Source organism: Rhipicephalus sanguineus, chromosome 1 (genome assembly GCF_013339695.2).
Source record: "Rhipicephalus sanguineus isolate Rsan-2018 chromosome 1, BIME_Rsan_1.4, whole genome shotgun sequence".
Taxonomy (NCBI): Eukaryota; Metazoa; Arthropoda; class Arachnida; order Ixodida; family Ixodidae; genus Rhipicephalus; species Rhipicephalus sanguineus.
The window spans coordinates 42009634-42153812 of record NC_051176.1 but is presented as its reverse complement, the minus strand read 5'-3'; the positions used below and the strand labels follow the sequence as shown (position 1 = coordinate 42153812).

General features: G+C 47.6%; 1 protein-coding gene across 1 annotated transcript; it reads right to left on the bottom strand.

Annotated features, from left to right (window-relative positions):
- Positions 1–33396: 33396 nt before the first annotated feature.
- LOC119390795 (uncharacterized) lies at positions 33397–122518 on the bottom strand. The gene is made up of 8 exons (XM_037658492.1): positions 122328–122518; positions 121059–121266; positions 75328–75434; positions 56227–56398; positions 50717–50817; positions 35396–35537; positions 34798–35064; positions 33397–33671 (listed from the first exon to the last, which is right to left on the bottom strand). The coding sequence occupies exons 1-8, from the start codon at positions 122448–122450 to the stop codon at positions 33541–33543; spliced, it is 1251 nt and encodes a 416-aa protein (XP_037514420.1). The 5' UTR covers positions 122451–122518; the 3' UTR covers positions 33397–33540.
- Positions 122519–144179: the final 21661 nt, after the last annotated feature.

Sequence of the window (144179 nt, the reverse complement as noted above, 5' to 3'; positions counted from 1 at the left end):
CCCTTCACCATGACGTGCCTCCTAACCATATCCTGGTTTTCGGTGCGTAAAAGTCCAGATGTTAACTTCTTGGCACATTTCCTGATTAAAAGGAATGAATGTACAGAGCAGGTTCATCACATCCAGTATTTTTCATTCTATTTACGAGTTCGGGTCAATACATGCAATTAAATTTTGTTTAAATAATGCCTTATTTGCGCCTCTCAGTAGCCTTCCCACAGTGGCCCAATTCACGGAGGCTGCCGCACCTCAACCACAGCCGCCTCCGATGCTGTATTACAGCAGCTGCCTGCCCACTGACATGCCATACCCGATTGCCACTATGATACCGCCGCCGGCCACAGAGCGCCTGCAAAATGACCCAGCGCTAGTTCCAAACTGGACGCCTCCTACCATTGACAACAGCGTGCTGGCATGGCAGCTGGCTGTCGCCCAGACAACACAGGTGAGTGTGGCTGCCATCGTTAATGTGTCGCTCGACTATCCACCTCTACCTTTTCATTAAAAGTTATGGCACACTTAAATGTGAGCGCACACTAAATGTGGGAGCTAGCGCAATTGGATACGTCAATATGTTCTAGAGCGAAGCTTTTAGTTTTATGTGCGAAGCACTTGCTGGCGTACGTTGTCGTACGCTGTCATCGCTTGGCGTAACGCAGGTAAAAACACGTATAGCAGAGCCATCTGTTGCATATTGAGAGGGCGCTCACGCCAACGACAAGTCTTCTTCCTTTTGTTTTTCAAGTGCCTTGATGATGATATTAAGTGCTGAGCACTTTGGCGGCCCGGGCTGTCGTTTTGGCACTCGCGCTCCTTTCTTTCTATATCTTATGTTACCGCCCCCTTACACGTGTTACTAATGCCTTCCGCAAGCCGCGCCAGAATGTCTGGGATGTTCCAGTTTGTAGAAGATCAGTTTAAGATTGCGCTCATGACGCGAATAGTCAAGATTATTCCAGAGCTTGCGCGACCACCAGTGGTAAGGCTGGAATGTTCGATGCGTGATGTATAAAAGACGGCACGTCCCAGCGATGATTAGATCATCGACCGCCGACACTCTGTTCGCCACTATCACTGTACACTGTGTATTGCTGTAGTTTGACTGTCCGTTTCCCGACTACAAGTTCGGCCAAATAAAGAGTTTTATCTTGAGCACGCCGATTGCTGCCTTCGTCCACATCACGTCCCCGTGACAATATGCTGTCGTATGCTGTCGTCGTGTGGTGTAACGCAGACAAAACCACGTATAAAAATAGAAAAAAAGAGTAAGCAAGCGAGAAATAGAGAGAGAGAAAATGAAAGGGAAAGAAAGGGAAGAAAAATACAAATGAAGGCCGAAAGAAGGCAGCGAAAATTGGAAAAGAGAAAAAAAAAGAGAGGAGGAAAGGAAGAGCAAACCGAAGAGAAACAAAGAAGGCTGCCCAGTTCCGCACTTCCTTTTGCCCGTGAACACCGGCGTCACCGAAGGACTAATTGTGGCGCTTTTTTTCTAAGAAAGCGAAATCCCGAAACCGAAACTACGCTAAATTTCATGGGAACGCAAAGCACGCCTAAGTGTCTTTCACATTTAGAACGTCTGTAATCAAAATGAAACTCTTCCCGATTGTAACATGGCCCAGGACAGTGCTCCTGTTTCCAGGAAGGACCACTCTCTATGGAAGTCATATGCCCATGAAACAAAGAACGCAGAAGGAAATCAGAAGATGGTGTTAATTTTGTCATAAAATATTGCTAGTATATCGTTCATTCGCTGCGATTTAGAATTTTCACGACCTACTTCAAGTCGAAATGAAATGTTCCAATCCATAAAAGTGAAATCTAAATTTTACTCTTGAATACCGACGATTGTAAGCCACATAGATTTTAGCCGCAATAGAGGTTTGAAGTAGTTTGGTGACAGGACTACACTGGCAAAAAAATGTTGGAGCAGGCTCGACCTTATTCTCAGTGTCAAACAACTGCGTTTTTCTCAGTTTCACTTAAAGTGGACTAGGCTCTTAGAAAAAACGCCACAATTCGTCTGTCCGAGCCAGCGAAGCGATAGTGCAACGCCAGCGCGAGACGCATTTTTACAGAAGAGAGAAGCTGAGGTGAATATGAGGTTAGCATTAGCTTCGGAAGACTCAGACGCAAGAGGAATATCAACGAAGACAGGCTCCACTCGCAGGTTCCACTCGAACACAAGCCAAGCGTGAACAGAGCCAGGGGAATGCTCAGCTCTGCCTGGCAGCCTGCACAGTTTTCGCGGTGTGGAACTGGCGCGTTGCTTTCTAAAGACGAGAGTCTTTCTTGGGATACTTCAACACAGAAATTTTGGTCTGTCTGTCTGTCTGTCTGTCTGTCACATGGTTCAGCCACCCGGCCAAAGTTTAAGCACTTGCTGAACGCCCAGCCATCTTGAACTGGTAGCTGCGTTCATACTTGTGAACATTGCCGAGCAAAAGGCCGACCTATCTGCCTTCAAATAACTATCTCTCTCTCGAGCAAAATACAAACATTACGCATATCTGAGGCGCAACATCAATACGTAACTACTAGGTGGTGTGTTCCTTTACTAGAAAATAGATACGCAATTCTAGAGACCCTAGTGTTTTTTAGGCTGCGCTGAAAATGCGATGCTATGCACGAAAAAGACCTCTGCCAGTGTTTCTTAGGCTACGCTGAAAATGCGACGCTAGGCAGGAAAAAGCTCTCTGCCGACGATATGATGCTGCCACCTGGCAGTGGCCCTGGGTTCTGCACAAGCTCATGTTTCCCGACGCCACGGCCAGATGGCGTCCGTATCTCACGCAGCGCCTCCTCTATTTTATCAATGCCAGCCAGATGCCGCCGATTCAAAATAGAGGAGGCGCTATCTGAGGCGAGGCAAAACATAAATGGCAGAAGCCTATCGTCTTTCGACGACATTTGCAGCGAAGCATGCAGATATGCGGCCAATGTTTCTTGTCCATGACGAGAATCTTGCTTTTTTGCTCGGAAACCCTTTTTTTTGCTTCTGTAGCCCAGGTGGCTTAATTAGTACTAGCGAATCAAGTGTATACAACTATAAAGATCTTATTTGCTTTTTTTTTGCTGCTCATGTACGGAGACTTTTCAAGCCGTAATAAAAAATAGTCAAACTGTAGCATCAGGATTTCGTGTTTACATGTTGCCTCTACGCGCACAGGACATTTCGCACACAGCACTTTCTCTACATGGAAATATTTCTAATTTTAAATACAAGCTTGCCCTTGAATGCATAACGTGTCACAATAATATAATTGATGTATCATGAGCATATATATTCACTACGTCACGCACTACGTAATTTACATATTGTGTTATTGTAGCAGACCACTCGCTTATCTGTCTGTAATTCCTAACACTCTGCTCCCTAAAATTTTTACGTCCACAGATCTGCCTGGAAACTGCTTTTTATTTACATTTAAAATTTTTCGTACTCCTTGTAGTCAACAGCGTAGCGTTATGGGCAGCATATTTTTTTAGAATAGAAAATGCTTTTTACGCGTTTGTCAAGACAGTAAGCGTAAAAGAGATGACGCAGTTTTTATGGCTGCCCTTGCTGTGCATGAACTGTGTTACCTCCGGCACATTCATGCGGAGCTTGAAGTTGTCTTTAGCGCACAAGTGTGAGGGAGATATTGTGGAAAAACTATAAAGAGTGTATTCTTGAACATGTTTCTCTATTCTTGTTTAATTTTGCGGACGATGATTACATAAGCGATAATTTTATTCACAGGACATTCCCCTGCGGGACCGTGACACGTAGGCTGCCTCCAGGGGAAGCCGATGCCAGTTCTGGCGTTTGATCAGTGCGGCATAACTTTGCCCTATCTGCTGGCCGAGCGGTGCTGGCATCTACGAAACGATATCATGCTCTCATCTTTCGCTCTCATTCACACTGGCTGCTATACGTGCATGCAACAGGCACGTGAGCTGTTCACGAATATCATTCTCATTGTGTTCTTTTTAACCCATGGCTCAAGGACTCCCACATACGCTTGCATTTTCATTTTTTTTTTATTTGTGGCCGCACAGGTGAAGTCTCCCCTTTAGAGAAACATCAAGCACTGGCGGAGTTGGCCACTGTTTGTTCGGGGGCTTTCCCTCATCGTGAAACTTCTCCAATTGCTTGTCTTCAGAAAAAGACTTTCTAGCTTGTCACCACAGAAAAAAGCGTCGTTGCGAGTACAATGTCGGGCATACGCAACCTATCGTGCACGTGGTGCCCCATACAACGGCAAATAAAGTACACAATGCCCGTTTTACACGGACGTCTCAGAGTGTTTTCTTTAGTTCATTTGAATAACTGACTACAGCTCTCTATTAGTGCAAGTTCAGAATGCCCAAGAATATCATCACGTTATCTCTTGCAAGTGTCAAATGCAACCTTCTCTCTTCAAAAATGTTCCTAGTGCTATTCAGAGTAGGTGGAAAATCGGCGACAACCGCAAGTATATTTCAGGACTACAAACCCCATCGGCAGCTGAGGTTTAACACTTTCGTGACCGCAAAAAAATCGGTTGTTTGATTGCGATAGCAATTATATGGACCCTCTCGACGGGTTTTTGCCGTCATGTCCCCTATAAAGTCCACATTGATAGCATCCCCCGCGCCTCGTGTGTTCGACCGCGGGTAAAAGCGCGTGAGCGGGGGCGACGAACGCGGCTGAAGCAGAGATCAAACGAGCGGGCCAATCTTCGTCGCTCGGAGAGCGCGTGCGATACCATCACCCCGCTCGGGAGGCCTGCCGTCGAAGCAGAGAGGAAACGCCCCGCCCGTCTTCAACAAGCACGAAAAGACGCGAGGGAAGTTGTCGCTCGAGCAGTCACTTTTAACTTTGATTCTAAGGGCATGGTCGCGATCGCTGGCGTGCACGCTATCTCGGCAGCCATGAGCGCGGGGCTCGTATACTCTTCTATGGGCTGCGCTCTCAACGCGAAGAGACGGCGCAGAAAGAACATCTCTCCCTGGAGCGGCCGTATTCTGTTACAGCAGCGTTTTGTACAGTTACGCGAGATCGGATCCATAAGAGTTAGCTGCCAGCCTCACTATAACATCACAATTTGTTGCTATCGAATTCATTGCTTCGCCCTTGCGGTGAAACGGATTTTTTTTTTGTAGTGCAGGAAATATTTTTTCCTGCCATATAAAATTATTGATGCTTATGTGTAGGGTATAAAGTAAGAGAAGAGAAATCATTCTTACTGGCAGTACTAATTTTAAATAGATTTATTTAATTGTATCAGAAATTTGTCAAAACAAAGAAAAATGTAGCAAGAAGGACAGAAATTCATAAAAACGTGAATGACATTCTGCATACGAAAAATTCGAAATTTACGTTTTGAATAAAAGGCCCTAAAGGAATAATACTGCAGATATAAGCTATGCAAGTACACAAGTTACATACACACAAAAATATACGCACTAGTGCCTCTAATGCCACCACGCGAAGTAGTTTCTTGACGCTGTGAAACAGAGGCTGCGTGCACATGTTTCGCATAAAGAATTTTGCTTCTGCTCACCTTTCCTTTCCTCGTAGCAGTTGTGGTATTTGCCTGTTTTCTCCTTTCTTTTTTTTGTGGTTGGTGTTGGGGACCCCGAGGCGCCTGCCCGTGTATACGTTGATATAAACAGTGTACTCAGTTTCCGAATCTGCCAAAACCCATAATTGGCATCCTCATTTGAACACTTTATCCCTGATGCACTGCTGAATATCAGACTGACGTTTTCATTTTACCATTTCCTCATCTACGCAAAGGTTCCGACGCGGCTGAAAAAAAGTCAGTTTCACCCGCAAGGTCGAAGCTATGAATGAGACAAACTGCAATGTCACGCGAAGAATGGCAAGCAGCTCGAAACGTGCAGTGCGCTGCTCAAGCACAAAGGATTCACGAAAAGGACACAGCAGGACGAGCGCGAACTAACAACGTTCACAGCTCGACACTTAAAGCGCGTTGCTCAAACACAAAGAAGGAAGCACGAAACGAACGCACAGGTATGCACAGGACGAGCGCTGACTAACAGCTGTCACAGTTGTTACTTCTTCGTGTTTGAGCAGCGAGTTCCTTTCCCGAACGCGGCCGCTGCAGCGAGCGAAGTGACATTCGTGCACTCTGTAACTTCAACGCAAGCTTTCCGGTGAAAGCACAAGACGAACAAACTGCCCCATCATGAGATAAGCGCGCACGCGCGGGCGACGACGCCATGTAGAGGGCAAAGTACAGGCCTTAGTGGAGCGCGGGCATCGCAACGAGCAGGGTGACGACGTTTAATTTAAAGCGCGCGCCCTTCGCGCCATCTCTCTGGTAATGCAGAGAACACACTGAAATGCCCCAGAGATTCGCGTACCGCCAGCGGTAAATGGTGTTTGAAAATTTGGCTGAAGCGCACCGAAAAACAGACTACAAGAAGCAGACAGGACAGCGCTTACACTCGCAACTGATGCTTTACTAGTCAGAAAAAGTATATAGTATGACAAAACAAAAATAGTATGACGTAACATGACATAACAAACATAAATGACAAGTCATAACATGAAAATCATGACATACATGTCATGAACAGCATGATTTACATTCCACGGCCTTGGGGCTCTTGCGGTCGTTCCGTTAATTTCATACATACCAAAATTGGTATGGCATGACAAGAGTTCGTGACGAACGTAATGACAGGCCGTAACGTGCAAATCATGACGCTTATGTCGGGTGCAGCATGATTTATATGACATGGTCGCTGGGCGCTCGCGGCCGTTTAAATGAATGGATAGATACCAAAACTGGTACGACGAGACGTTTCAGTATGGATGGTAACAAGAAAACCATGAAATACATGTCATGATTTACATGCCACGCTCATGGCGTACTCGCGGCCGTTTCGCTAGCTTGATATACACCAAAATTGGTATTGCGTGACGGGACTGTATGACGAACGTAAATGAAAGGCGGTAACATGAACATCATGACATGCAAGTCATGTACGACATGATTTACATGCCACGCTCATGGTGCGTCGCGGCTGTTTAACTAGACTGATATACACCAAAATTGGTATTGCATGATGCGACTATATGACGAACGTAAATGAGAGGTAGTAACATGAAAATCACGACATTCAAGTCATGTACGACATGATTTACATGACACGCTCATGGTGCGCTCGCGGCCGTTTCGCTCGCTTGATATAGACCTCGTGAGCTGGTATGGTGGCGCTACTGCTCTCGCCCTCTATCGGGCTAGCGGCGCACTGTTAGGATTGTCGCCTACGGGCCCGACTGTATGTTTCATGGCGGCGGCTACGGTTGCGGCGGCCGCTGTTCTCCAAGAACGGCCGCCGTAGTTCTTTTTTTTTTCTGTCTGCGTGTGTAAATACGCTGTGCTAACTTATCTTTATTTATGTTTTTCTTCCTGTCTGAAAAACCTCTCAAACTACAGCCGTTTAAAGCTGCCGAAAAACCAGCATGCAGCGACTCTTGTTAACGTAAGCATTCAAAAAATTTCGTCCCCTATTCGCCTCAAGCCATTCGAGGAAGACAGGCCCCTCTCAGTCATTCTTTTCGCTGAAAACCGAACTGCGAGCCCTACCAACAAAAAAAAGAGAAAGCCGACAAAAGACAGCTGTTTGCGCCGGAAACAAGTTCTTTTCCGTCTCTTGGACACCGTCTCTTGGGAACAGTAGACCACCCACCCCCACCCACCCACACACACACAAACACGCTCACAACGCACGCACACACACAGGTGAGCGAGCGCACACACTTCACAGACAGTGAGACTGCAAGCGAGCGCCCATCAGTTCGTCTGGTTGTCGTCTGCTAGGAAAGCGCATCGCCTGCCACGGCCGCCAGCCCGCGCGTGAACGTGAGGACAAGACGCGACGATCGTCTGTTGTTCTGCGGTTTCCGTAGGATTGAAATTGTAATAACGTGTGTTTCAAAAGGAGTTCTTGGTCGCTTGGTACGAAGTTGCACGCGAGTGGTCAGTGTGTGGTCTGAAAGAAGAATTGATGTGCGCGATGGAATCTTCCGACATTATTGGGAAATGCAGAGTGCAATCGAAAACCGAGGACTACGCTGAACGAGTGGAGGTGAGCTTTTGATTTTTCAGTGCTCTACGTGTGCTGAGCCATACCGAACTGTTTTCGTTCTCAGCGAAGAGGACGCGGCAAATTTGTGTCTGATTCCGCACCGGCTACCCCTGCTCGCCGCTCTGGCTGGCTAGAAATCACGCGTGAGAGCAGGAGACGCAGACAGGCCCATTGCCCCTCTAGGTGGCCGTTGTCAGCCTGCTATCTTCCTATTTCTTTGTGACCTTGTAAGCTTGTGTATACATTTAAAATAAATAATAAAAGGCGAAAAAAAACGCACGAAAATGGGGACACTTATGTACGGAATTCGAGGCGTTGCTTACGCAGCCCCGCACAGTTGCGGTAGAGTTGTCTTTCATTTTCGTCCGACTTCTGAGGTAACCCGCAGAATTTTAAAGCTAGTTGCTTCCGAACGGTGTTCCTACAGCTCTTGTGCCAGCCATACGCGCAGAAGTACGAAAAAGTACCGGACTACTGCGACGTTTTTACGTCCTTTCGGCGAGGAGCCCTGCGTTTCTAAAGTGACTGCGCGCCCGGGAGCAACAAACGACAATCCTAACTTTTCAGCCGCGGGCGTCAGGTGGCGCTGCCTGTTCGGTTCAAAGCTGCAGCGCACTAGGCCTATACACCAAAATTGGTGTTGCGCGACGAGACAATATGACAAACATAAATGACAGGTGGTAACTTGAAAATCATGATATGTATATCATTTATAGCATGATTTACATGCCACACTCGTTGACCGATCGCGGCCATTTCGCTCGTTTTATATGGACCAAAATTGGTATTGCGCGATGTGACTCGTTATTGCATTAAGCTGGGCTAGTTGGTATTGATTGTATGCTTGTATGCTTGTATGCTTGTATGATTGTATGATTGTAGCGGTGGTCCTGTCTCCTTCTATGTCGTCCTTTGTGTGTGTTCGCTAGCAATATGGAAGCGATGTGACTGTATGACGAACATAAATGACAGGTCCTCACATGCTAATCTTGTTATGCATGTGATGTACGGTATGATTTACATGGCAGTGTCATGGTGCGCTTCCAGCCGTTTTGTTAACTGGGTATATACCAAAATTGGTATGGCATGACACGAGTGCGTGATGAACATAAATGACAGGTCATGCATTATATATACCAGATTGTACATGCATGCGTACATGGCAAACATGCGATATATGGTGAACTAGATGCCATCACATAAATGATTTCATTTGGCTCAAAGATAAACAAGGCGATATATGGAGCTCTTTGCTGGCTGATTCGCATTACGTCGAATCCCACAGTGCGTGGGATCTGCCAGATGTTTTCCGTGCGCTTCAATCAAATTTTCAAACATGAACGTTAACCAACTGGCCCAGCTTGCCATGTTGCGATAAATGGTGTATATTGTCATGGCGTTGTGACGTCCACGAAGGCAGCAGTCGGCGTGTCCAAGATGAAACTTTTTATTTGGCCGAACTTGCGGCCGGGAAAAGGAAAGGCAATCTACAGCAATACACACTGTACACTGATAGCGGTGAACGGAGCGCCGGCCGTCGAAAAACTGGTCATCGCTGGGATGCGCCGTCTTTTATATATCACGCATAGAACTTTCCAGCCTTATCATTGGTGGTCATGCAAGCTCTGGAATAATCTTGACAATTCGCGTCATGTGCGCAATCTTAACGAAATGATCTACTACAATCTGGAATGTTCCCAGACATTCTGTCTCGGCTTGCGAAAGGCAGTAGTAACACGTGTAAGGGGGCGGTAACACAAAACATAGAAAGAAAGGAGCGCGTGTGGCATTGCCCCCTCTGAAAACTCTGAAAACTCTGAAAAGGCATCGTACCCATGCTTGAACAGATGATGGAAGTAGATACACAAAGAAAGTGCAATAATAAAGCAAATAGTACTGTCCTTAGGTCCGCTAACGCGCAAAAAAACGTCATAAGACGCACGACGTGGACGGCTTCAGGTCGGGCGCGGCGCCCTTGAGAGGTCGTAATGCCGTCCGAGATAACCTCGTAGTCCAGGGCGCCAACACGTCGGAGCACCTTATATGGCCCGAAGTACCGTCGAAGAAGCTTTTCGCTAAGTCCCCGTCGGCGTACGGGCGTCCAGACCCACACATGGTCACCGGGTTGGTATTCCACATGGCGTCGTCGAAGATTATAGTGACGGCTGTCAACCCTCTGCTCATTCTTTATGCGGAGGCGGGCGAGCTGCCGAACTTCTTCGGCGCGTTGCAAATGAACGGCGACGTCGAGACTGGTTCGTCGGTGGCAGTTGGCAGCATTGCGTCGAGCGTCGTTGCTGGACTCCTTCCGTATACCAACTTGTATGGCGTCATCTGCGTCATTTCTTGTACGGCCGTGTCGTATGCGAAGGTCACATACGGAAGGAAGCAATCCCGCGTCTTGTGCTCGACGTCGACGTAGATGGCCAGCATGTCGGGGATGGTCTTATTTAGACGCTCGGTGAGGCCATTGGTCTCTGGGAGGTAGGCGGTGGTCCGGCGGTGTCTTGTCTGGCTGTATCCCCATATCGCCTGAGTTAGGTCCGCAGTAAAGGCCGTACCTCTGTCTCTAATGAGAACCTCTGGGGCGCCGTGACGAGGGGACGATGTTCTCAACGAAAAACTTCGCTACCTCAGCAGCACTGCCTTTGGGCAGGGCCCTTCTCTCTGCGTAGCGGGTGAGGTTGTCGGTAGCTACGACGATCCATTTATTTCCGGAATTTGACGTTGGGAATGGCCCCAGTAAGTCCATCCCGATTTGCTGGAACGACCGTCCAGGTGGCTCGATAGGCTGCAAGCATCCGGCCGGCCTAGTCGGCGGTGTCTTGCGTCGCTGACAGTCTCGGCAGGTCTTTACGTAGCCAGCGACGTCGGCGCTAAGGCGTGGCCAGTAGTACTTTTCCTGTATTCTAGCGAGCGTGCGGGAAACACCGAGGTGTCCAGCCATGGGGTCATCGTGTAGAGCCTGAAGGACGTCTGGTCGCAATGCTGAGGGCACCACGAGAAGGTAGCAGGCTTGAAGTGGCGAGAAGTTCTTCTTTAGGAGAACGCCGTTTCGCAAATAAACGACGCCAGTCCTCGCGTGAATAGCTTTGGAACAACGGCGGTCCTGCCCTCGAGGTATTCCACAAGGCCCCTGAGTTCCGGGTCTGCTCGCTGTCGTTCGGCGAAGTCGTCGGCGCTTATGGTTTCCAAGAAGCAGTCGTCATCCTGGTCGTCTTGCGGCGGCTAGTCCCCGGAGGCAGGAGACAGGCAGTCGGCGTCAGAGAGTTTTCTGCCGGGCTTGTAAACGTCGGTAATGTCGAATTCTTGAAGCATCAGGCTCCACCGTGCGAGGCGAACTTAAGGGTCTTTCAAGTTAGCCAGCACACACAAGGCGTGGTGGTCGCTCACAACTTTGAAGGGTCTGCCATAGAGGTAGGGGCGAAACGTTGACATAGGACAGATGATGGCAAGACATTCCTTTTACGTTGTGGAATAGTTCGATTCTGTCTTGGATGGGACCGGCTAGCATAACTGATAACTCTTTCCATTCCGTCAGTCTTTTGCACAAGGACGGCGCCGAGTCCTACGCTGCTTACAACGGTGTGGATTTCTGTATCTGTTTCCGTTTCAGTACTTGAAATGCTTCAACTTGTGCCGTTTTCCACCTGAATTCGACGTCGGTCTTCGTGACTTGTGTTAGTGGCTCGGTGATCCGTGAAAAGTCCTTGACAAAGCGCCTGTAATAGGCGCACAAGCCGATAAATCGGCGTGCGGCCTTCTTGTTCGTGGGTGGGAGGAAGGCAGCGGTGGCAGCTGTTTTCCGCGGGTCTGGGCGCACTCTGTACTTGCTGATCACGTGACCCAAGAAGAATAGCTCCTCGTATGCAAAGAGGCACTCTTCAGGCTTCAAGGTGGGGAGAGCGGTCTTGAATGCTTGATGTACGGCGTCAAGGCGCCGGAGGTGTTCATCGAAGTTTGAGGCAAACACAATGACGTCGTCCAAGTACACGAGGCAGGTCTGGCACTTCAATCCTGCCAGTGCTGTATGCATAACGCGTTGAAAAGTCGCAGGCACAAAGCAAAGGCCAAAGGGTCTGACCTTGAACTCGAAGAGACCGCCTGGTGTTATAAAGGCAGTATCCTGTCGGTCTCTCTCGTCGACTTCGATTTGCCAACAGCCGCTCTTGAGGTCCACCGAAGAAAAGTACCTCTCGTTGTGGAGTCGATCCAGGGTGCCGTCTAACGGTGGGAGAGGGTAAACGTCCTTTTTCGTGATCTTGTTCAGGTGGCGATAATCGACGCAGAAGCGTAGGGTTCCGTCCTTCTTCACTAACACCAGAGGTGACGCCCACGGACTCTTGGATGGCTGGATAATGTCATCGTGTAGCATTTCGTCGACGTGTTTCTTTACAGCTAAGCGTTCTCGCGTCGAAACTCTGTACGGGCACTGACGGAGTGGTCTGGCACTTTCCTCTGTGGTGATGCGATGCTTTGCGACAGGGTCTGCCGAAATCTCGATGACGACGAAAAGCAGTCCTTGTATTGCAAGACCGGGGTTTTCAGCGGTTCTTGCTTATGCTTCGGAAGGCTGTGATTTACGTCGAAAGCTGGTTCAAGAGCTTGGTTCGTCGGAGTAGGCTCGAAAGAATCGGTGAGGGCGAGAGCACTGGTGCCTTCCACGATTACTTCGATGTAGGCGACCGTCGTGGCTTTGTTCACGTATTTGTACTCGTTGCTGAAATTTGTGAGGATCACTGTAGCTTTCGCCCTCCGCTGCTCGGCTATTCCTCTTTCGACGCAAATCTCCCGGTTAATCAACTGGTGTTGGTCGCCTTCAACGACGCCTTCCAGGTCTGCTGATGTCTGAGTGCCGACGGAAATGATGCCACTGGAGCGAGGGGGAATGGCGACCTGGTCTTCCAGAACATTCAAGGCGTGCTTTCCCGGCGGCGTGCGCAGCAGTAGTGCATTGTCTGTGGATAATGTTATCGACTCGGATCTCAGGTCGATGACTGCATCGTGTAGGCTTAAGATATCCATACCAAAGATGACATCTCTTGAGCAACGCTGCAGGACTACGAAGCTCGCCGGATATGTCTGGCCGTCAATCGTGATTCTTGCCGTCCAGATTCCAGTCGGTGTTATTATATGGCCTCCAGCTGTGCGGATTTCGGGTCCTTCACAAGCGTGCTTTACGTCACCGCACTGGTGTCGACCAGTGCGGAGACGTTGTGGCCATCAATAAGCACGTCAAGGTCGGTGGTTCGTCGTCTTGCGTTACGCTTAAGTCGCGGCGTCAGGTCACGGCTAGGTCGGCTTGTCCCGCTGCTTCTAGGTCGTTCGACATGTGTTCAGGCCGCGAGGTTTCGTCATGAAGGCTCCGTCTGGTTTGCGTCGTGTTCTTAGGGCATCCTCGTGGCGTCGTCGTCGGCGGAGGAGGATCTTCGGTAGTTAGTCGTCCAGCAACCGCATCTCCATCGGTCGCTGCCCTTAGTTTTCTGGATACAGGCTGGGTGACTGGCCCCGGGTTGGGCCAGAGTATGGTCGGTGTTGCGGAGAGACGTAGCGGCCTGGCGATGACGATAGGGAAGGTCCTCGGGGGGTCCACTGCGCTCCTGCGAGGAAGTCGGCGATGTCACGTGGCCGTTCACCTCGTTCTGGACGTGGTGCGTTGATGGCAAATCCACGCAGGCCCATCTCGCGGTAGCGGCAGCAGCGGTAGGTGTGGCCGGCTTCTCCTCAGTGGTAGCAGAGTGGACGGTGGTCGGGGGCACGCCACAGGTCGGTATTCCTCGTGGCGTTGCGCTGGCCGACAATTGGGTGGTATGGTATGGCGTCGGTGGCCGCGGCGGCGGTGTCTGGCGGCGAAACTGCGGTTGTGCGGCGTCTTCCCGCGGGTGCCGTGGGCGAGCGCTACGACGCGCTGCAGCAGCGTAGCTCATAGCCTCCAGATGAGGCTGTGGTGGTTCGGGATTGCCCAACGCTTGCTGTACTTCTTCACGAATAATGTCGGTGATCGAGTCCCCTCGAGGCTACGATTCAGGAAACATCTTACGCAGCTCTTCACGCATGACCACTCGGATGGTCTCGCGCAGGTCCTCAGTGCTAAGGGCTTGAACTTCGGCGTAGTCGGTTATTGGTGAGCGGTGGTTGTACTGCCTTGTCCGCATCTCAAGCGCCTTTTTTTGTTGTTTTGGCCTCGCCCCGCCATGGTGGTCTAGTGGTTATGGCGCTCGACTGCTGGCCCGAAGGTCGCGGGATCGAATCCCGGCCGCGGCGGCTGCATTTTCGATGGAGGCGAAAATGTTTGAGGCCCGTGTACTTAGATTTAGGTGCACGTTAAAGAACCCCAGGTGGTCGAAATTTCCGGAGCCCTCCACTACGGCGTCTCTCATAATCATATCGTGGTTTTGGGACGTTAAACCCCAGATATTATTATTATTATTGTTGTTTTGGCCTCTGTAAGGAATTTGTTGACACTCTTGGGCGGGTTGCGAACAAGTCCCGCAAACAGCTCTTTGCTTGACTCCTCGCATTTTGAGCCGGTTGATGTTCGTGGGATTACGTGGCACCCTTCTTCGAGCTCGGTAGGGGGGCAAGAGCGAGGGAAGTGGAGAGGGGCCCTGGTAGGGAGAGAGGACGCCGGTCACGTGGCCTTGCGGTGTGGCAAAAGTGAGGCTCGGTAGGAAGAGGAAAGGGCTGCGCCTTGGATCGGCGTGACGGAACAGGCGGGTCATTTCTTCTGTGTACATTCCGACGTTCTCGTTTGAGAGCTGTACATGGCTTTCCAGCACAGTTTCGGTCCTTTCCTTACGCACGACACTTGGGAAGGTTCTATGGAATGCGGCGGGAAATAGGTCCCAGGTCGTCAGGGTGGCCTCTCTGTTCTCGAACCAGGTTCTGGCGCTATGTTAAAGGGCAAAGTACACATGGCGAAGTTTCTCATCACAGTCCCAGTTGCTGAATTGGGCAGCTCGGTCGTATTTTTCCACCAGCTTTCCGGGTCTTCACATGGTGATCCGCGGAATGTCAGCGGCTCTCTGGGCTGATTTATGACGACTCGTTGATGTGACACAGCAGACGTCATGGTGCCTGTCGTGTTTGTCGTCGCGGTCTTGATCTTGTCGGGTAGTGGTCCGTATTCTGGTGGGACCCTGCTGACTGCGGCTGGCTCGCTGGTCAGCGTTGGCGTCGATGTCCCCTTGACGGTGTGCGCTTGGTTCACGGCTCGAGGGGGGGGGGGCGTTCGGTGCATGGCCCGGGAAGTACCTGCACCAGATATCACGGTGTCGTGACGTCGACGAAGGCAGCATTCGGCGTGTCCAAGATGAAACTTTTTATTTGGCCGAACTTGTGGCCGGGAAAAGAAAACCCAAAACGATAGCAATACACACTATACACTGACAGCGGTGAACGGAGCGTCGGCCGTCAAAAAACTGATCGTCGCTGGGATGCGTCGTCTTTTATACATCACGCATCGAACTTTCCAGCCTCATCACTGGTGGTCGGGCAAGCTCTGGAATAATCTTGACTATTCGCGTCATGTGCGCAATCTCAACAAAATAATTTACTGCGATCTGGAATGTTCCCAGACATTCTGGCGCGCCATGCGCAAGGCAGTAGTAACACTTGTAAGGGAGCGTACGCCGACGAACGTACGCTCCATGGCCTAGGCGTTTAACGCCGCGCGCTGCGGAGCGAGGGGGTGCCCGTTCGAATCCGCGCTTCAGAAAGTATTTCTCTAAGTTTTTATTTTTGGCTTTTACATATATATAGATACATAAACATATACGGGACATGAAGGCGACTGCGACGCCGACGGCAAGAACAAGCCGAGGGTGTCCATATACTTGCTATCGCAATAAAATAGCGCGGATGAATCGTTCATCTGTTGCAGTGGAGAAGGACACGCGGTGAAACTTCGCGTGGGATGCGACGGTGCTCTCCTCTAGATCAGAGACACTCAAGAAGGCAAGCAACGCCTTGACCCTTTTCCGTGGCACCACTGGTGGTGGAAGAAGGCTTGGAAATATGTGTCGTCCACTCCAATAGCAATGCTGGCGCGGCACTTGGACGATTCCTGTGTACACCAGAAGTCTGACAAACTTGCGCATCTCCTCCTCAGTGACCTCACTCCAGGATCCGTCCCTCTAAGTGTGCGTTGGTTTTTCGAAAATATGGATCCTCGCATAATTAGTTCTGTGGTTGCATATCTCTCTGACAACTTCTGCGGTGAAAAACAACATGAAGAACCCGTCGCGAGGCACTCCGGAGCGCTAGGTCAAGATCCACTCCTCCCGTCTTCGCGGAGAAAACTCCGCTCTTTCTGCAGCCGGCGCCAAATGCTCCCGCTAGAACGAAGTTAACACCTTGTAGATATGAGCTGTTACCTTTGGTACTCGCCGGACACGTTCACATCAACGCGCGACAGCAATAAAACGTCCTGAGGGAAGAGCGAAACTTAGAGGCAGCGGTGGATACCTGCTGATGTTGTGGGGTAGTTTGAAGCACTATCGCCGTCCGTACTGAAGTCTGAAGAGTCGAAGTCATCTTCCATGTCTGTGCTACTACTATCATCCTGAGATTCCCGCTCAGATTTGTCGGAATTCGCCGTTTTCGTTCAGCACCCGCGAGCGACGCCATACCCGAAACCACGAGGATGCTCACCTTACCGACTTTGAAGGAGCTCTAAAAGTCTCCCCGCAGCGGAAAAGGAACTCAAAAGCGAACTGATCGCGTAGCGCACAATTTGACACTGGACAAGGGAAGGGACGTAGACGAGCGCTTACTTAAGAATGGTCACGATGGTTTCTTGGAACTGCACTACAAACCGCTTTTGCTGACACCGCTATCGTTGGAAAAAACAGAAATAAAACGACAAGAGAAATTATCGAGGCAGAGAGGATTTTTAGATTAGGGCTGAACTGCGTCAGCACTCCCTCTCTCGGGCTTTGTCAAAAAGAATTGTCTTTCCTGAGAATGTAAGATTTTCGCGCGTGACAGTTGTGGGCTTCTTGAATTTGTTTGTTCTTCGCATTTCGAGAGTATAATTGTGTACACTCCTCGAAATAAACCTTGTTGGAAGTAAGCGCTCGTCTTCGTCCCTTCTCTTGTCCAGAGTCAAATTTTGCGCTACGTGATGAATTATGCATTAACAACATGCCCAACTTCATGCTCTTGTCAAAAGCGAAACTCATTAGGTACTTCATTTTCTACCCTTTGGAGAGAGTCAGCTGTCCAGAAGCGCTCAGAGAGGGCCAAAATTTGAACTTGAAGTCACCGTTAGCATACTAGCGACGAGAATCGGCGCGGTCACCAAAGTGTTTAAGGAGGCTGACAAACAATGTTTATTGTACCTGTCGTTTTTAGTGTAACCAAAAGCTTACCGATCAGACTTTCGAATCGTGGAATGTCAACGTGGAAAACGCAGTGACACAGTTGAACAGCGAAGCTGTTCTTAGTCTATTCTTCGCTGTGAGTCGTCGTAACGCTCAGCAGAGCTCGGTAGGGGGGAAAGAGCGAGGGAAGTAGAGAGGGGCCCTGGTAGGGAGAGAGGACGCCGGTCACGTGGCCTTGCGGTGTGGCAAAAGTGAGGCTCGGTAGGAAGAGGAAAGGGCTGCGCCTCGTCGTGAGTGGTGAGAGAGAGGCTCGCTCGTTGGCGCAGAGTGTGGAGCGTCGTTGTGCGCTCACTTGGATGGGAAGAGTGTACAGTACTCACGGATTGAAACGGAACAATCTAGGGCTAAGTAACGCACATACTTTCGTTTCGTCCTTTTTTAGTTCGGGTCATATCGGCATAATTTCGACTCGAACACGCAGATCACAGCCAACATTATCTTAGAGACCGGATTCTTCGCGACATGACATTATCTCGAACAACTGCGTGTAGCACTAAAAATGATGTCGCGTTTGAATCCGTGAGTACTGTGCATTAGAGTCGTGCACGGGCCGCATTTCTGAGCCCCAACCTTGACTGCGTTGAAGACCCGCCCGATACCGATTCTAAAGGGCGGCGAGCCCGCCCAACCCGGCCCGACGTAGAAAAACAAAAGCCTGGGCCCGGCCCGAGATTATGAAGGTTTGCTGCGAAGACAAGATATTGTTTTATGATAACGTGGCATTTTATTGAACATATCAATGTGAAATATAAGCAAACGACACATGACAGTCACTATGTACAAAAATTACAAGTTGTCCTGTTAACCCTTTGCGGTCCGTTGTCGGGCAGCGCCCGACAACGCAACACGGCCGTAGCGGTCCGCTGTCGGGCCCCGCCCGACAAGGGTGTTCGTGGTTTAAATCTTGCTGTTTTCTCACCTTGAGTCGCGCGCATTTTTTGTATACATGAAGGGCCATCTCTTGAGGAATAAGTGAGCTTTGTTTGTTGAGGTTTTACTTTTTTGACACTAGGGTGCAGCACTATGATCAGCACGGGGCCTAGAGCGTACGCACTCGCGCGCGCGGTTCGCTGAGAAGCATGGCCACGTTTTCACCGCGTGCGTTTTACGGCGGTGCTTTTAGCGAAAGCGAGGATGACTTTAGTGAGGAAGAGAATTACGTGCCTCCACCAGACAGTGATGACAGTGATTCGACAGAAGTGAGTGACGAAGACGACGACGGCGGCGGTGGAAACCTGCAGTAATAACCCTGGCCTGCACACAGGGGAATGCTTTGAGCGGTATCATACGTTGCCCAAATATCACTAAAAGAGTTGCCTGCAGAATGCAGGAGCAAAAATAAATATCCTGTGCGTTTCTCTTCCACAGCTTGTGTTTTTATTCGCGGCGCCAGAAACTGGCGAAATAGTTTCGGACCGCTAGAGCCGGAAAGTGGGTAAAGGTTTTGGACCGCAAAGGGTTAAAATAACAAGCTGTCAAATGATTCGGGCTTTAGTGAAGTGCGACGCTTCTGCATCACATATCCCGCCGAACTCAAGTTCCGTTTGCTGCTCGCACTGGTAGCCAAAATTGCCAATATCCTTTTCGCAAGCATAGCAAGCTTGGGATATTTAAACTGCTTCCAGAATTTAAGCACCTCACACGCAGGACAGGAGGATGATTCCGTGGAATCACAATGCTCAACTTGTGTGACTTGTGGATTCTTTTCACTGTCGCTCCACTAAGTGAATAATTCTAAGCATTGCTTTTTTGGGCTCTTCATCATGTTGCACCCTCTCTTCCAAAAATGAAGAAATAAGCTGTCTTACATGCACTTCGTCGTGTTCTTCGGCGGTCTGCATTATAAGGTGGGCTGGATTCGGGCTTTGCACCTGGCCCGGCCCGCCCAATAAAGAACAATGTTGGCCGAGATGAGAAGACGTCGACCTACCCGGAGCTCATACACACCTCTACTGTAGAAGCAACGACTTCTCGCCAAGCAGCTGCAGCGCTTACAACGCTGCTTGCGTTCTAGCCAGCCGTGACAGTAATAAAATGCAAGTTTCGGGCGAGTGGGTGCGTGGAATGGGCCACGGCCGCACTGGAACGCCACCGTAGCGTTCCAGGGCGGTCGTGCATGAGCATATCGTCGCCCGATAGCTTAAAGGGGTCATGAACCACTTTTCCAAGTAATGATCTAATAACCTCAGTATTGGAGTTTACTGCCTCCCGAATCGATTGCCGCAAAAATTTCTCGAATCCGTCAACAATCAGCGGAGTTACGGGGGTTTGGCGCACGCTTTCAGCGCTTTCTCTCATTTCTCGGGCCGACGAGTGCACTGGAAGCTACACAGGGAGGGATGGTACGGGGGAAAGAAGTTACGTCAGCGCGCGTCATGAAACGCGATCGCTCTCCCGCTGTGATTCGCGTGCGCGAGTGCGGCTACACGGCTGAGGAGTGCGGCGCCGGCAAGTGGCGGCAGCCCGTGGCAAGAAGCGCATCTGATCCGAACGCCGCTCTCGATTTACGTCGGATATCGGCCAATAAGCATGCTATCTTTCTTGCGACGTAAACAGGCAGATCCGCCACGTCAACGTGCAGACGCCCCGCCCACCGACGAGAATGAGAACCGGCCTTTGTTTGAAAAGAGGGCTCCTGAGAAAACGGCAACTTCGCGTTCCGCTTGTAGCCTTTACGCGGCGCGCACGACCGTAATATTTGGCAGAGCAGTTCATAGATGTGTCAGCTTTCCGCAGGATGCGTTTTTTCAACAAGCCCAAGGGGTGCTTCATGACCCCTTTACGTAGTGTCAAATAAATAGCACTGATACACATACAAAAAGCCAACAAAATACTTGCAAAAGATAGAGATACTTATAAAGACTTGCAAAAAAACAAATATAGAAATGTCTGATGAAGGGGAGCGTAAGCTTCGCTGTTTCGGCGGGTTTCGTGGAGTGCAGCTGGCTGCACTTTTTATTAGAATTTTGCGATCTTCAGCGCCGACGAAGTCGTACACGCAGGATGTGCTGGAAACAGCAGTCGTACACGCAGGATGTGCTGGAAACACTCTAATCACGGTAACGTTTACCACAGCATAAAAGAGAAAGTAACTTATAAAGTTACGTGGCTGTTACAACAATTTTATCTTTGTGGTTTCTTCATTTCCCTCTCACACGCAAGTTACATTGACAGTGGCATGCCATTTTAAAGGCTAAAGCACTACGATATATATTGCAACCTTTAGATTGTAACCTATAAAAAGCGCAGTGATTCATCCGCCTGGGGACACATTAGGGAGTAGAAGTTTATTGATAATTGTGTCACATCGCGGTCTGCCTTGTTCAAGGCTGACTTTAGCAAGTGAACCGCGAATAATGTATACACAGAGCGGGTCTTGGCAGCAGGAAAGCAAATCATAGAAGCAGCGATTTTACACTGCGGGATACTGTGGCAAGCGAGGGTGGGGTATGAATTAAATACTGCAGTTCAATAAAGCGAGCCCGCTTCGAAAACACGGAATTTAAGAAGTGGCATAAAATCTGCACAGACATGGGCACAAGCACAGGAACGAAAGACCTTCTTTTGTTGGTTAAATGTTTGTGCCAAACAACTTCTCCAGTTGCTCTTACATCTACTTTCCTTTTAAAATTGATTTGCCCTCGTGAAGCATTTGTCTTCGTTAAAGAACGAGAGAGAAATAGAGCTACAGAAATGCAGAACAAAATAGAGAGTCATAGAGAACATCAACGAAAGAGAAGAGGAAGTAGAGAGAGAAAAAAACCATAAAGAAAGAGGAAGCAAGCATCACGTCGTCTAGCGACGAGATACCGCACCACCTGGCCAAGCCGTGCACGAGCAGCAGCTAAGCCAAGCCTACTGACGGAGACATCGCGCGCAACCTGCCGTCTATTCACCGCGACATCGGCCTATAGGTGGCAGCACCTTCTCCGTGTTTGTGTGGATAGGCGGTCGGCGGCGCGTGTACAAATGTACGCAGCGGCGCTTCGCCGTAGGCGGTTTGAGTTGATTGTCGGCGAAAAAAGCGCGTTGACTGCCGCTAATGGTGATGTATTGTCACATGTTTTGCCACAGTAATGCACAAAATCGGCCTAGCGTTCCTATTACATGTCAGAGAAGCGCAATCTGCCAATCATTGGTGTACTGGCCCTCGATCATATTCGTGTTTTGCACTGTGCTCTATGTTTTTTAGACGATAGTCTTTCTTGGGGAATTAGACGCAGAAATTTTGGTCTGTCTGTCTGTCTTTCTGTTTTTCTGTCTGTCACCCGATTCAGCCACCCCGCCAAAGTTTAACCACTTTCTGAACGCCCAGCCATCTTGCACTGGTATCGCCGTTCATACTTGTGAACATTGTCGATCAAAAAGCAATTGTTACACATACCTGAGGTGCAACATCAATACATAAGTATTAGGTGGTGTGTTCCTTTACTAGAAAATACATAGATACGTAATTCTAAAGACCATGGTGTTTCTTGCGCTGCGCTGGAAATGGGACGCTAGGAGCCAGATGCTGCAATTCAACATAGAGGAGGAGGACTCATGTTGTACGGCCGGCAGAAGAGTATCGCCTTTCGACATTTCAAGCGAAGCACACAGATACGCGGCCAATTTTTGTCTTGCTTTATTTGCACGCGTTGAAATTGTGTTTTGCCTATACCACAATATTGCTACGAAACTGGTAGAACGCATGGAAGAAGAGGACAACGACGCGGGCACGAACTGTGATCTGCTCGATCCCTGGACTCTCGCATCCATCATCTCTTGTAAATAAACGCATCTCACCGTAACAGTATAAATAATGTTGCGCGACTGCGACTGAGTCAATTAAGTACTTACTTCTAGCTCTAGCGGCTACAAAAAAAAAGACAGCCTGTATTTCTGCGCAATTAGATTAGTAGAACTTTGTGCAATCTGCTTTTCTGTTTGCATGAATACGCGTACTGCTATAGAAGTGCGTGGCTTCAGGTCTTTTTTACCGCTAACCGGCCTCTGCAGACGCTAGTTCATGCTTTTTGGTATCACAAGGATTTCCAAATCGCCAGCCCTTTACGATGTGATGTCGCTAAAATTCTGCATTCACACCTCGACATTTAGTACTTTTTTTGTTTATGACGATGCCAAATGCACTGTCATGTGCTTGAATGACAAAGTGGTACCCACATTGAAATGATTTTGGCGAGTGGACGGTACGATGGTTAGACATAGCGCCATACCGACATGTGCATGCACTCACTTATTAGAGTGCATACAAGCCTCGTAAGGCGGAATGCTTATGTATATCGTGTAGGCATACGTAGAAGCATTTGATACGGTGCTAGCACAACGGAATAAGCTGTAATCTGAGGACGCGCATGACGTGCGCACACATGCGAGCACGGTGTGACGAGCAGACGACGCAAGGAGCCATCCACACCATGGGGTTTCGTCCGCTCCCGCTAGGTGCCGACTCTGCTCGATCTCGTGGCGAATAGTGCACAGCCTGACTGTGTCCAGACAGCCACGAGGCGTCCGAAGTAAGTGCGTGCTCCCGAGGAGGAAGCCGCGCATCTCGAAGTTAACCGCTCAAGGGGGAGTACGAGTGTCGACGGGCCCGTGCTTTGCTGTGCCAAGCTTTGCGTGACTTAGTGCAAACTGCCCGCATTTTTTGCATATTCGGAGGACATTTTGGGGCCCTTTAATAAGACAGGGCATGTAAGCGCGGACGCAAGCATAGGCGTGCGCACAGGGGGGGGGGGGCACCCCCCTATTCACCTAAGAGGGGGGGGGGCGCAATCTCAGCCCCACACATTGACATAATAGCGAGGGGGGTCGCTGCGACACGGAGGGGGCGTATTGTCAGCGCCATACATTCACATAATTGGGAGGGGGGGCGCTGCGACGAACCTTCGCCCCCCCCTGAAGGGGAACCCTGCGCACGCCTATGGACGCAAGAGAGTAGTCAAGACAGCACAAGCGCCGCTAACAAGTGAAAAATCATACAGACGCGGAAAAGAAAGTAGACCCAAATACTTATCTGTGCTATCCCAGCCAAGAGGCGATAACTATCAATCAGGTACGCTTGCTGGTCTACGTGAGAAATAACCGTTCACTCTCTTCTCTCTTGTGTCCGTGTTTGCACGTCCTGTCTTTTTAACATGAATAGTTGACACTAGCTCAGCTATCTTTTTTTTTTCTCCGTGGCTGAAGCGCATACCGTCCCTATCACTTGTTTCAAGAGTCGTAAAGGCTTCATGACGTCAAAATCACGTTGCAGAAGAAAACCGGAAACAGAGGGCGCGCTGCTCGCCGATCTCCGGCCAATCAACGTCGGCTGGAATGGGCAGTCCATTACATAGACACGCGGCGGCTGCATTTTCGATGGAGGCGAAAATGTTTGAGGCCCGTGTACTTAGATTTAGGTGCACGTTAAAGAACCCCAGGTGGTCGAAATTTCCAGAGCCCTCCACTACGGCGTCTCTCATATTCAAATCGTGGTTTTGGGACGTTAAACACCAGATATTATTATTATTATTATTAATACATAAACACATCGCGAAGAGCTCCCCCGGTGAAGTGATGTATTTTATGTCCCGACTGCCCGTTCGGTTTAGAAGAAAAGAATAACGGCGGCGCGTTGCAAATATTGGACGAAGAGGCAGAAGAAGCCTACGCGCTGCGCGATCTTGGCTGAAGCGTGCTGGTGTTTGGTGCTTTGCTGTCGTGTCCTTGTGTTGGTTTGATTGGCTGAGTACCGGATAGTTTGTATTAATTGACTAATATTGTTAGCTTTTTTGTTTCATCTCATGCAGGTTCGAGTTATTTGCCTGGTTCTCTCTGCTTGAGGTCGCACTGATGGCCAGGAATTCTCCTGGTCAGGATCGTTCCCCGTGGACGGCCTCTTTGCATAACGATGACTTACCTCTGGACCTATTTATCCGCAGTGGTGTGAGCAGCATTCCCGTCGCTCTGGTACCCTTGGGTGGGCACTTCATTAAGTTGAATAACCCCAAGGCGATTCAGGAACAGCTCCATGCAGTGACTCCAGGCTACCAGAGTATTACCGACGTGCGGCAGTTTGGTCGTGGTGGAATTGTGTGCCGATCGCCAGACAACGAATGTGTAAAAGACCTTCTAAAATGTTCCTCCTTTGCATCGATCCCGGTGAGTGCGTATATACCACCACATCTGGCCTGTACTAAAGGCCTCGTAAGAGGTGTAGACGCACAAGTGAGCCCTGCTGAGACACTTGAAAAGCTTTCTGTAGCAGGAGTAGTGGCTGTCTATCGATTCAATCGAGTTGTAGACAACAAGCGAGTCCCCACGGAGTCAGTGATTGCGACTTTTGCTGGCAATTCATGTCCTTCTGAAATTAAAGCATGGCCCTTAATCTTCAGAGTGGATCAGCTTGCGTCTCGTCCATTACAGTGCAGGAACTGTTGGAGATTTGAGCATAGCGCGGGCGGATGTAAATCAGACGGCCGATGTTGCAGATGTGGCGACGCCCACTCAAATCGAGAATGTACGGCCCAAGAAGACATGTGCTGCTTGTGTGGTGGACAACACGTTGCTGACAATGCAGATTGCCCAATTAGACAACAAGAAATGCAGGTCCTAGAAATTGTTGACAAACGACGGTGCTCTAGGAGAGAAGCCATTGCTACTGTAAAGGAGAGGTTGCATGGTTATGCTGGCGTTACAGCCCGCCAAATGTACACTGAGACGTCTCTTACACAGGCGGTTGAGATAGCTGTAGAAAAAGCTATGGCTAAGCTAATGGATCAAATAGCAATTAGTATTACCGAGTGCATTGCTCAAGCTGTCAGTAATCAAATTGCTAAGCTTCTAACGCCAGCACCAACAGGCACTCCGGAGTCTCCTCGATTGCTGAATGCAAGTGAAGATAATATACTATGTAACGATAAGGAGAATGCTGCCGAGGCCATCTGTGGCTCCCCAGCGGGTCATTCGGATGTTAGTCAGGAACATTTGCTTGACCTACATGTGGTCACAGATGTCGATCTTGAGGCCCGGGCTCAAAAACGCAGCCGGTCCCCGTTGAACAGTGCTGCTCCCCCTTCTCCTCAGACTAAATCAAAAAAGCTTCCGCCCAGCAGAGTTCTGAAGGAGAGTATTTTGGAGAAAGTTATCTCCACAACAATTCTTCAGCCATAATAGGATCCCTGAAAGTTTTACAGTGGAATTGTCGCTCGATATTTGCAGCTATTACTGATTTGCATTGTTTTAGTTCTCAGTTAAATCCTCACTTAATTCTAATACAAGAATCTTGGCTTTCTCCAGAGAACAATTTTTATTTTAAGAATTATCGTTCGTTTAGATTAGACCGCCCTTCTCGAGGTGGTGGCATAATTACACTGATATCAAACAGGATTTGTCACAAAGCAAAGTTGACATAAAAACTGCTCGATCCAGAATATGAAATATTAGTTGTAAGCATAAAAATTCCGTCCGGTCAGAATTTTTCAATAGCCAATGCTTACTTCCCTTCAGGCGTGCACGACACCCGGCCATTGGACACGATAATTGGCATGTGTGGAAGAAATTTTTTATTAGCAGGAGACTTGAACTCCCATCATGTTACTTGGGGGTTAAAAACTGATGCGTGCGGCAGCCGCTTGTGGGATTGGTCACAGGATAATCACTTAACATGCTAAATTCAGGAAGCCCTACGTACGTGAAAGGTCGCATCGGGTCATCCTCGGATCTGGCTTTCGTTAGCTCCAGCCTGAATATTTCGGCTTGGTCAGTGGTTGACTGTGCTACAAATAGAGACCACCTGCCGAAAACATTTGAAATAATAAGTCCGGTTGTCCCATCAATTTCTAACGCGCATAGCTTCATTTATTACAAAAAATTTAAACAATCACTGCTTTCTTCACTCGCTTCAATATCCCATATGCGCACGAAGTCGAAAGCGTTGAGCATCTGCTCGGTCTTACAGAATTCTCGCGAGAAAGCTGAATTCGTGGTCTCATCAGTTGCGCACAGTCCTAACTCTCCTTGTTAGACTGACGATTGTTCTAGGGACTACAGACGTAGAAAAGCATCCTGGAAAAAGTTGCTGTGCAATCAATGTCCTCAAAATTGGAAAGACTACCAGTTCTACGCTGGTGTTTTTAAAAGAACGGTTTTGAACGCAAAAGAAAATTACGATAATACCTTGGTTTGGGCGAGTTGGTCCATCATTAGTGAAAACTTGAAAGCGCGAACGACAAAGACGAAACATATACAACAGGACTTGCGCTTAACTTGCAACTGGCGTTTATTGGAAACGAACATCGTGATATACCCCCGCATCAAGCTCATGCATATGCACTCGTCATCCCACAAAAGATAGCGTGGGTTTGTTTTGAAAACATGATGTTTGAAAACAAATTACGGTGTATCAATGTACTTCGAAAGAAAAGCCACTTCATTTTCTTTTAACAGCAAAAAGGGGCTGCTGACACACTTATCACCTGCTTTCTTTATCAAGTAAGCCTCAACGATTTCGCGTTCTGTTTTTGAACAGCTTTTTTTCAGAAAAGTGGTGTTGCAAAATAAAGGGGTACAAGCACATTGTTTGCAATGTTCTGCCAAGTGGCTACCGAATGCCTTTCTGACATCGTTATTCTGCTGTCTCGCCCTGTCATTGAAGCATTGACTAGTCTGTCCAATATAGACACGCCCACAACTCAAAGGAATATGGTACACTACGTTTGCAGTACACACAGTGTAGACAGTCTTATGATTGGTGTGACATTGCACGCGTTTCTTGGTCCTTTGAAGGTTGCAGACAGCTGATAGTCTGCAAGGCGCTGAAAAAACTAGATTGATATTATGTCGGTTAGCTATCTTCTTCAAGTTATGAGACACTTTGTGAAGGTATGGGATTTTATGCACAGGCCTTTTGTCAAGATTTTTTGTGGCCCGTTCCTTTGGCTGTTTTGATTTCTTGAGCAATGTCTCGCATACAGATGATACAACATGCACTGAAAAACCTGCCTTCCTGAATCTGCTAACTTGCTTGGACACGCTTGGTTCCATCTGGTGAACGCATGACTTGCGCAAGGCATTAATAATACAAGTAGAGGCTATGCCTCTTTTTATTAGCTTGGAGTGGGCACTGTCGAAGGGTAAAACACTTTTCTTTGACCTAGGGTTATAACTCCAACAGGCATGACCAGATGATGAAAAAATAATCTGAAGGTCTAGAAACTGGATGGAATTTCCACAGGGTAATTCTACCGTAAACCTCAGCCCTTCAGAAAGATTGGTGAACAATGTGAGACATTCTGCTACTGCATCCTCAAGGCAAAGGGCAGGTGATCCTTTTAGGACTATTAAATAGTCATCGACATACCTAAAAATACGAATGATTGGCATTTCGGTTAGTTTCGCATTTATACGTTTGTCAAGGGATGCCAAAAAAATGTCACATAATATGGGCGCTATTGATGAGCCAATACAGATACCTATGCTTTGAATAAAGTAAGAGCAACTATGAATGATGGCTGTCGAATGTAGGTAGAATTCCAGCAAAGTTAAAAAATTGTCACAGTTCATGCACACGGAATTCTGGAAAGCAAGTTCACCAATTTCATTGATTTTTTTGATGCACTGCCCGCAAGATACCTTCACGCGTCACAGAATAGTACAAGTCCTCAACGTCTAGGGAGAAACCGATTGCGGCTGTTCCTAGACCACCTTGTACCTTCAGGACAACGTCGTCGGTACTCCTCACTAAGAAGGGATCGTCGATTAGAAGCTGCTTTAAGTTTCCTTGCAGGAACTTCCCCAGTTGGAGCTGCCATGAATATTTTTCAGAGACGATTACACGAAGTGGATAGCCAGACTTGTGCGTCTTGCACGTGAAGAAGACTTCCAAGTAATCGTTTTCAGCAGACTTAACCCGTTTTCGTAGAGAATCTAGCTGTAAATCTTTCGTCAGTTTTAGCGCAGCTTTCTTTTGTTGCTCTGGATTAAAATTGGTTATCTTGAAATTCTTCTTAATAGCTTCGTCGGCCTTGACTTCCATCAGGCTGTCAGGCAGTACTACAAGTCCTCCTTAAAGCAGTTTCCAATCTTAAAGCAGCTTCCAATCGACGATCCCTTCTTAGTGAGGAGTACCGACGACGTTGTCCTGAAGCTACAAGGTGGTCTAGGAACAGCCGCAATCGGTTTCTCCTTAGACGTTGAGGACTTGTACTATTCTGTGACGCGTGAAGGTATCTTGCGGGCAGTGCGTGAAAAAAAATCAATGAAATTGGTGAACTTGCTTTCCAGAATTCCGTGTGCATGAACTGTGACAATTTTTTAACTTTGCTGGAATTCTACCTACATTCGACAGCCATCATTCATAGTGGCTCTTACTTTATTCAAAGCACAGGTATCTGTATTGGCTCATCAATAGCGCCCATATTATGTGACATTTTTTTGGCGTCCCTTGACAAACGTATAAATGCGAAACTAACCGAAATGCCAATCATTCGTATTTTTAGGTATGTCGATGACTATTTAATAGTCCTAAAACGATCACCTGCCCTTTGCCTTGAGGATGCAGTAGCAGAATGTCTCACATTGTTCACCAACCATTCTGAAGGGCTGAGGTTTACGGTAGAATTGCCCTGTGGAAATTCCATCCAGTTTCTAGACCTTCAGATTATTTTTTTATCATCTGGTCATGCCTGTTGGAGTTATAACCCTAGGTCAAAGAAAAGTGTTTTACCCTTCGACAGTGCCCACTCCAAGCTAATAAAAAGAGGCATAGCCTCTACTTGTATTATTAATGCCTTGCGCAAGTCATGCGTTCACCAGATGGAACCAAGCGTGTCCAAGCAAGTTAGCAGATTAAGGAAGGCAGGTTTTCCAGTGCATGTTGTATCATCTGTATGCGAGACATTGCTCAAGAAATCAAAACAGCCAAAGGAACGGGCCACAAAAAATCTTGACAAAAGGCCTGTGCATAAAATCCCATACCTTCACAAAGTGTCTCGTAACTTGAAGAAGATAGCTAACCGACATAATATCAATCTAGTTTTTTCAGCGCCTTGCAGACTATCAGCTGTCTGCAACCTTCAAAGGACCAAGAAACGCGTGCACTGTCACACCAATCATAAGACTGTCTACACTGTGTTTACTGCAAACGTAGTGTACCATATTCCTTTGAGTTGTGGGCGTGTCTATATTGGACAGACTAGTCAATGCTTCAATGACAGGGCGAGACAGCACAATAACGATGTCAGAAAGGCATTCGGTAGCCACTTGGCAGAACATTGCAAACAATGTGCATGTACCCCTTTATTTTGCAACACAACTTTTCTGTTAAAAAACAGAACGCGAAATCGTTGAGGCTTACTTGATAAAGAAAGCAGGTGATAAGTGTGTCAGCAGCCCCTCTTTGCTGTTAAAAGAAAATGAAGTGGCTTTTCTTTCGAAGTACATTGATACACCGTAATTTGTTTTCAAATATCATGTTTTCAAAATAAACCCACGCTATCTTTTGTGAGATGACGAGTGCATATGCATGAGCTTGATGCGGGGGGTATATCACGATGTTCGTTTCCAATAAACGCCAGTTGCAAGTTAAGCGCAAGTCCTGTTGTATATGTTTCGTCTTCGTCGTTCGCGCTTTCAAGTTTTCACTAAAATTACGATATTCGGACGTTCGATTACCTTTCTAAATCTAATAATAAAGGCGCATTATATAGATTTCTGCGTAAAAAGAAAATGATTCCGCGGCCTATCAATGCAGATTCTATCAGTTTGTCTCCGCAAGAAATAAAAGAATCGTTGGAAACAATTGGTAGAGGGCTAGAACATCGCTTTTCCTCTCAACTATGACTACCTCCTTTGCAAGCATTATTTGATGAAGATTTCTCAGAAATTTCCGGTTCGGAGTTATCACAGATGTTAGGTAGCTTGCCATCAGCTGCTCCTGGCCCGGATGGAGTCACGTCTTCAATGCTGAAAATGCTAAATAAGGAATCCCAAGTGTTTTTATTGGATGTAATCAATCACTCACTAAGAATGGCATGGCTACCATCAGATTGGAAATTAGCTAAGGTAATACCATTACTTAAGATTCCGGGTAAGGGGTATGTATTGGACAACATTCGGCCCATTGCGCTTACATCAAATTCTGTAAAATTAATCGAGAAACTGTTAAACACCCGCATAATAAATTTCATTAATGAGAGACAAGTATTAAATCCAGCACAAATTGGTTTCAGATCAGGATGCTCTATATGGCAGGCCCATATAGATCTCGAAAGTCGTATACTATTAGCTAGGCGTGAAAGAAAATATGCAGTGTTAGTCACTCTTGACATCGCAAAAGCATACGACAGCGTTGAACACATCGTTTTAATCAATCGGCTTCACGACCTTAACTTTCCAAAATATATTCAGGCGTGGATTGCGGAATTTTTAAGAAATAGAACATTCTATTGCTTCCAAAACGGCATCTCGTCCTCTATGTACTCTCAAACTAGAGGTGTCCCGCAAGGCGCAGTCCTTTCCCCAGTTTTACTTAATATCCTAATGAGTTCTATCCCTCTACATGACGATGTCCACACTTATGTATATGCTGATGACATCGCATTTTTTTCATCAGCAGGTGATATTCACGAACTGTTCCAAATATTACAGTCATACTTGTCAGCACTAGAAAGCTGGCTTGATAGTATACATCTACATTTGAATGTCAGTAAATGCGCCGTGCTAACATTTCCATTAAAAGACCCTATCCACATCTCACTTTCCTATCATCTCGAGCCTATTCCACAAGCAGAGAAAGTAAAATATCTCGGTGTCATATATGACCGATCCATGACGTGGAAGGCTCATATTGAAAACATCGCAACAAAGGGTGTTCGAGCAGTCGGACTATTAAGGAAGATCAGTCATTGCCGATTAGGTATGAGGAGACATACACTTATATCAATCTACTGCATGTATCTTGGTCCAGTGCTTGAGTTCGGGTGCATATTATACGCTGGGGCTGCTGCTTACAAGCTTCATCCTCTAGTATTTCTCGAGAGACAAGCTTTGAGATTATGCCTAGGTTTTCCTAAATTTGTTGCAATAAAGGTCCTGTATATGGAAGCTAGACTCCCCTCACTTGCTACCCGGTTTAAATTGTTAGCAGTACAGGCATTTTTAAGGCTGTATGAATCCCCCGTTAGACCTTCCGAAACAGTTTTTATTGCACGTCCTGACTTGTATTTTGGATTATATTGGCCGTGATTTCATAAGCCCCAAATTTTAGTTATAGAAAGCCTTCTTGACAAAACAAACGTTCAAATTAATGATTTGTGTATAATCAGTAATAGTAAAAACTCTATTAAAATACAGTTTCATGACATTTTTCCAAAAAATGCAAAACTAATGTCATACCGATTATTAAACGATATATTAAATGATTACCTGGAACATATGCCAATTAAGACAGTGATAGCGACGGATGCTTCCCAAAGTGAAGAAAAATGTGGAATTGGGATTTTCTCTCCAACTCTAGACTGGTCGTTTTCACTTCGCCTTCCAGATTTTGTGCCCATCTTTGTAGCAGAATTTTTAGCCATCAGTCTAGCCTTACGTAAATTAGAAGCATCAATAAGCTCCGCAATAATTTTGACGGACTCACTATCAGTATGTTCCTCCCTCACTGCAAACGAGGACTCGTATGTTTTGGATGCGTTCAAATCATTAGTTCCACTGCACATAAAGTTCATCAAATTAGTGTGGGTTCCTGGGCATAAGAGCCTATTTATGAATGAAATGGCAGACGCGCTAGCCAGGTCATCATTGAATGGCCCGGTAATTCAGGTATTGCCCGCATGCAAATTCATTACAGGTGCTACATTTAGGAGGAAAATGATGTTAGAGGAATTTTCCGCAGCGTCATTAACGACCATATTAAAATTCCAGCATTTAAATCATCAGTGGAATAGTAAAGTATGTCAATCATGAGCAATAGAAGTCGCAATCACAAGACTACGTTGTCAGACTCCCTATCTAAATTTTTATCTACACAGAGCTGGTCTGGCAGCATCGCCTAATTGTCCTTTTTGCGGAATACGTGAGACAACGAAGCACTTTCTCATTTCCTGCAAGAGGTACTCTACCTTGCGCAAAAATACCTTATGTGTCGTTTTCCGTCTGCTTAGATTATAATTAAATGAACAAAATGTACTGTCTTTCGGGGCTTTTTCTCTGGGCCACAGTGACGGGAAGATTGCTGATGCATTGCAGGAGTTTCTTAAAGGTTCAAAAAGATTTAGATTGTAAAATTTACCTTTCCAAAATATTATTTCTATTTTTCCCCCAAATTATCGGTTTTATTGATTCAATTCTATTCTATATTTATTATTAGTAGTATAATTTTAACTCTAATTCATTTATACTTCTTTCGTATTAAGTAAACAATGTTTGAACTTCAATTTCAATTTTTCCTTTAAAGACTAACCGGTTCTTGGCCAATCCCCCAGTGTGGGTATGAGCCACAGCTTCCAGGGTCTACTCTACTCTACTCTATACTGTGTGGCGGCTGGGTGATCGCTCCCGGCACTTCGGCGGCGGCGCGAGCGGCGTGAGCAAGAACAGGCGGCGGCGGCGCACAGGTCTAGGTGGCTTATAGAGATTGGACAACGCCTGCTCCGAATTAGCGAGACCATAACTTAACCAGATTACCACTGTCAATGCTGCAGCGCATTGTCAATGGGGCAGCGTGTCGATTGTTGCGGCGAGCATTAGACTAGATGGAGAAAATCCCCATAACGACAGAATAGTCCCAAGGCTGTGCCCCCACCATTTTGCGCTCCTGATTTAGGTACTTGGTACTGTATGCGCCTTAACGCACCTCATTATTCTCTGCCCGAATTGGGGCAGTGAATAAGCCATAACTTGCAGCAAATAACGTGAAGGAAAAGCGCCTCACCGTATTCGAAATCAAAGTTGTTGTATTTATTAATTAACACTGCTCTCAATCCTTCGGGATATTTCTGTTCAAAGTTCGGAAGAGGTCGTAAAGTATTGTGGACTATTTTTAAGGTATCGCGTGGGGGACTTGTAGCCAGTGCATGATATCTGGAATTTATTGAAGATTCATTCGCTGCATGTAGGACTCCGTCACAGCCATGCGAACGTTTTTGCCGCTTGCAGTGTCGGGTATATGCTCCATGAACTCCACTCCTCCGTGCAAGTGCTTGTGGTAAGCAAGACTCGCTGTAAAGGAAAAAAAAGAGATAGGCGTATATGAAGGCGTAATTGCGGAGTAATGAAGTTTGAACAAATTCACCTCCGTAACCGAAACCGATGCGACAATGAGCGCAGCTAGTAGACGACCGGAATGACGTTACTGTCCATGACAGCTTTTGCATTGGTGTTAGTTCTCCTGCATTCGTTAACGTATGTGCGCCACGCCTGCTGCAATCGCGAGCGCAACCAGCATAACCGGGAAGCGAAATTGACCGAGGCATGATATAACGGCGCTCGCTCATTCTAGACATCTCGGATGAGTATGGCACTTGCACTGCTCCGCGCTTCGGTTGCGATTATATAGGCGAAATTGGTCAGATTTTATAAAGTGCTCAGATTTTCAGCGGCCGCTTTTTGGAAGTATCGAAGGGGCAATGGGCTGTCCACAGGATGAGCTCCAATTCTTCCATTTCACCCGACCATCTCTCTCCAGCAGTTAAAAAGAGAAATAATTTGATTTCCATTATCACAGCCGCGATTGATGTGTGTTGTCATCTTAACATGTCTGCCGCTGCAAAAAAAAGTAATTATGAAGGAGCGAGGAAATATGGCACTTTCCTTGTTTTCATGGTTTTCATACACATTCCTTTAAACACCCTGTGTTATGCCTGAATGTATTTTAGGGTGTCCGAAATAAAAAATCATGACAATGTTCTAGGAAAATTTTAGTGAGGTCAGTATTTGGAGCGTGCTTCTTTTCATGTCGCCCTATCTTAACAGGGCGCGAGGAGAAGTATAAGAAACAAATTGACCGCAGTTGTCTGCTCCTGCTGCGAGCCGCTCCACCTTCGTTTTGATATAATCATTTCGTCTCCTTGTCTGAGAGATAGCTATTATAGAATCCAGCGCATCACATTTGAAAAACGAGATCCAAATAAATCTGTTCTAAACCTGCCACTTAGCTTGTGCTTGTCAGCCCCAATACTCAACTATGCGTGTCACCTTTCTTACGCACACACACAAGGTGTTACAGGCAAAGTATTGCTGTTATGAAAGGCTGAGTGCAATGTAACTGAAATGAGCGCGTGTATTTCTCTAGTCTTCAATACGCCCATGCGATGTTTGTGGAAGGGCAAATTGGGGCCAGCCATACCAGCCACAAGTTCCTTCAGCCTGTTCGCCTCCTGGTGCTCTTCAGAGGGACCTTGTAGACTTTGTGAAGGGACCACGAATGCGCGGGCGGCTTCTCCGAACTTTGGGTGCGGCACTCCTGCGACGACCACATGCCGCACCCCAGCATCGGCAGCGAGCAAATCTTCCAACTCAGCTGGCGCCACCTGCTGGTCCATGCATTTGATCAGTTCTTTGATTCGGCCGCACACGTAGAAGAGACCCTCCGCTGTGTAGTATCCAGTGTCACCTGGATAAAAAGTCGTGCAGGTTGAACGTCGTTTGTTCGGCGGTAAGCGCAGCTAACGAGACCTCTATCCTCTTTAGAGCTACGGAGTTTCATGTTCTGACGGAAAAATGACTTCTCATAGAAACAAGTTTTGAGGTCGCATCCCAATGTAGCGTTTTTTTCGCTTCCTTGGGAAGGCAGCATGCCGACAATCCGCAAGGGTCTGAGGAGGCTGCAAATCGGGAACTACCAATTTTTGGCATCCTCAGATACCTAAGCTTGTTTTTTTTTCATCACTGAGATAGAGTGTGCTACCCTGGTGATCAAAGGGAACTGTTGTACGCCAGCAAACCTGTTTTTACGAAGTCGTCCTCGTACGTGTCCGCCGTTTCTTTGGGACGCCCAAAGTATCCCTTGAAAGTGCTCGGACCCCTGACACAAATCTCCCCTTGCTGAAGTGGCCCTAGGATTTTTCGTGTTTCCGGGTCCACAACCTGTGAAGAGAAGTGAAATTAATATTCTCGCATAAGCATGTGTCGAATTGGTCTACATCGTTTCTCTTCGCGAAACGATATTCCGACAAAAGTCTCGGGCACAGTAGCTCACAATGTTTAGATACGAAAGGCAAATGCAAGTAAAAATTATCGCTTTACTAATCACCTATATCTGTTAACTACACGTACGGAGATAAATGTCCCGATGTTGTTTTTTACATCTAAGTCAAGTTTCCTAGTCTAATTTCACCAACGTTCCACGTCCGACGACTTCCAATTTCTACAGGCCTTCCCATGAACTCCCGCCCTGCTGTGATGAACACAGTGCCGCTCTTGAACTTGCGACTGCAAAGTATGTCGCTCGACTGGTTTCTTAAGAACGAAAGGGCTTGAATGTATCATGCATCGGCGTGTGATAGCATCAACTCCGATGCATTCACACAGGGCGTTCAAATGTTTCTCAAAATGCTGCTGATTCACCCATTTTTCAAGTCTCAAAAGCATTTTGGAACTGGTAAATTAACTCTCAAAATTTATATTCCGGAATGAAATCTTTTTGAAAACCAAGTAGTAACAGAGATATCACAAGCGCACATCTATTTTACAGCGAAGCCGTATATTTAATAATTGCCGGGGTTTTACGTCCCAAAACCACGATATGATCAAGAGGGACGCCGTTGTGGAGGTAATTTTTATCACCTGGGGTTCTTTAACGTGCACCTAAATCTAAATACAGGGGCCTTTTCGCCTCCATGGAAATAACAGTCGCCGCCGCCGGGATTCCATCCCGTGACCCTTCGGGTGAGCAGTCGAGCAACCACAAGACCACCGTTGCACGTTCCTCGAAGCTGTATGTAACTATGATTCCGTGTCTTTTTCGTGTGCGTCAACCTAAACGTCCACGTTCCGATCACGTGCTTGTCTAGTTACTCATGAAGCCGTGTTTCATGATGGTGGACCCTATAGAGCTTTGCGGCATCAAGTCGATAGTAGCGCGGCGACGATAAACCTGATCGACGAGCTCATCCATTGCGCTCATTATTTTGCACGAGCCATGTCATTGACGTAAAGCCTGCTTTCATAGCCCGTTTGCTCACCGGCTGTGGTTTTTGTAGATGGTTAACTGCTCAGTATGGCAAGATTCAACTAAAGAGCCAAGTTAACACAGATATTATAGTTCGTGCATACATCTCCTGCAAATGACTCTTCCATAGGCTGTGTCCAGATGAGAACGTGGGTGCGTGTCCCCCAGCCCCCTTTGATTTCGCCAAAAAAAAAATATTTTGCTGTCCCAGTTCCTGGGGCCAGGAAATAAATCTGTCTTGCGAAAAAATTTTTTGCTTTAGTCAAAAAAATCTGGAGTCTCCACTGAGCCAGAAGCACTTCTTGCGAATTGCGTGAAAATGAGATTTCACGAGCTCCTACAAAATAAATATTGTAGCTGTGAGTTAAAAAATGTTTCTGGTCATACTAAGAATAACGTAACGTCACAAAATCTTGTTATCTTGCTGTTCTGTTGCAAGTACGTAAAGCAAAAATCGCAAATACGGCACGTTGTTCAATAAAACTCTAATTTCGGATTTTTTGCACGACGTTTATAATAGTCAGAATTTCCAAAATTTCCGAGTGTTGCCACATACTAGGTTAACAATTGCGCCAAATACCATTGCCGATATTGACGTCGTACGCAAACCATAAATACATGACTGAAGGCATGTCTCTAAAAATGCAATACCTTGAGTCCAACTACAAAAAATACCACCTTCGATTTTTCTTTAAACTCTCCAGAATTAGAGCCAAGCTCGTGTTCTAACTTGATCTGTAGAAACATGTTGCATTATTTTTGTAAGGTCGAAGTGACAAAGCTACCAATGTGACCAAATTGACATGCACGTACAACCACACAAATGAGCGAGCATGTAGCTTTAGTTGCCATTGTCATCACTTTTAGATCTTAAAAGCGTTCTCTCGTGTTGACGAAACAACAAATTCACAGAAAAAAAGACGGAGAGTAGCTTTAAAGCGCAATTTTTTCACGTATGCGTGTTTGTACGCGTCGTAGTACCGTTACTGGAGTCAGCAATCATCGGAAAAAGTTCGTCTCGATGCGCACTCGAGTCGGGTTTTCGCATGAAACAGTTTATTCAGCCCTAATGTACACAGGCCGTGAGACAGGCTTTGAAGGAAGGGTGCGTCTACGCAGAAAGTGTCTTGGAGATGGCACCCACGATCTCCGCCTTGTTGCGCCTGGTGTAGGACGTCTGACAATTACGTTTCACCTTCACCACCATCTTAAGAGGAGAAATTTATGTTAACTAAATGATTAAGTTTAGCCCATTAGCAGCATTTTGCTCAGTAACAAAATTTTTGGCAGACACAGACTCATCTGAATATTTTACGGCGATGTCTTAGAAGAGGCTCAAGCAGTTTCCAAGACGGAGATAGCTTCTTCTAGCATAAGGCTCATCAACGAGGCGTTATCTAAGTCTTTCATTCTCCGAAAGTTACACTTATAGCTAATCTTTTTCTTCAGCTTGTTGAGATATTCAGCGCTAAACGCCCGCGTTGAGCCGTGCAATTTAGCCATAAATCGAAAGGGAGTACACTAAGAGCATGCATGCCCACATAGGATGTCCCCAGTAGGGGACTGCCGGGCAGCCGACGACACGACGGACGGACATAAAAGCCTGCTGCGACCTTTCTGGAGCGTGCTATTTTAAATGCGAAGCATTTCTTAGCGAACTTCTGCGACTTTGAGCGTATCTATCTATCTACTAGCCGCTTACGACTTCGTGCTCTCCTGGCCGTTTCGTTAATCGGATCTATACCAAAATTGGTGTGGAATAACACGACCGTATTACGAACATAAATAACACGTCATAACATGAAAATCATGACATGCATGTCATGAACAGCATGATTTACATTCCATGGCCTTGGGGCTCTTGCGGCCATTCCGTTAATTTCATATATACCAAAACTGGTATGACGTGACAAGAGTTCATGGCGAACATAATGACAGGTCCTAACGTGCAAATCATGACACGCATGTCATGTCCGGCATGATTTACATTACATGGTCTCGGGGTGCTCGCGGCCGTTTTTTATTCATTCATTCTCTTTTTTTATTCTTCAGCGCGTTGGGGCTGCAATAGCGTCTCTTGTATCGCCGCGCGCCGTCTGCGTTGTCAGATTACCGCCACGCAATGAGCAGCGATAAAGATCCAGTGGCTGATTTTTTCCGGCCTCTTTCTCTGACACCGCACGCATGCTCGCATAAGATATTAGAAGATGGCGCTGCGAAGCGTCCGACTGAGCATCGCAGCGTCGCGTGTTGGGGTTTCTGCAATTTGTGTGAATAAAATTTGGCAATAAATCACGTTTCAAAAGAGAAGATATTTTTTTTAATTCTTGGGGTTAAACGTCTCAAAACCAGCATATGTTTATCAGGGACGCCATAGTGGAGAGCTCACAAATTTAGACCACCTGGGGTGCTTTAACGTGCATTTCCGCCTCCATCTAAAATGCGGTCGCCGCGGCCGGGATTCGATCCCGCGACCATCGGGTCAGCAGTCGAGCACCATAACTCCTAGACCACCGTGGCGGCTGAGAGAACATAGTATTTACAGCCTAGAAATAGCGCCGGTACATGCGGCGCTTTTGCAGCTCCACCTCGCTGCAGCATACAAAAAAAGAAAAGCAGAATAAATAAATAAATAAATAAATAAATAAATAAATAAATAAATAAATAAATAAATAGACCAATATTCTTCAGCAAGGTTAAAACATGCCGACGCACTCTATGAAGACGAGATCAACTGCATGTTGCTGAGTAGGGCCTGCAGTAGGTCACACAATTTTTGTGTTCTGCCGAAATGTTTAATTAGGCATGTTTAATTAACTAACGTTTGAAGGAACGAAGATGAGTGCAAAATTCCAATGAGAAAGTTATAGATCGGTTATAGATCGGATATAGAATATCCGATCGACAGTTTCTAACTCTATCTATTTGGTATTATTGCTTTTCTGCCTACTTCAATTCGCGCTACAACTGCCTACTAATTCTGCCTTCTACAATCACTCATTACACACACACACACACACACACACACACACACACACACACACACACACACACACACACACACACACGCACGCACGCACGCACGCACGCACGCACGCACGCACGCACTCACACACAAACAAACACGCGCGCGTGCACTAGCATCGCTTGCGGTTTCGCAGACAAATGCTGCCGGTTCTCCGCAAGCAGGCGTTTGTGAGTAGCGACACCCCGGACCCGAGCTAACGGGGGGTTTCGACCCCTCCCACGCCCCTCCGTGCTTGGCTTTGGCGTGTCGAAAAGGGGATCCTGGGGGTGGAGCCGACGCCGGGTGCTTCGACCTTTAAGGCCTCCCGCCATCCCCCGGGCAGAGGAAACACACCCCTTTGGCCCCGGCTTCACGGAGACGGCACCCTTGGGCTGACCATCCCAGGGGAAAGCGGCGGTCGCCTTTTCCAATCCCCTCTCTAATCTTTCACTTTCCTATCTTCTTTCCTCTCTGTCCTGTCTCCTACTCCCTTCAATTACTTCCCAATTTTCGTAGGCTGCCTGGTTTAACCTTGTGCAACTAGCCAACCTTGGTCTATGCGCATTGGGTTATTGTAGCGGTGTACGGCTGGCGTCTGCGTGTTTTCCCGTATCGACAATCCTGTAGCGTCCCCTTGTTGGGATCCGTGGTGGGTGGCCGCCAGCGCTGCCGAATCAAATTCCGCTATCATGCATAGAGCATTTCCATTGATTCCTGACCGTGCCGCTTTAAAGTGCGTACACGCCGAACAGCTGACATTTCTGAGAAGACCAAAAGAAGCACTGTCACGTTGTACACAGCGAAAAGACTGACAAATCAGGTAGGACCGTTTCTCCATTTCTAGTTGCCGGACCACTAACAAACGCCTTAGGTGCTGGACATAAAGTTAATAAAATGGCTAGTGGAAACCTTTTTCTAGAACTCCACGACGAAGTACAATTCGAAAAACTCAAGAACCTCGTAACTTTTGGCGACATTCCCATAACTGTAACCCCGACCTCTGCACGTGGAGTTGTATCAGACACGGATCTCCTTGACAACTCCTAGAAGGGTGCAGCGATTAGAACGTGACATATGTGAGGCAAATTATGATTAGGAGAAACAATCAGGAAATCCCCACCAAACACTTGATACTGACCTTTGCCACAAGCGACATACCACAAAGCATAGAAACTGGCTACACAAAAACACCTATCAGACCATATATACTGAACCCCGCAGATGTTTCCAATGTCAATGACTTGGCCATGGCTTTCAGAGCTGCCGCGGTCGACCTACCGGTGCAAACCGTGGTGTCCAAGGACATGCCTCAGACATCTGTAATGAAACGCCACACTGTGTGAACGTAGACGGCGACGAGCGACCACGCTGCATCTTCGCGTAGTTGTCAGAATTGGAAGAAGGAAAAATATATCATTGAAGGTTCGAGAAAACATTTCATTTAGAGAAGCACGAAGATGTTCGGCCTTTCACGGCCCAACCTATGCTGATGCGGCGCCTCAGGGGGCAGCGTCGCATCGGCCACCGCCACTGTCCCGGCCCACGTAAGGTGAGCCATCGGCCGTGGCGGCTGCCCCCGTGGTGGGAGCACTTAAGTCTGGTCCACCTACCAAGTCACTCATCACGGCAACTCCACTGTCGTCGGGTCATACGACCACGCCTCGCCAGGCGAGGTCGGAAAAACAAACCAGCAGCTGGCATACGCGGGCGTGCAGCGCCTCTCCCCAGGCAATGGACACAACTCCGGTACCTCTGGTACCGAAAGAGCGACGTAGCTCCTTGGAGCGCGCTAAGAAGACAAAAAACGCCAGGCCTGCGCTGAAACCGCAGCACAGTCACAGCGAAAGCCCGTTCTAGAGCCCGTTGTAAGCTCTCTTGGGGCTACAAGTAGACTAGAAAGGTACCCACTACGCCATAAATCACAATTTTTGTGAAGTTGGGAAGCACCTACTAAGCATTTATTCGTCATTCTGCGGAGAAGCGAGGCACCAGCTACACGTCTGTAAGGCATTATGTGCACTTTGTTGACGCGACGACTGATTACGATGAAGAATTATGGCTCAGCCCTTTGTAATGGGTTGGAAGCTTTAAAGGGCCCACCAGTTATGTAACTTGCATTGGGTGACGCCCGCTCGCTATTTCCCTCTCCCGTCATGCATTATAACATACGTTGACGTGGGAGAGAGACGGGGGGCGGGGGGCGAAGAACTTTACTGAGACCCCGAGGAGATGGATCATGCGCTCATGGGCTTCATTGGCAACCAATCCAAGTGCACTTGCGAGGAACCCACTACACTATAAAGCACTGTAATTTTACTGAGACCCTGCGCTTATAGGCTTCCTTGGCAGCCAATACAAGTGCACTTGTGAGGAACCCACAACGCTCTAAATCATTCTAATTTTTGAGAAGTAGGGCAGCAGGCACTGTGCCATTTTTCGTCACTTTACGGAGATCCGTGGTACTTGCTAAACGCATGTAAGGCATTATGCGCACTTTGTTGATGCTGTGCCTGATGACGACGCAGAATTATGGCAGAAATCTTCGTAATGGGTTGGAAGCATTTCACAACCTACTCGTTGCGCAATTCGCATTGCGTGACGCCTGGTTACAGAATTCGCGTTGTGCGACGCTTAGCTTATTTTACTCTTCCCCCACGCTATATTGCATATGCTAATGTGGTTCCTTCCCGACATGAAGCCTGTATAGGACATTTTGCAAAGCAGTTTCAAGCACCGGCATGGCTCAGAGGTTGAATACTGGCCTGACACGCAGAGGGCCCAGGTTCGAACCTCGTTCCATCCTGGAATTTTTTTCTTATTTCGTTTTTTTTTCTTATTTCGATCGATACTGGTTACGGACACCGGCGGCGGCGGCGGCGGCGGACAACTACGGCGCCAAAAACGGCCGGTGAAATGATCTCATAACAGCTTTCGCTGTAAAACGCCGATAGCGGGGCCCGACGACGGCCGTGCTACTTAAGTTGCAACTTTTCGCTTAAACAACAGCTACTTCCTTTTCGTACACACAGCACTACTTCCAATATGGAAGCACAAATTGTACGATGGAACGTCAGATGACTGCTTAGAAATCTCGATGATGTTCAAGAACTTTTACACATACATTCACCAAAATCGCTGTGTGTACAAGAAACACATTTTAAAATCCAAGCACACCAACTTTCTACGCGGTTACATCATCTTCCGAAAGGACCGGGATGATGCCATGACGTCATCCGGTGGTGTAGTTGTTGTAGTTAGCCGAGGAATAGCATGTACACATTTACCACTCCAAACTGTCCTTGAGGCAGTGGCTGTTCGAGCGGTTTTTTTTTTAAATTAAACTCGTCACTATTTGCTTTCTCTACATACCTCCACACTACCACATGCACAAATTTGAATTCCAGTCCTTAATAGATGAACTACAAGAACCTTATCGGGTCCTTGGGGGCTTCAATGCACATAGCAGCCTATGGGGCGATTCTCGCTGCGATCAGCGAGATCGTCTAATTGAACAATTCCTTTTCTCTTCTGGCGTATGTATCTTGAAACACAAAGAGCCAACAAATTATAGCCTCGCTAACAATACCTACCCGTCCATAGATCTCAGCATTACACCTCCATCGCTTCTACCCTTACTTAAATGCAAATTCATTCATATTCCTTACGGAAGTGACCACTTTCCTATAGTACTGAGCCCACAAATAGCGAATGAGTGTCCCTCACAGGTTCCCAAACGGCACATTGACAAAGGCGACTGGGAACAGCTTCAAAAAAAAGTCACAGTTTCGCCGCAAGGGCGAAGCAATGAATGCGATAGCAAGGAACTAATGCTATACGAAGTGAGGCTCGCCAATGGATACTCTCAGTTTGAACAGCGCTTCTGTTGCAAAGGCGGCCGAAGCAGCGAAGGAAACTAGCGTGCTTCAAGTGTCGAGCTGGGACACTTGATAGTTCGCGCTCATCTTCTGTTCGTTTAGCGGCGTCCCTGAGCTCGAGTGACATTCGTACGCGCCGTAACATGAGCGCGGACATCACGGTGAAAGCGTGAAACATTCCTCTACCCCTCGCCACGAGAAAACCGCGCGAGCAGACAGCGGAAGGGCAAGCTTCTCCCATGCGCAAATATAAGAAGAAGCGAGCGAGCTCGCCGACGACTTTTAAATGCGGCCGTCGGGCTCCTAGCGCCACCTCGCTGGTAATGAAGAAACGCTTATTATCGCCTGCTGTCTCCGAGTCCGTCCAGCGCTAAATGGTGTGTATATAACGCTCGCCGTTAGCTACGTGGAGGATCTGCGTTTCGTGGCGTAGTGGATAGCGCCGCTCGCTGTGGAGCAAGAGGTCCCTGGTTCGATTCCGCGCTTCGGAAGCATTTTTCTGAGTTATTTTTCTGTGGGGCCTTTATATATATATACATACTTATACATATACGGTGCATGACGGCGGCGACGGCGACGGCGACGGCAAAATCCAGCAGAGACTGTCCATATAATTGCTATCGCAATAAAAGTTACACTTTTAAGTTGGTCTCATATGCGTGGCCTAAGCATACAGGCAGCCGTGCAGTATTTTACAGCTTTTCTGAGTGAGGCTGCAACCAAGTGTATCCCACAAAAAAAAACTGGTCTGCCCGGCGAACGACGTGTCCCATGGTGGAACAATGAGTGTCGAAATGCGCGCAAAAAGCAAAACAAAGCATGGAGGTTGCTTAGGGACCCTCCGACAGCCGAGAACCTTGACAGTTTTAAGAGCATAAAGTCTCAAGGCAGGAGAATGCGCCGACAGGCCAGAAGGGAAAGTTGGCAGAAGTTTTTATTGGGTATCAATTGATATGCACAGGAGGCTAAAGTCTGGAACATGGCTAGTAGGCTTAATTGACTCCCTCTAGTAAATGCACAACGATGTGTCCAGATAAGATCAAACACGCGTGTCCCGGTCACCATTCGCGATTTTGATTAAATTTACTGTAGGCATAGGCATTAGACCCTAAACAATGGTTTCGAAGTTCGTTTTTGCGAAAAAGTTTTGTTCGCCTGAAAAAATTTCTATAAATTCTGGCCGCAAAAAAACACTTTTCCACCAATTCCGCAATTTATGATTTTTGAGCGCACCTACGCAAAAAACGGTGCATTTCTTGGTCACAATATTTATTCCCCTCAGAAAACAAGTGAAATACAACCTCGTGAGTCTAATATTTGCCTTGCTTGTCGAAGCACTTTTCAAGAAAAATATCACAAACATTGCAAATCGCACAAAATACCTGTATTCCAGGATTTTATTGCTGCAAACAAGTTATGGTGAAGATAAAAAAAAACGGTACATATGAATTTTGATATTTACGCTCTCTTCTAAAATATTTCCCGCGGATTTATTGCGCCCCGTTTTACTCGATAATAGGGCTGGAACGTAAGTGATTTACCAAAAACGCCGAATTTTGAAAATAGTTTTCTTAAAAAGGCCATTTTTAATTTTTTTAGAAATCCCTCTGATTGAAGTCAAGGACGTCGTCCTACCATTCTGCATAAAAAAAACTTTACATTATATTGGTTGCTAACAAGTTATAATGCGTCAAATGTGACCAAGCCAGCCTAGCGACCGCGCCGTACGTTATGTGCTGAAAATCGGATATAAGTTTTTCAAAATAATTGTGCACGACATAATCATAAAGCAGCAGCTTCACACCAACAAATACGCAGCCAGGTGTCATGCTTTAGCAAACTTCGTCTTGCAATCAGCCGCTTGACAAACTTGCAGCAGCGGTCGCTCGATGCTGCGCGCACTCACATTATATGAGTGCCGCTTCGACTGCGGATGAGCTCCGCTTGCGCCCCAAACTACACTCAGAGGACGAACAAAAGAAAGAATGCATCGCTTTGAAAGTTAAAGGCTGTGAAGAGTCAACAAAAGCGATATTATACAGCGAAAATTCTGCGTCTAGTGACAAGTGTCTTATGAATCTCTATAAAAGCTTCATACGCACGCGCCTAGATTATGGGGCGATAATTTATTAGTATGCGACACCAAGCGCGTTGAAGATGCTTGACCCTATCCACCATTTGGGAATTCGTCTTCCTACGGGTGCTTTTCGCACCAACTCCTCAGAAAGCCTCTACGTCGAATGGACCGAGTGGTCGCTCCACCTGCAGAGATCTTACATGTCGTTTCTATATTATCTCAAAGTGAACTCAGACAAGGAACACCCCTCGCACTGCACAATTAATGATTTGTCCAGTTCTGCCCTTTTTGACAACCGTGTTTCGGTGAAACAGCCCTACTCAGTTCGCGCGAGGGGCCTAATTGAGGAAACGGGAGTGCCATTTCTTGAACACAGTCTCATGGCTGCTGCTGCACATCTCCCGCCGTGGTAGTGGCAGTTCATAGATTGCGATGTATCTTTCGTGGAAGTTGCGAAACACGCGCCTATTGCACATATCCGTACATACTTCCTCAAACTCCAGCACAAGTACACTTGATTAGAATTCTTTACAGATGCCTCAAAGTCGAATACTTATGTGTCTTACGCAGTGGTTGGTCCATCCTTTTCCGATGCCGGCGTTCTACACCTGAGTATTAATATCTTCACAGCAGAGGCATACGCGATATTTGCGGCCGTCGAACATATCCAAGAATTAAAGCTAGAAAGTGCAGTGGTATACATACATCTCCTAAGCGTCGTAAAAGCTCTGAAAATTTTGAAAAACCCTGTCGTTGTCTCCCTCTACTCATTCTTATGCACAGTCTACGCACTCAAACAGCATGTCGTAGTGTGCTGGGTGTAAGAGCACCGCGAGATCCAAGGCGACATGTTGGCGGACCAGCTAGCCGTATCAGCCCACGAAAACAGTCCCAATACACCCAGAGCTATCCCTGCACTAGACCTAAAACCGTTCCTTAAAAGAAAGCTCACGGCCTTTTGGCAGAGCCAGGGCTGGGCAAAGATACTTTGAAATTGAATCGCGATACGATACAAGATACTCAGGCAAGAAGTATTGGGGATACAGATACAAGATACTGCCGCAATAACTGTATCCGATAGGATACTTGGCAATTGTATCTTAAGATACTTCGATACATTCTCTAAATTGTGTTATAGATCCATATAATGTAGCAGCGAACGCGTATGCACGAAAATGTCTTTTTGAAAATTTCCTTGCTGTGACCTATTTCGTTTCGCTTTAGTGTAATGTCTGTTAGTATCCAAAAATATTGCCCTTCTTGCTCAACGTACATTAGTTTCCTTCCAAAACAACTTATTGCGGTTTGTTTAACTTTTTCACAGGACAACTCTTTATACAGTTAGCTGACAGCCGTTCGTGCTTGTCATTTTTGCAATTAATGGGAGTCGCAGCTCAGCTTGCCGACCAGCTAGCGGGTTGCCATATAATCACAATAACTTCTATAAGAAGCCTTCGCACGACGGCGCAAATACCGGTGTGGACTTTTACCTTGTCCGTAAAAGACAGTTTGCACAATACCGTATATCCGGACAGATATACAGCAGCAACAACGCTGGTAGCGACTTTGTTTTTTTTTTTGGGGGGGGGGACGCATCGCGTATACTAGGGGTTTGAGACCTTTCGCAAGCGGCCCCGCCCGCACACATGACCATCTTCGTCCCATTTGTTTTTATTTTCTAGATAAGTATGTTCGTGAGCTACACAGACATATCAGGTCTCAACCTCTCCTTTCGTGAGGAACATGTGGACACAAAGTGCTGAAACATAACAGTGGAACAAAAACTCTATATTTCAGAATCCGCGTCCCGAATTCACTCGTTGTGCACATCGATATCGATGTTTCTCGAATCATGACTCCAAATCCCCTTCTGAAATGACCTATATATGATACACGGGAAAGGCTTCCTTTCGAATGGCAACGTCATTTTGTTCAAACTCTCTCTCACCGTCTTCACTGTCCCGGCGCTTCGAAAAAAATTTCGCGACTGTGGTTCGCTGGCTATAAGCTGAGTTTGAGACCCCTGGTGCATACATAGATGACGTAAAACAGCAATGAATTTTCATATCCTACTTATCTGCTGGCGTAAAGGATTCTTTGTTGATATACTCACTAACGTGTAGTCTTTTAGCAATTTTTCTTCAACAAGAAAACATGTGCAACACAGAGACGTCTCAGATGTATTGTATAGTTGCACAAACCGTCGGAGGACACCGCCGTTATTCACGCTATTGCCGCTTATAGCTCCCATTAGGTGGCGGCAAGTAATACGAAATATATTTAACAAGACTTAAAACAGGAAAACTAGTATAACTAAAATAGAGAGGTGATTCTGTGTCAAACATTCACATCGAATGAGTACAGAAATACAATACAGACGGCGCCCTTAATAGCTATGAGCATGTAGTATCGTGAACTTACCTGCTGAAACAACAGAAAATTCAGTTCCTATGGGAAATTGCCTGAAACGGCTCGTTGGGGCGCTCGTGAGTAAAACGGAGCATTCAGTAAAACAACGTTTCTCGAATTCGCTTCCTAACATCTTTAAGATGGCTCCTAATGATTTTGATTATTATAATGCAAACTCAGTTTTGCAATTTTCCTAAGCGATAAGCAGAATGCGTTGTACTGTAACTCAAGGGACGCCTACATAATTATATATTTATTTCAAAATCGCCTTGGCAACGTGTAAATGGGTAAACAGTAGTAGAAATATAAAGCAGACAGTTGGAAGAATAAAGCAGAGATTTTGTTTTCAGAATGCGTTACAAAAGATATACTGCAGTGACCAGACCATAAAAACATTACAGAGACCTAGGCAATGTATGGGATGCAAAATAACAGCAAAAAAAAAACACTTGTGCTAATAATCAAGTTATGATTTCATAAATTCTTTGAATAAATGTAGCAGGATGTGAAAAATATGGTGCGCCAAGATATTTTTTGTTAGGTAAACGCTTGCTCTATTAGATCTAGCATCAGTACCAGTGTCGCTATAGTTGTTTGCATATCTTATTTGCATAGAAGTTAATTCATTGCATGCAAGTCAAGCTTTAAATCCACGAGATCCTTCAAATCGCTGATATGAAAAATTCACGAGACACAAAGCAACCCCATTCTTGCACGCATCACATTTCGTTACGGAGCAAGACGCAAGAGAATCTTCAATAACGACACTGTAGCAACATCAGAATTTGCGCGATAGACGCTGCACGCAGTGGAGTACGCGGCGCAGGACAATGGCTAAGAGCAAGTATCGCGGCACTGGCGCTACTAAAAAAAGAAATCAACAAAACAAAAGGTACGTGGGCTGGGCGTAGACGTCCGCGTGCTTGTCTTCCTCATCTTCTGCCTTCACTGAAGGACTCTGGCGGAAAAACAAAATTGCGTTACAGCCCTTGTTCAGATGGCTTAGTGGCACGAGTACCAGCTTGAGAAACGAAGCTTGGCCAGTGAATATTGTTTCACACGGTTGTGTTGCGATAGAAGTATCTTGTATCTTAAGATACACGATACATTATCGAATGTATCGGAAATACAGATACTGATACTCGTCTTTCGAGACGTATCGCGATACAGATACAAGATACCCATAGAGTATCTAAGATAGTAACTAAGATACATGTATCTTCGATACTGCCCAGCACTGGGCAGAGCACATGAGATAGGCACACACAAAATAAACTACACGTTACACGTTATCAAGCCGCACCTTGGTAATTGGTCGCCAGTTTCAAAGTCACGCCACACGGACGAAACACTTACAAGGCTAATACGACACACATACAGCACACACTCATACCTTCTGTCCGGTGGCGATCCACCTTTGTGTGAAAGACGTGGTGAAGCACTAACCGCACTTCACATCTTAATCCAGTATAAACATTTAGACACGCTTAGAAAACAACACTTTCCATTAGGCTACCGACAACAAATACCATTTCATCGATCAGTGTTCATCGGTAGGGAACCGGTTTTAAACATCAGTCACTGTTCGCGTTTTTGAAATAAGTCCATATCTTACATCATATAGGCGATCCGTAGCACAACCTCTGCAAAGAGGTTCTTGCTGCGGTAGCTTCATCACAGAAATCACCTGCCTCCCTGCCTTTGGCCTCAAAGGCCTTGAGGAGGCATTCGAGCTATTTTCCCATCTCTCACTTGTACCTACCATGCTCACTTATAATTCATTCCACACCCATATCTCACATCACGTATCACTGCCATAACTGTATACTCTATACAATCCTTTTACGCTTCTATATAGCGTGTGATTTTAGGCCTCTATACAGCCATAATACACCCTGTCATCGTAATCATTGGTCATCGCTAACACCACATCAAATACATGTCGCTCATTGGCCGCTCATGGCTCTTGCACCCCAAAAACCCACTAATCATCATGCTACCGGTTTGATCATTACTACTGTGTTCAGTTCAAGAATGTATCTAGGAGAGCAGACATGGCTTATGGGCAATTAAAAGTAACATTCACACATCATACTTTCCGAACCTCGCACCTAGCACGGGTGGCGGGAGGTTCATGCTGCAGGAATTATACGACGTCACGGTATACGGGAACCGCTGCGAACGTCAGCAATGTCTCCTCGAACTCAACAGGGGGAGCCGCTGTTGTGCACTCCAATAAATTTACGCTGGCAAGCTATCTGAAATTAAGAAGCACGCGTGCTCTTTGGTTGTTTCAAAGAATTGCCAATGACATCGTAACGTTATATTCGTATTGAAACGCTCCGTATACATTCCAATAATGTCATATATTCTCCGTGTTTATATGGAATTCGCATATGCTGTGTAAAATTATGTAGGAATTATGCGGACTTATTGGAATGGAATCCGGAACGTTTCAAAGGAGATATGAAAAATTACGTCGCATGTGGCAAAAATAATGGCAGCAAGTAATCCTGCGTCGTGCCAGTCGCCTCGCAGAAATCGCAGCCACGTGAAACGAAGCCGCCGTTCGCGAATGGAGCAGCTTTTGGCTACAATCGCAGGCATGTGAAAGAGCCTTCGCTTTTAACGGAGGCATAAGCACTCGTACCAGGATATATTAGCATTCATGTGCATTTTTTTTCGACTGTAAAAAAAGTAAAGATGTTGTAAACACACACAACCTACCTTAATTTCCACGAAGGCTACTGGCTTTCCTACTGTCTTGGTGTCACTGAGTTGTGGTGTAGAGAATGTGATAGCACCTGCTACTTCTGTCATACCGTAACCTGGAATCGAAAGCACGTTGAAAGTACACATCAAAGAATCATAAATGATCAGCATTGTGCTGCAACCATCGTCGCAAAAAATAAAGGCTACTGAAAGACGACTATCAAAAATACTTGACCACAAAATTATTCGACAATGCGCTAATGATTCGGCAAATCTGCACACTGAGGGACAAGAAGCTGTCTTTATACAAGTACCATCACAATTACAATGCTCTGCCCCGCCACGGTGGTCTAGTGGTTATGGCGCTCGACTGCTGACCCGAAGGCCGCGGGATCGAATCCCGGCCACGGCGGCTGCATTTTCGATGGAGGCTAAAATGTTTGAGGCACGTGTACTTAGATTTATGTGCACGTTAAAAAACCCCAGGTGGTCGAAGTTTCCGGAGCCCGCCACTACGGCGTCCTTCATAATCATATCGTGGTGTCGGGACGTTAAACCCCACATATTGTTATAATTACAATGCTCTGGGCAACTGAGGTTATTAGGGCGATGAATGTAGCCAGAAGCTTCTTCATAGTGCGAGACATGCGAAAAACTATGGCATCCTTGGTACTGGCTGTAAATTCTGAAATACGTCAATAACATAGATCTGCAAAGTAAAGGAATATCCCTCGCACTAACGAATAAACTTATTTTTTTTTTCGCTTGGGGCACAGTGCGAATCATGCTCACAAAATTTATAGTCTGCTGGCATCGTATCCCAGCCGCGGCGGCCGCGCTTTCGATGGATGCAAAAATGCTAGAGGCCCGTGTACTTAGATTTAGGTGCAGGTTAATTCCCCAGGTGGCCAAAATTTCCGGAACGCTCCACTACGGCGTCTCTCACAATCATATCGTTGTTTTGGGACGTTAAACCCGGATATTATTATTAGCCTGCTGGCATGCCCCAGGAAATCGGGACAGGTACACTTCGTGCCATGTCACGGTGGTGGTCGCGCACCACGCCCTGTCTGATTGGGAACACACCCACACTTGACAGACCACTGCCGCAGGTGTGGGTGTGAACCAGATTTTCAGAGGAGCAGTTTCCTAAAAAGAGCGAGCAACAAATTGGACAGTGAAATAATCGAGGCATTTTTCACCAACAAAGCTGCTGACAGCTGTGTTAGCGAACCATCCATCTTTCTCTCAAAAGACGAGATGGCGTTCTTGGAAGGCCATGCATGAGTAATCTTTTTTAAGTTTTTGGGTATTCGCTTTGCGTATGATGAACAAACTTCTGTATGACAAAGCATCCTTGATCTTCCGTTTTCTTTATCTTTCAGTTTTCCAATTGGGTACATTAACATATTTAACCCGCCACGTTTTAGTAACCCTGATTCTTGCTTTTCTGTGCTGATTTGGGAGGAGCACGCGTAGTGCTGTGTTTTAATGAGGTGGTGAATGTGCGCACCAACATGTTACTCAGCGATAATTTGTGTTTTCAGAGTGATTCAACAGTTGTCATGCGCTTCTGTATATTAACTATGTTGTCGCCCTGTTTTTTGTTAAGAGACAGCAGTCGTGTTTGTTGTTATTATGGCTATTTTTGTGCGTGTCGCTTAGTAACACTATAAAACACACCTTCATCGAATAAAACCCACTTGGTAGTTCAGCACTGGTCCTGTTGCACATGTGTCTTTCGTCTTGTCTTTCGTGCTGGTTAACTTCGCAAATGTCGCACCAACGTGCCCTGACCAAAGCATTCCTTTGATAAAGTTTCGCATACAAAATTACTTCTTGGGTTCAAAACTGCTTATTGTCATGAAAACTGCGCGAAAAACGTGGAAGAAGGGAGACAAGAACAGCAGTTTTCATGATAATGGAATACCAACTCGCTCAACAGTCCATTATTGTATGATATTACGGATACAAACGTACCTTCATAACAGACAACATTTTCTTCCACACCTGCTCTGGTAAACTCCCTGTTGATACTGGCGTACATCAGGGGTCGGACCTCTGTTATTTCTTTTAAATGACATAATCACCGACCTTTCTGTAAACGTAAAGCTTTGTGCTGATGACTGTGTGTTATACACGAAAATATCATCAGTCGGAGATCAGGTAAAGCTTAATAATCAATTTAGCAAACTCGTTTCTTGGTGACAGGAATGGCAAATGGAAATTAATTACCACAAAACAGTGTATATGAAAATAACACTAAAGAAAAATCCTTTATGTTATCAGTACGGCACTAATAGCGTCGCTCTAACAAAATAATAATAATAATATCTGGGGTTTAACGTCCCAAAACCAAGATATGATTATGAGAGACGCCGTAGTGGAGGGCTCCGGAAATTTCGACCACCTGGGGTTCTTTAACGTGCACCTAAATCTAGGTACACGGGCCTCAAACATTTTCGCCTCCATCGAAAATGCAGCCGCCGCGGCCGGGATTCGATCCCGCGACCTTCGGGTCAGCAGTCGAGCGCCATAACCACTAGACCACCGTGGCGGGGCACGCTCTAACAAAAGTTAAACAACACAAATACCTTGGTTATGGATAACCAGTGGTCTAACCTGTAACAACCACACTGACATAATTACAGGTAACTGTCTTCGTAAACTCTTTTTTTTTTGAAACAATCCTTAAATTATTCTATTCCCGCCTGTACGCATGCTAGCATATAAAACACTAATTCGTCCGATTTTGGAATATGCCGTGATAATATAGGATCCATTCACTAAGCGCAATAATAATCAACTAGAGAAACTGAAAAAGAAAGGCTTAGGTTTTATGTGTAACTCCTATGGCCGAATATCGGTATCTGAGCTATTAATGATAAGTGGCCTACAATCCGTTGTGTAGAGAAACCGCATTTGCTGCCTAAAGTTTTTGTTTCAATTATTAAATGGCCATTTAAATGTTAACACTTGCGCGGTCCGTGAGCAAGCTGTTCAGCAGTCGTATCGGGTATCACTTTGGCTTCGATCCGTTTGGTGAAATTGTCGACGGCGACGGATATACGTGTTGCCGTTTTTCGTCTTGGGCAAAGGGCCAATGTGGTCCATTCCTACCATTTCAAATGGACCTTTAAGGGGCTCAATGACTGCACTGGAGTTTTGGTAGCGGTGGTGAACACTTTGCGAAATTCGCAAGTTGGGCATGCCGCGACGTAAGCTTTCACATCCTGGTACATGTTCGTCCACCAAAGCCACTCGTATACCCGAGATGGCCTGCTGTACCTTCGCCATGAAGGGCTTTGAATGTTTGGGGCCAGATAGACAGAGAACCTACAAGCAGCCACAGGGACGAGCCTCGTCTCGTGCGCCTAACGTGCTGAAGCACGCCATTTTCCCCTTTGCAATATTGCCGCAGTCTTTTGTAGCGTGAATTGGATTGGGTAGCGCTGCCAGTGCGAATGATCTTTACGATTGAGAGGATCACGAGCTTCGTAGGTCTCGAACAATGCTGACAGATGCCGGATAACGCGACAAAAGTCGGCATCCTGATCCGACTTGCCACTTTGGTGTACAGTGGTGAAGTCATATCCTTGCAGTTGGAGCGACCATCTGGGAGGTCAAATTGATCGAAAACTGCAGCCTAGAAAACTAATGGCGCCTGAAGTAGTATTTCCCGGTGCTTTTATAGCCCGTTTTCGCTTACGGATATCGCAACAATTTTAATTCAATGCACAGTTTGTTCTTCTCTCTACGTACATACGGAGTAGAGTGTGATTTGCGACTTTTTAGTTACGGCGGTTGGCTCAACATCTCCAATTCGTTAACATTTAATGATTGTGAAGGTAAATTTTTAGTCTCATAAGGTTGATCGTTTGAAAAGTTCTGAATAACACCTTTACAAGACAACAAGAGAACAGAAATTTTTAAGCTAAAAACGTGAGGTCGCTCGAGCTTCGCTTTCAAGAGTAGAACGCGATAGCGTAAACGGGCCCATTGGGCATCGCCTTCAACCCTGTCGCAAGGAAAGGAACGTTAGTGCGCGTAACAGGGGCGTAGCCAGAATTTTATTTTATTTTTTTTGGGGGGGGGGGGATGCAACCATACTTTATGTATGTTCGTGTGTACGTTTGTATGTGTGCGTGTATATATATATATACACACATGCAAAATTAAATTTCGGCGGGTACGAACACCCAACCCCCCTCCCTGGCGCGTAACATTAGCCATTTCCAACTGTCATAGAATGTTTAGTGCAAGTAGTGTTGCGAAGTGCAAACTGCGCCATAATTCTTCCTTTTGCAAATCGGGGAAGTCCCCTCTACGCGTCCGTAGGGCGACACGCGCACCTACGCAACTGCACACTTTGTAATGGAGTGGGCATCTTTAATCCGCCCTCTCGTTGCACAAATCACATATTTTGACGCCTGGTGCGATTCTAGGACTCAGGTACGCAATGTTACATACGTTGAGGAGACTCTTCCCCCTACATGGCATTCTTATAGAGGTTTTTACCGAAGCAGCTCTAGCACTAGCGTGGCTTCGTGGTAGAACGCCTACTTGTCAGCAGAAGGTCTCGGTTCGATTCCTCCGTGCACCATAGATTTTTAAATTATTTATTCATTTGCATCATTCCTTAAATTTTCTCTCACAGACAACGTCGATTTTTCGCTCACCGACGCGGGAATTTCTGCGAAACGAGCTCAATAACGCTATCGCGTTAGAACTGGAAAGGTTTTTTTTTTTTTTTTTTTTTTGAAGGTGGTGTGCGATATCAATTCGCGGCAGAACATGTTTAGAGGAGACCTTCGGGATACTCTTCAGACGGACGTAATGAAATGGTACACACGGCTAGTCGCTACTGCCTTATTACTCTGACCAGGCCCGCAGCCAGTAGGGGGGGGGGAGGGGGCTAGGGCTTCCCCCCCCCCCGAAATTGTGGTGAATTAGGTGTTTTTACCAAAAATAAATAATAAAAATAGGTGTGTATCTCAAATAGTTCAGGTTTTCAGGCAAGTGCTCCCCCCCCCCCCCCCCCGACGAAAAAAGTTCCTGGCTACGGGCCTCACTCTGACTGGAATAATGCGACGCCCCTACGTGATCCGAACCTGAGAAAGCGTGTTCGACCCGAACGTGCTGCTGCAGGCCAGAGCAATTGGAGGCCAGTAGTGGACGCACATCACAGCGTCCACTACCGCGTCCATCACAGTGTTATAAAGGGGAGCAGGCGTCACGCCACGCCAACAAGAGACCTTTTGAGAGCCACGTGACCGGCACGTCACTAGACCTCGGTAGCACTCCGAGGCTGAACATGAGAGCGCATCATAGCGCTATGAGTTGAAGGCTGGTGCGCTTAAGGAATTGCCCGAGTACGTTAAAAGCACTCCAGGTCATGCAGTCGAATCTGACGCGCGTCGCCACAGCTCACTGGAGCACTCACACATTACCAACCAAATATACCATTAAGCTTCGTGCTATTGTTTACGTAGGAAGTAACCATGCCGCTAATACCCATCGCCCACCTTTTGCTATTCCGCTCAGGTTCAGCTTCTTCGTAACGCTCTGCAAGAGATGACCGGTTACCGTTCCGCCCACCACCATCATTTTCCTGAGGCTGCTCACATCGAATTGGCCAAGAAGCGGCTGCTGGTTTAGCTTCAGCATAAGTGTCGGATACAGCAGCACTGATGTTACCTAGAAAAAGAAAGTGGCAGCTTAGTGCATTTTCATTTATCAAAAGAGTCGCAATTCACTTCCCGTTTTTAAGGCGACAGCCTTAAACGGACACTAAAGAGAAACAGTGAATCGGTTTGGATAGATAAATTGTGCTCCGAGAACTCTCCTGTCGTTAATTTCGCAATCATGCTTTTATTAATAGAGGAGATCAAGTTCAAAGTTTCATTTTTAATTTACGCGCCGAAATCTCCCCGCTTGACGTCACGGATTTCGAGGTGTATTTATCATATTTTGGCGCCATTGGCTCAAGAAAATTACCCCAAACTTGGTGTGTTAAGTCTATGGCCCCCTCAGAGAACGATGTACTTCATTTGTACCGATTAGGAACTACGTAGTCCCTAGTAGGCGCCGTCAAAACATATGACGTCACGGCGAATGGTGCGGGAATTTCAAGGTGGCGTCGCCACCAACATTTTGTTTTTGCGCGTTTTCTCGCTTACTAAGCGTCTTCTCGCAGCAGGAGTGGTGTTTTTGGTATCGTGAAAGAGTACTTCACTAATATGAGAAAAATCGTTTTGCTCTTTAGTGTTCTGTTCTTCAGCATCGCCTAAGGTCCAAAATAAATGGTCCAAAAAAAGAAGTAAGCGCTCCAGCTACGCGTATACTTCATTCACTTCGATTTTGCGGCATTCGCGTGAGCAAAAAAAGAAGCACGTGAACGCACGAGCTGCGCATCTGCTGCGTCAGGTTCGCCTTTTCGGCGTTCACGTGAGTAAAAAAACTAATTCGGCCCTTCTGTCAACGTGCCGAAAATGTGAAGGCGAAATGCTACTGGCAATTTCTGTTGAACTTTCTTATGACATGCAGAACTGCTAATGTGCTGAACGGCAAGGACCAATAAAGGCACGTGTCTCGATTAGGAATTTCACAACCGTGGATGCGTAAGAGCGACACAGTATGATTCATGCTACTGCACAGATCATGAGGCAATGCTTGTGGATACCGAGCTCCCGCTTTGATGCTAGGGGTGGTGTGTGCACTTGTGATGTGAATCAAGTGGAAGAGATGCACTGCATGTGATTGAAGTGTGCACTGGCAGTGTTGAATCTGGGAGAGTGGGAAGAAAAGATGAAATTTAACAGTACAGTTGGCCTCATTGCAAGTTAATACAGAGAAAGTGCTTTGACAGATGCAACATACTAGTACAGTTGGCGTGCTCTGAGTCCATTGGAACCTAATAAATAGAATGTGGCTTGACAGCTCAGATACACACCTTAGTGTACGTGATCGTAGTGCAGCATAGGATCCACACCACCGTGGCTGTGAACGACGTTTGAAATTCCTATAAACGCCCATAACGGTTCATAAATGCGAGCAGAGGGAGAGAGAGAAGGATAGATTTATTTACAGAAATGCAGAGAGGTCGGCCTGGGCGGTAGTCTGCTCCGTCTTGCTAGTCTTCACCGGGGAATGGGGACGCGAAAGCAAAAAAGAAATGAATGACGTTAGGGAGGTGAGTATATAGAGTCCTGTAATGTTGGGGCAAGTCTAAAGTTACGCATCAAGTTCAGTGGCCTGTAAAAAGGCTGTGACGCTCCTATAACCGTAGTTGCGCTGTTCGCGTTAGGCCAAGGACTAACACCAGGTTATTGGTTAACGGTCTATTATGAGGTCGTGGAATCGAGGAAATCAGTTTCTGACCTTACCGTGCGTACGCTGAACAGGCGTAAAATTTATTATCAAATGTTTCGGGTATTGAACAGTTACCACAGTCGAGACCGGTGTCACGTCAGCCGATTATGTGTGCATAACTTTCCTTGTGAAGGTCACACCAAGCCACCAGTTTCTGAGGCAAGCGGAGCCTCATTTCCGGGTCCTGTTTATGCAGTCGCCTGTGCCTTCGTTCTTGTTTGATCCAGTGCGGAAATGTAGAGTTGCGCATTGCGTCGGCCTGTTCTATTAACGTCACGCCACACTGTGTACGTATCCAATGGAATGTGACACGATGACCATCTTTTCGTTGAAATGTCAACAAGCTCTGCAATGTTTATAGGTAAAGTGTAATACGAAGCCTTGTTTATGGCGCAATCAATGGTCTCAACAGCAGGTTTGACATCGCAGAATATTGCCCATCTACGAGCAGGCTCTCCGGATAGCAGTAATCTCTCTGGCAGTTGATGTGGCCTTGTGGTCTAGTTTGAAAGGTCGAGCAATAATACTTCGCGGGCTGACACACGTTGCGACGGAAGGATATGGCGTTGTAGACCCATCAGGGTACATGTGTATCCTACCTCTTCACACTGTGCAAATGTGAGCAGGGGCAAGTTGCTTTAGGCCGATACATGACTCAAGGAAGGTCTTCGTAATCCAGGGTGTCCTAAGCCTAATAAGCGGTCTAGGCAGGACCCACGGAAGTGTTGATTTTTCGCTCACAACCAACGACGCTGACACAGCGCTTGCCTCACAAACGCTTAGTGGGTACTTGCCTAATGTCTGCACACCTTAGCAATGTACACACAAAGAGGAGAGTGCTCACATGAGGCCTCCAAACGGTGCATTTATTGCCAAACTTATGTACACGCTGGTTGGGGCTCATTTGTCTTGCATGAGTGCCGGCAAGTTTTGCTTTCTTGTGTTACAAATGTGTAACACCTGCCTAAGTTTTATTCGTTCTAGTAAGCTATACGTTTGATTAAAAGCAGTGTTAAGTTATTCTGGGCATTTTAATGGCTCCCTGCTCAGTGCACGAAACATCACGAACTCAACACAACGAAGCCTAAACCAGCAGATACCAACGGCAATGCTGCAATATGCGACTGGTTTCTTTTTCGTGCCAAGACAGGATGGCGGACGGCGCTTGCGACACCGTCGGCACATCGCGTTCTACATTTTGAATATCCTTTATTACAATACTTTTTGTTTGTGTTTTGTGCCTCACGGCCGATTGTGACCGCATGAACCCGGAACGCGTGAGGCCCATGTCCAGTTTTATATGTAGTGGTGAGCGAGCGTGCCTAAATTGGTGATCACTTACCTTGTGTTTTTCGATGGTGCGCAACATCCTGGTGACGTCCGAGCCATGAAACAATACGACCTTGCATCCATTACCGAGGAAACCGAAGCATAACCAAAATCCGCCAATGTGACTCAATGAAGACGAGCACAGACAGGCATCGCCTTCTTCAAATATCGACTCTTCAAGGTGCCTGCATTCACCGGACACAACCAATGCGTCAATCGTTTTGTGGAAGCCATTAAGTATCATTTCTACAGCAACCTAACAAAACAGCTTCGCACTAGCGGTGCCAAGCCTGAAGGAAGTGCGGAGCTGCGCAGGCTTCTTTGTTTCTGTTCTGTTTTCTCTTTCTTTCCTCCTTTCTTTCTTTCTTTTTCTCTTTTTTCGTTCTTCTCTGTCTTTTTTCTCGCCATATTTCTACTTATTTCTTCCTCTCTCTTTATCTATTTCTTTTTCTTTCTTGATCTTTCTATGTTTCTTCCTATTTTATACATTTCTTTCTCTATCTTTCTATTTCTCGTTTGCTTCACCTTTTTTTCTATTTTTATACGTGGTTTTGTCTGCGTTACGCCAAGCGACGACAGCATACGACAGCCCAGGCCCCCAAAGTGCTCCGCACTTATCATCATGAAGGCGCTCGAAGAACAAAAGCAAGAAGACTTCTCCTTGGCGCGAGGGCGCGCTGACTATGCTGCTATGCTATTCGTGCTTTTTACCTGCGTCACAGCAAGCTAGAGTTACTGTATATGATACCTTTAGGTAATAGAGTTGCGCATCTGTCTTCCAAACGCCGCTAGCAACGATGCGTTGCGGAGAAGCTCACGCTCGAGCCAACTTTTGTATTTCTCGACGCCGCCGCTGCAGCGAACTGAATTAACACTATCCATCGACAGCCAATGTTTATCGCCGGTCTTCGACACGCTAGACACGTTTTTCGGCGACACGGTAGGCATGTCGCCTGCAAAAACGGAGTGCGACTTCACCGCATAGCTTTGGTTGCTAGCCAGACCTATGCGCAACTCTGCTACCTAAAAGTAGCATATTGTCACGTGGTCGTGACGTCGACGAAGACAGCAGTCGGCGTTTGCAGGATGAAACTGTTTATTTGGCCGAACTTGTGGCCGGAAAATGAGAACTAGCACTACAGCAATACACGCTGTACAATGATAGCGGCGAACAGGGCGTCGTCCGTCGATCAACTGACAAGCGGCCAAGCGCGTCGGCTTTTATGCAGGTGCTATCGAACTTTCCAGCAATATCGCTGGTGGCGGCGTTATCTCTAGACAAAGCTGGAACATTCGCGTGCGGGGCGCAATCTTAACAAAACGATCTACTACAGACGCGAAGTTTCTCGAAAACTGTTTCGCGGACAGCGTCGAGCGTTGATAACCGTCCCTGCCGGTCAAACCCGAATTCATCAAAACAAGACAAGAAGTGGGCGTGGCAATATACAGTAACTCTACGCCAAGCTACGACAGCATGCGATGACAGCATACGACAGGCCGAGCCCCTAAAGTGCTCCGCACTTAAAGCTAATGTTCTTTGAAAGCTATTATGACCTTGCTTTAAAGAGAACATAATAAATTTATTTTATAACATAATCAAATTAATATCTGTCTGGGCGGATTCCCTAGCCCTTTCAGCCCTGGATTTTTTATTTTGGTCGGGGACATTTTTTGTGTTTGTTTTTCTAATAGTTATGACCTCAGAAGACCACAAACGAAAAATTGAGCCAGTGGAGCAATTATTAATGGATTTTACTGACATGACATCAAATTAGGTCATCAGAGCTCAGCGGTTGTGAAATGAGAAAAATGGCATCTTTTTTCCCGCTATTCACTAGAATACACAAAATGTGAACCACGTCTCATTTTTCAATGTGATACTCATTGAAACAGCTTCGGTACGTCGACCCGAAAATTGCGCTTAGCCGCCTCAGCTGACCCGCCACGGCGTCACCCATGACTTCGGTCAAGCTTTTTCTTCTTTCTGGGTCCCAGCGGCGCAAGCATGTCACCATTTTGGTGTCAAACGCAGTGGGGAAGATTGAAGAAGTATTCCCCCAAGGATGGCCAGTTTTGGTTTCATTTCCGAGGTGCTAGGGGAAATGCTGTGTCATGGTGTCAATTGACACCGCCAGGGCCGAAAGGGCTAGAAATGCTCTGCGACGCAATATTTTATGTCAAAATATGCAAAGCGCATAACGTTCTTACAAGAACTCGAGCTGTGCAAAACCGCAATTTTAAGCGTGGCTTTCATATGTACCATCTTCAAGACATCCAGAACCTTTCCAGCACTGCCTTTATATTAGTCGACAAGGATAAGTACACAGGCGTCCACTGTTAAAGGGAACATCGGAGCGTGTGGCGGCAGCTCGGCGCCACCGCCGGCCAGCGGCTGCAACGAGTTTCGCGCAGGCGCAGTGCGCGCTGTGAGTCGTGCTCTTTCGTCGTCTGCTGCCGTCTGCTTCCGCGCTGCGAATCGTCGCGAAGTGAACCGCTGACGCGACGAAAGAGCAGCGGGCACGTTGCTCACTGCGTCTGCGCGAATCTCGCTGCAGCCGACGGCCGGCGGTGGCGCCGAGCTGCCGCCACACGTTCCGATGTTCCCTTTAACAGTGGACTCCTGTGTACATTAAGTGCACGTTCGATTGATCGCGTCACAACCCCACAAGTAGTACATTTAAAGCATTTTAAAGGAAAATCTACGCTTATTATACGGCAAATGTGACAGAAATATAAGCAATAAAGTGAAAATATACGCCTTAAATTTCAAGAGATGAGATATCGTTGAATAGGGCGTTTCGCTAGATTCAATGTTTCGACGAGACGCCTTCATGTCTTGACGAAAATAACTCCACTTGTGGAACCGTCGGCTCCAGCGAAAATCCATGTTAAACGACCCTTAGTCTCTAGTAGCCTCCATCTTCCCCTGTACTTCCGTCGTGTGTGCCTTAAATTTGCTGCCCTTAAAAGGGAAGCACAATCAACTTGAATTCACGGACGGCAGGTGCAGCCGCGGGCGACATGAATTTGTGGAGACTGCTGGGCTAGGCAGCTTGGAGCGCGTAGATATTTGTGCGCCGGCATCAGTAACTGCAACTCAGTTAACCAGAAATTCAAGAAGGTTTTACCCTTTGTGAGGGGTAATAGAGTATTTGCCGGCCGGGTCGCAAGCCAGCGTCATCTTCGGGGGCTGCGAAGGCTAGTTCACCGAGGTTGCTGTGAGCGGGACTGGCGTTGCTAGGGCGACTGAATTGGGGACCGAGCATAGGCGTGCGCAGGGTTCCCATCAGGGGGGGGGGGGGGGGCAAAGGTTCATCGCAGCGCCCCCCCTGCCCTACTAAATCAATGTATGGGGCAGATTTTGTTCCCCGACCCTCCTCTTAGGTGACTAGAAGGGTTATGTACGGGGCAGATTTCGCGCCCCCCTCTTAGGTGATTAGGGGGGTCTGCCGCCCCCCCTGCCCCCCATGTGCGCACGCCTATGGGACCGAGCGTCTTGGGTCCCCAATTCTCAAACTCTCTATTGTTATCACCGATATGTTGTTAAAACCGGCATCGTTATCAGGGTGGGTTCCCCAAGTAGTTATAAGTCTTGGCGTATTTTTGAATTCTTAAGGCGAAAGCCTTAGATGCCTCATAAAACGCGAAAATTGACCGTCCGCGGCGTCAACATCAATTATGCAAAAAATGTTCATCGCGCGATGACGTCCTCACATGGCGTCATCATGACGTCACGGGTCGCCAAACTGCGTGATGTCATGATGACGTCGTAGTGACTTCGTCATAGCATCCATAACGTGACGTTACATGATGACGTCATCACATGACACTGTCGCTTTGCACTGCCTCCGTGAACGGTGGGCAGAACCAGCTGAGGCGCACAAAGCTTGCAATGCATGCTATCCTGGAGGCAGCGCAAAACCGCATCAGGGCTAGGATCAGTATATCGACTGAGGCACAAGGGAGTTTGTTGCGATCCCTCTGATAGTGACAATACTCATATGGCCTGTCAGCCAACACTTCAGAGGTGTCTACCAAAGAACAGAAACAAGCACGTTGGAATAAACCACACTGGTGCACTCTTTTTTTTATTTTCGGTAACCAAGTCTTTTTTTTCTATTTTGTTGGCCTCTCAAGTAAAAAATGGCCTGAATTGTTGGTGAGCAAATTCACCAAGTTGTACTATGCACAGCTTAAAGGGACACTAAAGGCAAATAACAATTTATTTCAGAGTGAAAGCTCAATGTATGACAACGTCTAAAACGGCAATATTATCAACAGCAGTGCCCTACTTACAGAGAAATGAAGCTAAATGTATCACACGATGAGCGCCATGAGCGGCACATTTTGGAAATGATCCCGATGACGTGAGAGAGTTCGGCTACAATTAATCACTCGTAATCAAACTAGCTGCAATAAAAAAAAGAACCTTCCGTGCATCAAGAGACGTAATAAAATGATGTTTGTTCGTTTCTGTTTGATTCATGAAAAAAGGACCTCTTTGGCGTTGCCATGGGGAACGGCGCGCGTGGTTCAAAAGGCTCCGTTTTCGCCGACCTGCGCTTCGTCCGGCACTCTGTTTCGCTCACGCGGTCGCGTCTCAGTGGTAGTTTCGGTATCGCGTACTGCCGCGTGTGTTTTGCGCACTCGTGAAAGTCGCTCCGACAGAAAGTTCGACAAAATGCCGCATACATGTGATGTTGCCGGATGCCCGAATGGCGCACGCGCCGCCAGTGCACGCCGCCGCGCAGTAAAGGCGGGCAACGTTGGACACGGCAGCAGTGACGTGAGACACACCGCTTTCAACCGGGTGATTTGAAGTGCGCTAACGCGATGCTGACCACTAAAACGTGATTTTATTTCAAAATAAGCACTTCCTTGGCACAAAACTGGCACTACGAGGCTTCTGGACCGTTATTTCAACAATCAGCGTCGACTTAATACTTGCCTTTAGTGTCCCTTTAATGTGTGAGTTCATCTCCTGAGTTATACAGCGATTACGTATAATTTCATAATGTATTTATCGATGATTTTGCATGCCAAAGTTAAATACGAAACACGAATAGCTCCCCATTTTCTACGAACTGTCTTCATCTATTTCCCACGTATACGCGTCACCGGGAGCACAAATATTACTGATGTTTATCAATCAACGCACTTTTGCTTATTTTCTTCTGCACCACACAAAGTGTGTGCTGGCGCTGCAAACATCTCAACTACCCTTTAATCTCAACTACAGTGAAAATCACTACTTAGCGCGAGGCAACGCGAGCCAACTGTGCGAGCAGACGACGGTAGTGCGTGTTTGGCGTAACCAGAAGCGTGGTGTCCGTGGTCAGTATACTCGCAACGCGCTGTTGCCAGTTGCGAAGGCTGCGCATGTACCAAAGCCTTAACAAAACCGTGGCGAAAAGACCCCTGCGGCAGAAGAAAGAGCCAACATGCTCGCGATCACGTGTTCACGTGGTGTTCACACAACATGGCCGCTGGTCGCGACAGGTCGTGGTCGCGGCGCCGTCGACCGTATCCAGCAATAACTTGCGAAATCTAAACGTGCATTCGATGTGGTGCGCTTATTAGGTCGCAACGGCCAACCGGCCAATTTCAAAAACCAGCGCCGTTCCAGTACCCCCAGCGTGATACCAGTACGCTTTTTGGCACTGGATCGCACTGGGAACACTGGTACAGGCTCGGATTCACTGGGACTTCGGTGAACGCACTGCGAAAGGACTGGGTAGCACTGGTATAGGCACTGGCTTCGCCGCTGTGACGCTGGCGCTCACTAGGAAGCGCTGCAGACGCTGGAATTTTCACTGGAGTGTACTGGCGCATACTGGAGCCAGTACTGTTTCTGCCGGTGCCCCGCGCTGCTTTCAGTATTGTGCGCGGCGGAATCTCTCGGTATCATTGAATATGGAATTTTTTTTCGATGGTACCGATAGAAGCTACCCTAACAGGTCCCAAACATGTGTCACGAATTCTATCTTGGCAGAGAAAGAGGAATGAGATGCGCACTATTTTCATGATGTACGGATATGTGAAATCACTGTCATTGTTAATGTTTCCCTATCGAATGTGGAGAAAAATATGTTAATAACCCAAAGCAGCCATCGCTGATCATTTTGCTTTCTAGGACGCCTTCTTTTTGTTCATACAGTGTCAATAACGTTGCTAAATCTTCCGAAGTACGTAGCAGCAATGAATGCACATTTTATGCATTCCCCGCACATATATCCGTTTTCATCCGTGATATGTTGCTGTAATGATTCCATATTTCAGTGTTTATAAGTCTGAAGGCGTCGGTCTCAACAGACACAGCAAATTGTACCAACGCCGCGCAGTTGGCGAGAAGTAAATGAGCTCTGGCTTCGCGACCTGTCCCAACGGAGGCCAGAAAAACAGCCGTCATTCGATATCGCCACACCGGAAACGCATCTCGGGCAATTCTTGCACTTCCACTTACTTCAGCTACACGTTAAGTAATAGTTAGAAAGGCTCTGATGCTAAAATGTAGATACCTTCAACCATCGCAACTCACCTGCGCCGAGATTGGCCCTACCCAGCGCAACTCCCAGCGAGCGTTAGGCCTATAGCGTACCGGCGGAGTCCGTGTACATGCCACTGGCGCTTCTGCGTTTAATTATACACGATTCCGACGTGCAAGAATGACTGTAGAGTACAGTTTGGACATCGGTAAACCCAGATGAACCATTTTTTCTTATGTACGGTATCCGCACAAGGAGCGATGATCATCAATGCGACGAGTTTTCAGCAGCACGCGCGCAGGCTCACCGAAAGATGCCGGCCACACTCGCCGCTACATCTCTGACGCACATGTAACAACACATACTTGTCAATTGGTACGCCTTAGTGAACTGGCCCATTTCGCATTGTGTTTGTTTTTTGCCGAGCAGTTTTATGGTTGTTGGTATCGACAGAACTGCAAATCAGTAGAGGCACGCCCGCAGTTCTGGCACATCGTCGCTTGCGCGAGTAAACTATACTCAATATGAAATCGTGTACGCGTTTATTTATCTAACAAGTCATCATAAAGCTTCTGTACATGATGACAAATAGCAAGAGCGAGAAACGGCTATTAAAAATCGACAGTTACAGCTGGCAAACTCTACCCTGCTCCTCGGTCCATTTGATATATTTCGGAGTTAAGACGAGAATTCTTAAACTTAGCCCTCTGGCCATTATCGGCATGTCATTCGTCGCCGGCAGCCGTTTGTTTGTGTCTAATAAAGACGCAAGGTTGATCTGGAAAGGAAGATTGCGTCTTTCTAAAGTCTGCGACACCAGAATATGAAACGAAACGGTGTTAGTGTCTGGAACAGTTATTTTACGGCAAGGACAACGTGTTCTGCACTCGGTTGGGGACCAGGAGGTGGCGAGTCCGAATCCTCGTGGCAGAGGGTTTTTTTTTTCATACGGCTTTTTTTTTTTGTTGTTGTTGTTGCACTAATGCTTTCTATGTCACTTTCTTTACTTATATGTTTATCTATTGCAGCTAAGCACCACCGTGTTAACGCTGTAGGGCGGTTTTGCGCTTGTGTACTCAGTGCCTCCCAGAAACACCCCGCTTCAGTGCGACACTGGGACCATAATCAGGCATGGCCAGTGGCGTAGCCAGGGGGTGGCACACCGGGTGCGTGCACCCCGCCCTCCGAATTTTTTTTTCCTATCTGTGAGATACAGAGCACCAAATGACACTCGACCACACTTATCTGGCCAGGTCCGATGTCGGATCAAGGAGATACCCTCCCCCCCCCCCCCCCCGCCCCCCGAAACAAATTTCTGCTTACGCCACTGGGCATGCCACTGGACGCTGTACCCAGTGGCGCGCGGTTTCGCAATAGGGTGTGGTTGCGTAATAGGATCAAATACCGCCAGAAGGTTGCGCAAGGTTTACTTCCCTGCTTCGTGCCACAACTGTGTCTGTGCCAACCTGACCTGCCAAAAGTTTTGTGGACTTCTCAATCAGGTAAGCCCTAATTTACGGCTCTCGTGAATCTTGTCCGCCTGTTCGAGAATCCTGCCTTCAATGTTTGCACTGCTTATAAGTTGTGCAGAGGCTAACGCAAAAGTAGGTCAAGAAAAACCACAGATGCACTATCTGCGCTATTGTTTTGCGTGCGACTCTGGCATAGCCAGGAATATTTTGTGGAGGAGGCGCGTGCCCTTTACCGGGAAACGGGTGAGTACAAGTCTAGCGGTGGGCGCATGGCAGCTTCTGTCGGAGGTCATTTCACAGCAGGTATCGCATTACAGTAGGCGAAAATTTCGGCACTGGTGCGTGCCTGTAGTGTGCCGCCTTCTGGATACGTCTCGGGTAAGTGGCCGATCAAACCGCGGACTGCTTTTTGTTGCAGTGAAGTTAGAGGCACCACGACAGCACAACCCTGATATTATTTTAGGCGAGGAGGTTGAGTTGCCGTGTACTGTGGGATTATTCTAGCATCGTAGTGATACGTAAACAAGGCTCTTTAAGTTCTAAGGCTGTAACAAATGTTCTGTGCTTGGATCGTAATGATGCAAGTGTGGGTACTGGCCGTTGATATTGTGCCGCCAGCCGGCATTTGCCCGTTCGCACATATTGTGCCGGCAGCAATTGCTAAAGTTACGCCCAACATGTTGTCCTTCAGGCTGTCGCTATTTTGCCACGGTGTCCGTGGTTTGCCCGTGTCACTGGGGCGCCAGCCAACTACGCGATGCCGCTTTGCGGTTCTCAGTACTTTGCTCCTGTCCTACTGCTGCCAGAGCCAGGAGCGTCAGCGACACGGGCTAGCGCGCCCTTCGCTCACACCAAAGCGATTATTTTTTAATATGTACGGGTGTTTCGGAGAAGTAATATTATTGTTAAAACAGTATTAAACAACAAAGCAAAATAGAAATGCGAAAAACAAAGAACAATCGCGTGATTCCAGCCAACGCCATTGCAATTTTTAACCCCGAGGGGCACTGCGCCACCCACGCCTATACGACGAAAGGGCTAAAATCTCCATTCGTTGGAACGGTTGGACAAGAGTGCCGGCACGACCACGTGACAATAACTCCAAACATTAAATCCCCGTTGCCGGCACTATATCCACTTCTGTGGATATTTGCACCTTGTGCCTAAAATAGGAATGTGACGTTGATCGACGCAGTTAGCAAAGTTATCACGAAAATTTTGGTGTCAAGTTGTTCAAAGGAAAGAAGCTGACTGAGTTTCTAAAGGAAGTGGTTCGGATTTTTCTCAGTAGCTGTTACCTGCCTTTACTTGAAAACCGCTGGAACACCGTGGATGTCTCTATGATATGGCACTCTCAAGGCTTTCAATGTTGGCATTAACATCACTAACATTATTTGGCATAGTATAGTAAGACAGCTGCTAGTAAATATTTTGTACATATATTCTGCAAAAATATTTTGTCTTTATCTCAATACCGAGCGTTACAGGTAGCTGATAAGAGCGGAAAAATTAACCACAGAAGGCTCACGGCCAAAATGTAACATGAACTTAAAATATTGTCGCATTTTTTTAATCAAATGCTTATGCACTCCTATGTATTGCAGCCATAAGTGCTCAGCATAGATCGCGTGCCACAACTAAATGACTTCTGACATCTGTCACTGACGCTCGTCGTAGCAGGCTCGAGTACATAGCCGTTGTAAACAGCAGTCCATGTCTTAGTTACGAGATGGGGCTCCAAATGTCATTCGCAAACTCTGTCTCTTGACTGAAGCAGGCGATCATTCCTGCGGATTGCATGTCGCTAGAGTTTGAGACGTCGTCTTTCGGGGCAGAAAACAACCAGTACTTTTCCCAACACGACTTGTACACGGTCGTGCAGCGCGGGACAAAACATTTTTGCCCATCATAGGCTCACAAAACGATTCATGCCGCAAGACGCCATGCAAGATTAACACAAGTGCACCAGCAAAAAGCACAGAATACTCGCAACTGCATGCGACGGGCAGCAACGCTGGCCGCCTGTGACCCTCGAACATAGAGCACCACCCCACGGAGAATGCCCGACACGCGCGCATGTAGTCATTGCCTGCTCAGCCCGGCAAAGCGCCGCCGCTTAGACAGATCTCATATTCCTCTCTCTCGCATTCCTCCACGCTGCAGTTCGGGAAGGTTGGCCACATTGTAATTGCACGGTTTGTGTGCGTGACGTCATTACGGCGGCGCATTCGAAACACTATGATGCTCCGAACTTCGGTCAACTATGGCTTGACATGCCTCGCTGCGATGCCATGTTTCCTAGAGCACAGAAATTTTTTATTGGCTGGCTAAGAAGACGTGAGCCGCAGAGCTGAGGAAACGCGGCTGGGGCGTTGAAACTGTGTTTCAACTCCCCCGGACGATGAAATGAACCAAGGTATATTATTGAATGGACGGCCAGGATTCGGGATACAAACGTCATTCAAAATTTTCGGAAAAACTTGTAAAGACCCTTTTAAAAGTAGCAGTCAGAAAAAGGCAATCATATGTAACTCTAACAAAGGTTTTGATTCCACTTGCCATTGGAATGATGCTAAGAGCTGTAACGAGAAATGGAGAAATTGTGCTGATTTTATTTTATATCACGTGCGCGAGTCGTCAACCTACGTGAACTATGAGATGACGTTATGTTATACAAGCTGATGCCTTTTAGTCTGTGCGAAACAGCATCACAGGCTCCTTGTGTGATAAGTATGTCTCCATGTCTTCGGAGTTTATTTTGCTTGAAATTCGGCGTTTATCGGAGTTTATTTCTCGTCAATCCCCAATTCTATATTCGGAGTTTAACTTTGCATTATTCTCAAAAATCAAATAACTTATATGCAATGATATCTCAGAACGAAAACATCAGAACACACGAAGCGTATTTTAGCTGTATGGAAGGTTTCAACGCACAAACACATATACACACAAGCACAAATACTTGAATACAAAACCCCTGCGTTTCTGCGTATTACAACGTTAAAGCTTGTTGTAATAGACGTAAGCATTCTTTACGAGGTCCGTATATTAAATGTCGTCGGGCGCTCCCCAGTCCCGCCAGGTCACCGTATATCGAGATGTCATCTCGCGCTCTCGGGGGCCTTACATACGTTGACGTCTCTCGCTCCGTGCGCGACAAGCCATTTGGTGAATGTGCGATGGGTGTGGTCTACGAGATACTGTTGACTTGAGGTAAAATTTATATCGTCCAAACCGGCCGGTGTATCAATGACCGCTTAGAAGATGCCCTTGCGATAAAGAACGGAACAGGGTCATATTGGCCGTTAACAACGGAGTTTATCCAATAAATCCGAGTTGTCAAAATTTTTTTTCTGGCGAGAGTTTATGGGTTTTCGCATTTATCCAAAAACACGAAAACTTAGTTATATGTTGCGCAAGGCAAGAGTCCGTTCAATTTTTCTTACCCCATGGATATCATCTGGGCAATAACGTTCCGATGGGTGAGTTGCACTCCCTTTGGTAAACCCGTAGTTCCACTTGAAAATATGATGGCCAACACGGAGTCGGGCCTCAAATTGGGAGCTTCGTAGTGGCTGTGATGAGCAGACTTCAGTTCTGACATGCTCAGCGCTCCTTCGCTCGATCCTGTTGTGACAATGATACCCTGTAATCAGGTAAACCGCAATGTTCGTTATTGATGGATAAGCGTCTTAATGCCGTCAAGGCGCTATACGAAATTTTGTTTCACAGGTTTCCCGTGCACCTCCTATATGAATAAGATTTTATACAGGCATGAGAAAACATCTCAGGTTTGTCGCAAGGGCGAAGCAATCAGTGCGATAGCAACGAATTGGAATGTTATACGAACTAAGGCTAGCCGCTCACTCTTTTGGTTTCCATCTCATGTAACTATAAGAATGTAGCGAATCCTTGGAACTGTGCAATGAGTTAAGCACTCCAGCGGATTCTAGCGGCTCCTTCCTGCAAGAACGCTACTCGCGCTCAGAGTCCGTGCTTTTTCATTGACATTCGCCACTACGTATTGCCGCTGAGTGCCGTCTCATAACACTGAGTGCCTTAACAAATTGGCGGAGAGCACAGTGCCTTCGCAACAATTTCGGTCCTCATTCGATGCCCATTACACTTCGATCCCGTACCCTGCTACCTACCATGCCTCAAGACGCCGCCCACCTAACGCCTCCGCCTGCACCGACCTCATGTCCCGGTTTCCCTCGTGTCCGTGACCTACCTTTCTTCACTGGCGCAGATGGTACTGACGTGGAGCACTGGATCGCGATTTACGAGCGCGTGAGTGTACCCAACAAATGGCACGAGGCAGGAAAATTGACCAACTTGGTTTTCTACCTCGCCGGTGTGGCAGGCCTGTGGTAGAACAACCACGCATCAGATTTTACCACGTGGTCTGACTTCAAGACCGCCATTATCAACGTGTTTGGCCGCCCTGCCGTTCGTAAGCTGCAGGCCGAACAGCGTTTACGTGAATGAGCTCAGCAGCCCCGCTGAATACTTCACCAGCTACATGGAAGATGTCCTCGATTTGTGTAAGAAAGTGAACACCACCATGTCGGAATCTGACAAGACCAGGTACATTATGAAAGGCATTGACGACGATGCCTTCATGCTGCTCGCCAAAGACCCTAGCACAGTGGCAGAGGTCATAACGCTCTGCCAAAGCTATGAGGAACTGCACCAGCAGCGGTTAATGACCCGATGCACTCCATCACGCGACGCCGAGCTCGCTAGCTTGTCGACCATATCCGACCACCCTGCGTTGCTCGCAGAGGTGAAGTCATTCTTGCACGAGGAAATCGCGCGCTAGTTCTCTCTGCTGGACTTTTCTCACCCTCAGTACGGCAACCACACTTCTCCCTCCCCTACATCAAGCGATTGAGCAGGAAATCGCAGAGGTTATACCTGAGTATCACTAACCCCATCCGGCTCCTGGTCCAGAGTTACGCCCACGTTGCCGTAAGGACCTCCCCAGTAATCCCTACGGCTACCCCACACAGTTACGCCGAAGCCGCCACTAGACCTTATTTCTTCGAAGCGGGTGTGCCGGCTACCTACGCCAACGTCATGTATAGGGCACGACTGCAGCCCACCATGCAGTCATATCAGTTGCCACCCCGTCAATCACGTCCTGCGCCATGGGCGGGCCCTGCCCCAGCGAACCGATGGCGCACATCTGACAACCGCCCCACATGCTTCGCATGCGGTTACGCCGGCCACGTGGCTCGTTATTGCAATCGCGTGCAACCGCCTAGAGTTGCGTTGCTCGCCACCAGCCAATAGAACCGCGCATTTTACAACCCACCTAGCCTCTGCCACCGATGGCACGCTAAGCTATATCTACTCGGCGCCATCCGTCTCCACGATGTCGCTCACTGTCGCCGATGCGGCCATGTCGGGTCGCACGCGAGCAGAACAACTAATGATCGCAGTCTGCAAGGCAAGGGCTACGACGCTATCGAAGTGCGACAGCCCTCAGTGAGGCCCATAGAACGTGACAGACGTGTTTGTGGACGGTGTTCGCGCATATACCCTTGTGGACACTGGAGCCGTCGTATCTGTTATGCACGCAATACTTTGCCGCTTACTCCTAAAGGTGACACCAATTCCTCGGATGTCCCTCCGTACAACCAGCTCCCAGAGTATTCATCCTATAGCAGTATGCACAGCTCGTATCATCATTCAGGACGCTCAGTAGGACGTCGAATTCATCATAATTCCTGCATGCTCTGAGGACGTCATCCTGGGATGGGATTTATCTCTCGCCACGACGCCGTAATTCATTGCGCGCCAGCCGAAATCAAACTGTCCCCGTTCTCAGATTTGAAGCCGGCAGACAGTCCACCAGCATCGAGCAAGATCCTCGTCAAAGACGATACCAATGTACCTCTAAACTCGTCAGCCGGTGTGTCAGTCGACTGCGCTGGTCTCTCCGACACCATCGCACTCCATTCGCCATCTGACCGCGTTTGCACTAGGAAAGGCTTGCTGGTACCTTTCGCGACCGTGCAAGTCACCCAGGGCAGCACTGCTATTTTTGTTACCAACCCATCTCCGTACATTGTTACATTGGTGCGAGGGTAGTGTCTCGGCAGAGCGGAACCCTTCGAAGACGCGCAAGTTATGGATGCACCCGATGACACGCACTGTACCAGTTCCCATACGCTCAGTGCTGTTTCCACGCCCGATTCGTCACCTGCTGATGTATTTGGTTCCTCCATTACTGACAACCTCACGTCGACCCAGCGTTCCCAGCTTCTGTGCTTGTAAGAAGTATTTCGTTGTTCTTTCGATGTTGGGCAAACTTCTCTCGGCCGCACGATGTCCCCATCGCATCGACGCTGGCGCCCAACCGACACCGCGGCAAGATTCATATGACGTATATCCCACAGAACGCCGTGTAATCAACGAGCGAGTCGACGATATGCTTCGACGCGATGTTATTCGACCCTCGGACAGCCCATGTACGCCTCCTGCTGTTCTCGTTGCGAAGAAGGACGCTTCTGTACGGTTCTGTGTGGACTACCGACAGCTCAACAAGGTCACTCTCAAGGGTGTTTATCCACTGCCACAAATCGACGACGCTATTGACAGGCTGGAAGGAGCAGAATTCTTTCCATCTCTCGATCTGCGCTTGGAGTACTGGCAAGCACGCATGGCTGATGAAGCTCGACCGAAGACAGCCGTTGTCACGCCCGACGGCTGTTATGAGTTCAACGTCATGCCGCTTGGACTGTGTAATGCGCCCGCGACCTTCGAGCGCATGATGGATACCGTTCTGCGCAACTGGAAATGGTACACGTGCTTGTGTTACCTGGACGACGTCGTCGTTTTTCGCTCCGGACACCTCCACGTACATCCAACGTCTGTGGCATGCTTTGGCGATTTTGTGCAACGCCGGCCTCCAACTGAATCTGAAGTGCCGATTTGCAGCACGGCAGCTGACAATCCTGAGCTACGTCGTGTCAAAGGACGGAGTCCTTCCCGATCCGGCCAAACTTCGGGCCGTGGCCGAATTTCCCAAACCTACGTCCGTCAAAGGACTGCGCAGTTTTGTAGGACTGTGTTCATACTTTCGACGCTTCATACGAAACTTTGGCACCATCATATCGCCGCTGATGAAGCTCCTTGGAAGTAACGGGCCCCTAAATTCGTGGTCAATTACACCGTCACGCAAAAACAATGCCTGGCGATCATTTGCGACCTTACAGGTCGCCCATTTGATGTCGTCACCGACCATCTTGCACTATGCTGGTTGTCGTCATTGAAGGATCCCACAGACCGTCTCGCCTGCTGGGCACTTCGCCTGCAAGACGACGACATCCGAGTGCTGTACCGTAACGGACTCTAGCATGCTGACGCCGACGCCCTCTCGCGCTCCCACTTGCCTGACAACAATGCCCCCTGCTCAGTATCTTACATTGCCGCTTCTTCCCATACCTTCCTTGGCCTGATTATCTGCTGGCTGCCCCGCCACGGTGGTCTATTGTTTATGGTGCTCGACTGTTGATCCGAAGGTCGCGGGATTGAATCCCGGCCGTGGCGGCTGCATTTTCAATGGAGGCGAAAATGTTTGAGGCCCGTGAACTTAGGTTTCGCTGCATGTTAAAGAACTTCAGGTGGTCGAAATTTCCGAAGCCCTCCACTACGGCGTCCCTCAAATCATATTGTGGTTTTGGGACGTAAAACCCCAAGAATTATTATGATTATCTGCTGGTTTTCATTATGGTTGTGTCACACAAATTAACGAGCCCTCAAAATTCCCCCCTTTTTTCATCCGTGGAAACAAGTAAGTCATGTAGCGTTCGTTCACACGCATAAGAAAAGCATAGCTAATTACAAGCTTGCGTGACTGTGGTTAATAGGTATTAGAGGTGGCTCGGTTATCCACGTCTTAAGAAAAGTCTGCATCTTTCGTGCATATAAAGAAAAACGCTTCACGTGCGCAGGTGTTTACCTTGAGGGGCGGAATGGCTGGGCGCACCTTCTTGAATTTGTCGATGTGTTCGTTGTCACAGATGAGCAGCATCGGCCGAACATCTTGAAATTGGTACTGTATCTCCCCTAGGAAACAAAACGTGTTCCAATATAAAAAAATGTGTATAAAAAGGAGCGCAACACCTTCAGATTTTAATTGCTATTTTCGAAAACATTGATATTCACGTCACACAGCGACATCTCTCTGACGTCCCACTGGGCAATATGACGTTGCCTAGGAAGATTACGTGAATTTCAGGGATGTTGCCAAGTTGAGCTCTCGAGATGGTGTTTTCAATTCTTTCTTAACTGAGCATGCTCATGTAAGCAATAGATGACGAAAAGACCACAGTGGCACGACTTGCTGAGCAGTGGTAGGAGAAGCCGTTCTGGTACTGCGTCTCCGGCAATGGCGGCTCTGTAGTATGCGTAAGACCGATTACGTAGGTAAATATTATGCTGGGACACACGCGAGTGCGAAGCCGGGAAAAACTTGGAGGACGCTTGAGCTTCGCCTTCAAGAGTAACGCGATAGCGTAATCGAGCCCTGTGGGCGTCACCTTCTCAATTGGTAGCCTGGCTTCGATTCTCTGTGGGTGCCTCAACCGTGCTGAAAGAAAACTAACGTTTCTGTGCGTAACATTGGCCGTTTCAAACCATCCTAAAATGGCTACTGCAAGTACAGTTACGAGGTACCCCCCCTACGCGTCCGTAAGGCGACATGCGAACCTGCGCAGCTGCTCACTTTGTTGATTCTTTTGCTGCTGGTGATGATTAAATATGTCTGAGCGCTTTGAGATGGGCGGGCCTTTAAAACATCCGCTCGTTGCTGAATTCGCATTTTTGCCGCCCGGCGCGATTGCACGCTTCCGCCACGTAATATTACATGCATTAAGAAGACTCCTCCCGCTACAAGACATTGATATAGAGTTTTTGTTTCGAAGCTGTTTCAAGCAAAGGCAGTAGAACCATTGGTCGGCAAAATATGTAGAGCTCACTCAGACTCACTCAAGAAAATTATTTTGCGCTTAGGGCTCACACGGACTCAGACTCGCCAAAAAGTTCCTCAGCCGCACTCACTCGGACTCAGACTCACCAAAATTTTTCTTAAACGGACTCACGCAGACTTAATCTCACCAAATTATTACTCATCCGGACTCACTCATACTCACGGCTCGATCTGAGTCTCAGTGAGTCTGGTTAGTCGACTCATGTGTAAGTTTGCCGACCTATGGGTAGAACACCGGCTTGCCGCGCAGAAGCTTTAGGTTCGAGTCTCAGTCTAAGAAAAGATTTTTAATGTTTATTTTATTTGCATCTTTCTCGATTTTTCGGTCACGGACAAGATGATGATTTTTCGCTCAGAACCAACGAAGCCTACACCGGAATATCTGCCAAACGAGGTCTTTAACGCTATCGCGTTAAAAAGGACTTCGCTATTGAGCCTCCATTACCGACGTAGTCGTAATGCGTGCATTTCAACAGGCTTACGGGACACCGAGTAATCCAGCTGGGATTCGCTCCAAGGATGCTTTCGCGAAAAATGCACTAGTGTTTGACGCCTACCTGGTGTCAATGTGATGACGGCGTTAGGGACTCGCAAAACCAATTTCGAATTCGCATGTGCAAGATACATGTAAGGTGTAATATCAGAGCTGCGCAGTATCGCGATAGTGTCTTAGAGATACTTTCGTGTATATCTATTTCTGTACCAAGATATATGTGAAAAATGAAGTTGTATCGCAGTAGTGAAATACTATGTACGATATATCGACTGTAGCTCGATACTGTGCAGCACACGGGTACTTCGTTACTTTTTTGTCGGAAATTAGCTGACTTTTTTCCAAAGGGGAAAGGAAGACTTTTATGTGCTAAGCCATGAAAGTCTTCCTTCCGTAAAAACGCGAAGGGCGGCGAAGGGTTTTCCAGACGTACAGAATGGCTCATGTGGCAAAACGCCCGACGCCACTGACGGCAAAATCGTGGATGCAGCATTCTCGGCCTCTGCCGATGAAAGTCGCAGACTCTCAAGGCGGCTAGTGCAGCACCTCCAATTCGTTTAGGCACCTAGATGACCCGAGAAGGTATGCGGCCTTGCTGCAGGGCTTTCCGGTCATGAAGGCGCTACTTGCTCGTTTAAACCCTCCTCTTCTGCAGCGGTAGAGACTTTCTCGTTCACGAGTACTGTGTAGAGGCAGTGTCGCCAACCAATTTTTGGAAGATACCCTACGTCACGATGAAAATTACGCTACTTTACCCTACATAATTTTTTACTACCCTACTCACCCTACGCCTAAAATAGCGTAGTGTAACAATAAAAAGGTGCAGACTACACTTCACTGTAGCACATGCAGACGTGTTGTGGCGCTGAAGTCAGTAGCTAATTTGAAAATTTGTTTTAAAAATTTCGAAGAAAGAATAAGGAACATTAAAGACAGAAGATGGGAAGAGAAAGCGTTCCGGTATTTGTATGGGAAGAGGATTGACTCACAAGTCAGAAAAAGAACTAGGAGACTCATCAGCAAGTATATGACTGGCAGTGTCAGCGATATGGTGACAAAGGGCGTTAAGCGAAAGGTCAGAGAGGCGGAACAGACGTATTGGATAGTAGTGATGGAAAGAAAGCCGGCTCTGGGTAACCACCGAAAGGGTAAAGACAAAACAAGCAAGGGTACACTTTACTATTATTCAAAGAGACGTGCTTTGCCGTTTGAAGCGAGGTCGGGTTGCCTTAGTACGCATAGTTAAAGAGCGAGACTCGGTGAAGAAGAGAAATGCACATGCGCGGGGAAGGCAAGGAAACGACGGAGCATGTTTTATAATTTTTTAATTATTAATATTTATTATTTGTTTGGTACCCACAGCACCAGAGGCATTGCAGTGGGAGAGGGGTTTACAGTCGGCCTGGACAGTTCAATATTTTGTCATACATAAAGCGTGGAAAACAGAAATAACAACAATAGCTCCAGCAGATTGGCAACATAAGTTATTCAAAGCAGTATACAATAAATGGGCCAAAAAACAACTACAACGTTGAAAAAATGGCAGGAAGTGGAAGATGGAAGCTGCGATGAAAAAATCCGTAAACAGGGGGTGGGTGCTCGAGCCGACGTTTCGACAAGTGGACTTGTCTTCTTCAAGGCTGGAACTGATTTCCTTAGCTCTCGTGTGTATATGCTTCGTGCCGTCTCCCCCACAAGGGAGAAGGGGTGGGGGAGGGGGTGAGAGGCCACTGTGACGACTGGGTGAGTCATAAGGAACGCGGACGAAAAAAGGAACAAAACATTCGGCAGATCCCATGTACCGTGGGAGTCGATGTTATGCGAAGCATGCGGCGGGAAGGTGACTGTGGCGTAATTATTTTATTGAGGGACACTGTACAAAATGACGCTAAAGATTTGTATAATATACGCACACGTATATGTTGAACAGCCGCATATATGCTATATAACCAGTTGTTTACGGTTGCGTAACGCTGCCAATAGCAACGTGGGTATTACCAACAACAGAAGCGCTAAGCTGATATGTAGTGCTTATACGTGTTCCGAGAACGCACGCGCGTTTCACGAGCCCATGTGCATGTGTGGAAGAAGTTCTTGACAGCTCTTGAACTATGGCATCATCGCCGTGATCAGTGAGCACCAGCAGCTAGTCATGACTTGTTATAGGATCCGGTCGTGATCGTGGTGACGAAGGATCCATGTGTAGTGAAGTATGCGATAGTAGGGCTGTTGGAATTCGTGGATGCCTCGGTCATTTCGTCAACAAACTATCTGTCGATAGAGCCAGCGACGTGTCGGAACCTCGTAGGCCGTCGAGGCTTGTAGGCCTGGATAACGCTACGTAGACAAACACCAGTGGATGGTGCTTGTCGTATTCGTATACTACCTGGGCGTATGCGGCCTATGTAGCCTAGTCTACAAAGCGGCTGTCAATCAATCTGGCATCATGCTCGGTCAGCATGAGGCCATCGCCCAGCCTCGTAAGAAATGAAGAGGACACTGCGTCGTTCTGGCGGACAAAGTGCACTTTACGGTGCAGTGATGTGGATATCATATGTAACTTTCGTTAACGTATTCCTCCGGGGTCGAGCAATGCTTTATTATAGCTTCCTGAATCATAGGCATACAAACGTAATGTTTATTAGACTGTTATAAAAGCGGAGCCAACACCAGGTCCAATGACGTTAATCTGATATGACGCCTGCATGGTAGGAGTATCATGTAGTGTTTATTGCTTTCTTGCAAAATTAGATAGCAAGCACCAGAACCACAATTGACGTTGCACCGATAGAACGCCTGCGTAGGCTGGTTTTTCAAACCGGTTGATTGACCTGGTGTGGCTCAGTGGCAGAATACCTGACTGCCACGCAGAATGCTTGGGTTCGATTCCTGCCGGCATACTAATTTTCATTTTTCCATTCATCGATTCAAAGCTGCCGATGTTGGAGGAGGAAGGAAGAAACAAGCGGAAAGACAGGGAGGTTAGCCAGTTCTTAGACCGGCTGGCTACCCTGTGCTGGGGGAAGGGGTAAGGGGGATAAAAGATGATAGAAGAGAGATGTTAGAAAAAAGGAGAGCCAGAAAAGGAAAAAGAAAAAGAGATGGGAAAAAAAGGAAACGAGAATATGTCACTTCTTAGAGTCTGTCTCTAAGACCAGTTGTCCGCAAGAAGCGCAATAATGCTTTTAAAGCCTTCTGTGCTGACGATGGACTCGGCCAGGGTCCCAAAACCCTTTGTTCCGACAAAGGGCGATTATCAAGTTTATCTAGCGCATTGGAAAGTTCTTGTCTTGGCGCACTGAAACGGGGACACTCACACAGAAGATGGGAGATCGTTTCTTCGCAGCTGCAGTAATTGCATGTGGAGTTGTTGGCCATTCCAATCAGACAGGAGTAGGCATTCGTGAAGGCCACGCCAAGCCACAGGCGGCACAGAAGCGTCTCCTCAGCTCGCGATATTCCTGACGGAAGACGGAGCTGGAGATTGGGATCCAAGCTGTGTAGACGAGCGTTGGTGAATTCAGCCGAGTTCCACTGGGCAAGTGTGAGTTCACGTGCCAGCGAACGAAGTCTTGTAGCTGCGTCGGTTCTGGAGAACGGTATATCTGCGTAGTGGTCACTGTCATGTGCAGATCGGGCGGCCTCATCCGCACGGTCGTTACCGTATATACCACAATGACCCGGTATCCACTGATACGCTATGTTGTGTTGTTTCTCGACTGCATGGTGGTGGAGAAGCCTTATAGCAGCGACTAACTGCTCATTAGGTCCATAACGAAATGGCGACATAAGACATTGAAAAGCTGCCTTGGAGTCAGAGAAGATGGACCAAGCTTGCGAAGGTTCTTCAATTACAAATTCTAGTGCTGCACGGATGGCGGCGAGTTCTGCGGTCGTTGATGATGTCAAATGCGTTGTTTTGAATTTTATGGTGATTGACTTCGCGGGAATAAATACTGCCCCTGCTGAGCTTTCAGAAGAGACAGAACCGTCCGTGTAAATGTGAAGGCGTCCGCTGTGTTTCTCGTGCAGGTACAGTAGTGTGGCTTGTTGTAGGGCTAAATATGACGACTGTTTCTTCTTTTGGATTCCGGGAATGGTGAGTAGGGCTTCGAGTGGGTGTAGACACCACAATGGTAACGGCGGTCTTTCTGCATGCTTGAAGGTCGAGGGAATCACTGTTCGATGTGATGCTACAGTACCGCTGAACGCAGAGTGCGGCCTAGATGTAGGAAGTGAGGCGAGGTGGTGCGACGGAATCCGAGCAAAATGTCTGATGTGCATTCTCAAAGCATCGACGCGTATGTATGTAGTGATTGGATGGTCACGCGCGATGACGACAGTCGCTGCTGTAGATGTGCATCTCGGAAGGCCAAGGCATATTTTCAGTGCTTGAGCTTGAAGCGACTGGAGGACACGTACGTTCGTTCTTCGGGTTTTACAACGCACAGGTAGGCTGTAGCGCATGAAACCGAGGAACAGAACGGTGTAAAGTTGAAGCATCGCTCGCACAGATGCACCCCACGATTTTCCAGCAAGAAACCTTAAGACGTGGGTGATCATGGTCAGTTTCTTCTTCATGTAGGCGATGTGAGGGCTCCAGGACAGGTCGCGATCGATTATGACCCCCAGAAAGCGGTGGGTCTTCTCATAAGTGATAGCATGGCCGTTGATTTTAATTACATACGGGCCCATCGCCTTGCGCGTGAAGGCAACAAGTGAGCACTTTTCTGATGACAGCTCCAGCCCCCGTCCTTGAAGGTACTTTGTCGTCAATGTAGCCGCTCTCTGAAGCCTGGCACGTACGTGAAGACGCGTCACCCCCGAAGCCCAGATGCAGATGTCATCGGCATATATTGATAGATGAACAGACCGTGGAAGTGCGTCAACCAGGCCGAGAAGCGCTAAGTTAAAAAGTGTGGGGCTCAGAACTCCACCTTGAGGCACGCCGCGACAGGTGTAATGGTGCGTGGTTGGACCATCTTCAGTCTGTACAAAGAAGGTCCTGGCCTTCAAATAGCTGTCAATCCATTGGTAAACACGGCCTCCTAATCCAATACTTGCCAAGACATCCAGAATGGCTTCATGCGATACGTTGTCGTAGGCGCCTTTCACGTCCAAGAACATCGCCGCAGTTAATCTTTTTAGGCTCTTTTGCTGTTGCACCGACGAAACCAGGTCGATAACGTTATCGATGGACGACCGTCCACGCCGAAAGCCGGTCATAGCCTCAGGGTATATCTTATAGTGCTCCAAGTACCACTCTAGGCGAGTCAATACCATCCTCTCCATCACTTTTCCAAAACAGCTGGCAAGTGCGATGGGGCGATATGAGGTCAAGTCTAGAGGAGATTTACCTGGCTTAAGCAGAGGAACGAGGCGGCTGGATTTCCACGAAGACGGTACCAGTCCGTTGCACCATGAGTCATTGTACACGGCCAGAAGGGCACGCCGAGCTGCTTGACCGAGGTTGCAAAGTGCCAGATAAGTGACTCCATCAGGTCCAGGTGATGAAGATCGCTTGCATGCAGTCAAGGCTGCCTGAAGTTCCTCTGGAGAGAACAGATTGTCCATTCTTGAATCTTTGGAACCTGGCGCGCTTCCTAAGTAACGCGTGGTGGACGTGGACACCTGACCGGCAACCTTCACGCAGAAATCTTCTGCGACTTCAATTTCGCGGCGACCTTGGTGGAGAGCAAGGCATTTGAAGGGGCGATGTTGGTGCGGCGATGTTCGTAGGCCGCGAACAATCCTCCATATTTGCGATAGAGGCTTGTGTGGATCAAGCGACTCGCACAAAGATTTCCACCTGAATGACTGGAGTGAGTTGATTCGACGCTGAATCTTCTTCTGCAGACGTCTCGCCTCCCTCAAGTCGTAAATGGATTTTGTGCGCCTATAGCGTCGTTCGGCACGGCGACGGATAGCTCTGAGCCGCTCCAATTCCGCTTCATACTCGCAAAATTTCGATGAAGGTTCAAAATTATAAGTAGCTTCGTGAGCAGCATCTCTGATCATACCCTCCAGATTTTCGAGAGGACGAGCTTCATTTTCCTGACACCGCTCTTCTGTTAGCGACCTGAACTTTGGCCAGTCGATGCGAGGCGTAGCGGTGAAATTTTGTAATTTGCTCAGGCCCTTGATTTTTAAATAGGTCGGAATGTGGTCACTTCCATGGGTCTCATTGTCTGCAAACCACTGCACCTTGTGAGTGAGGCTTCGTGACACGAACGTGAGGTCGAGGCAGCTGCTGTAGGTCAATCCCCGTAGAAACGTAGGACTGCCGTCGTTTACGCAGCGCAGCTCTTGATCCGACGCAAAGGAGACTACTTGTCTTCCACGACGATCCATCTTCAGACTTCCCCATAGTGGGTGGTGAGCGTTGAAATCACCGGTAACAATCCACGGTCCAGGAGTCGCTGATAAAATTGCGCTTAGTCTTGCAGAGTCAAAACGGCTTGAAGGTGAAATATATGCACCTACTAGAGTGAAAGTGAAGTCCCTGCGTTTTACTGTCAGGCAGACATACTGGTTGTTATCATCAGGTGTTACTGGGTGTTCGATATAGGTAAGCTCGCATCTGATATAAACGATGACTTTACTCTGCTCGTTGCAGGTAGCCGACTTGAAGGCTTCGTACCTAGATAACCGTAATGCATTGTGAAGGCGTGGCTCGCAAATGACGATGATGGGGAATTGGTTCTTGAACACAAACGGTCGAATATCCGATATGCGGGGTTTGAGGCCTCGGGCATTCCATTGGAAAATCGATGCTTCTTTGACATCTTTACGGAAGGCTTGCAGAGGAGGAGCCATGGTGCTTTTCCAGGCTTGACAGCACCGGGTTCAGTGCATCCAATATTTGAAGTGCACTCTTAGCCGCCGGAGTGTCGATGCTAGTTAGGAGCGCACGAATCGTATTCATGAGGGCCTTTACCATGGCTACGATCTCCTTATCTCGACTATCCCCGCACTGTCGTTCGGAAGTGATTTTAGACGAGCGGCGCTGTGGCTCTGTTGGCGGGTCCACCGTCGGCAGCGCTGGCCATGCGTCAGGTGGGCCGATGATGCTCGCGTCTTTCTTGGACTGTTCGTTGCCGGTGTTGCTGGACGCTTGTGGTGATGTATGGACGGTCATTTGGAGAGGTGCGTTCCCAGCTTCGGCAGCAGGCTGAGAAGGCCTCCGGCGACGAGAACGCCGGCGTCGCACCTTGGCAGCAGCCTCTCTGTGGGTTGAGCCGTCCCGGACCATTTGCCTCAACACCTGTATCTCCTTTTTCATATTTGGGCAATCTTTTGACGATGCGTCGTGGGGGCCGTGACAATTGCCGCACTTGCGATGTTCTGCATGGCAGGCGTCTGTGCTGTGCGACTCTGAGCATCGCGAACACACGGCAGGGTTTGTACAAACAGCGCTCACGTGTCCCATCTTAAGACAGTTCCGGCATTGAAGTGGCCTCGGCACAAAGGGTCGCACTGCGTGTCGAAAGTGGCCGACTTTGACTTGCGATGGAAGGCTGTCTCCCTTGAACACCAGTTTAACACAGCGTGAGTTACCCAGACGACGGGCTTGCAGTATGATAAGTCCTTCCGTCACCGGCTTAATGAGAGCCGGGAAGTCACTTTCGCTTATAGAAATGTCGACGTCGTATATAACACCGGCTGTAGAGTCCCTGCCGTCAGGTATGTAGGAACGCACGTTTATGTCCTCCAACACCTTGACGTTGCTCAATACATCCAGTGTGCTTCGTTGCGTGACGTCTATGGCGAGAACATTCTTACGGCCATTGATCCGCACATCCACGATTTGGGTTTCCGATGTTGGGTTTCCTTAACGCTCTAGCATTTAAGTTACCAATGTCTGTTCTCGCCGTTCCTGGGTAGATATAAACTTTCAATCACCTGTGGCGCATATCCGTACACCACGGTCTGTGGTAAACGGGTATGTGCCGCACGTGTCTAATGGAAAGGGTTTGACGACGTACGCGACAGGATTTTCACGTTATTTATGTCATGACCCGACAATCATATTCCTCAAATCTTCTTACCCTCCCATGCCAATTTTGGTCTACACCAAGTTAAGGAGGCGATCATGAGAGCACCCAGACGTAGGCGGCTAGATAGATAGATATATACGTAGATAGAAATGCTCACAGTGCCAAAGGTTCGCTAAGAAATGCTTCGCATTTAAAAAGCGGCGGGCGGGGGGAGACGGGAGGGTATACGTTTCACTGAATGATTGTCAGTGAAAGCCCGTGGCAGTTTAACAATAGTAGGTTTGAAATTCCTAGCACTTAATTCTCATGGGTTTTCGTTGTGTATGTACCATACCGAATAGATTCAAGATCCCCATTAGAAACGTTAATACCTGGTGGCTGGAGTGTATTGAACTTGTGAACAAGGTATGACTCTATATCTTCTGTCTCTTGGAGACCGGAAGTTTGAGAGGGCACGAAGCATATACACACGAGAGCTAAGGAAATCAGTTCCAGCCTTGAAGAAGACAAGTCCACTTGTCGAAACGTCGGCTCGAGCACCCACCCCCTGTTTACGGATTTTTTCATTACAAGGTTGAGTCACTTCAACAGGAACTAAAATAAGTCATTTGATACCGGAGTATAGCCACAGTTTTCTTCTGCATACCGTGTAAGGAAAAAAAGTAAAAAAATATCAGAAGATAAGAACAATAATAAATACAGTATGTCTAAAAAAATCAAAGAAACAATGATTTCAGCGGGGCAAAAAACATTTCATTTGAAACTACGTTGACAACCTCAGCCGGTAACGTATTCCAGTGTTGGACAGTTTTTGGAAAGAATGATTACTTAAATAGTTCTGTCCGGCATAGAACCTCTCGAACTTTTCGCTCATGGTCCACGCGTTGTGACCTATAGTGCGGCGGCATTATATTGACTGCCTCCTCACTATATCTGAATGTGCACGTTAGGGCACTAGCCTACATGAACCCTTGGGTTTTAGGGACAGCATTGGAAAGGTAAACAGAACAGAAATAAGTAAAACATGACTGGTGGATTGGTGGCGGAAAAGTGAGCACATAACAAAAAAAATTTAAAAGCAGGTAAACTAACGTTAAACTGCGCTAAGGCTCAGAAAATTTGGCTGTCAATTTATAAGTTTTTTTTATAGGACGAGAACCTTAATTCATCTGGACAAGATTATGTCGAAACTTAATAATAATAATAACAATAACGACAACAACAGCAATAATAATAATAATAATAATAATAATAATAATAATAATAATAATAATAATAATAATAATAATAATAATAATAATAATAATAATAATAATAATAATAATAATAATAATAATAAAATATGGAGCGTGGTGAAGCGCAGATCATAGCCCCGCCCTCGAAAGATTGACCTATTATCTTTCGCGTCTGCCCTATGCTGGTGACATGTGAATTAAGACAGTTCCAGTTTTATTCAAAGAGATTTAGTATTTAGGAATGTCACCCTCGGAGACGCACCTTTCGCTGATCGATGACGAGCCAAGAGTGGAAACTGCCCCACGCCTGATAAGAAAATCGTATTACCGCCCTACTACCCCACGCTGCCCGAAAAATTCCGAAAATACCCTACAAGCAGGTTAATTACTCTACAGTTGGCAACTCTGTGTAAAGGCCGAACCGTCGCTGCCTGTAGGAAACAGCCTATTTGTGAAACCGCTGTTGCTTAAGTGCAGCTAACGCAGCAAGCTCCTCCGCCAAACACATCTGCTGTGTTAAATAAACCTATACTTTTTTTTTAATTTATCGTGGCCGTTAATGATTCGAGCGATTTTCTTGACCTGCAAGTTTCACTGCACTACAACATTATCCACCATGCTATGCTTCGCTCAGTAAATGTCTTTACGGAGCATCAGCATCCCCGAAAGAAAAAAAAGTATTCCAGTATCTGTGTTTTCCTGTCTGTATTCGTGTATCTGTATTACGCGATACTTTTGGCGACTTTTTACCAAACTATCTCCGGAATATACCGTTACGCCAAGGACAAATGCATCTTAGTACGTGTAACTTGCGTCTCCAGCTCGTGTATTTCGATATCTGGGGTGCTATGCAGGATGGCCCGAGCTCCTCGGGAAGACGAGTTTGCTCCGAGCTCGCACTATACGGCGGTCATGATAGGAAGGCATTGCGAAGCGTGCGATAGCAGCGCTGAGAAAAACGGCTACAAGAACGAGCATGACACCACAAACGCAGGTGTGGCATTTGCGGCGGTTTTCAAAGGAACGCCACGTGCGAACGCGTCAGCACCGCGACTCAGTCAACATTTCAATAGTACAACGACGTCAGCGTGATTGTCGCGCTATCTTTTTGCCAACTGAACATCACGCCTCCAACAGGCGTGTTCGTGGGCGTTTGTCCTCTTTCGGGCAAGTTCTTTCGTTCCACCTGCAGCAGGAAAATTTCCCCTATCGAGGGCAACAAGGGCGCACACGTAGCACTCTCGTGCACATTGAGTTAATATACTGACTCTAGAGGAAAAGCTCCCCATAGGGCCCATGCATTGCAACCTATAACCACATGGGTTCCGCAATGTTGGAACAAAACGAACGCTGCCAGATCCTGAGACGCTCGCGATATTTGACGGTAGTAGTCAGCTTTAACCTACCATCCTAGGCCAGCTGCGCGCTGTTGGCGCTGTCAGGGAACATATGCAGTGTTTTGATGGTGAAGCCGTGTGCTAGCGTAGCGTTGTCTGTGCAGCTGGCCCGATTGATAACAGTTAAAATTTCCACCTGTTTGTGCGTGGTTTTTAGTAGGCACGCCCTATCAATAATGCATAACGAATAGAGTTTCTCCGTTAGCTGGCACAAGGGTCACTCCACGGATTCGCAGCTCGAAGCAGAGCATAGGCCGTGGTCGCGCCGTGCTTGAAATTGCAATGACGAGACACCTGTATGAACATTCTTTTTCAGCTCATTGCTGCCGTACTTCAGCGCAGAGAGCCATAAAGAAGAAAAATGTCGATTGCAGCATACAGCGGCGAATGGGAGTGAGACGTCAACCGAGAGCTTCAATAAAAACTAAAGTTACACGGCACTCGAAGTTTTATCGCCGTTCAAAAGACTAAAAAAGGCTACGGTTGCGCCTAGTTGGTGGATAAAGTTCAGTGCTTCTCTCATCTCTTTGCCGTCCGTCCTGGTTTAGACTGATGTTATCAGCTTGAAAGAAAAAAGGCTGTCACATGAAGTCGAGTTGTCGGTACGTGGTGACAGAAAACGCACACGACGGGACACTATGACAACTACGATATAGACGACGTAAACGAAGTTTCAGGGGCTTTAACACGACGCACAAACCGGCGCAACCTGTCGCGAGCACACACTCGCGCGCTCTCGAGCGTTGACGTTGATACGGTGGCGCCATCTAGTAAACCAGCCTGCAAACGCTTTTTTCCGCGCACAGTAAATTTCATAAATAGCCGTTGTGTTGTGTTGTAAATCTATTCAAAACAAGCACAAAACAATATGCGCACGTTTTTAATTGTGCAAATGCTTCTTTAGGATTTATATGGTGAGTATTGTGAGCGTTGTGTAACGCTAATTTTGGCGCATTTTTAAAGTAACGTGAAGGCAACAATGACAACGTTCCAAGATGTCAGCGTTCTTGTGGTTAGCGGTGTCGCGGCCCAGCATTACCTACTCAGTATATTAACTCTTTGCTCGAGCAGCTCGTTTCGCTTCTCTCGAATATTACAGACAAATAAATGGACAGGTTACTGCTACTTACATTAAACGTGCGAAGATTTTCCTCCAGAAAAGAATCGGTAGAAACAATGTCTCCACAAACAAGTAAATAGTAACATTTCTCGCCGCAAATAACACCAGGGGAGCTTGGTTCATGGCTGTGAGCATAGAGTTTCCTAAAATTAACTAGAAAGGACTCTGGCGCTGCGTTTGTTCAGCCACCATGGGAATGATTGGTTGATGGGAATGACGGATATGCCTAATCTTCGTGCTTACGGCTTCGAACGCACTTGTGGGTTTCTTTATTACTCTGTTTTGGCTTGCTTTCGGGATAAAAGAACAGACGGTTGTAAACTTCGTGACCATATTTGAATTGGTGAGATTAAAAAGGTTAAAGTGGTGAAGTCGAACTGCTGACTTTTGCCGAACTTCGTTTCGCGACAAAGCGGCGACGCGGAGCCAAACGGAGCCGAAAGAACGAAGTTTAGACAAATCCGTGTACTACTCATCATTCCCATGCTGGCTGAAGCGCCATGCGTTACAGCTCCCATAGGCACTAGCGCGAGAGTTCCCTCTAGTAAGTATTGTAGGAAACTCTATGGCTGTGAGGGGTACGTCGTGAGCGCGGAGAAATTGGACGCGAGACATCGTAGACACGTGATGATATGCTCGTAGAGCGAGCAGATGATTAATAAGAAGACGAAGAGGGCGCGTGCCGGCCGAGGAACGCGCTAGCGCTATAATGTACAGGCCGACCATGACTACGCACGTGGCCTCGGCGATTAGCTCCGGCCGCGGTGTTGTAACGCGCTCGCCTGGAGCTAATGTCAGAGGCCGCGGCGTTGATTATTTTAGAGGATACTTAGTACACACATTAAACGCCTCAAAGGGCATTTAAACAGCCCTTACCACTAAAACATATCGTTAGCAAAAGTTTCTGACACTTTTTCTTGCGTGGGTGCACTTCTGCACTGAGTGGAACGACAAAGAAATGAAAGAAGATGCCTCTGGTTTGAAGACACCACCCACTTTGTCGACCGTCCTTGATGTGACGCCGCGTTCCAACGTAACCAATGGAACGCAGCGCGCGCTGAATGATGGATTTCACCTCTTGATACGGTTAGTGTTCCGATTCCATGGCACGCGTGTCTGTAGCGGCCACTCCTCGGGCAGATGACGGACGGCGACAACGTATAATAAAACTGATATTTAATGTTATAACCATCCGTAAAAAGGCGGTGCTGCCACACGCTGCAACACCAGTGGGAAACAAAAGAGAAAAGAGAGAGGGAACACGAGGTGCTCCGCACAAGGTTGACAGACCGCACAGCGTAAACGAAACTGCAGCTGCGATGGCCCCGATAAATGGTTCCAACACACTCCCCGCCTAGTATCACATGATACCACTCTATGTAAGCTATAAGGAATACAGTGCATTAGTCCTCCTGCGCTATGAGAAGAACAGTCTCGGTCACTGGTCGGGAGAACGTCTTCACTACACCACCGGTTGCAGTCTTCACTTCAACCTTTCGCACTTTCCCATCCGCACTGGGAAACGTTTTCACTACACGTGCCATAGGCCACTCATTGCGGTGGACGTTCTTGTCCTTGAGAAGCACTAGGTCACCACACCTGCTGTTCCGCCTGGGTAACTGCCCCTTGCGGTGACTCTGCAGCGTGGTCAAGAAGTCACGCCGCCAACGGCTCCAGAAACAATCGGCGAGCCATTGGGCTTGGCGCCACTGACGTCTGTGCAAATCCTTGCAGTCAAAGAGACCAGGTGCCAGAGTGTTCGCGCCTGTTTTTTGGGTCAGGAGCATCGCAGGTGTGAGAATGTCCCAGCACTCGGCGTCTGTGGAGACTTGATCGAGAGGCCTTGCATTTATGATGGCCGTAACTTCAGCCAGAAATGTAGTGAGTACTTCGTGGGTGAGGCGGCCGGGAGAGTGTTCTAACAACATGGAGTCTAAGATGCGGCGGGCTATGCCGATCATTCTTTCCCTCCCACACTCCACCCATGTGCGAGGCGTGCGGAGGGTTAAATACCCAAGTGCAACCCAAGTTTGATAGAAACGTGTTGACTCTTTGAGAGTCTTGACCACCCACGTTCAACTGCAGTTCTGAGCATGTTCCTACAAAATTTGTGCCACAGTCAGAGCGTAACTGCTTTGCCGGGCCCCTAATGGCAAAGAATCTTCTTAAGGCATTTATAAAACTTGAGGTGTCCATGGATTCCATGATTTCTATGTGCACTGCTCGAACGCCCATGCACGTGAACAATACAGCCCAACGCTTGTTGTGCGCTTCACCGCCTCTAGTGCGACGTGCAGTCACATCGAGACCCACCTAAGTGAAAGGAGGCTCTGTGCGGAGGCTCTGGGCAAGTCTGCCACTTTTTGTTCTTGTTGCTTTCTCCGCAGCTTGCAGCACGTAACACATTTCTGAATGTACGAGGAGATCCGTCGTTTAGCCCCAATGATCCAGAAGCCAGCTGCTCGTATAGCTCCCTCGGTGAGGTGTCGACCTTGGTGCTTCACTTCCTCGTGGTAGTGCCTTACAAGGAGCATGGCCACATGATAGCTTCCGGGGATGATAATGGGCTTAGACTCGTCTTGGCTCCACTGGGATCTGCTTAGGCGACCACCAATCTTCAGCAGCCCATTGGGATCAACCCATGGATCGAGCTTCCGCAGTGGGCTCAATTTTGCGATGCGCTTCCCCTGATCTAAGCATTTTAATTCTTCGGAGAATGCCTCGCGCTACACTGAACGAATAATGACTGCCTTTGCTCGAGTCACGTGTTCTGCATATGGTCGCGTCAAACTCAATGAACCATTGTCCCGAGCAGACCTGCCGCCATGGAAGTTGCTCGCCGCGCGTACGAGAACTACTATCGCACGTGTCAAACACGTCCAACTTGAGAAGCGCTCGAATCTACTGGCGTCAAGTCCTCGCATGCTCACAGTGGTTGCAAGGCTGGTTGCTTGAGGCCTCACGTCGGTATCGCGGTCAGGACCGACGAGATCAAACCTTCCCTGTAGGATCTCTAAACAATCCCCGCGGCGGCGTAGAAATTCTGGGCCAGTTAGCCATCCTGACTCTTGAAGCTTCGACGCGGGCAAGAACCTTGTGCCAAGATCTGCAGGATTTGTCGGAACATAATGCCACTGATCTGGCCGTGTCGATCGCCTAATCCGTTGCACTCGGTTGCTGACGTACACATAGAACCTCCTCGTCTCGTTGTGTATATAGCCGAGGACGACCTTGCTGTCGCAGTAGAAATCGACAGAGTTCAATGTAGTATCCACTTCTCTTTGTATGACCTCTGCCAGCTCCACTGCCAAAACTGCGCCGCAGAGCTCGAACCTAGGAACCGTGTGTTCAGGACGTGGCGCCAGTTTAGATTTAGCCATTATAAACCCTATATGGCACGCACCATTGTCGTCGGTGATCTTCAGATATGCCACGGCGGCTACTGCTTTGTTTGAGGCGTCCAAAAAGATGTGGGCTTCCCTCCGACTCACCGTAGATAGCGAAGCGGGTACATACGTACGAGGCACATGGAGATTCTCAAGCGCCTTCAAGGAATCCTTCCACTCTTCCCACTCCATTCGCTTCTCATCAGGAAGTGGGGCGTCCCAATCACAGGTCTCTGCGACAAGCTCGCGGAGAAGAGACCTTCCCTTGATGGTGATGGGAGCCGCGAATCCTAGAGGGTTCTACAAGCTATTCACGGTTGATAAGACGCCACGCCGGGTGAATGGTCTCTCTTGTTTTGGAACACGGAAGGTAAATACGTCTCCTTTCAGATCCCAGCAGACTCCCAGACTGCGTTGGATCGGGGGTGCGTCGACGCCCAGGTCGAGATCCTTCAGGTCCTTTGCTCGGTCGGCCCTTGGAAATGCCTCCATCACCGCAGGGCTGTTAGAAGCGAACTTGTGAAGCCTAAGGTTCGAAGCTCCCAACATGTTTTGCGTGCGTATCAACAGGCTGATAGCTTCTCGCTCCGTGGGAAGGGACTTAAGGCCATCGTCAACATAAAAATCTCTTTCCACAAACTGCCTGGCGTCCGTGCCGAATTCCTCTTCCCCTTCCCGAGCTGTCCTCCGAAGAGCATAGTTTGCAACGGCCGGTGATTGACTATTACCGAAAACGTGCACCGTCCTCCGGTATTCTACGACCTCGTTTTGGATGTCGTTGTTGCGGAACCACAGGAACCGCAAGTAGTTCCTATGATCTTCGCGCACGCTAAAGCAGTAAAACATCTGTTGTATATCTGCTGTCACCGCGATGATGTCTTTTCTGAAGCGGATGAGCACGCCCAACAGATTATTTGTGATGTCTGGGCCGGTGAGCAGGACGCTGTTCAACGACGTGTTCTCATACTGAGCGCTAGAATCAAACACGACTCTAGTTTCACCTGGCTTCTGCGGATGGCACGCGCCAAAGATAGGAAGGTACCAGCACTCTTCTCCTTCAGCAAGGGGCGGAGCTTCTTCCGCATGGCCATTTTCGAACATTTTTTCCATGAAAGATTTCAATGCTTCTGGTTTCTTTTGAAGTGTGCGTTTCAAGGTGTCTAGGCGAGTTTGAGCTAGTTTCTTGTTGTTAGGAAGTCGCTGTCTCGGGGAACGGAAAGGGAGAGGCGCTACCCAGTTGCCCGATTCGTTTTTGAAAGACTCTGTGTCCATGATTTTCAAAAACGTCCTGTACTCCATAGAAAGAGAAGGTTGGTTGTCTTCCTTGGTCACCTCAAATAACGTGTCGGCGACGTCATCATAGCACTCTTGTATGGATGATGAACGAAGATCAAGTTCGGAAGTTCGCGTCCTGTTTGACTTAGCGGAGAGGTTTTCTTTGACGCGGAAGTGGTTGGAGCAAGGCCTTATGAAAGAAGGGCGACCGTTTACGAGTATATTGGTTTTGAAGTTGTTCACGTAGTCAGATGTGAGTTGGCGGTCAATGCAGACATCGCCCACAATTACCCAGCCGAGGTCGAGTTTTTGGGCAAATGGTGAATCGGTCGGATCATTTCGTTGCTGGCGGACTTTATGTACTCGCAAAATGTCTCTGCCGAGCAGAAGAAGAATTTCTGCATTTGGGTCAAGGCTGGGGATTTGTTCAGCTATAGCCTTGAGGTGAGCTTGATTCCGTGCTGCCTCGGGCGTAGGGATCTCACTCCTGTTGTTTGGTAGCTTGTTGCACTCTATGAGCGTTGGGAGTGGTAACTTCTCCCCTCCGTTGACACCCTCAACAAAGCAACCAGAAGCTCTTCTCCCCGAAGTCTCTTCAACTCCCGAGCACGTCTTGTGTAGGCGGTAGATTGACCATTTATCCCGAAGAGATCGAAGAATTCTGATCTAGCCAGGAATCTGTTGCTCTGACCATCTAGGATGGCGTACATTCTCATTTTAGTTTGAGGCTCGCTTGTGTGGCTCACGTCTACTAAGAAGATCTTGGAGCATGACCTGCCAGCACAGCCACGTCCACATACTTCTGTGCACGTTGAGGAAACCTTAGGCGACTGCAGTTCAGGGTTCGGCTCGTCGATTTTAGCACCTTGCTTGGAGTCGGAAGGCACGCTGGAAGGACTCTTCTCGTGGAGTGCTGTAGCGTGCTTGCCACTGCCACAGTCCGCGCAAGTGACAACGACCTTACAAGCCGAACTGCTTCAGAAGAGAATTGCGCTCATCCAGTGGTTTTTCCCTAAATGCTCGACACATTTGCAAAGGGTGCGGCTTCTTGTGTAAAGGACAATATTTGTTCGAGCTCGTCATCTTCTTGCACGCCGCGGGAGATGTTTCTTAGCCGAGCTCCACATCGGTGACATGAACCGAAATAGGTGCCTTCCTGTTTCCTTCATGCTTTGGGACCGCACTGTTCGCAGAACTGAGCGTGAAGCATAAGTCATTTCTCATTTTGGCCTGGCCGCGGACAAACTCAGCGAAGAAGGCGAACGGAGGAAAGGCTACGCCACGGTCTTGCTTGTACCTGGATCCCTTAGAAATCCACGCCTCTTGCAGACGAGGTGGCAGCTTTTCCACAATGGGCGATATCCCTCTGGCAGTATCTAAGTAGCTGAGCCCAGTGAGGTGAGGATCAGCCTTTGCGCACTCCAGTTCTAGCAGTAAGTCTCCCAGCTCCCGCAGCTTGTGCGTGTCCTTATCCGAGAGCCTGGGAAAGTTTGCAACCCTTTTAAAAAGGGATCCTCGATCACTTCTGGTCGGCCGTAACATTCCTCTAGCCTTTCCCAAACGAGGCGAAGACCAGCTTCTGGGTTGGCGACATGGACCGAGCGGAGCCTTTTTGCGTAGCCCGATGATTCCACCCCGAGCCACTTCACTAGAAGATCAAGTTCTTCGTTTGTGAAGAACTTGATCGCGAAGTCGAGACTTCGAGAGTCGAGACTTCGCGATCAAGTCGACACTTCGCGTCATTCCTTGGAATGTTGACCTCCGCGATCGGTAATTTTCAGGACGATCGTCGAATTGCACGAGTACCGAGCTGACAAGGTCTCGACGCACTAGATATTTCGCCATAGCGTGCATCTCGGGGGGCGACACTGACTCGTGCTGGCGGCGGTGTAAACCAGTGTGCGGCGGGCTTCCCCTGTCGTACCGACCATGTGTGTTCAAATGTCCAGTAGCGATATCGAAGCGCTCACGGCCGTGTTGCTCTGAGGGCGTTGGGGTCAAGCCGGATTGGGACGGTGTCAGGTTGAGCGCGCTGTCTGGTATGCGTCCAGCACGGACCTCGTGCATCACTCCAACCGTTGGCAAATTAAGCCGCCGTCGCTGCTCAGCGGTTTGCGGGTGGGAGCCGGCTTGCGCTGCACCATGGTTGATCGCGAAGGCAAGCGTGCTTTCTCCGGGTGCGTCAGTAGCAGCTGGGAGACCGCGATGCTCCCCGCCTTGCTGTTCCGGAGGTCTCGAGTGCGGCCCGGCTTGCACTGTAGCTTGTTGGAGCACAAAGTCAAGCGTGCGTTGAGCGCGGTCTTCGGACCGTTGCGAAGCGGCCCGACAGATGTGATGCTCTTCGCTTTCTTGTGCAACAGCTTCCAGTACGTCAGCTTGCGCTTCCGCAGCCGCTGCCTCTCCCTCCGAGCGTAACACCTCTAACTCAGCGTCCAGCTTTGCCTTTTCGAGTTTCACCGCTGCTTCCTTTTTTTATGAACGCCGCCCGCGTACGCGCCGCCGCGGCTTCGGCTCTTGCTTTGGCAGCGAGCGTGCTAGCTGTGCTCGCAATTGAGCGCCCGGAACGCGTAGAACGCGACGAGCGTCCCGAACGTGAGAGCGCCGTCTGCTCCTCTCCCGCATCGTATTCGAAGAGGGAGCGGTCTGGGCTTACTTGAGACGAACCGGGCTGAAAGTCCGATGGCTCCATTTCGACGACTCCGATGCGGGGCCTCCTGCGCTTGGAACGACGAGGGCGATGGCGAGGCTTAACGGCGTCCGCTTCGTCCTGGCGCAGCAGAGTTGGCGATGATCGCCTTTTTACTGTTCCGATTCCATGGCACGCGTGTCTGTAGCGGCCACTCCTCGGGCAGATGACGGACGGCGACAACGTATAATAAAACTGATATTTAATGTTATAACCATCCGTAAAAAGGCGGTGCTGCCACACAGTGCAACACCAGTGGGAAACAAAAGAAAAAAGAGAGAGGGAACACGAGGTGATCCGTACAAGGTTGACAGACCGCACAGCGAAAACGAAACTGCAGCTGCGATGGCCCCGATAAATGGTTCCAGCACAGTTAGCTCGTTCAATAGGGGGTGTCGCCAGAGCTCGGAAAGATTCCGATTTTCGCCAAACTCGGGCCATCCTGCATAGCACCCCTGCAATCCGGAACACTTTTCCGAGTATCTCTGCCCAGTCGTGACGTGTATTGTCTTTATATCCCTAATCTTTCTTTAAAATCCCCTGCGGGATTTAGTACCTTTTTACTTAATGTTCTTAATTAGTGTCAGAAGCGCACATTATTTTCTCAATAAATGACAATGTGTATATTGATAATTAACAAATGAATGAGTTTTGAGTAACATTCCGGCCCAATTTTCTGCGACACATGGTTTAATTAAGAAATATAAGCATGTGACTTGGAGTGCCACGGCACTTGGTGCGCTGAAGAGATGAGAATTCTACACACGTGATCCTCATTCTAACTTATATGAACGATGCGAGGGAGTTTTATGGCTCCTTTCTTTGTTTGATTCAAGCTTAATGAAAACCAACCGCCAATGAAGTCGAGGTTCGGTCTCTGCCGGCGGCAAGTTGTCTCTTCATCCACTTTACTTTCTTCGCATTTACACCGTAATTACTACATTACAGTTGAAAAAGTGCAGTTAACGTCCCCTATACCTCCCCATACTTTCCTTAGTCTGTCAGTATTTATTGTTCATTGTCTCTTAGAAAGAGTTATCTGAATATCAGAAGGTTCCAGAACGCGCATGGAGATGCACTGATGTGTGAGCATTTGTTAGCTACAATGAATATAGTGCCTTTTCTTAAAACATAGGGATAAAAAGCACGGGAAGGGGAAGTCAGGGCTTACCCCAACACCATTTTGCGTCTCCGAAGTTCTTTATGTGTATGATTTCGTATTGGCTTTCATTGAAACGTTCTAAAGCATGTGCCAAAGCAATCGGTTCTAAAATTCCCAAGCGAGACTTCTTTAACTAGTAGATGTGTATATTAATCATTCGTCTAAGTTCCACTTCATCGTGTAGTCCAGCTCAATGGGTAGCATTGTGTTCTGTGCCTCAAGGCGTCCTCACAAAACGTGTTAGTGATGAAAAAGAAGGCCCTCTCTAAATCAGTCGAGTTTGCTTGCATCGTATTCGTTAATTTCTACGTACCTGGTTCAGACGTAGCGTACGTGCACCTGTAGCATACCTTGAAGGGTGCTTACATGCCTGTCTTCATAGGAGTGTATGCTAAAAAAATGAGTATTCATCTTTTTCTTATGAAATTGTAATGCATTGCATGCATCATTGCTAATAAGTTGCCAAAATCAAGTAGACGTACTCTAGTAATGCAAATAGCGCTACAGATGCAGACAAATACGCAAATTATTGGAGCTTGTGCCTCAAAAAATTGCAGTATTTACTTGCGTCGAGAAAGCTTGACACGTAGTAAAATGGCTTGCAAAACTAGTTCCACGACATAAAATTTATCATTAGTTTAGATACGTGTCGGCAAATGCTTTGGATATTCTAATTGATTACCATAAGAACGTTCGTGTTAAGTTCACAATGTCTGCTTTAATAAATCGCGTCTTAAATTTATTAGAAGAGGCTGAGGTACTACGGCGTTGCTAAAAATATTGAAAGCTAAGGCTATTTTCTTACAGTATGAAATGTCAGTGAAAAGGGCCCTTTTCACTCAGATTTTTCAACAGATAGAATGACGGATACCAGAGCCCCAGCTGCGGAGCTCGCAAAAACGTTATGAGCCGCATATTTGTCCTAGCTCGCTACCACTTTAAAAGTGACCGGAAAACGTCACCGGCGTTGGCTGCGTAACTTACTGTTGTTATGCTCTTAGCTCGTGGAGGCAGTTCGTGCTATAGTGACTAAGCGCCGGATAAAAAATTGCGCTGTTCTTTCATTTCCGGTACGTTTCAGGGAACAGCAGTCGCGTGGCGCAAGCGGCTATATCTCGACATTTTAGTACGCATACCTTCCGTCGTTTTACGTGCTGATTCAAAAGTACACAGCTTGTCTGACCGCCTGTCGCGGAAAACTCCAGCAGAGCAAGCGTTCACCTATGCTGCAAAAGGGTGGGGTGATCATACCGTGCGGCAGTGCACAGCCAGGAGCGGAGAGTACCCGTACAGAAGAAAAACCATGTTCGGGTAGCCTAACACTGGTTACTAGGTTAATAAAGACTGAAAAATGCCATGGTACGTACAGACCTGAACAGCGACGAGAGGGTTGCAAAGGACGAGTGCGACTCTCGATAGAGAAGCGTGCAGAGATATGCTATAGCTAGGTGCGGCCAGTCACAACGTTGGACAACAACAAAAATATTTGGTAGCATGTGGAATGTTGATTTGCGAAAAAACAATTGCACCTCATGACTAATAACACTGCAGTTATACACACAAAAAAAGAACAGTTTCGCCGGTAGGGCGAATCAATGAACGCGATAGCAACAAATTGGAATGTTATACGAAGTGAGTCTGGCAGCTAACTCTATGCATCCGATCTCGCGTAACTCAACAAAGTGCTGGTTTAAGGGATTGCGGCCGCTCTAGGGATCGAGGGGTTTTTCCTGCTGTCAATCCTCTAAACACGAAGTAAGCGTTTACGAGAGGTCTCCTGATACTGAGATTGCGCGCGCGCCAGCGTTCGTGACCGCCCCCATATGAGCAAAGGTTGCAGTTGCGAGCGACGCAGCCCCCCTCCCCTCCACCTTCTTTCCACCGAAAGATGGCCGGGGCAATTCTTCTCTGCTTGAGGAGTCATCGACTGCAGGCATCGCACGCAGGGTGATGTAATCGCATGCACCCTTCGTACGACGGAGATCACCGGCTATTGCCACCTAACGCTGCTATATTAAAGGACGCATTTCTCATACCTGATATATGGATAATTTCTGGAGGGAATTCGGCTTCAGAATTCGAGAACCATATCGATACTGATCTCCAGAATGGGTCAAATCTGGACACTGATTGCGAAATATAGAAAAGGTGCTCCGCGGTTGTGTTTCCACACATGGTTACCGCATGGGGCGTCCTCTTAAAAAATATACTTGTGACAGGTCCCGCCTGTTTAGTTTACCCAGACAAAGTATGATTAATCGCAACAGGCAAGTAAATAATGTGAGTACCATTAAGCAAAGTCACAAATATTTTATTCCTGGTAAAGTCGCGGGCCACATGTCGCCCGCCAGCTGCGTGTTTGAGACCCCTGCTTTAACGCATGCAATTTGCGTGGTACAAGCGTATGATCGCGCCAGGTGTGCAAACATGTGAATCGCGCAACACGTGCGTGGTTTAAAGGCCGAACCATTACACAGTGCTCAAGCATCATTAATCGTCATCACCCAACCGCATCAAAAAAGTGTGCCGGTGTTCGTGTTGCCATGCGGCCGCGTAGTGGATACTTCGCCAATTCGTAAAGAGCAAGAATTACGACGTAGTGACACTTCGCAATTGTACTTTCAGTAGGCATTGCGGATAGTTCGAATCCAATGGATGGATGGAACGAACTTTATTCACGTCCTGTTCAGGGTGTTGCCACCTGCCTGGCTAATGCCATGTCAGGAAAACGGCCAATGTTGCATCAAAAGGTACCATAGCGCTAGCAGACAGGGACGAGGAAGACAAAACGGGATGCATTAAACGAACTAGCCCAAAAAGCCACATTGTCAAGGCCAATGTTGCACGCACAGAGGCTCCTGTCCTTGCGGCACGGTTGAAGTGACCACGGACAAGCGAAGCCAGGCTAGCGATCGAGCAGGCGATGCGAATGGGGCCCGATTACACTATCGCATTCTACTCTTGAAGGCGAAGCTAAAGCGTACTCCAAGGTCTTGCGTTTTGACAGCAGAGTTGATCAAGCAGGCAGTCAGTCCGTGTAGAGCGAACAGAAAACTATCATCACCATGCACCGGCACGCACTCTCTACGTCCTCTTCGTCATCTTCTGCTTTGCTCCCAGAACACATGTGCCTATTTGTCCGGTGTGGGATATAATTATCCGGATTGGCTAGATAACGTGTACCGACAGAGAGAGGGAAAGGAAGACAAAGAAAGAAAGACAATGACAGAAATAGAGAGAAATAAAGGGAAGAAAGACAGAAAAGGATAGAAAGATAGAGGAAGAAATATACAGAGAGAGAAAGACAAAAAAGTGATAGCAAAAAGAGACAGCAAGACACAAAGAGAGAGAATAAAAGAAAGTGAGAGAAAGAAATAGAGAAAGAGAGAGAGAGACAGAGAGAGCAAATAAAGAGAAACAAAGGAGACCGCCCAGCCCTGCACTTCCTTCAGGCTTTGCAGCACTAGTGCGAAGGTGCCTTAAATTTGTTATTGTTATTATTATTATTATTATTATTATTATTATTATTATTATTATTATTATTATTATTATTATTATTATTATTATTATTATTATTATTATTATTAGTGACTAGTGGGGTCCCTCAAGGGTCGGTATTAGGCCCACTCCTATTTTTAATTTACGTTAATGATGTTTTTTTTTGCCATTCGTAATTCTTCCTTCCTCTTTTATGCCGATGACATCAAGATTTTTAAGGAAATTCATTCAGTTAACGACTGTCGCTTGCTGCAGCCAGACTTGCGCTCTTTTTCCGAATGGTGCAACGGTAATAACCTTTCTCTGAATACCTCGAAGACAAAATTCATGTCTATCACTCGCAAAACATCCAGCGTGTCATTTCAATACTCTGTCAATTCTGTGTCCTTATGCAAGGTTTATGAGATTAGTGATCTTGGTGTTGTTGTTGACAGCGCGTTAAACTTTTCTGCTCACGTTAAGCGTGCTGCTATGCGGGGCCTTCGTTCTCTCGGATGTGTTTGTAGAATATCTCGAGAATTCAGGTCTCTCATGGCCCTCCACAAATTGTACGCGGCAATATGTCTTCCGCAACTTGAGTATGCGTCCGTGATATGGAATGGCATTGCTCAATCCAGCGGTAACACCGTTGAACGAGTCCAGAAAAAAATTTCTCAGCATATATAACCATCGCTTTGCTAAAAATAACTCTGGATCTCGTTCAAATACTACTGAATTATTATCACTGCCATCACTTCACTGCCCACGAAATCGTTCTGATCTCTTATTTCTTTACAAGCTTGTCCACGGTATCATATCTCAATTGTGTTAATTTTTGAATTCCGCGTAAGTTAACCAGGGAGACCAGACCGTTTCATGTACCCGCCTGCTTCTTCGCACACTCTACCGTTCACAGAATACAAAGTCTCTATAATGTTAATTTTCTTGATCTTGACGTTTTTCATAGTCCACAATCATTGTTTTTATCCGAGGTTTGCACTGTTTTGACATAGTGTGGCACAATGTACAAAGTCTTCCCTTCTCAGTCTTTCCGCATAGTTGTACATATGCAATCAAATTTTTTATTCCCCGTCTATATTTCTCGCGTTGTCTTATTTTACTCTTCCCCTTTTGTGTTCATTTCTCTTTGTCTACGTGTTTTTGCTCTTTTTATTTCTGAAAACTGTCTGTATTGTATTGTTTATTTTCATTGTTCTTTTTTGCGTGCGCCTGCACAAAGACCTTACGGTTGTTCCTGGGCACGTTAAATAAATGATTGATTGATTGATTGATTGATTGATTGATTATTACTATTATTCGTAGTAGTATTATTAGTAGTAGTAGCAGTAGTATTTGTCTGCGCAACATTTCATTTTTTGGTAGGTCCTAGTTAATGAAAAGTTCGGCAAGTGTGACACTATTGTAAGACAGGTAGCCTGGCTGCAGTAATTGAAGATATATGAGCCGCAAAGTACATACGTTTGGCATTAAGCCGACTCTTTGAACACTGAGCATGCAAGCACTTGTGTCATTGTATGTCTTTTTCAAAGGGGTGCAGACGTTTTGTTCGCCTCTACGGGCCTATATAGAGACCGGCGTGTTCGACGCACCAGGTAGTGCGCGGCAAGGATGGATACGCTGCATACGCGCTGCCAGCGACGGCGGCCAATTCCACAATCTAGAGTGGAACCATACCGCGGCAATGAAGCTTCTTAGCGGCGCATGCGCACTCTATGCGTGAAGCGTGTCCGCGGCTCCGCGTTCGGATGACTCGTGCACTTTTCGCGCTCTCTCTAGTTGTCTATTCGTGCTCTTCGGTGGACACCGAAGGACACCACGGTGAACACCACGGCGTGTGATGGTAGGTGGCGCAGCACTGCAGTTTTCCGTCGTTCTGCCACGCACTGCAGATTCTACAAATTTTGGCGACCGACGGTACTTGAGCGTGTGTCCCATGAGTAGGTTAACGGCGACGTTTCAAGCGAGTTTTTGAACGTGCGTCAGGGTGTGTCACAAGAGTAGGTTATTGATGTAGTCGGGGTTCTGCCCAGAGGACCGGAGCCAGCCAGAGTACCGGGGAGATGTCGAGGAGAGGAGCCCGGAGCTGTTAACAGTAACGTTTATTTACAGGTAGCGTGTTGCTCCATGATGGGGTTAGCATCATGGAAGCTCTCGAGCTTCTGGGAGCTTCGGAGCTTGTGAGAGCTTGAGAGAACTTGCGAGAGCTTGTCGGGAGCGCATCGGCGCTCGCATTTTATGTCCTGGTCTTCCCAGGGTTCCCTGTAGGAAAAAAACAATGGAGGCCAGGACAGTCCAATGAAAATTTCCATCTTCACCTCCGCCCCCAAAAGGGAAAGGTGAAACGCCGCCTCCTTCCCAACCCACGAAAGGAGAAAGAGGCACGTGCAGTTGGTCCCATGGCGAGGGAAAAACACTGCCCACCGCGCACTACACAGCACAGCACGAAGACGTTGAGTCTTACGTGGAAGTCAAATTCGTAGTCTGTTGCAATGATGGTTATGCGTGAGGCAGACCACGGATTGTGGGAACAGCGGCAACAAGGCGCCACGGAGAACGTGGGAAATGCATCCGCAGACGGTTCCCAGACGCTGGGTCCTTTGTCCGGGGCACCTTGACGACAAAGCAAGCCGCCTCGACGGCCAACAACTCTTCCTAATCTGTCAGTCGGTCAGGCGTGCCCAAAGGGTTTTACGAGGGGCGCAGACAACCTGAGAATATTAGACGAACGACCTTCGTGTTGTCGCACCTCTTGGGGCATCTCTGGAACCGCTGACCCGGAAGAACTCAGCGTAGTCTTAGCCGCAACGTCTCATGCGTCAAAGCGGCGCCAAGCCAGGCAGGCCGATCATAACAGCCCGTCCACCGTCACAGGAGGTCTCGAAGGGGTTGCAGCACCAAAGCACTCCGCAGAGACCGTAGATCTGCTCCCTAGCTTGTAGACGTTGACGCAGGCTGCACCAATCTATGGACCTGAGCCATGGCCAGCAAACGCCAGAAACGAACCACGCAAGACCCGAGGCACAACAAACATAGAGCACTCAACTGACCTCGAGAAATGCCAGGTTACAGTTTTGGTAAAACTCCCTAGAAATTTACAATTGGTGCGCTCACTCGTGAAAATCAAGAATCAGATAACGAAGCCATAACAAACTCAGACCTACTACGTGCGAACCAAATCAACAGCCTAACGTTTTGTATCATTTCCCAGAGAGATTCACAGCGTTCAAGGCACGGAGGTGCTACGGGCGAAACAAAACGAAAGGAGGTAGTTAATGAATTACGCCTCTCACAGTATAAGTAAAACTCAAAATCAAACTCGCGCGTATGAAAATAAAACAAACAGAGAAACAAAAAACCTACACTACACTGATGCGCATACTAACAAGTGTGCTGCAATTTACACAAGGTTTACACAGAGGCTTTTACCCTCAGCCTACTTCTCTGTTAAAATCAACTTGCGCAAAACCCTCTACTCGGGTGTTAGGTTTCGCTAAATGTAAGCAAACACTCAGTTCAATAAGTATCTTAATGTCTGCAGTTATCATGAGGAAGAAAATAAAAGTTACAAAATCGACATATTGCTTGCTCATCTGCAGACACGCGAACATTAAAAGCAAAACAATTCAAAACTGTATACAAGAGAAATTCTTGGTAGCCTTACACTGTCCGAACATTATGCGGGTAAAATAAAATCAACAAGAGCAAAAACCTACACTACACTGCAAAAACATAAGGTTTAAACAGAGGCTGTTACCTTCAGCCTACTTCTCTGTTAAAATAAACTTGCGCGTAAAACATAAAACAAACAGAGAAACAAAACCTACACTTCACTGCAAGAACAGAAGGTTTAAACAGAGGCTGTTACCTTCAGCCTACTTCTCTGTTAAAATAAACTTGCGCGTAAAACATAAAACAAACAGAGAAACAAAACCTACACTTCACTGCAAGAACAGAAGGTTTAAACAGAGGCTTTTACCTTGAGCCTACTTCTCTGTTAAAATCAGCGCAAAACCCTCCACTCGGGTGCTAGCTTTTGCAAAATGTAAGCAAACAAGCAGTTTAGCAAATATCTCAATGTCTGCAGTTAAGATGAGGAGGAAAATAAAACTTTCAGATATCGACACAGTCCTTGCTCATCGGCAGACATGCAAACGTTAGACAACTAAACAAAACAATAATAAAACTGGATACAAGACAAATTCTTAGTATCCTTCGTGACACTGCGTAAATTCATGCGGCACCCTTTCAGACGTGCTCTGGGGGGACGCGCATACCACAGTAGTCGATGGGCCAGATCGCGACGGAGGGACAAAAAGCCAACCTGTCCGAAGCACACAGTGGCGGTGACCTTTGTTCCGCGGGCCCCGAACTCCGACAAGGACGCACCCGGACGCCTAAGCTTCCTCATTGTGGGCCGCCCAGAGCAGCGGTCACTCTCTCGCAAACTTGGGGGAGGACCTTTGTCGTTACAGTCGCGTACGCACCACCTCGCTTTGCTCCACCGTTTAGCCTTCCAAAAAGATGATGAAACCAGGCGACCACTTCGACGTCTCTTTTTCTTGGCCCTCGCGACACGCTTTATGCCTAATCTCGATTTGTGCGAGACCCGCAACTTTTGGCTTTTAGAGAACTTATTAGGGGTTTCCAGCCTCCGCTCGAGCCAAATTGGACTTTTCCCCTTTTCCCGAAGTTTTCGCTGGCGCCTTTTTCTTTCGGGGCGGCACGGAACGCTCACCGACTCGGCAATAATACTCGGAAGTACATTGCCCAAAACTCCAGGCGGCTCAACTGGCTTATCCTCGGCGTTATTTCTAGCTGTCTGCACTTCAGAAACAACGCTACTATCGACACTTGCTAAACCAGCCGGCTCGCCATCAGATGTCTCTCCTTGATGAGAGTCATCACCTCGCGCTAATCTAAGCGCTTCATCACCTCGCGCTATGTTGAGCGCCTCTTCCTCTCGTGGTAAGCTAAGCGCCTCATCATCTGAACTTTTACAGTCTGCTTCATTAGCGCTTTCTGCTTCCGGAACCTCATGAGCAGACTCACGGGCCATCGGATCCGTCATAGCTGCCGCCGATTCGTCACCAAAACAAAGGCCTTTCGAAAGCATATCCACGTCATTCTGAGAGGGATAATGCTCGGGCAGGTTTTGGGACACCAAAGTTTTCGTGGCGAGCAGTCTGAACGGTCCCTCACTGTCAACGCGGGCTAATGGCAAACGCACACTTTCATTTTCAACTACTTGCCATGCACACGGGCGTTCCCCTGTGGTCACCTCATTTGTCAAAGGGTACGGATGTACACTATCAAACGTTGCGGCAGAGTCCCGCGGTACGTTTTCCTCAACTAATTCCTGAATGGGGGGTTTCAATTGTTCCAGATCATTGTCGCTGCTGTCCCGAAAACAGAGAACATTCCTAGGCTTGCGGCAGCCGATTGCGATGTGACCTAGCTCTTTGCAACGGTGGCATAGAACCGGCTTCCTAGCCTTAAACGCCTTTTCTTTCTTTCGATCTTCTGAGTGGCTCACTGTAGACGTGGGCTTAGCAGGACTGCCTTTCTTTTTCTTATCTGAGGGTGCTATCTCGTTATTCGAGTTACTTGATGCCTGATAAAGTGCTAAAGCCAATCGCCTTTTCTCATTTATCCTGTCTTCTTCAGCCCATCTTTTGTTCTTCTCAACTTCCTCCCAGCACTCCTCAATTTCATCATCCTCCGCCCCGCATTCCTGAATAGCCTTAATCAGCTGTGACTCTCTCTCTTCTCTCCCAACCTTAATTCCCAGCTCTTCACACAGTAGTAGGAGGTCTGGTCTCTCTAGCTTCTTTACCAACTCCATGGTCTTCACGAGTGAGGACTTTCTACCCGCCGTGACGTTAGGTAGCGAACAAGCGAAGCCTAGACGCACGGTAAAACACTGCCAGTTTTAGAACATGAAAATTAAAATGGTGAATAGCTGTGACGTAAGGTAGCGGTACAACGAAGCCTATACGCACAGAAGATTACACACAGATTTAGAAAACTTCAAAAGCTAAAACCTGGCAAAACTCAAAGAAAGTCAAGCACTCACCATATCGTTGAGGCCCGAGTCAAGCATGGGTCATCCCGTTGCTGCTAACCAGTTGATGTGTTCCAGTTGTCAGCAGCATCCCACCGCTGCCATCCAGTTGATGTAGTCCGGGTTCTGCTCAGAGGACCGGAGCCAGCCAGAGTACCGGGGAGATGTCGAGGTGAGGAGCCCGGAGCTGTTAACTGTAACGTTTATTTACAGGTAGCGTGTTGCTACATGATGGGGTTAGCATCATGGAAGCTCTCGAGCTTCTGGGAGCTTCGGAGCTTGTGAGAGCTTGAGAGAACTTGCGAGAGCTTGTCGGGAGCACATCGGCGCTCGCATTTTATGTCCTGGTCTTCCCAGGGTTCCCTGTAGGAAAAAAACAATGGAGGCCAGGACAGTCCAATGAAAATTTCCATCTTCACCTCCGCCCCCAAAAGGGAAAGGTGAAACGCCGCCTCCTTCCCAACCCACGAAAGGAGAAAGAGGCACGTGCAGTTGGTCCCATGGCGAGGGAAAAACACTGCCCACCGCGCACTACACAGCACAGCACGAAGACGTTGAGTCTTACGTGGAAGTCAAATTCGTAGTCTGTTGCAATGATGGTTATGCGCGAGGCAGACCACGAATTGTGGAAACAGCGGCAACAAGGCGCCACGGAGAACGTGGGAAATGCATCCGCAGACGGTTCCCAGACGCTGGGTCCTTTGTCCGGAGCACCTTGACGACAAAGCAAGCCGCCTCGACGGCCAACAACTCTTCCTAATCTGTCAGTCGGTCAGGCGTGCCCATAGGGTTTTACGAGGGGCGCAGACAACCTGAGAATATTAGACGAACGACCTTCGTGTTGTCGCCGCTCTTGGGGCATCTCTGGAACCGCTGACACGGAAGAAATCAGAGTAGTCTTAGCCGCAACGTCTCATGCGTCAAAGCGGCGCCAAGCCAGGCAGGCCGATCATAACATTATTAACAGCAATGTTTCAAAGTGCGCGTAAAGAATAAGAAAAGATATTCAGTTTTGTTAAGCAAAGTTCATGCGAAAGCTATTTTTTGCTTGTTTCTTGCTTTACTCGCAGGTGTCCTGGTGGACATGAGCAAAGAAAGTCTTTGCGTGCTCGGAGAAAGGCTTCGATTGCTGTTTTATGCGTTAACTCTATTTAAGGCAGATTGTTTTCGCTTGATCTTTTTTTTGGACTCGATGTGTCTCAGTGTGGGTAGGGTCCTCTTCTGTACCCGTAGTTGTGTGTGGGTACGTGTATTCCCAGGTAAAAAACACCGAGGAACTTTAGTCTCGCATCTGCCTCTGCATCTTCCTCCTGAGGTTCCAGTGCCTCCTAAGGTCGGTCGAAACAACGCCCGCTGACGGCCTGCATTGTGTCCTTGAGCACAGTCAAGTGACACCGTTGTGTTCAACAGACCGTTACCTTCAGTGCTATTTAGAAATAGAAACATGCGCTGCCATTATGAAAAACATCAGTCGCGTATAATGGCAGATATGCGGCACTGTTGAACCAGCACAATCGCGTTCAAGCGACCATGGTGGCTATGGCGTTAACTAAGCCACTACGGCTTGCGTGTAAACGCTTCGGCAGGCTTAAATGCCACGTACTGCATTGAAAACGATGGTGGAAAGACAAAATACGTGCCGTTCCACTCTCTCCTTTTTTTTTTGCAGTGAGACCAAGTGAGACAGAAGCTTATTCCACTGAACTCTGCGAATGTATAAGATCGAGTTATGATGATTAAGAAGTGAAAGGGGTAGACCAGATTGTTATAGCAAACTATCAGCTTCAAAGTAGTTGCTGCTTGGGTCCAATGAGGGAGAAAACTTTTTGCGTACAGAAATGATTATAGTTAAATTTGTGGATTTCTGCAGGCGGTCTTTTCTACTACTGAAATCTACTGAAAACCTTGCTAAGCAAGTTTACCTACGGTAACCACCAAATGATTTAGATGCATGCCGTAAACGGATACTACGGAATGATCCTGACCGCCTTGGGTTGTTCGGTGTTAATATATGAACCGAAGTACACAAGCGCTCACTCATTTCGCTTCCATTCAAATGCGCCCTCTATAGGTGGGGCCGTCACCCTGATTCAAGTCAACCGCGCGACACCACTTACCAGACTTCATCCATCCTCTAAGGATTGTTACGACCGGCTCTAGAATTCATCTTGGCAGGCGCCATTGTGCGTGATCCTGTGAATCAGGCGTGTCAGCCAGAGGGTTTACCCATAAGTCGGCGCTTGGACGGAGGCAAGAGCGCCGCATTTTTCTGGAGCGTGCTTACGCCCGCGTGGTCGAGCGCACGTGGAATGCCGCCGTAGACGGGTTCCGAGCACAACATTGGGAGAATCTCGGACACCTCTTTTGGCGCGGTGTTGTCGGTATGGTATAGCACCTCACGAGGGGTTCTCACCAAACCACTGCATTCTTGTACCCGAGTGCACGCATGAAGGTTTGCACGTGCTCAAGTAAGCTCTCTCCCTCTTCCCCGAGGTTAACGACACCTCCCCTTTCCGCTTTCGGACTTCCTTCTCGGTGACGTTAAGAATTGGAGTCGTCGGGGCGTTGCACGTAAGCGGTTTGGTGAACTGGTGTTCCCCAGTTGAACTTCTCGACCTACGAGTACACTGTGTGACTTATTGCATCCTTTCTGGAGGCCGGACGCCCGGACGCCAAGTCACAGGATTGTCGGAAGCTGCGGACACCGGTTTGGAGGCGCTCAGTGTTTGCAGACTGGGGGCTTTATAAGCCGAAGACATTCTGTAAAAACTCTCTGTCTCTCTCTTGATATGTCTTATGCATATATGTAAGTAAACCTCAGCTCTCTCGTACGAACGCGCCTTCCTATCTGCAATAGATGGGCTAACGGGTATTCCGGCGGGGGCCAGCTACCACTGACGAGACCCGCCGGACCCGAGTCGTAACAGGATACAGCATGCGCACTATAAATAGTAAGCTCCTCTGATGATTTATAAACATTGAATGCAGTAAAAAGAGTTAAGAGTGAGCACGGAAAGCCCCTCTTGAACACGGCCTTATTAACAGGCATATGCATGAACCACCAGAAGCATGATTTAATATCCATGAAAAATCCGTCCGAACAATTAGCGTTTTTCCAGGTGCTACTGAAAGGTAATCCTGACGTTCATCAAGATTCCTAACGATGATCGTCACAAAATTGGAAATACAGATTCTGGATCGCAAATGCTTCACCGAAACAAAAGAAACAGCTTCGCCAGTGCACCCATGGCTTGTTATCGAGGGTCGAGTCGACGCTTCCATGAAAAAGCTTCGACAATTAATCAGATGAAGACAGCTTCTTCGATGGCAGGCACAAATGCTACATGTCGCAGACCAAAGACCCGCCTTTCCTCAATCTGTAGGCCACAGTCAGACTATGCACCATTCCTTTGCGAAAATTGGACAGCCTTGCCTTGATATGATATAATCCCGTCTGCTTGGAGGTCTGCCTCCTAGAGCATCATTCTTTTTCGTGTGCCGCATGTTTGTAATATAAGAAACATGGTCGCTTGAACGCGATGGTGTTGGTTCAACTTTGCAGCATACCTGCCATCCTACGCGACTTATACTTTTCATAATGACCGCGAATTTTCGTACTTCTTAATCCTACCGTAGGTAACGTGTAACGGGGAACACAACGGTGTCACTTGCCTCTGCTGCGCGAGGACGCTATACAGGCTGTCAGCATCACAGACATCCATTCAGATGCACTTTAGTAGTGTCCGAGTTTTTAATACTCGCTAATGAATCATTTAAATAAACGCGTGAAAGCGCTGAAAATGTTGCCTAGATGTCCTACAATCAACGCAGGAAGCCTCACATCCGCGCTAGTCGTAGATACTGCTAGGACGCTGTCCTATGAAGACAAAATATGCGCAAGCACTGACGCCAGTGGCAGCCAACTTCCCTAAACGAAAAAGGAATTTGATAAAAATTTCTTAGTTTTGTGGGGAGGGGACGTTGTTAATAAATGCGATATTTGGAGCGTTTTGCTAGGACAACCTCAATGTTCAGTTTACGATTCAATATCGTCAAAAAGCAGCTTTTTTGCAAGTTTGTCACCGGCTCCACAGACTAGTTCGCACTATATCCGGCTCAAACTATTTTTAGCGCAAAGTACAACTTTATGACAATCATTTATTTAAAAAAATATTATTTCACTAAAGTGATATTTATACAAAAAAAGTTCCAATATGGGTGATATTTCTCATATTTCAGCCCGTTCAAAACTGCACGGAAGCGTAAGAATTGATGAAACCTTGTTTTAAGTATTAAACCTAACATCATTTTGTAGTGAAAATGGTGTCCTAACCCAATTTAGAAAGAACCGATTTTTGGATAATTTGTTTTCCCAGTCATAGTTTCGAGCTTTCCAAATGAGCTTTACGGTAACGAAAAAAGTTTTGCGCAAAAATACTTTGGGGCCATACTTCTAGCTGGTCGATTCCACGAAAGATCTTAAAAGGGTGTATATTCGATGTTTGCGATTTTCCTGATAATTTTGTATGTTGTGCACATATGACTGCACAGCACGAAATCGCAGTTAGTTTTCAAATAAAAATTTTTTTCAACACAGGAAAATTCGACAAGTGTCGCCGGTTGACGACGACCATTTTACGAAGAATGCGTTTTCGTAACTTCGGAACCATGCTGGCAGCTACTCAAGCTATATATTACAAATATCTTTCTTTTTGGCGGAAGTAGAAGTAAAGAGGAAATAGCTCTTATCATTTCATGGAATTCTGAGTAAATTATGTATTTTTAAAAATTCACGAAATACGCTGCGTTTTTGAAAATCAGTCAAATTTGGGACGCTATGGCTACTTCTGTGAACATCTTAGTTTGTTCATATTTGCAGTTCATAGGCCTTTATGTGAATAATGAACCTCTGCATTTGTATTTCTCTAATAATTTTCAAAGTAGTAAATTTTCATGCTCGAAACACCAAAAAGAGAAAAGTGCTCCTCCATTCAAAAATCTATAATAAAAAAACCCAATCTCAATTTTGTTCAAAGTCCCCCAAAATGTTCTCAAAGGACTGCAGAATGATATTATGAAAAAACATCTTGCATCATTTTTATTAGAACAAAAGCAGAAAATGTCAAACATTGTGTTTCCAGAGCGTGGTGGCCACTGCGTAAAAGACATCTCTAGTAACAAGAAAATACAGTAACACGTCTTTTTTCTTCTCTGAGCTTCGCTAAACAGCAGTAATGATCTATTGTTGGAAAGTGGGAACTGTTTTGTAAAGAAAAAGACCGTTCCAATTAAATGCATTCGCGTGGTTTGCGACTTCACGCCAGTGTTAGACATCCCTCAGTCCACAGTATGCACTTTCAGTTGTAGCCTCCTTTTCTTTCATCTATTTCAGTTTAGTATAATTCATATCTTGAGTGCTAAAGAACGCATTCCCTCCATGCGTCTCTTATGATGATGTGCTGTGCCAGAATTGAGAGACTGGTATAAAAGCCAAGGTCTCTTCATGAATGGAAATGAATTTCTGGGAGAGCGGTCGCCAAGAGGTGTGGTTTTTGTTGGCCCAAATGTGTACGTTGTCAAACCTTATGTGATCAAGGCAGAGTTTAAAAAGAATCGATTACGTGAAGATTGGTGGCAGCAGTTCTGGCCACGGACAAAACACGTTTTGTTTGCAATGCATCTGCTTTGTTTTGCATATCCTTCTTTCTCTTGAAGGAGTGTTGGCAGATCTGGTATCCCTCTTGAATTGAGGCGAAGGACAAGCGGGCCTCGCGGTGAACCATGAATACGAAAATCATCAACGAGGTCAACCAGGTGCTCCAATCCAATCAGTTCGAGATATCTGGACTTCCAATTCTGCACGGGCGCCTGCGCGTCAGCAACTTGGAACTTAAAGCCTTGAACAACGAGGCTGAATCCCTGATTGACTACCTGGCGGCAGACGACTATGAGGTGGTCATGCAGTACGATGACTCCGCAAACAGCACGCTGGTGTTGCACGAGCCCCATATCAACGTTCTGAAGACCTCTGCTACGCCGACGTTGTCTTCACCTTCAGCCACCTGCAGAGAGTCCGATGAATCGGCACCTGGTGGACATGAACGGCTTCCACAACGTGAGTTTGGAGCGCGACTTCCAAAGTTGGAGCTTCTTCGTATCGATGGGACCGTGACTAAGTGGCAGCCCTTTTGGGATATGTTCTTCATTCTCGTCATGTTTTCCTTCTCGTCAGTCTTCCTTCTCGTCATGTTTTTTTCTGCTCCGCTACCGAGCACAAGACTGAGGACTGCACGAGTGGCATGACTTTTGCAGAGAAACGCAGCAAAATGGCGACAGACGGTCGATGTTTCCGGTGCACGACAAAAGGACATCTCGTCCGTGATTGCTTACGGAAAGTACAATGCCAGGCATGCAAACGCAGACACGCCTCCTCGATGTGCAATGCTCGTACCTCGGAAATGCCATCATCGACTAATGTTCAGAAGAAGCCGAATGCTACAGCGCAAGTGTCCACTCAGAAAGCTTCAGCTCCTCGACTCATCAAGGACGTTCTACTCCAGACATTTCGTGCTTGGATAACGACGTCGTTACGTTTTTGCTATATACGTGGAGTTCTCGAAAATGGAAGCCAGCGAACGCTCGTCAGAGAGAGCGTTGCTTCCAAGATAAACGTACCTGCTGTCACCGAGACCGAACTCGCTATCAGTGCGTTTGGTAGAGCCACTGACCCGAGCCGGCGATTGAAAATAGTCAAATTCATGCTCCGCAGTCGGCATGACAACCTGACCGTCGACGTTGAAGCCATAGTAGTGCCCTTTACTTGTGATGAGATGATTGAAGCACCAAGCGAGAGTCGTCGTCTTCAAGCCATCGCAGAGGAAGAGAAACGTCTGGCCGACGCCGTCGTTTATCCAAGAGTGGATTGTGAGCCAGGTGTGACAGTCTTTATGGAAATTGATGCCAAACACGAGTGAAGTAAAGTGGGACGAATAAAATCCTGCGTTAGTCGCCATTAGCACAAATACGGGCTGGACTTTCCAGGGCCCCTTATCTGGCGGTAGAAGCGCAAGAAAGAAAGCCAGTACTGAAGCATGTCTCCGAACAGGTGCCCACGAAGACGACGAGGTTGCCTTCCCATTACAAAGACTTTGGGACCTCGATACCATCAGAATGTTCGACACGGCAACGTCCCAGTGCGACGCAGGTGTTTATAAGAATTCAACAACACTGCTGTTCTTCAAAAAGGACGCTATGAAGTAGCGTTACCCTGGAAATCGCCTCTTGTTGACATGGCTGACAATCGAAAAGTGGCCCTTTCAAGGCTTCATGGACTCTTTAGGCAACCGTCTTCAAACGACGAAGCTATGGTAGCCTACGATAAAGCTATCAGGCAGTACAAGATGGATGGTCATGCTGAAAAAGTTGACGATGTCCCTTCTCGTCCAGATAGCCCCTATTACATGCCGCAGCGTGTACGACGACAAGACTTCGCGTTGTCTTTGACGCACCATCGCATGCATCAGGAATCTGCTCTCTCAGCGAACAACTTGAAAAACGTCCTAATCTAAACGCCGACCTCCTAAAGGTTTTGATTGTTTTTCGACTTTTCGCCATCGGCATCACGGCAGACGTGCAGCAGGCGTTTCTACAAATCGGCATTCGTGAAGAAGATAGAGATGATCTTCGTTTACTGTGATTTGAAGAGTTAGTATCAGCAAGCAGACCATTGCCCAAAATACAAGAAATGAAATTGACCCGAGTTCTATTCAGCACCTCTGCAAGCCCTTGTCTGTTATCCGCAACATTGAAGTACCATTTCAATCACATCGAATCGATTTATCAAGAAATAGCTACCAAACTGAAAGCAAGCTTCTACGTGGATGACCTAGTTTTCGGTGCATCAACTGCACAAGAAGCCTTACAACTCTGCGAAGAGACGAAGGCCATAATGGAGCTGGCTGGAATGAAAATGCATAAGTGGGCAACAAGCTGCGGCCTCTTGAGAGATATAATGAGAGATATAACTCAAAGAAGCTGGAGACACAACGTCAGCTGAGGAGGTTTCCCGATCTAAAGTTCTTGTACTGTCCTGAAATTTCAATGACGACACCATTACGGTGAACTTTCAATCTCTGAGAGAAATTGTAAATGCTGGAATTAGTACAAAAAAACTGTGCTCCAGGCCCCATCACGAACTTTCGACCCCTTAGGATTGTTGGCACCGATCACGATCCGAGTTAAAGTACTCTTTCAGAAGATATGGATGCAAGGGCTTGCCTGGGAAAGTGTTTTCCCCGAGGCGTTGAAGACCGAGTGGGACAAGTGGGTTGCCAAACTTCAAGACCTGAAGGACGTTCAAACCAAGAGGGATCAACTCGGCAACCTCGGCTGTAATAAGAGCGTTTCAGAACTGCACATCTTCACGGACGCTAGCCCTGTGCCTATCGAGTGGTGGCATACCTGCGACTCGAAGACAGTTCCGGAAATGTTCGAATCCAGCAGCTCCTCGTTAAATCTCGGGTTGCTCCAATCAAGGCACTTTACCACGTCTTGAACTCGTCGGTGCTCTCCTGGAAGCTCGACTTCTCAAGCTTCTCTAAGATACAGTGCCTTCTAGAAATATAGAATACTTCTGCTGGACGGACTCACGAAATTGCCTGAATTGTATAAAGTCCACAGCTACCAAGTGGAAGCTCTTTGTTTGTAACAGGGTAATTGAAATTCAAGGCCTCACAGACACGAGCCATTGGTGTCTTGTGATCTGCATCCATTCCTGGACAATCACGTGATTTTAAGGATCAAGACCCGGCTTGACAACCTCAAAGCATCAGAAGACGTGAGGTGTGCGATCCTGCTACCAGCTGACTACCGCTGCACTGACCTCGTTGTCGACAGCTCTCACCGGCGCCTTCTTCGCAGCGGGGTAAACGATACCCTTTCGGAGCTGCGCGATTGTTTTGGGGTGATTAAGAGCCTCCAGTGTGTGAAAAAGGCGGTTTCTAGGCGCAAAGTGTGTGCAAGGTTCAAGCTCCAACCTGCCTCGGTCCCTACCGCCCCGCTGCCGACCGACAGGGTGGAGAGGTCGCACCCATCTGAAGTTGTGAAAGCACACATCATCATTTTTACATGTGCCGTCGTTCGTGCTATCCACTTGTTGCGCAGTGATATGACTGCGGGGTCATTTTTAATGGCTTTGCGTCGGTTTGTGTCGCGACGTGGCTTGCCTATGTTGTTTACTCCGGGAATGTTTCAGCCTTTCGTGTTGCCAGCCGCGACTTAAAAGGGATGTACCGAATTTCGCGCAACTTCCAAGTGCAATACTTTTGCTCTACTAATCACATTACCTGGAAACTTATTACAGAACGTGGTCCGTGGTGGTGTGGATTTTGGGAACGCATGAAAGGCACTGTTAACAGCTGCCCACGAAAAACTAGGGAAAGGGTGCTTCGATTTTCGAGCAGCTTGCTACATTGCTTATAGAAGCAGAGAATGTAGTGGATTCTAGGCCACTAACCTAGAGTACTGCACGGACCCGGGCCGCCCCGAAAGTCCAGGCCTGGCCCGGCCCGTGGGCCGGACTCGGGCCCGCTCATAAGAAATCCAAAGTCGGGCCTTCGAGTACGCGCGAAGTTATGCATTGCATGGTCTAAGGCATTCCGTGGCAAGCTGAAGTGACACGTGCGAAGAGCTGGCTCTCAGTAAAGCTTAGCAAAGAAAATTGAAAAACAGTTGAAGGTCTATTTTTTTCACCAGTATTGATATATATCTATACTGGTACGTTTATTTTATGCTGTATGCTCATGAAGTCACCTGTATATATATAAAGGAAAGAAAATGACTCTTAAGGGCTCGTTTTTCTTTGTTAGACACAATATTAATGAGAACTGACAGACAATAACGCCAAGGAAAGGATAGGGGGTGTTATCTGTAGTATTTAGAATATAAATGTGAAGAAAGTAAAGTGGACGAAAAGATAACTTGCCGCCGCACCGGCTTTAATAACCATCGTTCCCATGTTAATTCGCTTCCGCATCTTCCTCTGTCTCAGCATATAAATTCCGAAAACCACCCATTTGGTTCCATCAAGGTTACACTCCTGCAAAGTGGTTTCTCCAGTACAAGGGAGCGTGAACAGCGCGAATCATGTATGATTTATAAATTTATTACATTGAAGGCTGGACTAAACATCAATCCGGGCATACTGTGTTCAATTCGTGCTCTGGAGGATTCAAGTTAATAATAATCTTAACTGAAGATCTCTCTCTTTTTTATTTTTATTTTTTTTCTATTTTTTATTATAGTTTTATTTTATTATTTTTCAGACATCTCGTCAGGAGCACGCTGTCGGACTACAACATGCTCACACGCATTCATAGCCGCCTACGTCTGGGCGTCTCCTGGTCATCTCCATAACTTCTAATATACCAAAATCGGCCTAGCAGGGATTCAGTGATGACGAACACGATTCACTGGCCATGATGACATAACGCAAAATACCTGTCGCGTACGTCATGAAACCCTTCTCTCAGTCACGTGTGGCACATACCGTAAACCAGAGCTAATGTTATGCGGGTAGCGCCACAGTGATACCAGTCTCAACCAACAGTAACCGCGAAACACACACATTCACACGCAAGGAAGGTGATAATATAATAATTGTTGGGGTTTTACGTCCCGAAAACCACGATATGATAGAGAGACGCCGAGCGAATGGCTCCGGAATTTGGACCATTGGGTATTCTTTAAGTGTAACGAGATCGCACAGAACACGGGCATCTGCTTTTGCTCTATCCAGATGCGACCGCAGCGGCCGGGATCGAACCGCGACTTTCGGTCAGCAGCCGAGCACCTTAACCGCTACACCACCGCGCGAACGCAAGGAAAGTGAGGAAACTGAAAGACAAACACCCCAGAAGATGTTCAAGTACTATCCACTCGTCCACTGGTCCGCAACGTGGACCCCGTGGATTACGCAAAAACTGGCGTTCAATGCTTCCTACAATAAATCTGCTGGAGAGCCAGGCATCTCAGTACCGGTGTCTTGAACATTGATTTACAAGACCCAAAATGTCTGGTCCTTATATTGCGTGAAAAGACGGATTGGATGTGGCGAGCATCATCAAAAGACCTCGCTGCCATGACCACGACAAGGCATCATAGATCGTTTCATCGTAAGAGGCATCCAGGATTTCCCCAGCTGTACTATACATGGCACTTCACCACATTAGACCCCCTCGTAACCGCGATCACGAACGATCCGGTTAAAAGTCCGGTCCAGCTGCTGGTGCTCACTGATCACGGTGATGAAACTTCTTCGAGAACTGTCAAGAACCCCTTCTACACGTACACACGGGTTCGTGAAACGTGCGTGCGTTTTCCGTCATAACGGACAGGTAAGCATACAACGGTAACTGTGACTGAATCGTACGTGCAGTGCGCCTGGCGTGCCTTCGGCTGTGTTATATCTAGGGAACTTTCTTGAACGAAGCTTAGCTGCGACTTACGCCTGTCCTGTAGGTCTGTGTTCCTTATTGTCCTCGGCGGATTCGCTCCTATCCAATATTGAAAAAATAAGCACTGCTATCAGCTTACCGCGTCTGGTGTGGTAACACCCTGTGTCTCTTGCCATTGCTACACAACTGTAAACAACTGCTTATATAATAGATATGCGACTCTCAACATTTGAGTGTGCGTATACCACTTCCATATTTCTCTAGCGTAATGTGAAAATTCCAATCTTAAAGTATTCTCCATTTTCTTCATAAGCATTAACTGGAGCCAGAACCGAGATCGTGACCACCTGTTTTTTAGTGAATGTGCCTTGCACACTCTTTCCGGACTTTTACTAAGCTTTCTGAGTTCACTGCCTTTAAGCGCTTATCCCTTCTTGTGAAGCTTCATCCCCTCACAGGCTTCAGGAGCAAATGTGGAGGGGGGGAGCCGAAGACGTGAGGAGTGACAATGGGCTGGAGGAATGCACCCATGTTGTGTTGGGGCTTCAAAGCATTGGAACTCGACTAGTGACTACAGGAATGTACCTCACCGGGACGATCTTTGGATATCGGCGGAGTTTTTGTTTTCTTTCTTTTTTTTCTTTTTTCAGGAAACACGTGTGTTTCGTCGGCCAAAGTATGTGCACGTGGGGTGTTGACGACTTTTTTTTTTTTTCAAGAAACACGTGTTATTCTTATGTCAGTCAAAGTATGTGCACAAGCGTATTCGCGACTCTTTTTCCTCAGGTTTCTTAGTTCTCTCTCTCCGCTTTTTTTTCTGTATGTAATTTTTCTTAACCTTTTTTTCTCTCTCTCGTCTCGGAGAACGATGATATAAAAGCGCATCGAAGCCTGGTAAATTCCATCCTGATGAAGATCGGTCTTCGATTGAAACGTCGACAAACAGTTTTTTAGAAGCGCATACCTTTTTCCTAATTATTTTACGGCAACCGAAGAAAGACTCTTCATAATCTACGTACCATATATATATATATATATATATATATATATATATATATATCCGTATGCTAAATGACCTGACGGCACAAAATCGTACGATCAACGTAAATACATGTGCACCAGCGTCAAAATAACAGCACTGACAATGGGCGTTGTTCCCATGGGAAGAATAAAGATTTCGGTCTTTTATTGTAGGTAGACACTTACGGTACATTTCTTTTGTATTCCTTGGTATTACGTGCCAAAACCACTATATGACTACGAGGCACCCAGTAGTGGGGACCGCATTAATTTCGACCACGTGGAGTTTTTTAACGTGCACCTATACATAAGTACACGGCTGTTCTTGCATTTCGCCCCCATCAAAATGCAGCCGCCGTGGCAGCGGGAATCGCACCCGCGTCCTGGACTTATCAGCAAGACAGCTTAACCGCTGTGCTACCACCGCGGGCAAAGCAACATTTCGATGCATGTACACACCGGATTTTCTGTCCGATCGCCCGCTACAAAGCGCAAGGCATCATTAATAATCATCATCAACTTTTATTATCCTCTAGCGGGCCCGGGCCGGGCCTAGTCATGAACACGTATGCCCTGGATAAGTTTAGTAATAAACGCCCGGGCCCGTGGCCCGGGCCGGGCTCGGGCTGGGTTCGGTCATGCACGCCCGGCCCGGGCCGGGCCCGGGCTTTGGACCATGGTCTCGAACTGGGCTCGGGCTTTATAAAGCGGGCCCGGCCCGGGCCCGTCCAGTGCTCTGCGCTAACCTACCTCTCCTCTGAAGCTACTAAACCGGTTCTACTTACGCCTTCACATTTTCTAACAGGCAGGGGAAGTCCACTACACTGCCTAGTTCTAATACTGCTGAAACATCCGGAAGTCGCTCCGATACTTTAAAGCATTGGAGGTACAGGCAGCAAAGAGTGAATGATTGGAGGCGTTGGTATAAAGAATACCTTTTGTGTCTGAGAAGTGCGCACATCAGGGGAGTACAGCCTAGCAACCAGTTTGAGGTTAACGATGTAGTCGTCGTTAAGGAAGACAAAGTGCCCATAAAATTTTGGAAAATTGGTAGAGTACCTGCTGTGTACTTATCTAGGGATAATCATGTTAGAGCATGTAAGATCGTCTTGGGAGGAGGTGTGGAAGTTACAAGGCCGATACAGCTCATGTTCCCGTTGGAATTGGGCGATTCAACTTTGTCTGGTGAGGAGGTTGTTATAAATTGTTTGAGCCTCCTGCGGGAATGTCACGCGTATCGAAGGACTTTCGGTGACGACGAAGGGAACGTGAGTGAAATAGATCACGCTCTGAAGCATGGATACTGGGTTTTGTGTCTCATTTCTCTGGCGCCTTTTGACGCCGAAGCACGGTTTTGCCCACAAAAGCGCCGAGCAAAGTCGCCTACCAAGCACATAAATAATTTCAAAGCCGTCGACTTATTTTCCCACTTACTAAAAGCAGTATTAGAGATTATATTTAGGCTAGTAGGTAGGAATTACTCAATTTAGGCATAGCTAATTAGCGCAAAAAAGAAGGAGGTACAATGCGAAGGAAACAGACAGGACTCAGCGCTGCGTCCTCTCTCTTTTCTTCGCCTTGTTCTTCGTTCTGAAAGCAGTTTAGCTCACTTTTTGGTCGCTTATTAACAGTATTTTAATACCTTCCAAAGCCATTTAAACGACTTCGGCAGTGCATTCTGTAGACATTCACGTGATTGAGATGCCAAATAACGGATTTAGAGAATGCCGAAAATTTTCCGTGTCTGGCGGCATTTTATTTGCGCCATGTAAAATTCGTACTCACCCTCATCATATAGTGCACCCTCATGGCTTCGGAAGGAATATATTGAAGAAACGTATAGCTTACGTGAAAGCGAATCAAACTAGCGGCCACAATGGGAATGCCATGCTGTAATGACAGCGCACACTGTTACTAACCTTCAGTGACGTTTGTTTTGACGAGTAGAGCAATGGCACCAGCGAAGAATGCCCCACACAGCGCCACAACGAACTCTGTCCCATTGGCACAATGGACTGCGACCACGTCTCCTGTGCGCACGCCAAGCCTTTGCAGTCCAGCAGCTACTTGGCGACAGTTATCGAGCAACTCCCGAAAGGTATATATGGCATCTGTCTTGGAGTCCACCTGCGATGAATTGCGACGCCTAGTTTCAGGCATTGATGAAAAGAAGACCATGATACAGCAGAGTTATGCTTAAGTCAAGTACACCTTATCTATTCTCTTCATATTTCCTACCCCATTGGCTTTAAATGGTACGGGATTCACCTATATAGGTGAATCCCGTATAATTGTGTATATTGTGTCAATATGCAAAGAGCTTCTATCTTAAGGTTGAGGAAATCGAGCAACGCTGACAGACAAGGTATTTGATAAAGTAGAAAACTCGACTCCGTATTCTTAAAAAAGTTCTTATCCCAGACAAAAGTGTATCGCATTGTATGTCATATAATTAGTGAAGGTGGTCGGCTAATGGGAAAAATTATTTCTGCAATAAGAGCATTGCGGATTCAACCCTGGCGCCGACGTGCAAGTTCCCGTTAACCTGCCGCCATTGACAGTGACTTCGTCATCATCATCAGTGTGTGGACTTTACTGTAATTACTAAGCGCGGAGTGAAATTTTTTCAAAGCTCGTTATTTGCAGGGCAATTTTTCGTTGACTGGTTGCGTTATATAATAATATGTCCATCAACATGATTGATTTGAATCTTGTCTTAAGAAAGTCTTGTTCCAAGTTTGCTTATAAGGGAGTGGCTATGTTTGTCTCTGTGCGTTCGCCTGTTGCTTTCGCGCTGTGATTTTACGATGATGAGCAACCAACTAGTTCGATTTACCACCATTATAATGGAGGCTCGTTTGGCATCGCGTGCAGCGAACATGAGAATAGCACAGAGCATAAGTAGTTCAAGAGGATTATGATAGACACAGTACGCACAGCTACTCATATTTATGCCCACTTATGTCAAATTAGAGTATTATCCTACGCTTGAGCGTTGATTGAAGGGTTTATTAAAATAAATACTGAACCTCTTGTTAGCGTCAAGTGTAAGAACTCGAGAAACCGGCATTTCGAAATGGCCCTGTCGAATAAAAAGAGAATGCTGCCAATCATAATGATAAGCTAGGACTGTAGCGACTGATCGTGTAGGTGTTTGAGACACGAACGAATAAATTAGCATAACTTACCAATGCAGGCTTATCAGGATATCTGCCGCACACTCCAGCGAAAAACGTTCCAAAGTCGACGTCAGGAACTGCTGTACTTGGAACAGTAGCTTTTACGATGCCCTGCTCAATGACCACGGACATGGTTGTACGTACGTCTGTTTCCGACTGCAGGCCGCGTAGGATGAATGACTACGAATGCTGAAGATGGGTCGTGCATGTCAGTAAAGATTCCTGTTGACTTCACACGCTGCGGGTCATAAAGATAAGTCATGAGGATAGAAGTCAGTGGCACACGAGCGCGCATCCCATAGGCCTCGACACCTTATTTAGGGGGCAGTGGCTGAGGTATCAGTGAAAGTTCGTTTCAAAGCATTTTTGCGCTCACGACACCAGCTCCAGCCGTATTGACTGTGTCCTTGCAATAACGTCAAACATATTTCGCAGCTGCTTTCAGATTAATCCCCATAGTCAGTGGTTCATCATTCCTGCTACCTGCAGGAACTGTGGGTTCGCAAAAGCGTATTTCAGCCAACCACGATGTGGGGCATATCATTAACGAAAGCGGCTGACGAATGGGAAAACTCACTTACGAAAGATAGTCTGGTGAATTCGGCCCCTGGTGATTTTTACTGGTAAAAAAGGTTTGGGTGACCAAAAAATTGACCAGATCCCACGCCTTGTGGGAATTGGTTTTATGCGAAGCAGTCAGCGAGTAGTTCTATGCTGCATTTATTGTCTTTGAGCCAAGCGTTACGAGATGGATCGAGGTGTTTTTCTAGATGTAGTACCTGTGCGCACATCTTGGGCTTACCAGGCACGTCGACAACACTGGCGTTTAAAGGGTAACTTATGGTCTGACGTAACATCAGCCCTCACGTTAGAACACATGCGTGAGTATTGTCGAGACGAAGTGCACCTTATGGTGCGATGATGTAAATATGGTGCAATGATGGTGCGATTATGGTGCGATTATGGTGCGATGATGTAAAAGCGTATTCCTCCGGGGTCGAGCAACGCTTGAATATAGCTTATTCAATCAGAGGAATACAATTTTAATGTTTATTAGACTGCTATAAAAGCGAAGGCAAAACTGTAAACGCAGACGTTAACCTGCCATGACGCTTGCATCGTAGGAGTAGATATGTAGTGTTTATTGCTTTGGTATAAAATTAGATAGCCAGCACCACAACCACAGTTGACGTTGCACCGACATTATATCTGCATAGGGTGTTTTTACAAAGCAGTTTCTAGACCTGGCGTGGCTCTCTGGTACAATACCTAACTGCCACGCAGAGTGCTTCGGTTCGATTCCTGCTGGTGTTCGATTCGAAGGTGAGTTGGGCAGCAGTCGCCTACCAACCCCGCCCCGCACAACTCACGGGCCTAGAACGCGTACTGGAGCTAATGCTTTTGCGAATAGGAGACCTACAAATAGCAAAGCAATTGAAAAAGCAACAAATCCAGCAACCACATCAATTACCTATACCAGCCCAGGCAGGACAGAAGGGCAAATTGCTGAATTTATTAAAGGAGTGCGCAATTACCGAATCGATATTAAAAGAAATGATAAATGAAGTTATACCCACAGTCACAGAGGAGGTGATCTTGCCACAGACAGCCATGCCACATTAAATACCAATAATTGTTGGGGTTCAACGTCCCAAAACCACGACATGATTATGAGGAACACCGTAGTGGAGGAAATTCCGATCACCTGGACTTCATTAACGTACACCTAATTTTAAGTACGCGGACCTCAAACTGTTACGCCTCCATCGAAAATGCGGCCGCCGCGGCCGGGATTCAATCCCGCGACCTTCGGGTCAGCAGCCGAGGACCATAACCACTAGTCCATCGTGGCGGGTGGGCAGCATGCCACAAGCAGTAGCATCAGAGAAAAAGGCGAGAAAGTATACAACAGGCCAGGGCTGTCGGCCATCACCCTGGCGACGTACAATGCATAATCGTCAAAAGCACGGCTTAGAAGAGTTCGAAATTTGGCTGTGGGACTGCCGTGGGTCCCGGCGTAAACGGCGACAACTGTCACAGCTGGTAAGGACAACACACAAGTCGCCAGCCATCATAGCATTAAAAGAAGCTGGAACAACCGCAAATTTCAGGGATATGAAATAATTTGTACCCAGAACAGAAACTATAAGGTAGCAACATTGTTGGACAAGAAAGTAACAGGAATATATCAAAAACCTATGGAAGGAACGGACATTTCGAATATAATAAGATAAATCACATATAAAGGCACCAGAGGAAAGATTGTCTTCATAGTAACTACACTCCCAGAGACAGAAAATAGCAACATGTTGGGACCAAACCATAACCAAGAATTGTCCAAATGCGGAGTGGTGCAACACCCTCAGAAATCTAAGTAATCATCACATTATAAGCACCACAATCCACAGAAGCCTAATCCAGAAACGAATAGGTGCAGCTAAAATAAGGTGAGTTACGATTTAGGTGGCCCCAGGTCAGATTTTGGATGGACCCTGTAAAGACCAGCGACGTAAACTTTAGCGTGTCTTCGACCGTGACGTGACCATCCCACCGCGGTCAAGCGCTCTTGTGGCTGTGACATGTGACATGCCAGCAACTGCGACAACATTTCCGATCTAATTCCAACACTGCTATTCAGCCATGGCTTGTCTATTGCAAGATGCATCGTAAACATAAACTGTGTACACACACAAATCCTGGTAACAAACTTTACGAGAAGTATGACAGTCGCGTACGTGGACAAGCTCGCTGGTGCGACAGATTGCTTGACTGCTGAGCGAGGCAATTCCACTGGCCTGCCGCCCGTATTCGTTGATGTTGGCCCGAGTTCCCTGTCTACGTAGAAGCAAAACCTCATGGAACTTATGTACCTGTTTCAGGGCGGTTTCTCTTCGATGTCCAGAGTTCGTCAAACGCCGTTAATGAAACATCGAATTGCTATGGATGAAACGACCAGACCATACGGCAAAACCCGTACCGGGTAGCTCCGCAGGAACGTAAAGCCATCAAAAAGCCAGATGCAAAATATGCTTCAAGATGAGGTTATTCAGCCGTCGAAAAGCCTTTGGGCATAACCGGTAGTATTAGTGAAGAAAAAATGGAACGCATCTCCACGAAGTGAATGAAGATGAGTGGGCGAAGCTAGGTCCTTAGGTCCATAATGTCTACGTTGTAGTCTCAGACTATTACAAAGGGTTTGTGCTTGTAGGAGTTTTATATCCTCCTCTCAAAATTATGATTCATATTATTGTACTGTTCAACCTTTTTTCTGACTCATATATGTTACCCGAGCGTTGGCCTTTATAATGCAAATTGAGTGACATAAAATGACACAAAGAGTCGATCACAAAGCTTGGTCCCAATGGGGTATTCACACGAGGGAGAAATCGGCGGGGGACACGGGGGATTGCGGATCACGTGACCGCGACGTCACGAATTAGTGAGTGGGCGCGACCCACCCGCGACTCCTCGGAGGATACGGGGACCTTTTCTCCGACAGGACAAACGATCCCCCAGTGGTGGGGGATACGGCGGAATTTCGGGCTCTTGTTTGACCATATTGTTGCACTTGCTCCTGCAGAGAGCGGCAGTGGGTGTCCAGTCTGCAGATGGGGTCATCTGCAGCTCGTCGTCAGCAGCTGGTGAAACAGGCGGTACAAGCCACAAAAGTAGTCTGGTAACACTGGTCTCCCCCTCCATTCGCCCCGTCCGTGTGAGTGAGGGACATTCGTGAGGAATTCTCCTCGCGAGCTGACGTCACTAGGATCCGCCTTTATCCGCCGAGGATTTGTCCCCGTCTGAATACCCCTTAATGTCCATAATGTCTACGTTAAAGTCGCCGACTAGATTAAAGGGTTTGTGCTTGTAGGTGTTTTATATTGTTTTGTCCCAAATATGATTGTTTTTCGTTTATTGTAAGTGTTTGTTATTCACATACACACATATGTATCGACTGTAGCAACGGTTTTCTAACCGCCATACAGCGGACAGTGAGCCTCGACGACAAAGCTAGGTCTTAAGGTCCATAATGTCTACGTTGGAAATCGCCGACTATACAAAGGCTTTGTGCTTCTTCGTGTTTTATATTGTTGTGTCAGAATTACGATTGATATTAGTTTATTGTTAAACCTTTTTAAGGGATTTTACACGGTGCTGTGCCGTGAGCACGGACAACACGCAACAGTCAAGCCTAGACCTTAAGGTGCTTCGCCCCTATAAACACGGCACTAACGTTTCTGCAAGGCATGCCGGTCGCGCCAGCGCGTAGTATGAAAGCTACGAAAGCGGCGGAGACCAAACACTCAGGATAAAGGTGACCCCGTCGCAACAGCCGTACCATGTCTGTGACTGACCGTGCTCGTGCACAAGCTCCGGAGCTGTCGGAAAAAGACAACTGCGATTTGGACGCATTTGGAGGCCGACTAAAATCGCCATTCCTCTTCGATGAAGTAGAACACACCTGTTTAGTTACTTGCTTGCCTGGTTGCGCATTCCATCGCAAGATGGCGCCACATGTCCAGGTGGCTCAAGATTGTGGGGCTGCGATCCGGTAAAATGCTATCGCTGAGAAGTTTGCGGACTAACTAAAGCTTCTTAATATTGCTATGGGAACAGCGCATAAGTTTGGCAATAGCGGCGTTCAGCATCGCGTTGGTAGGACCGAAGGAATTTAATATAAGCCACGCACGAGCCACCTTTCGTACGACGTGCAGTTCACCATACACCGATAAGCCCGATAACGGCCACTCTGTATACGTTACGGAAAGTGTTTCCGTACCGTAATGTTCACGCATGTACACTCTTCAGCCGGTACCGTATTGCCACACTTTCCGTGCGGTAAACCGGCCCTGCTAGCTAAGACACTCTGATGTAATTAAAGATGCGGAGTAATCGTTAGATGCGAGTGTTTCGTGACTGCCAAGGTAATTATATGGGGAATCGTGTGCAGCCCAAAACGCAACACCACTTGCCACCCATCGAACGCACGCCCACCAGGAACTGAAATTCGCACGCCCAGCCATGGAAGCGCTTGCCAAACGCACACGACTGTTGCCTCGTGGATAGCAGACGCTGTAGTGGCACCTCGGTTTCGTCATTTCTGGTTTGCTAAAAATGACGTTACACTCACAATGTGGCCAATAATTCAAGGAAGCAACTTCGAGAGGGTCGGGGCAATCAATAATATTCATTTGTGATGAACCTGCGCATCTATCCAGCCTGTAACTTGGCATAAGTGACGGGAACGTGAAAAGGAACGTACCCAGCTAATTTTATTGAAATCCATGTACCTCGCAAAATCGCCGGAGTTGGCCTTTAAGATATTTCCCTTCGGCATTTGTTCAGCACTGCAAACATTTCAGCGGCTAATGTTCACTGTACTGTCCGGCCTCTAGTGGCAAACGTGCCTAGTATATTTGTACGATGATGTTCTCTTCTCTGCAGCATGTGACGAGCACATGAGGCGACTACAGGCGCTTTCTCAAGCCATACGATCGGCTGATCTCACTTTTAAACCGAAAAAAATGCCACTTTGACTTCGAAGACCTTCTTTTTCTCAGCCATGTTGTCAGCAGCAAAGGTGTACGGCCTGACCCTAACAAAAGAGCTGCAGTACAAAATTTTCCAGCGTCATCGGGTGATTTTTGGGACTGTGTGCCTATTACCGGCGCTTTATTTAGAATTTGTCACGATTTGCGTCGCCATGGAAACGTCTCACAAGAGAAGACGTCCGATTCGTATGGGGATACGAACAGCAATACGCTTTCAACGAGCTGCGGCAACGCCTCCAAAAGCTGCCTGTCCTTGGACACTATCATGAAGACGTCCCGACAACGATTCACACCGACACCAGCAATAGGCCTGACTGGCTGCCCAGGCGGCGCTGCAAAAACGGTGCTAAAAAGCGCCCCCTACGACAAGTTCTTTGGTTTCGAGTAGTCAGACTGGCGGCCGCATGCAGCACTAAGCTGATGCGCAATGGAGCCGCCGCTGTCGGTTGTGCTGCGCTTTGGATCTCGGTCAGTTTCTGGCGTGGCTGAGTTCTTCAGGCCAAGCAATCTGCGTAAACGCAAGAAGCTCGTCAACGTCAAGTATGTCTACGACGTGCAGGAGATTGAAGGAACCATTTCGGCGCGCTGCAACTCGCAAGTGCAGCGAATCTCATACGACGTTGAACTCGAGTTAAGTTTTACGAGGCATGCTCGCGCGATTAACGACAGTGCATAAACGAAAAGATTGCTGTTAAGAAAGCCGACATGATTTGCATTACACGACGAAACGGAATCAAGAAAGGTCCAGTGACGAAGGCTAGCCATCGGCGGCCCGAATGAGCGCATTCGCGTCGTGTGCCGTTTTCTGCCGCATTCAGTCGCAAACACACTTTTTCCCCATGCACGGTCGTAATTTTCAACATTTGCTTCTAGGGAATTCGTCAAATTCTGTCAGCGTGCGGTGGCGGTCGAGAAGCGACGGCGCGCAATGTTTACAGCCAGCCGCTGGAAGCAGCCGGCTGTAAGCTGCCGGAAAAATCGTAGGCACATACGCAGGGTGACTCATGGCATCGTTTTCCTCGTTTCCCACGAAATGCCGGCTGCATATCCTCGTGATCGCCGTCGGCAGCTACAGCGTGCCGTCTGGACTGCACACAGGGAATATATACATATATAAACGCGTGCACGCGCGTACGAAAAGTAATCAGCACGTTACGTTGCAAACCACGTTTTGCTCGCGTACTCACTTCACGCGTCTGACGGCACGCATCCAGCGGTTCCGTCGCTCCACTTCGTACGGCTTTCAGGGGAACCAGTAGAACCGCACATTAGGATCCTTACCCCCATGTTCGAGGCAATTAACCACGCAACAATAACGGCGGCGACCGCGCTTCGGGACCGCGCGCTGCTCAGAGCCGTCGCCCAGACCACCTACTTTCGGCACGGTTTGTTGAAGCAGGGATCGCTCGTCAAACATGTCCGACTCTGCAGGTATAGCGGACAAGTTCCCGCGTACGTTTTAAGCACTTTTTGAGCCTGAAAACTAGGCCCAAAATTAAGTAAAACGCTTAAATCAACTGAGAACTGCGTAACTCGCCGGTCGGCGTCCATTTTTGACTACCCAAGCAACTTCGGCGCACGCCACCAGGCTCCGCCACAGTACTCAAAACTCCAGCGCGTCAGTCCGCTTGGGGGATGTACTCGTGCAATGGCAGGACGGCGCCGAACGAGTAATTCCTTATGCAAGCGAAACCGTCTCCCGCATGAGGAGAATTAGTCTACCACTGAAAAAGAGTGCCTCGTGGTGGTGTGGATGATTACAAAATTTGGGCCATATTTGTACTGCCGTCCTGATTTGTACTGAAGCCCTGAACTGAGGACCCCACCTACTTGCCCAGAAACATTATAATCAAAAATGTTTTCACTGACTATTGCCTACAGATCGGCGAAGCGACATTTAGATGCAGATTGCCTTTCTCGTGCCACATACGAACCTGAAATTGCAGAAGGTGACGACGCAGTTTGGAGTTGTTAACACGACTACAGTCGCACAGCTGCAACGCGACGACGCGGAATTGGAGCTCATCATTAGTTTTTCGGAGGGTCACGCTTGAGCTTGCCAAAACTGTTTGCGAGTGGACTATCATAATATTGTTTGCGCAACGAGGTCCTCTATAATGTGAACTTTATGCCAAACGGAGACGATTACTTTCTCGTCTTCTCAACACCTCTCAGGAGCGAAGTATTACAGGCATGTAATGATGAATCAACATCCGGCCATTTCGGTTACACGCGGACGGTGTACAGAGTGAGGCATAAATACCACCGGCCAAGACTGATGGCGACCGTTCAACAGTTACTTGGAACATACCCTCACTGGAGGCGCAGGAAAGGCCTCCTCCATCCTATTGACGTATATGGTACTGCATTCACTCAAGTCGGAATGGATCTCCTTGGCTCATTTCCAATCTCATTGTTTACGCTGAAACCAACGCTCTGGAGCGGGGCACGGCAAGTGAGGAGTCCGTTTATAGATGCGAAGCATCTTACGGCGGAGTTCAATCCGGTGGTAGTGGTGGTGGCGTGCGGCGTGACCACCATTACTGCGCATGCGCAAACCCTCTCCATACACCTCCTCTCCCCTCCCGCTCTCCCAATCCCCCTTTCCTCTCCCCTTCCTCCTCTCTCTCCCCACTACCCCTCCCCCTTTCCTGCGCAACGCCGCGATGAGCGCCAGTGCATGCGCGTCCCCTCCCGCTCTCTCTCCTCTCCTACTCTCCCCCCCACCCCTCGCGTGCCTGACGACCACGTTCCCCGCTCGCCCTGTGAGAATTAACGGCCCGGCTAGAGGGAAGACACGACGCGCGTAGCGTTCCTCTTCGCGTTCCACGACGCGAGGTCGGTAGCATGCCCAACGAACGCCAACGGAACGCGATTGTGCAAGTGCTCCGGCTTCGTATCGCCTCATGGTCCCCTTTAGCGGAAGATGGTGTAATTTTTTCTAGAGAATGTGGTGCTGAGGCGCTCGATCAGTGGTAATAACATACAGGGGAACTGCATTCACAGCCGACCAGTCTTCTATGAGACGGGAAAGAAACATTCTTGGTACCAATTCGCCGCCGTAGCCTGTAAGAAAAGCTGATACGGCGGTACTTGGGACCGTATAAACTTCTGCGACATCTCACTGAAGTTAACTATGAGGCTGTTCGCGATAGTGCGCATTGCTCAAGGCGTCAAAGGCAGGCACTGGAGGTTGTGCACGTGGTTCGCATTCCGAATGAACTCATGGACTGCCAGTGGGTACAAACCCTGCTGCTGTTACGATAAAGCACCGGGACGATGCTTTCTTGGAAGGGAAGCTGACTCTCGGCAAGAAAAGCCGGCAAGAGTGTCGACAGCGGGTTAAGAGGAGCACGAGCCGCAACCACGGTTCCTCTGAGGGAGACGACGTTGGAGCGAGCCTGTGGCATGGTGCGAGCTTCGCGGCTGCGCCGTGGGGAGTCGCCACAGTGGAAACGACGACGGCGCACCGCCGGCGTAGGTAATCGAAATTCCGTCTAAGCCTTTTTTCGCCGTTTTTATTTGTAAGAGTTAAGTACGCATAAAAAACGTTTCTCATTTAGTTTTAGGTGGTCGGAAAAACTTTCAGTGCAAAGGCTGAAACAAAGTCTTGTTTTGGCACATTTCTGGAATGGGCAACGAGAGAGTGGAATCGGCGGGATGAAGACGCGTGCAGTCACTACCGCACTGACGGCTGTGAAAGTTGCGTGGTTGTGTTCAGATCAAGATGCAGTTTGCCGAATACTGTAAGCAAAGCGATACGACACCTTCAGCTGGAAAATTGCAGAGACTTTAGCGGCACACGTTGATCACACAAGCGACTGCTTCATGCATATCGATGTACTTATTCATTCAGCGCTGGGCAGCTTCTGTACTCCAGATATGTAGTACGTACCTTTTTGCACATGAATGCTTATGCATGTGCAGCACATATACACACCGGTATATGTACTGAAGCGCTACTCAGGTGCCTTTACTTTTATAGAAACATCAATTTCATCCTTCTTCTCTTCTACTTAGTCTACTTACAGCAAGATTGTGTGATAATGATTGTGATTTTTCTCGGCATGAATGCGCCAGCGCTCACCTTCTTAGGCAAGTATGCAAGATGCTTCTGAGTGTCTCGTGTCTTTGTGTCTAGAACACAACATATATGATGCAAACGAGAAAAATGGGGGGGGTGGTACCTAACAGGAGCGAGCTGGGGATCGAGCAGCAGCGACGCAGAAGCAGACGACGACGGCATCGTCGTCTGCTTATTTCACTTTCTATGAGATTTTAATTTACGCAAGCAATACATGCGGTCTTTAACTCTAAATTCTGTGTGGAAAATAATCGAAGCTACTTCTGTTATTAGTAAGCGGACATTTTCTCTATAACTGCGATTACCTACAGAATCCAGACGGCGCTACCATTGCTTCCAATTTTCGTCCCCATTGGGCTTATGGGAATGTCACTCCCTTGGTTGGAGTGTCTGCTCGTGTGATCTCTCAATACAAAGCTTGTCTTTCCTTGTCGCACCGTGGTCTTGTGTCCTGTTCTTCCCGCGCTGCGACAATATTGTCACACGCGCTCCTTTCTTTCTATCTTTTGTGTTGCCACCCCCTCACACGTGTTACTACTGCCCTGCGCAAGCCGCGCAAGAATGTCTGGAAACATTCCATGTTGTAGTAGATCATTTGGTTAAGATTGCGCACATGACGCGAAAAGTCAAGATTATTCCAGAGCTTGCGCGAACGCCCGTGATAAGGATGAAAAGTTCTATGCGTGATGTATAAAAGACGGCGCATCCCAGCGATGATCAGTTTTTCGACGGCCGACGCTCCGTTCGCCGCTATCAGTGTACAGTGTGTATTGCTGTAGCTTGCTTTTCCTTTTCCCGGCCACAATTTCGGCCAGATAAAAAATTTCATCTTGAGACGCCGACTGCTGCCTTCGTCGACGTCACGGCACCGTGACATCTGGTGGAGGTGCTTCCTGGTCCATGTACCGAACGCCTCCCTCCAGCCGTGAGCCAAGCGCACACCGTCAAGGGGACATCGACGCCAACGCTCACCAGCGAGCCACCCGCAGGCAGCGAGATCTCCCACCAGAATATGGACTACTACCCGACAAGAACAAGACCGCGACGACAAAGACGGCAGGCACCATGACGGCTGCTGTGTCACCCCAACGAGTCATCACGATTCAGCCCAGGGAGCCGCCGACTTTCCGAGGATCACCATGTGAAGACCCGGAAAGCTGGTTGGAAAAATACGACCAATTGCCCAATTTAGCAACTGGGAATGTGATGAAAAACTTCGTCATGTGTACTTCGCCCTTTGAAGATAGCGCCAAGACTTAGTTCGAGAACAGAGAGGCCACCCTGACGATCTGGGACCTATTTTGCGCCACATTCCTTGGAACCTTCGCAAGTGTCGTGCGTAAAGAAAGGGCCGAAAAAGTGCTGGAATGCCCTGTACAGCTCCCAAATGTGAACGTGGATTCGCCATCAAGGCACCACATCCAGAATGAGGTGAACGGCCACGCGGCATCGCCTACTACCTCGCAGGAGCGCAATGGACCCCCCGAAGACTTTGCCGATCGCCGTCGCCAGGCCGCTACGTCACTCGTCAACGCCGACCATACTCTGGCCCAACCCGTGGCCGGTCACCTAACCCGTATCCAGAAAACTAAGGGACGCAACCGATGGAGGTGCGGGCAGCCTTCTGCATGAAGTAGCCTCCATTTCTCGAAAGCGTAGTTGGCAACCGGACCAGAGAGGTACTTCGAGGCCATTGCACGGTCCCAACTTTGAACTTTGCTTTCCGATAATGCTGCTAGAAAGTCCTGCATTCAATTCCCCCAAGGATGTCCTGCCATTCTCTTGCTCGTATTTCATAGCAGGTCTTCGCAACGCTTCCCAGGCAGAACAGCATGTTCATTACTTTATCACGATTCTGTTGCCGACGAAGTGTTTCTTTCGCAGAACGCTTGTACCCTTGTCCCAGTTTTTTCAATTGTTTCCCTGCAAATTCTGGGAGCTGCCGCTCCATCCTTGCGGCAATGCTTCAAGACACGCCTGAGGATCTGCCTGGCGCGCAACCGTCCCGTCGGGCCACGTCCAGGAAACGTGGAAACGCGTCAAGCGACACGGACAGCGAGGCAACCGATTTGTACTCGGAGGGCTTCGAGTCATCGGACGATGACTTCAAGGTCGTCATGAGTCGAACGGCAAAAAGAAGACTCCTGCGGACGACATCGTCGGCGAGTGTTTCTACCGTGAAGACTGCAGCACAACGTTGGCCGCACACCATGCTATTCATGCCCGAAGACCCTACGTCCAACTTACGACTCCTCAATAGGCAAGTTCTCTCTGTGCTTCTCGAGGAAACCGCGCCGAATCAGATCAAAGACGTGAGGATAAACGCACGGAAGAATGTCCTTGCCGTAGACGTTCTGCACCGTAGTGCGCTGCAAAGCCTGCGGAACATAACGGTAATCGACAAAGTGAAAGTTCGATCAATGATCTCTACAGGTTGTAACGGCACTGTTGGCGTCATTTATGACGTCGATCTTTCCATTCCACCTGATGACCTGCCAGTATTAATAAAGCCAACTACAGAAGGCACTCTCATCACGCACATCACAAGACTTGGCAACTCACGTTGCTTGAGGCTTGTGTTTGAGGGAGACAGCCTTCCCTCACACGTCAAAGTAGGCCACGTTCGCCACTCAGTCCGTCCATACGTGCCGAAGCCACTGCAATGCTACAAATGCTTCAAGATAGGACACGTCAGAGGTGCCTGTGGGAACAATGTTGTGTGCCCGCGATGCGCTGAATCTCATTCAAAGGACGCCTGCGGTGCAACTGTGTTAAGGTGTCCCAACTGCCACGGCGCTCATGAAGCCTCATCCAAAGATTGCCGGCGCTTGAGGAACGAGCACGCGGTACTCAAGCGTATGGTGCGGGACAATTCAACGCACAGAGAGGCGGCCGCTACACTTCGGCGCCGACGGCGTCGACACCGAAGAACATCACGAAAAGACTGCTCTGCCGATAGCGAGATGTCATCCTCCATCAAAGCGGCTGCCTTACGAACACCGAACTCCTCGAAGACGGACACTGCGAAATCAAAGGCAGAGACAGCAGTCGCACCTTCCGAAGAGTGGCCCTCGCTTCCACAAGCTCAACCTGCTACGGCGTCACATCGAATCCCACCGCCCTCAACGACCCAACGAACCACTGATGCGACGACTGAAGATCGACAGGTCGTAAACTTGCTGCAGTCGCTGATTAGCGCCATGCGTGTTCTACTGAGCAACATGAAGACCCCGTCTGCGCAGAGCGCACTGCAGGTGCTGGACACCCTGAGTCCGGTGCTTGCAGCTTTAGGGTAAAACCATGGCCCTCGAGGTACCATCGTTTCGAGAGGAAGTCCAGAATGCATCTGTATTTCAGTGGAACGCCAGAGGTCTTAAGTCGCGCATGTTCGACTTTAGACAGTTTGTATTTACGAACCGATTCCCCATCATTGTGATATGCGAGCCCAATCTGTCTGCTTCCGTCAGATTGTCAGGCTACGAGTGCTTTATGTCCTCCACCCAAGGAGAGTGCAGCAAAGTTGTTGTGTTCATGCGCCGTGACCTGACTTATATTCATCACCCTGTCCCACCTGACGAAGAGAATCAATATGTTTGCCTTACTGTGAAGAAGAATAAGGTCACTTTCACAATTCTCGGAGCTTATGTATCCCCATCAAGCCGCCTAGATTGCGAGCGCTTACGCGATATTTTGACATCGACTCCACACCCGTGGGTGATCACTGGTGATTTTAATGCCCACCATTTTCTATGGGGAAGCTCAAAGGTCAACTCTAGAGGAAGAAAGTTGGTGTCATTTGCCTCGGAACACGAACTCAGTGTTTCTAATGATGGAAGCCCTACATATCTACGTGGATCAGCCTACAGCAGCTGCCTGGACCTCACTCTTGTTTCACGCTCGTTCACGAGAAAAGTGCACTGGTTTTCAGATTTGGAAACGCGGGGTAGTGACCACATTCCAACTTATCTGAGGATAGAAGGTTTGACCAGCTCCAAGTCCTCCAGAGCCCTCCAATGCACCGATTGGCCGAAATTCAAGATGATAATGGAAGACTGTTGTAGCGACGGCTCATCCTATAACCTAGAGGCCGCGATAAAGGATGCCCTGCAGAACTCCACGCATTCGCTTTTGACGAGTTACACGAGTTACACACGCACCGATTTCGACATCGAACTTGAGAAGCTTCGTGCAATGCGCCGTCGCGCAGAACGAAGATATAGACGCACAAAGTGCAAGGATGATTTGAGACTGGCTCGACGCACTCAGAAGAAAATACAGCGTCACATGGATAAACTGGCTTCGCGACGATGGGCATCCTTCTGCGAGTCGTTGGATCCGCGAAAGCCTTTATCGCTTATATGGAGAACTGTCCGTGGTCTTCGCACAACCTTTAGTCAGCGACACCCGTTTAAATCTCTGGCACTTCACTTGCAGTGTAACGAGATTGACGTCGCAGAATCCTTCTGTAGAAGGATTGCCGGCGACTCAAATTTCACAGATACAAGGACGGTGGAGCTCGGCCTCCCATTTCTCTCACGTGATCACCGCATGGAGTGCCCGTTTTCTATGGATGAGCTAGAAGCTGCACTGGCATTGTGCAGACGTTCTTCGGCGCCAGGACCTGACGGCATTACATATCGTGCTCTTTGTAACCTTGGAGACGAAGCTCGGAAGGCACTCCTGCACCTATACAACGACTCCTGGCAGACTGGTACAGTTCCCCAAGCATGGAAGTCAAGTCGCCTCATTCCGCTTCTCAAAGCTGGCAAGTCGCCGCTGGACATTTCCTCATACCGTCCTATCGCGCTTGCCAGTTGCGTGGGAAAAACAATGGAAAGAATGATTCTAACACGACTGGAATGATACTTGGAGCACTATGAAATCTATCCAGATGCCATGGCCGGATTCAGGCGCGGCCGATCGGCAACAGACAACGTTGTTGATCTGGTGACATATGTCGAACACCAGAAGACCTGTAAGAGACTGTGTGCTACTCTGTTTCTAGACGTCAAGGGGGCTTATGATAATGTCTCCCATGAAGCCATCCTGTGTGCATTAGAAAGAGTAGGTCTTGGTGGCAAGGTATATATGTGGGTGTGCAGCTACTTGCAGAGAAGGTCGTTCTACGTCACCACGGAGAATGGCCCGACAACTGAGTATTACAGTAGCCGAGGAGTCCCTCAAGGAGGAGTTCTAAGCCCTACGCTTTTCAATCTAACCCTCATTGGACTGGTCGAAAGCCTACCAAGCACCGTAAAGCTTTCTATCTACGCAGACGACATCTGCATTTGGACTTCAGGTGTGACACGGCTTCAGCTTCGCGCACGCCTTCAGAAGGCAGCCACAATGACGTCCTGCTACCTTCGTAAACAAGGCCTGGAAGTGTCTTGCGGGAAATGTGCAGTGGTAGCATTCACGAGGAAGCCAATGTCTGCCTATGGTATATCAATTAACGGAGACCTGATATCATTCAGCAGAAGCCACAGGTTCTTGGGAGTCATAATTGACAGAAACGTGTCTTGGACTCCACACGTGAACTACTTGAAGAAGCGGCTGACTGCTATATGTCACATGTTCAGATTCCTTGCAGGAAAAAAATGGGGAGTGCCGATATCATCTATGTTACAACTGTACAGGGTTCTGTTTATTGGATTCCTACGGTACAGTTTGCCTGCAATATCGAACACCGGCAAGACTATCCTGCGCGCGATTCAGAGCATTCAAGCCCAAGCTCTTAAGATATGCCTTGGGTTACCCCGCAGCGCGTCAACGGCTGAAACCATTGCCATCGCGCAAGACTACTCAATCACGACACACGTTATCACCGAGACAATGTTACGTACCTCAGGCATTATGACAGGACCCCTTCCCACCATCTGGCGAGCCTCGCTGCTGAAAGGCCCCGCACGACATATAGTGCCACTGTCGGCAGACATCGCTCGTCATTTACTGCGGGGTACGCACCTGCGTCAAAGCCAGTGTTCCCTCCGTGGTGCTTGAGCCGCCCACGAGTTCACCTAACGGTTCCGGGAGTGCGGAAGAAGTCAGACCTACCGACACATGCACTGAAACAATTGAGCCTACTCCTACTCTACGAAAACTACGGTAACCACGTCCACATCTATACGGATGGCTCGACTACGTCGTCCAGTTCTGGTGGTTCGGTGGTTATACTATCACAAGGGATAACTCTGCGTCTTAAAACTTCACATGCGACGACGTCTACGGCGGCAGAACTCGCGGCTCTGCGCAGCGCACTAGAATTTATTGATAATGAAAGACCAAGTAAATGGGCTGTGTTCTCTGATTCAAAACCGGCGTTACAGTGCCTGCGGTCAGTTCTCCGACGAGGATGCCACGAACAGTTGACGTATGAAACCGTAAAACTTCACCACCACGTAATTCAAAAAGGCCACGATATTGACTTCCAGTGGTTACCTGGCCACTGTGGAATCAGTGGAAATGATTCCGCCGATCACGCTGCTCGCGCATCACACCAGGAAGCAAACATTGTCCCAATTCCGCTTTCAAGGACAGACGCTGCAAGGCAGATTCGACAACTGGCCCGCAGTCTCACACTTACGGAGTGGAACGCACCAAGCATCAGACATACCAGACTACATCAACTGAACCCTTCACTGCAACTCCAACCTCCATCCGGCCTTCATCGACGCGAAGCTTCGCTTCTCTATCGCCTTTGGCTGGGAGTTGCGTTTACGAAGGCATATACAACGTTAATCGGAATGACGGACAGCGCGGCGTGTGATGTTTGCGGCACCGAAGAAGACATCGAACACCTGCTGTGCCACTGCCCTCGTTTTTCCTCGGAGCGACAAGTACTGTCCAACGCACTGCAGCGACTGGATGATAGGCCAATTTCCGTGCAGGTGCTACTACAGCACCGTCCACATCTCTCGGCGGCCCACAAGGCAGTGAAAGCACTCTTGCGTTTTTTGAGAACGACGGGCTTATGTGAACGCCTCTGACTTGTGGTGCAATCCCGCACGCTGTAGTGAATGCACTGCATCTCTTCTCTCTCTCTCTCTCTCTCTCTCTTATTTTTTTTTCTCTTTCCTCCCTTCTATTTCTCGTCTTTCTATTCCCCTTCCCCGACCCCCCAGTGTAGGGTAGCCAACCGGGAGTGTTTCTGGTTAACCTCCCTGCCTTCTCCTTTTTCTGTTTCCTTCCTCCTGTTGCCAAAAATGCCGATCGCATGCATATTGTCATGTGGTCGTTAATTGTCACGTGCGCGGACCTGTGCCCGGAAAATGAAAAGACAAGGTACAAGCAACTAACGCTGTACACTGACAGCGGCGAGCAGAGCGATGGCAGTCTGTAATCTGATCTGCGGTTAGGCGCGCCGGCAGTTATACCTGTGGCATCCGACATTCGGGTCTTATTACTGGTGGCCGCGCTAGTTTCGGCATAAACTCAACTGTTCGAGTGTGCGCGCTCAAGCCTATCAGAAGATTATAAGATAATCTGGAAGCTTCCCAGGGCATTCTGGCGCGGTTTGCGAAAGGCAGTGGCTATACGTGTAACGGACCGGTCACATAGAAATAGCAAAAAGAAGGCGCGTGGCAATATTCGCATAAGTTAGGCTTGAGCACTCATTGATGATGGTCCATCGTAGACCTCTGGCAGAATTAATTCCAATTTATACCATTCTACGCGTGGCTTGTCGTGGCCTTCGAGTTTGTCTCTTCACATGGGTCTGTCCATGCCGCACCACACCTGCTTACTTCGCAAACTGCTATTTTTTACTATCCATATTGCTCCTCGAGCCTTACTTCGTATAACATTCTCTTTTACTCGCATATCATGAGCTTCGCCCTTGAGACGAAACTGTAACTTCCTATATACTTTTCACTTGCACAACTTTTCCCTTTTGGAGAGCCGAAAAAAAGTTTTCGGCAATGACACGCGTTTAAAATACGATAAGGTGTGTATGTTTGTCCCCGTTCAGAAGAGGGGAAGTGCGAAAACTGGAGGGGGGGGGGCGAGAAGAAAAGACTACGCTCCATCTGAGTAGTACCGTTCAGCAGTACCAAGGCTACGGGGTGTAAGCAAGCCACCCACTTGCGCAGCAAAATATAGTTCCAGATATAATTGCATTACAATTGGCAGGGTTGAGACATTTGCGCTTGTTTAGCACTTATTACGCCACATCGATGCGTGCTAAGTTTATTCTTCTTCGCACTGATGCCGTGTACCTTTAATTGCTGTACCTGTAACCACCGCTAACTGCGGTTACAAATCAATATGGCAGCACCCATGCAGACGCGACCGCCCGCTTCGACCCGAACTTGCGCTTGCTGTAGGCCAACTGCGCTGGAAGCAGCAAATAAATGGTGAAATTAGCCATCGCTTTGTGCCATCGCACGCTGAGGGCAAAGCATGAGGCACATTTTGACTATTTGCGAAGTCAACTGCTTGTTTAGCCACGCCTGTTAAGCCTAGGGCGCCGAGAATTCGATAACGGCTAATGAAATTAGTGCATTGTAGTCGCGAATACATTGCTGTTGAGGCGTCAGCACATTCATCAGTAGCAAATACAAGCGTTAGTTCATAACTTACGGGTCATACAGCGCATGATGACGACTCGATAAATTCTAAGCGGAGGGCACCAGGTGCGGTGGGTGCAGCCATTTCTTTTTTTTAAGCGATGCCGTCTGTTCGCTTTACTCGCCCTACGCGTGCGAGCAGATTACGCGATGCGGATGAATACATGTCGAGGGGCTAATCGCCCTTCCTATTGGCTAAGGGGTCCTGTAGCCTTCGCAGTGCTCAAGGGAACTTCTGAGATGGAGTATAGAGGGGGCTATTGAGGTCAGTGTCGTAGCCAGGGGCGGGGGGCACACCGGGCCCGTGCCCCCCCCCCCCCCGAAATTTTTTTTGACATGGCATACAGAGCACAAAATGCAATCAATCACATGTGCCTGCCCGACCCCCACTTCAGGTCAAGGAGGTGCCCCCTCCCGAAAAAAATTTCTGGCTACGCCCCTGCTTGAGGTGAACCGGCGTGTCACATGGAATAAGGGGGAAACAGATCTAAAGAAGAAGGATGAATGAGGGGAAGAGCTGGTACGTGTCTTGTGGAGGGGGTCTTCTTCAGGTCGAAGGTTAGAAGGGGGTGTGCAAAAACACCATATGTGATACCTACCATATTCGATAGATTCAGGCATTTCCTTCGAAACGTATATACCTACTGGCTGGAGTGTATTAAACTTCTCAATAACTATATATACGGCTGTATACGACTATTTTCTGTCTCTCGGTGACCGGAACTTTGAGTGAAGCTTATAATATTTGAGCTCATCAAAGTAGCGATCTGACGCATTAAAATACCGTGCCACTGCTTTCCTTAATGTTTTTCGCTGCGTCCGCGCGATGCCCGTTTAATGTAAACAGGCTGTTCTGTTTCACCAATATACTGCTAGTGGCAAAATGAACATTCCATTATTTGTACAGGCTGTTTTTTTAGAAGAAGAACGTAAACTTTATTGTCGAGTCAATAAGATTCGTGTCCGGCGTCTTTCTAGTGCGTCTGGGCACACGCCGCGCGCGCCGTTCCGAGACCTTGTCTCCAAGTGGCTTCCTCGGCTCGCTGGACCATAGAGTTTCCTACAATACTTACGAGAGGGAACTTTGGCGCTAGTGTCTATGGGAGCTACAACGCATGGCGCTTCAGCCAGCATGGGAATGATGGGTAGCACACAGATTTGTCTAAACTTCGGTCTTTCGGCTCCGTTTGGCTCCGCGTCGCCCGCTTTGTCGCAAAAGGAAGTTCAGCAAAAGTGAGCAGTTCCACTTCACCACTTTAACTTTTCTAGGCTCACCAATTCAAATCTGGTCACGAAGTTCCCAACGGTCCATTTTTTTTATCCGAAACGAACGCCGAAACACAGCAATAAACAAAGCCACAAGTGCGTTCGAAGCCGTAAGCACGAAGATTAGGCAATTCCGTGTACTACCCATCATTCCCATGGTGGCTGAACGATCGCAGCGCCAGAGTCCCCTCTAGTTAACTTTAGAAAACTCTATGCGCCGGACGGCCAGAGTCTGTCAGCTTTGAGCTCAGCACTGCGGTCTTCCAGTGCGAGCGGAGGCTGGCGGTAGAAGTGACTGAGGGATCGGCATTGTCCGAATTATCTATGAAGCCCTGACACTCCCATAGCACTTGAATAAGCGTGGCAATCTCGCCACACGATCTGCATCTGTTTGTAATGCGCATGTCTGGAGACAGGGTGTGCATTATTCTGGGGTTTCTCCATGAAAGTGTTTCTGATTATCTGTAGTGTACAACTTTCGTCCTTCTAATATAGCAAAACAGATTTTTAATAAACATTCTATGACAGTGAGGACGTTTTCGCGCAAGAACTCTACGTCGAGGCGGAAACACTTTGCCGCAAATACGATGGCATTGACCAATCACAAAAACTCGTTCATTACCTTTTTTATTATTGACTAGAGGGCAGTCGTTTATGTTAGAAAGTTGTCGAGCTCGCCAATTTATCGCATACCTTTGTTTTTTAGAAATCAGCAAAGTTACACGTAATTCGAGACATCCATGATCGAAATTTAAGATAGATGTCGAAACTAACCGCCCCCGGCGCGCAGAAAATGCGGCCTCTAGTTACGTAAGATCGCCGCTAGTACACGTGGCGAGGAAATGACGAAAGTTGAATGAAGGCGCGCCGAAGCGGAATCGGGACATCAAAATCGGCAAGATTTCTGAAATACGCAAGAATACTGCTTAATCTAAGGATGTGTGGTGCTTATACATTTTTTCTTAAACAACAAACAGGCGCGAAAAACTATTTCGCCCGACTGCAAGAAGAAGCGCAACCGTGGCAGCCCCCGAGTTTTATGCTTCACAAAGAAAGAAAACATTGATATTGCGATTTTCTCGCGTACAGCTCGAAAGAAAGGAACAAGCCCTACACGCAAAATCCATCCGCTTGAGCAAGAGGGGACTTTCACGAACAAGTACGGCCAGGACGCGCCTTCGTTCAAGTTTCGTCACTTCCTTGTCAAGGATATAGTTCCGGTCTGACGTAACAAAATGGTCGCGTTTCTTGCGCACTGAACGTTATCAGTTTCGATATGGACCTCAAAATTCGATTATGGATATCTCAAAGTACGTGCAAGTTTTGTGATTTCTAAAAATGGGTATGCCACAAATTATAATGCGCTACAGCTTTCTAATATAAACAGCTGCCCTCAAGTCAATACGAAAGGTGAATGGCCGAGTCTTTGTTAATTAGTCGCCACAATGTCATTTCACCTGCGGCAAAGTATTTCCGCTTCGACGTACAGCTTGTGTGCAAAAAGGACAGGAGACTTACTGTCATAAAACTTTTACAATAAAACTGTACTCTCTAAAAAAAAAGCCGGTATAACGTTTGAACTAGTGCAGGCAATACTAGATTTTGTATGATGGACGTAAGAGTATCCGGTGCTTTTCAAGAATTTTTATCTCCTCAACCTTCCATCTGAACTTGTTTGGGCTAGAGTAAATATGCAGCACCATGCTTATGACTTTATGATGACCTCCTAATGAGTCCTGCGTGCAGGAATGTGGAGCAGCAGGCAGGATGTTTGCCAAATATCTGCGTACCTTCTTCCTCTACTGATGCCAGGTCCCTTCCACGCTATTGTCAATTTAAATTTCAGTGCGTGCCAAGTATACGATTCTATGAGTGTTTTACGCGAAGAGTGGTCACTGTGTTGTTTTAGTATGTCGCGACACAATAGTGGCTCAACGAAGAGGTTCATATTCTTTTCAACGCTGCCATCATAAACCAGTACCGTAACGTGTAGTCATCGTTTCCGTAGCCATGTCTCCTGCAAGTGGTGTCTACGGCAATACTGATTCGATGTTCCTCTACGTCTTTCTGCTTCTTTGTCTTCTGGATCCGGCATGTCATTTCCACATCTCACAAAACCAAGAAGGCGGGAACAAACAGCGCCAGACACGGGACGGTAATGCAACGACTGCCCCGTGTCTAGCGCTGTTTGTTCCCGTCGTACCAACCAGCGCAGTTAGGTGCACTCCTCGAACTAGAAGACAATTAGTTCCCCATTTTGGTAGACGGTGCAGCGATTGTGAAGCCGAACAGCAGCTAGACGCACGGGGCTTAACTCCAGAACAAATTCAGATCACGGAAATGGTTGAGGGCTGTACTCAGCAAACCGCAGTAGCCGGGTGGGCGCGGCGCAGCTCTA

Coding starts and splice junctions, on each gene's coding strand:
- LOC119390795 (XM_037658492.1), bottom strand. CDS start 122,450: ATGTCCGTGGTCATTGAGCAGGGCATCGTAAAAGCTACTGTTCCAAGT. Junction 75,435..121,058: donor CAAAACAAACGTCACTGAAG/GTTAGTAACAGT, acceptor TTTGTTTCCTAG/GGGAGATACAGTACCAATTT. Junction 33,672..34,797: donor GCTGAAGGAACTTGTGGCTG/GTATGGCTGGCC, acceptor TTTCCTTTACAG/CGAGTCTTGCTTACCACAAG.